Source organism: Prionailurus bengalensis, chromosome X, assembly GCF_016509475.1.
Source record: "Prionailurus bengalensis isolate Pbe53 chromosome X, Fcat_Pben_1.1_paternal_pri, whole genome shotgun sequence".
NCBI classification, from domain to species: Eukaryota; Metazoa; Chordata; class Mammalia; order Carnivora; family Felidae; genus Prionailurus; species Prionailurus bengalensis.
In genome coordinates, this window is record NC_057361.1 from 60,449,568 (window position 1) to 60,593,746 (window position 144,179).

Below are 144,179 nucleotides of genomic sequence, written 5' to 3' on the forward strand. Positions count from 1 at the left end.
ACCACTCTGGAAAACAGTATGGAGGGTCCTCAAAAACTTAAAAATAGAACTACCCTATGACACAGCAATTTCACCACTAGGATTTTATCCAAAGCATACAAAAATGCTGATTCAAAGGGGCACATGCACCCCAATGTTTACAGCAGCACTATTGACAATAGCCAAAGTATGGAAAGAGCCCAAATGTCCATTGACTAATGAATGGATAAAGAAGATGTGGTGTATATATATATATATATATATATATATATATATTACTTGGCGATCAAAAAGAATGAAATCTTGCCATTTGCAACAATGTGGATGGAACTAAAGTGTATTATGCTAAGCGAAATAAGTCAGTCAGAGAAAGACAAATATCATATGATTTCACTCATATGTAGAATTTAAGAAACAAAACAGATGAACATAAGGGAAGGGAAGCAAAAATAATATAAAAACAGAGAGGGAGGCAAACTATAAGAGAATATTAAATACAGAGAACAAACTGAGGGTTGCTGGAGGTGAGGTAGGTGGGGGATGGACTAAATGGGTTATGGGTACTAGGGAGGACACTTGTTGCGATGAGTACGGGGAGCTACATGTAAGTGATGAATCACTAAATTCTATTCCTGAAATCATTATTACACTGTATGTTAACTAACTTGGATTAAATTAAAAATAAATTTAAAGAATGTGCAAAGGCCCTGATAGACATTTTTTTAAAAAAAGACATACAGATGACCAACAGACATATTAAAAGATCCTCAACATCACTAATCACCAGGGAAATGCAAATCAAAACCAGAATGACTTCACACCTTTTAGAATGGCTATAATCAAAATGACAAATGATAAGTTGGTGAGGACGTGGAGAAAAGGGAACCTTCATGCACTGTTGGTGGGAATGTGAATTTGTGCAACCACTGTGGAAACCAGTAAAGAGATTCCCAGAAAATTAAAAATAGAAATATCATATGATTGAGAAATTCCAATTCTGGGTATTTTTCCAAAGAAAACAAAAACACCAATCTAAAGAGATATATTCACATGTTCACTGACGCATTACTTATAATAAATGAGATATGGAAGCAACCCAAGTAACCACCAAAAGATGAATGGATAAAAAAGATTTGGAATCCACACACACACACACACACACACACACACACAAACACATACATACATACACACCAAATAGGGATACATATATAATATATATTACATATATATTTATTACATGTACAATATATGGAGTATTACTAAGCCATAAACAATAATGAAATCTTGCCATTTGCAATAACATGGACCAAGAATGCATTATGCCAGGTGAAATAAGTCAGATAGGGAAAGGCAATCCTGCACCATATGGTTTCACTTATGTGGAAGGAATCTAAAAAACAAATCAACAAACAAACAAAGCCTTAAATACAGAGAATAAATTGGTGGTTGCCAGAGGGGAAGTGGTTGGGTGATAGGCAAAATAGATGAAGGGGATTAAGGGTTACAAACTTCCAGCTATAAAATAAGTCATGGAACTGAAAAGGATAGCATAGGGAATATTGTCAATAATATTGTAATAACGTTGTATGATGAGAGATGGTGACTACATTTATAATGATGAGTAATATATAGAATTGTCAAATCAATATGTTATAGACTAGAAACTCATGACGTTGTATGTTAATAATACTTCAATAATAGGTTTAAAAAATTGGGACGGATGGGTAAAATAGATAAAGGGGATTAAGAGTACACTTATCTTGGAGAAGATGGCAGCGTAGGAGGACGCTGGGATCACATTGTCCTGATGATCACTTAGATTCCACCCACATCTGCCTAAATAACCCAGAAAAACACCAGAAGACTAGCAGAATGGCCACTCCAGAGTCAAGTGCAGACAAGAGGCCCATAGAAGAGGGTAGGAAGGGCAAGAGGCGGTGCATGCTACACAGAATGGTGGAAGGGAGCCGGGGCAGTAGAGGGGGCAGTCCGCCAGGCAAGGTAGAGCCCCCAAAGTCTGGCTTGCAAAAGCAGAGGGGCCAGACTCTGTGAGTTCTGACAGCCAGTGGGACTTAACATCTGGAATGTTACTCTGCTCTTGGAGAGCGGGGGGGGGGGGGGGGGCGGCGTGAGAGGACACTGGGATGGAGAGTTGTTGAGCTCCAGAAGACAGAGCTCAGCTCAGCGGAGGAACAAAGACGCTGGCAAGCACCATTTCCCTCTCCCATCCCCCAGCCAAAATTCCAAAGGGAAACTGTTCCCACCACTGAACTTTCTTGCACCCTGCAAATGCCCAACGCTGTGCTTGGGTGGATTCATCCCTCCAACAGGCCTGCCTCCTTCCTGGTGCTACAGGGCTCCTCTCCCAGGGGACCACCATCGGGAAAGCAAGCTAAGCCTGCCCCTCCTGCCCCTGTGCACCTTGCAGATCCACCCTGGCTAATATGCCCTTGGACAGATCTCATCAAAGCAGCACCACAAGCCTGGCAGTGTGCAAGCAGCCCAGACAGGGGCCACACCACTCCACAGTGAGTCCTACCCCTGGGAGAGGGGAAGATAAGGTACACACCACACTGACTGTGGCCCCAGCAGTGGGTTGGGGGAAGACATCGGGTCTGACTATGGCCCCGTCCACCAACACAAGTTACTCCGGCCAGCAGAGGGGAAGTGCCCTACAGTTTGGAACTACTGCAGGGACTACCCAAAATGACAAAATGGAAGAATTCTCCCCAAAAGAAACTCCAGGACGTAGCGACAGCTAACGAATTGATCAAAACCGATTTAAACAATATAATGGAACAAGAATTTAGAATCATAGTCATAAAATTAATCCTTGGGCTTGAAAAAAGGCATTGAGGACAGGAGAGAATCTATTGCTACAGAGATCACGGGACTAAGAAATACTCATGAGGAGCTAAAAAAAAAAAGCTATAAATGAGGTGCAAAATAAAATGGAGGCGGCCATAGCACGGATTGAAGAGGCAGAGGAGAAAATAGGTGAATTAGAAGATAAAATTATGGAAAAAGAGGAAGCTGAGAAACAGAGAGATAAAAAAATCCAGGAGTATGAGGGGAGAATTAAAGAACTAAGTGATGCAATCAAACGGAACAGTATCTGTATCATAGGAATTCCAGAAGAAGAAGAGAGGGAGAGACGGGGGTTAAGGTGTACTTGAAAAATCATAGCTGAGAACTTCCCTGATCTCGGGAAGGAAAAAGGAATTGAAATCCAAGAGGCACAGAGAACTCCCTTCAGACATAAGTTGAATCGATCTTCTGTACAAAATATCATAGTGAAACTGGCAAAATACAAGGATACAGAGAAAATTCTGAAAGCAGCTAGAGATAAACAGGCTCCATCTTACACAGGGAGACCCATAAGAATAGTAGCAGACCTATCTACTGAAACTTGGCAGGCCAGAAAGGAATGGCAGGAAACCCTCAATGTGAAGAACAGAAAAAATATGCACCCAAGAATCCTTTATCCAGCAAGCCTGTCATCCAGAATAGAAGGAGAGATAAGTTTCCCCAAACACCCAAAAACTGAAGGAATTCATCACCACTAAACCAGCCCTACAAGATCCTAAGGGGGATTCTGTGAGTGAAATGTTGCAAGGACCACAAAGTACCAGAGACACACTACAAGCATGAAACCTACAGACATCACAATGACTCTAAACCCATATCTTTCTATAATAACACTGAATGTAAATGGACTAAATGCACCAACCAAAAGACATAGGGTATCAGAATGGATAAAAAAACACCCATCTATTTGCTGTCTACAAGAAACTCATTTTAGACCTCAGAACACTTTCAGATTGAAAGTGAGGGGATGGAGAACTATTTACCATGCTACTGGAAGTCAAAAGAAAGCTGGAGTAGCCACAATTATATCAGACAAACTAGACTTTAAATTAAAGGCTGTAACAAGAGATGAAGAAGGGCATTATATGATAATGACAGGGTCTATCCATCAAGAAGAACTAACAATTATAAATGTCTATGTGCCAAATACGGGAGCCCCCAAATATCAAAAAACAATTACTCACAAACATAAGCAACCTTATTGACAAGAATCTGGTAATTGCAGGGGACTTTAATACCCCACTTACAACAATGGATATCATCTAGACACACGGTCAATAAAGAAACAAGGGCCCTAAATGATACATTGGATCAGATGGACTTGACAGATATATTTAGAACTCTGTATCCCAAAGCAACAAAATACACTTTCTTCTTGAGTGCACATGGAACATTCTCCAAGATAGATCATATACTGGGTCACAAAACAGCCCTTCATAAGTTTACAAGAATTGAGATCATACCATGTGCACTTTCAGACCACAATGTTATGAAGCTTGAAATCAACCACAGGAAAAAGTCTGGAAAACCTCCAAAAGCATGGAGGTTAAATAACACCATCCTAAAGAATGAATGGGTCAACCAGGCAATTAGACAAGAAAATAAAAAATATATGGAAACAAATGAAAATGAAAATACAACAATCCAAACGCTTTGGGATGCAGCGAAGGCAGTCCTGAGAGGAAAATACATTGCAATCCAGGCCTATCTCAAGAAACAAGAAAAATCCCAAATACAAAATCTAACAGCACACCTAAAGGAAATAGAAGCAGAACAGCAAAGACAGCCTAAACCCAGCAGAAGAAGAGAAATAATAAAGATCAGAGCAGAAATAAACAATATAGAATCTAAAAAAACTGTAGAGCAGATCAACGAAACCAAGAGTTGGTTTTTTAAAAAAAAAAAACAAAATTGATAAACGTCTAGCCAGGCTTCTCAAAAAGAAAAGGGACAGGACCCAAATAGATAAAATCATGAATGAAAATGGAATTATTACAACCAATCCCTCAGAGATACAAACAATTATCAGGGAATACTATGAAACATTATATGCCAACAAACTGGACAACCTGGAAGAAATGGACAAATTCCTAAACACCCACACGCTTCCAAAACTCAATCAGGAGGAAATAGAAAGTTGAACAGACCCATAACCAGCAAAGAAATTGAATCGGTTATCAAAAATCTCCCAACAAATAAGAGTCCAGGACCAGATGGCTTCCCAGGGGAGTTCTACCAGATGTTTAAAGCAGAGATAATACCTATCCTTCTCAAGCTATTCCAAGAAATAGAAAGGGAAGGAAAACTTCCAGACTCATTCTAGGAAGCCAGTATTCCTTTGATTCCTAAACCAGAAAGAGACCCAGTAAAAAAACAGAACTACAGGCCAATATCCCTGATGAATATGGATGCAAAAATTCTCAATAAGATACTAGCAAATCGAATTCAACGGCATATAAAAAGAATTATTCACCATGATCAAGTGGGATTCATTCCTGGGATGCAGGGCTGGTTCAACATTCGCAAATCAATCAACGTGATACGTCACATTAATAAAAGAAAAGATAAGAACCATATGATCCTGTCAATCGATGCAGAAAAATCATTTGACAAAATTCAGCATCCTTTCTTAATAAAAACCCTTGAGAAAGTCTGGATAGAAGGAAGATACTTAAACATCATAAAAGCCATTTATGAAAAGCCCACACCTAATGTCATCCTCAACGGGGAAAAACTGAGAGCTTTTTCCCTGAGATCAGGAACACGACAGGGATGTCCACTCTCACCACTGTTGTTTCACATAGTGTTGGAAGTGCTAGCATCAGCAGACAACAAAAGGAAATCAAAGGCATCAAAATTGGCAAAGATGAAGTCAAGCTTTCACTTTTTGCAGATGACATGATATTATACATGGAAAACCCAACGTATTCCACCAAAAGTCTGCTAAAACTGATACATGAATTCAGCAAAGTTGCAGGATACAAAATCAATGTACAGAAATCAGTTGCATTCTTATACACTAACAATGAAGCAACAGAAAGACAAATAAAGAAACTGATCCCATTCACAATTGCACCAAGAAGCATAAAATACCTAGGAATAAATCTAACCAAAGATGGAAAAGATCTATATGCTGAAAACTATAGAAAGCTTATGAAGGTAATTGAAGAAGATATAAAGAAATGGAAAAACATTCCATGCTCATGGATTGGAAGAATAAATATTGTCAAATGTCAATACTACCCAAAGCTATCTACACATTCAATGCAATCCCAATCAAAATTGCACCAGCATTCTTCTTGAAGCTAGAAAAAGCAATCCTAAAATTCATATGGAACCAGAAAAGGCCCCGAATAGCCAAAGTAATTTTGAAGAAGAAGACCAAAGCAGGAGGCCTCACAATCCCAAACTTTAGCCTCTACTACAAAGCTGTAATCATCAAGACAGCATGGTATTGGCACAAAAACAGACACATAGACCAATGGAAGAGAATAGAAACCCCAGAAGTAGACCCACAAACATATAGCCAACTAATCTTTGACAAAGCGGGAAAGAATATCCAATGGAAAAAAGACAGTCTCTTTAACAAATGGTGCTGGGAGAACTGGACAGCAACATGCAGAAGGGTGAAAGTAGACCACTTTCTCATACCATTCACAAAAATAAACTCAAAATGGATAAAGAACCTGAATGTGAGACAGGAAACCATCAAAACACTAGAGGAGAAAGCAGGAAATGACCTAAGCCGCAGCAATTTCTTACTTGACACATCCCCAAAGGCAAGGGAATTAAAAGCAAAAATGAACTACTGGGACCTCATGAAGATAAAAACTTCTGCACAGCAAAGGACACAACCAACAAAACTAAAAGGCAACCAACGGAATGGGAAAAGATATTTGCAAATGACATATCGGACAAAGGGCTAGTATCCAAAATCTATAAAGAGCTCACCAAACTCCACACCCGAAAAACAAATAATCCAGTGAAGAAATGGACAGAAAACATGAATAGACACTTCTCTAAAGAAGACATCCAGATGGCCAACAGGCACAAGAAAAGATGCTCAACGTCGCTCCTCATCAGGGAATTACAAATCAAAACCACACTCAGATATCACTTCATGCCAGTCAGAGTGGCCAAAATGAACAATCAGGAGACTATAGATGCTGGAGAGGATGTGGAGAAACGGAAACCCTCTTGCACTTTTTTGGGAATGCAAACTGGTGCAGCTGCTCTGAAAAACAGTGTGGAGTTTCCTCAAAAAAGTAAAAATAGACCTACCCTATGACCCAGCAATAGCACTGCTAGGAATATACCCTAGGATACAGGAGTGCTGATGCATAGGGGCACTTGTACCCCAATGTTTATAGCAGCACTCTCAACAATAGCCAAATTGTGGAAAAAGCCTAAATGTCCATCAAATAATTAATGAATAAAGAAATTGTGGTTTATATACACAATGGAGTACTACATGGCAATGAGAAAGAATGAAATATGGCCCTTTGTAGCAACCTGGAAGGAATTGGAGAGTGTGATGTTAAGTGAAATAAACCATACAAAGAAAGACAGATACCATATGTTTTCACTCTTATGTGGATCGTGAGAAACTTAACAGAACCCATGGGGGGAGGGGAAGGAAAAAAAAGAGGTTAGAGGGGGAGAGAGCCAAAGCATAAGAGACTCTTAAAAACTGAAAACAAACTGAGGGTTGATGGGGGTTGGGAGGGAGGGGAGGGTAGGTGATGGGCGTCGAAGAGGGCATCTTTTGGGTTGAGCACTGGGTGTTGTATGGAAACCCATTTGACAATAAATTTCATATATTAAAAAAATAAATAAAATAAAAAACGCAATGTAAAAAAAAAAAAGACATCCAGATGGCCAACAGGCACATGAAAAGATGCTCAATGTCACTCCTCATCAGGGAAATACAAATCAAAACCACACTCAGATATCACCACATGCCAGTCAGAGTGGCTAAAATGAACAAATCAGGAGACTATAGATGCTGGAGAGGATGTGGAGAAAGGGGAACCCTCTTGCACTGTTGGTGGGAATGCAAACTGGTGCAGCTGCTCTGGAAAACAGTGTGGAGGTTCCTAAAAAAATTAAAAATAGATCTGCCCTATGACCCAGCAATAGCCCTGCTAGGAATTTACCCAAGGGATACAGGAGTACTGATGCATAGGGGCACCTGTACCCCAATGTTTATAGCAGCACTCTCAACAATAGCCAAAGTATGGAAAGAGCCTAAATGTCCATCAACTGATGAATGGATAAAGAGGTTGTGGTTTATATACACAATGGAATACTACTTGGCAATGAGAAAGAATGAAATATGGCCTTTTGTAGCAACGTGGATGGAACTGGAGAGTGTTATGCTAAATGGAATAAGTCATACAGAGAAAGACAGATACCATCTGTTTTCACTCTTTTTTTTTTAATTTTTTTTTTCAACGTTTATTTATTTTTGGGACAGAGAGAGACAGAGCATGAACGGGGGAGGGGCAGAGAGAGAGGGAGACACAGAATCGGAAACAGGCTCCAGGCTCCGAGCCATCAGCCCAGAGCCCGACGCGGGGCTCGAACTCACGGACCGTGAGATCGTGACCTGGCTGAAGTCGGACGCTTAACTGACTGCGCCACCCAGGCGCCCCCATCTGTTTTCACTCTTATGTGGATCATGAGAAACTTGACAGAAGACCATGGGGGAGGAGAAGTCGAAAAAAAAGTTAGGGAGGGAGGCAAACCATAAAAGACTCTTAAAGACTGAGAATAAACTGAGGGCTGATGGGGCGTGGGAGGCAGGGGAAAGTGGGTGATGGGCATTGAGGAGGGCACCTGTTGGGATGAGCACTGGGTGTTGTATGGAAACTAATTTGACAATAAATTTCATATTAAAAAAAAGAGTACACTTATCCTACTGAGCACTGAGAAATGTATAAATTGTTGAATCATATTGTATACCTAAAATTAATATAACACTCCTGTTAATTATACTTGACTAAAAATTTTGAAAACATATATAGCATGCAAACTGTAACCAAAAGAGGGTGAAGGTGGCTATACCAATAACAAACAAAATAAGCTGTAAGTCCAACATGGTTGCAAAAGACAAAACGGAAATTATATATTGCCTATAGTCAATTCGCTTAGAAGTTATAATAATTAAAAACATATATATACCAACTATCAAGGCTGAAAATATATAAGGCAAACATTGACATAATTGAAAGAAAAAATAGACAGCCCTAGTATAATAGTTGGAGCTTTAATACACCACATTCAGAATGCATAGAATAATCAGACATTGTGTAAGTAAAGAGATAGAAGGCTTGAAGTGCACAATAAATCTACTAGACCTGGCATATATATAACACTCCATGAAACAACAGCAGAACACACATTCTTCTCATGTGCACGTGGGACATTTTCCGAATAGATGGCTTCTAAGTCCACAAAACAGTATTAACAAATTTAAAAGGACTGCAATCATGCGAAGTATTTTTCTGGTCAGAAAGGAATGATAATAGAATCGATAGCAAAAAAAAAAAACCTGAAAAATTTTCTAATATATGGAAATTAAATAACACTGAAATAATGGGCAAAAAAAGACAACACAAGAAAACCTTTTAAAATATTTTGAGAGAATCAAAATAAAAGACATGATACAAAAGCTTAGAGGATGTAGTGAAAGCAGTATTCATTCACAGATTATGTAAATTTATATGTAGAAAATCCTAAGAATTTTACAGACACAGGCACAGATACATACAGACACAAACAAACACATACACTGGAACTAGTAAATGTGCTCAGCAAGTAAGAGGCTACACATCAATATACAAAAACAAATTGTGTTCCCATAAAATAACAATGTGCAATCCAATAATGAAATTAATTAAATAAGTCCATTAACAATAGTATCAAAAAGAAGAAAGACACATAGAGATAAATTTAACAAAATAATTGCAAGACTTGTGCACTGAAAACTATAAAACATTATTGAAGGAAATTTTTAAAGCTTTAAACAAATGGAGAAATATCCCATGTTCAGGATCAGAAGACTTAACATTGTTAAGTTAGCAATATTGCCAAATATATCTACAGATTCAGTGTGATTCCTATCAAAATTCCAGCTGGTTTTTCTAAGAGAAATTGATGATATGATCCTAAAATTTATGTAATAATGTGAAAGATTCAGGGAGGTCAAAATAGTAGTCAAAAAGAGCAAAATTGGTGGATTTACATATTCCAATTTAAAAACTTACTACAAAGCTATAGTATCCCTGATGGTGTGGTACTGACCTGAAGATAGACCTAGAGATCAATTAAATTGAATTAAGAGTCCAGGAACAAACCCATAATTCTGGTTAATTGATTTTCAACAGAGGTATCAAGGCAATTCAATTCAGAAAAAGGACAGTCTTCAATAAATGGTGCTGGGACAATTCAACAGCCACATGCAAAAACGTGAATTTAGACCCTTATACATACCATAAACAAAAACGAACTCAAAATGGATCACAGACCTAAAAAATTTTTAGAAGTAGCATAAGAGCAGATCTTTTTGATATTCTGTTAGGCAAAAATTTCTTAGATACATCATTAAGGGCACAAGCAGGGGTGCTTGGGTGCCTCAGCCAGTTAAGTGTTGAACTTCAGCTCAGGTCATGGTCTTGTGGTCCATGGGTTCGGCCCCATGTCAGGCTCTGTGCTGACAGCTGAGAGCCTGGAGCCTGCTTTGGATTCTGTGTCTCCCTCTCTCTCTCTGCCCCTCCCCTGCTTGCTCATGCTCTATCCCTCAAAAATAAATAAACATTCAAACAAAAGGCACAAGCAATAAAATTTGATGAATTGGATTTCATCAAAATTGAAAACTTTTTCAGTTCAAAAGACACCATGAACAACATAAAAAGGCAAGCCACAGACTGGGAGAAAATGTGTGTACACCGTATATCTGATAAAAGACTTCTATCTAGAACATGTAAAGGGCACCTTGTAACTCAATAAGTAGACAATCCAGTTTTTTTTTTAAGTAAAAAAGCTGTACACAAATGTTCATGACCATTTTATTTATAAAAGCCAAAAATTAGGAAAAAACCCAGATGTCTGTCAGTGGGTGAATTGTTAAATAAACTGTTGTACATCTGTACTATGAATACTATATGGCAATAAAAAGGAATGAACCATGGATACACCCAGTAATGTAGATGATTCTCAGAAGTATGCTGGGTGAAAAAGGCCAACTCTCAAAGGTTACATACCATATAACACAATTTACATACTATTCGTGAAAGTGCAAAAATTATAGACCATAAACAGTTTAATGGTTGTCAGGGATGGAGGGAGAAATTGTTATAAAAAGATAACAGGAGGGGCGCCTGGGTGGCTCACCCGGTTAAGCCTCCAACTCTTGATTTTGGCTCACATCATGATTTCACAATTGAGCCCTGCTTCACTTGGGATTCTCTCTCTCCCTCTCTCTTTCTGCCCCTCCCCCAATAGTTCCCTCTCTCTCTCCCTCTCTCTCAGAATAAATAGATAATTTTTTTTTAAAAAGACAACAGGAGCAATCCTTGTGGTGATGTAACTGTTCTTTATCTTGTCTATAGTGGTAGACATATAAACCTACACCTGTGCTAAATTTGCATAGCACTAAATTCACACACACACAAATGAATACATGTATGACTACGGAACTCTGAGTAAGTTGGGTAGATTCTATCATGTCAGTTTTGTGGTTGTCATAATGTACTAGAGTTATGCAAGATTTTACCATTGAGAAACACTGAATAAAGAGTAAATAGGACATCCCTGTGTTATTTTCTATAATTATATATGAATCTTGAATCTATGTGTAATTATCTTGAAAAAAAGCTTAAGTTAATAAATAAGACAAAAGATTTGAATAGACATTTCATCAAAGAAGGTATATAAGTGAAACAAGCACATGAAAGGATGCTCCACATCATTGGTCATTAGGGAAATGCAAAATAAACCTACAATGTGAGATATTTCATAACCAGAAGAATAGCTATAATAAAAAAGAAAATAACATACGTTGGAAAGAATGTGGAGAAAATGGAACTCTCATACATTGCTGGTGGGAATGTAAACCGATTGATCCACCTTGAAAAACAGTTTGGCAGTTATCTTAAAATCAACAGTCTTACCATATGACCCAGTAATTCCACTCATAGATATCTACCCTTGAGAAATTAAAACATATGTTCACACAAGGACATGTATGTGAATTTTCATAGAAGCATTTTCATAATATCCAAACATTGGAAGCAGCCCAAATATCATCAATTGGTAAACGGGTAAACAAAATGTGATATATCCTTACAATGGCATACTATTTATCAATTAAAAGGAATGAAGTACTCATACAAGACACAACATGGATAAACCTCAAAAATATTATGCTAAGCAAAAGAAATTAAACAAAAGACCCCATATTGTATGATCCACTTTATTTGAAATGTCCAGAAAAGAAATCTATAGAGACAGAAAGTAGATTAATTATTGCCTGGGGCTAGGGGTCGGAATGGGGAATGACTGAAAATGGGACAGTGATTTCTTTTGGGGGTGACAGAAATGTTCTAAAATTAGTTTGTGATGATAGTTGCACAACTGTAGATTTATGAAAATCACTGAATATGCACACTTAGAAAAGGAAGAAAGGTGTCTTTTAAGTTACAGTCCCTTTCAGCTGTTCTAGATTGTAACCCCCTCAGATGGCTAAACCTGTGACCTCTGGCTTCAGATCCCCATTCAGACAGGGTAATTACACCCATGCCCTGCTTACATCATCAGATGGAAGGTTATATGGCCTGCTTTCTTCTCCACCCACTGCTAGCTTTAGTATTCTTGATGGTTGCTAAAGTATCATTTAAAAAGCATGTTGTTCCTTGTGTTTACTGACAAAACGTGTTTTTCTTGGCTTCCCCGATTCCAAATTCTCCGTTTAGAAAAAAAAAAATACTTCTGGAATTATATATGCATTTTCAGCACACTGTATATGCAAGAAAGCAGACAAGCAGATTTGACTAAACTTGTGAGTTTCTTGAAGCATAGCACTCCTTTGTTCTTTTGACATCTGACTAAATGTCAGAGACCCGTTTCCATTTTGACAGTGTAATTCCCCCTCCCTCTCCTTCTCTCCATCCCCCACAGCCATCATTTCTTCATTTTTACCATAGTTCCAATATCTCACTTGCACTTATCACAAAGTCCACCCCTTATATTCCTTTCCCTTTCTCCCTTTCAAATATCCCTTCCTAGCCTAATCCTGACTGGTGAAAAGGAAAAAATACCATTTAAGTAGTAATCAGCAAAATACTTCTTTCTAGAAAGTAATTTAGTGGAACTTTATGGATAATACAGTATGTTTGGAAAATTTTTAGTATTTCCTATGGCTTTTTTTGCTGTTGTTTCAATGTTTACTTATTAATTTTTGAGAAAGAGAGAAAAAGAGAGTACACACACAAGCAGGGGAGGGGCAGAGAGAGAGACACACAGAGTCTGAAGAAGACTCCAGGCTCCAAGTTGTCAGTGCAGAGCCTGACACAAGGTTTGAACACACGAACTGTGAGATCATGACTTGAGCTAAAGTTGGACACTTAGCCAACTGAGCTACCCAGGCACCCTGGCTTTTTTGCTTTTTGAAAGGGAAGAACTAGTGTGAAATACTGATTTGATCTCAAGTCTAAGGTATTTCATTTCCATAAATGACATATGACATGTTTTTATTAATATCCAAGAAAACAGATATATTTTATCTGTCTTATCAGAAGGCAAAATTATTATAAAATTTTTTAGGCTAGCAGATTAAGTTCTCTATACTATGAAAACTAGATTTTATTGCTTATTGATAGTGTTTCAGCTTATTTTTAAGGTTTCTAAATAAACAAGGTATGGAATACAAAACATTTTCTTCACTTTAGTAACATAAACTTGTTGATAATGATCATGGTTTGATCAGCGCCTCTTACAAACTAATTTCTTTGTCCTTCATACATCCTAAATGCTTTGTTTATATTGCTATACTGCTAACGTAATGCTTATCTTAAAGCGCAGTTATGTCTGTTTCCTCGGTCTCACCATCTGATGGGGATGGAGCTGTGGCATAGCAGTCAGGATTTGTTTTATTAATTAGCAGCTATGTGACTTTGCTGTCTTAATGATCCCTGAATTATGACATGGATTTCTGTGCTGCTGGTAAGTATTAAGTAGTTTGGGACATGGATTGCAAACTCAAAATATGTGATCTCTGCAACGTTTTAGCAGTTGTGGAGAAGATAGGAAAAATATTTGAATGGAAACTTTTGGACAAAATGTTACCACAGACCTTAATAAATTACTTAAACTTCCTGAGACTCAGTTTTGCCATCTATAAAATGGATATGATAATGCTTACCTCGTAGGAGTGTTTAAGGGTTAACTGAGATATCGTTACGTGAAAGAGTCTAGCTCAGTGTATGGAAGATGGATTATATTAATTAATGTTTCTTTAGGTTGGAATTTTCCCTGCACCTCCTCCATACCCCTCTCACCTGTAAAACAAACAAACACCCTCTAAACTTCAAACATCTTTCAAGAAACATCCCCAAATGCACCACATTACAAAGCCTTTGCAAACGACTTCAGGCAGGGTAGCCCTTTGTTTAAGAGCACTGAGCTTTTAAAATCAGAAGAGATTCCCAAGTTTAAAACCAGGTCTGCCAAATATTTAGTAACTCCGTGACCTTGTGCACGTTACTTATCCTCCCTGCTGCTAAGTCTCCCACCTGTCAGGCGAGATCATCCTGGTATATAACCTCATGCAGTTGTGAAGTATTAAATGAGATATGCCCAAAGAGTGCTTAGCACAGTCCCAGACACTTAGTAAATCCTCTATTTAAAGTATTACATAGTAGGCATAGAAGTAGTAATAGAAAAATTTCCACTTCAGTGAAGTGTTTATAAAAATGCCTCCCAGGGTTGCAAAATTCTGATGCAAAAGACTTTTAAACTCTAATGCTGAGCAAACGTTAAGGGATCGGTATATACCTTGCGATATCTGAGGCAAAGTTATAACCTCACGTTATGGAATATGCATTCCCTGTACGGGGTGTGGGGAGGGAAATGATAGCTACTACTAATTAATGGGAAATAAAACCAGAAAATACGTCCCAGGGCACAAGCAAAAGAAGCCCAAAGTGCAGTATTAACCACTGCACCCGCAAACCGGGCCTCAACAATTCCCTGGAGTTCACCTCTAACGCCCCCCTTCCTTTGGAGCCGCGCAAGCGTACACAGATTTTGTTCCTTTCCCCCTCATGCCCCCGCCTCCAACCCTCATCGTCTGCCTCAACACGCAGGCGCATCTCTTCAAATCCTGTCCCTTCCCCCGTCCGCTTTCTCTTCATTTCGTTCCCCCTCCTCTTCCAGCACCTCGGTAGGTTCAAACTCTTCTCCGGGAGGGTGGCGGCGATCGAGAGGTCACGTGATGAGCATCCTGCTGCCCAACATGGCGGAGTTCGACACCATCTCGGAACTAGAGGAGGAGGAAGAAGAAGCGGCAACGTCGTCGTCGTCGCCGTCGTCGTCGTCGTCGGTATCGGGGCCTGACGACGACGAGGAAGATGAGGAGGGGGAGGAAGAAGAGGAGGAGGAGGAAGAAGAGGAGGAGGAAGAGGAGGAGACGCCGCCCCCACCTCGGGTAGTGAGTGAGGAGCATCTGCGGAGATATTCCCCCGATCCTGTATTGGTGCGGGGAGCCGGCCACATCACTGTGTAAGCAAGAGGGGGCCATAGGGTTTGAAAACGCTGAGATTTGTCGACAGAGGAATGAGAAGGTGATCGAGGGGCCTGTGGAGTGGGGGAGGGCCGACTGAGGCATACAGTTAGAAAAGGACACCTCGTCTAAATGGAGAAACCGAGGGTGGTAGGTGCAAAGGGAGTGAGGAGAATGCAAATGTGATGCACTGACATCAGGTAAAGAGTATATATAGGACGGGGAAGTTAGAGGTTTGAGAGCCAGAGGGATAGGAGTAAAGGTGAGTCTACTTCTTTCTGTGTTTGCTGGCAAGTAAATAGTCTTTAAACTGCAGGATGTACCAGAGGATTCTTTACTGCTAAGATTGGTGTGTAGTGGAACACAGTGACTGCTGTGAAAAGTGACAAGACCTAGGCTTTCTTCAAAACAGAAACGTGATATGTTTTGTGAATAGTATTATAGAATATCCACGTACCCATACATTCATTCATCCATTCTTCCTATCTAATCCGTATATGAATGAATACCATTATCCTTTGGATGTCTTGATAATTCCTCATTCTGACGTTCTGTAAATATCACAGAGGTTCATATTAAGAGGCAGTTGTGAAAAGTAAAAGAGCAATGGATTGAGAGTAGGGACTCTTGGATGTTAGTCCCAGCTTTGCCTCTTACTGGCCCTGTGACCTTGCTCAGATTACTTCCTATTTCTGGGCCTTAATTTCTCCATCTGTAAAATGAAGGGTCGGGGTAGGTGGCTTCCGAAGCCTTTCAGCTCTGAGATAATTTAAGATACCTACAGGAGATTTTGTATGCCCAAATATTAAATATGCAGACATTAAATATTTATGGAAATGAGCCCCCCAGGAGCTGAAGTTGATTTTTTGAAAACTTATGCAGAGTGACTTTTTTAAAAAATTGAAATCTTGGATCATATTTAAGAAAATAAAAGGAGGAGCGATCTCATAGCATTGTGGTTGCAAAGCAAAAGAAAATTTTAATGGCTCTCTGGGCTTTGGAGAGTGCTTTTTCTTTTTGTGTGCTTGGGCTGTAAATACTTGGAAGTTTGAGTGTGTATCATGTTCATCCTCTTAATTATGCTGTCTTTTACTGCATTTTCCTATCATTGCCTCTAATTTTGTTAATGGTTCACCTGGTCCCTTTGTCTTTCAATTGAGTTCGTATCATCAGAAATCATATAATATGCAACACCTCCCCCCATCATGTTAGCTTTTAATTTTAACATGTCACTTGTTTTGATTATAATATACTTTTGTGATATTTGCATAAAATATGTTAAGAAAGATTTTGAAATTGTGGAAGGGGAGATTTTTAGACCTGCTTTTTGGTAGGGAATTATTTTAACACAGTTTTTCTTGGTCCAAGAATTTTGCAGATAGCCTACAATGATCAGATGCCAGCTTACTGCACTGTTTTACTTTTATTCCTTTCATTACTAGGGAGACAATTCATTACTCAAACTAATTATAATTCTGGCACCAAACATTACTTTCATGCAGATTATTTCACATGACTGAACAGAAAAAGGGTTTTTATTCCAGTCTATGATTTTATATTTCAACATTCCACCCCCTCCTTATTTTTTAACATTCAGAAAACAGAAGAGGGGCAAGAAAACAGAATTTAAGTTACCAGAACTTATTTGTGGTTCCATTCTATTCTTCACACAATCATGGTGAAGCACTTATCAACCAACTTTCAATTAAAAGCAAAGCACTGACACTTGCCATATCCAAGCCCTTGTGATGGTGTAATGTCCCTCCCAGCTTAAAAATTCTGGAATTGGGAGTGTGAAGTAGTGGTGCTGGTAGTAGCTATTGGTATTAATGGAAGCCAAAACCTGAAAAGCAGCAAACCAGTACTTGAATCACTAACCCATGTATATAGTTTGAAAAAATTGTTCAGTTGTATTCTATAAATTCTCTCAACTAAAAAGCACACTTAATGTTAAATGTCTGGGATTCGAAAAAAAATTAAATGTTTAGGAGAAAGTTTTGCTGAATCTGAAGAACTGGCCTTTGTATAGTAGTAAAACTTTCCTTATATCAGGTAAATTAAGATCCTTATGAAATAGTTAATCTAATTCTGAAATGTCTAAAATAACCAGCTTCTGTTAAATTTTTTCTGGCATGAGAGAGTTGTCCTGTCTGAATGACACTATCCCACCCCTTTTTCCCCCCATTTTCTGTGCAGTCGTCTAATCTCTAGAGGACTTTGTTTCTTTTTCAAGGTTCAAATTTGAGAACCATTGCTTCAAACTCAATATATCTTAAGCCATCATTTTCCCTCCTCACATTGGCTGTGCATTCCACTTGCCCCTTTACCACCACTCTAATCTTTTGGGCTAGGTGTTCAAACCCGGGAGTCATTTTAACTCTTCCTTCTCCTTGACATTTCCAGTGCTACTCTGTCCCAGAATTATGTCATATCTTTTAAAATGTCTATTAGATTTTTCATTTTCTCCATTTCTACCGGTACCACTCTAGTTTAGGTTGCCATCATCTCCACAGTCTGCCACCTCTCTTCAATTCATCCTGCATGCTTGTGCCAAACTAATTTTCTTAAAACACAGTTTGATCATGTCACTTTCCTGCTGAAAAACCTGCACTAGGTCTTAATTAGGTCTGAATTCTTATGCTCTCTTCTTCCAGCCTCAGAGGTCAAGGAGTTCCTTCACTTGTCCAAAGCTCACCACTCCACTTGTACCTTCTATACCCTTCTCTTCCAGCCTCCTCCCAAATCTTGCTCCATCAGGTAGCCCCATCTCTCTAATATTACCTCTCTCTGCATCAGCCTATAGGCATATTCAGAGTCTCTCTCATTCTTTAAAAACAAAATAAAACAAAGCCGTCCTAGACCTATGTTCCCTTTTAGCTACTGTCTTGTCTTTCTTCCTTCCCTCTCCAAATTTCTTAGGAATAGCCACATTCACTATATCTATTTACTTTTCACCCCTCTCTAACTGGATTTTGCCATCATGACCACAGATGGGGGTAACTATCCTTGTTAAGATCACCACCATGACCCTCTGTTGCTACATTAGTGGACTTTTCTCATTCCCTGTCTTTCTAGTCCTCTCTGCTATATATGACACTTAAAATGACTCCCTCTTTTTTGGAGTCAGAAAAATGGTGCAGAATGAGTAATAATGGGGCTTTAGTTGAACTGGAAGATGGTATGTGTTTTGCCTAAAGGTATTCAAATTCTGATTTTGTAAAAACATTTTTGCCAGACAAACCTAGGAATTTCTTGGCCACTTGACTCTCCTGGGCTCACTGTATTTTTCTTGCTATCCTTTAACTCTCATTCACGGGCTTCTCTTATTCTGTTGACCCTTGAATACTAGTGGTCTCTGAGGTTTTGTTTTCACCTTACTATTCTTCTCATTACTTACTGTGCTTAGATGATCTCATCTTGATTCTCATGGTTTCAATTATCTGACATCTCCCAAATATGTATCTCTGTGCCAGACTTTGCTCAGACTTTCACCTGGGCTTTCTCACCTGACAGCCCATCATCATCCTAAGTTCAACATATTCACAACAGAACTCATCCCCCCCCACACGCCTCCTTATACCTCCATCCCAAACCTTTAAAAAAATCCCTTCTACATCTGTTTTTTCCATCTCAGTTAAATGTACCTCCACCTATCCCGTTATTTATCCTTGGTTCCTCTTCCTCACTTACACTTATCATCAAGTAAAATAATATTTGACCTAAAAATTTTTTCTTTTCCTCCCTACTGACACTTCCCTGATTCGGGCCCCTTTCACCACCCTAACTAATCAACTTGCCTTCATTGTCATCACTTCACATCCATTCCACAGCCTGCTGCTAGATTAAGATACCACTTTACTGCTTAAAACTGTTCTGTGGTTTTCCCCTTACCTGCTGGATAGAATCCAAGCTCCAAAACATGGCATATAGAACTGGACCTTGCCTATCTGTCAGCCTAATCTTCTGATATTTCCTCTATGGCTTGTATTTTCCTCTTTTTAGCATGCTGTTTTTTAAAAATATTTATTTTGAGAGAGAGAGAGAGAGAGCAAGGGAGGGGCAGAAAGAAAGGGAGAGAGAGAATCCTAAGCAGGCTCCACACTGTCCACACAAAGCTCACCGCATGTCTCAATCTCACCAACCGCGAGATCACAACCCGAGCTGAAATCAAGAGTCGGACTCTTAACTGACTGACTGAGCCATCCAGACGCCCCTGTAGCATGCTGTGTCTTATCTCATTGCCTCTACTCAATCTAGGACCTCCATCTAGAATTCCAGTACCCACCACCCTTACCTCAGCTCTCCATATGTCACCACCTCCTGCAAGTCTTCCCTGCCCCCACTAAATTGTAAGCTGCAATAGCAGGAACAAGTTTTAGTTCCCTCTGAATCTTCATTGCTTAGCACAATGCTTGCCCTGAAGTAGGCAATCAATAAAAGTGAGTTGAAGGAATATTGGTTTGCTTTAGTAACACTCAATATGCCTGTCATAATGCATGCTGTATTATAGGTCCTCAACAAATACTGGTTACTTGACTCACACTGTAGAGAGTACTTGTGATTCTGAGCAAAGATACATATGGCTACAGTAATGTCACCAGTCCCAGTGATGGGTGTTATGGCATGGCCTTACCTCTGAAATCTTTGTTATGATGTCAGAATACCCCTGTCTATTTGTATCATCTTAATGTATTGGCTTTCTTATTACTTTAACAAGATACTAATCTTTTAACATGGAATTATAATTTCTTAAGAAATAGAATGAGCTAACCACACTAATTGTAATTCCAATTCTCAGAGGATGATGATGATGAATGGATATTTGGGGATTTTTTCCCAACTAAAAAATTATATAACAAAATTAACTGCACAGATTTGAGTTTATAGAAACAGACATAATGAAATATCTCTTAGAAATATTGAGCATTTTAGAAATAATATACATCTGAGGAATATAACTTAGTATCTACCAATTTACTTCTTGATATTCTAGGATAAGTATTTGGATCCAGTGTTTTGAAATAAGAAGGAAAATTCTATCCCATGAGATCTTTTATTTTTAGGCATTATCACACTGTTTATATTACTTAAAACATAGAGATATTTACCCTTGATAATATATCTGTATAGAATTTAGTAGAGAGTTACCAATTCTCGGGGACTTATAAAATTGTCTCATAAAAATTAATTTATTAAAGCTAGAGTTGTTGCATATAGAATTGAAAAAAGATAGCCACATTTGCCAAACAGTGCATTTCTGAAAAAACTTAAACAGCACTGCAATTATTGATACTTCTCAAATCAGTTAATGGAATGCTTTTTCATAAACAGCTGTCTTTGAGGAATTACAGTGATGCATTGTTAATACGTATTTGTATAAGGTAAATATTTTATAAGATTTTAGGCTTTCAGAATACAGAAATATGGTAACTTGCCATTTTACAGTGTGGCAAGACATGATTATTTTCATATAAAAGATTAAAGAGATTTAACTATAATGTTTTTGAAAATATCTTTGAATTTTATGGCATAGATTTTCTTTTCATGGTATAGTAAATAAAGTTCAATGCACACACTTCAGAATTGTTACTATACGTGCAAAGTTTTCTAGTGAAATCATGTTTCTTGTTGGCAGAATTTTACTAGCTTGATCTGTTTCCTTAAACAATCTGAACACATAAACTTTAATTTGTATAGGGTTTTCAAAGGTTGGTAGGTAGCCATTTCCAAAAGGATTGAAAACAGTGAGGGTTCTAGAGAGGGAGAGAAGAGGGAAGAGCAACTAAGAGGACCCATCCTTCTTTGCCTCAGTTTCCTTTACTCCAAAGAATCATCCAAGAAATTAAAATTTTGAAGCATTGAAGATGCTTGACAAATAAAATACAATCATTAGAAACCATCAACTAGGACAGCTTCAAACACATAATAGGTTCTGTATTTAATGAGGCTGATAAAATGGAAAGTGTGAGAAGTTCCCAAGTGCCTATTTGTCAAATGCTGAAAAACCCCACATCTTGACTAATGCCTATCAGTAATCAGTACTGGGTAGATGATCTTGTGGATTCACAGTTCTTAATAGTTTGTTTATGAAATAGAGCTGAGGTGTTTATTCAGCAGCAGCCATTTCAACATTTCCTAGTAGCTATCAAGTGAAATGTTGTGCCTAAGATTATTTGAGTTAAGTATTCTTTTTAAGTGCTGAGTCTCTTAATGAAGAAAGATAAAAGAAATTCCTGGTAGACAGGAATAGGATTGCTACTGCCTTTTAGCCAAAATTATGAGAGTATATCAGGCCTGGTGTGCCTGTCTTTATACATTTTTATATATATGTGCCATAAAGGAGTATTTTAAAAAGTAAAATTATATTTCCTTACCATTTTTAATATACTTTTTATATTTTAGAAAAGACAATCCCTTTATATATTAAAGAAGAAAATTAGTAATGAGAATATAGCAAGTATATATTGAGAACTTGAGCACTGGCCTAAGTACCACAAAAAAAAACCACAGAAAATAAAAAAATAAAGTACAAGCCATGCTTTACAAAACTAATAGGAAAATTGCTTTTAAGATACTGATATAGAGCAGCAAAGAATAATGGAAACTATTTTATTAGCTGTTGAATTGTATAGTATGGATTTGAAGTGGCTGTGAGTATTCAGAGAAAGGGGGAATCCGTGACAGTTTAAACATTCAAGGCATTACAGCAGGGGTTGGGACTTGACTTGAGCCCTGAAGGTTGAGTAGGATTTAAACTAGGGAGGGGAAGCAAGGGAAACCACCTGAGCAAAGACAAGAGCCAATATGGCAGTTGCAATGAAAAGGAAGGAATCATTATGAGAATGATTTCAAAGGAACAAATAACAGGACTTGGAGCCACGTCAGAGGAGTCAAGGTGCAAAAAATAGGAGAAGGAAGATGCAAAACCAATACCAAGGTCTAGGTTAAAGGGAATCAATGTGCCACTGATAGAGATGAGAAATTTGAAAAGGGGTCTAGTTTCCAATGAAAAGATAACATTTAATTTTAGACATGGTTTACTTGAGGTGGTATTATTTTAGTAAGATATCCAGGTGGAAATTTTCAGTATGCAATTAGAGATGAGGGACCAAAGAATGTTGGAAAATATAGAATTAGAGATATAGATTTGATGATCATCAGCATAGGAGTGATGTCAAAGCGATTAAATATAGAAAAATTGTTAAAGCTCCCTTAGAAAGACAAGCAGTTGACTAAAAGGTAAATTTTAAGAAAAGACAAGAATGTTAGAGAGTGAAAGGATGGGAGAGTGTAAAGCTGCAAAGTCAAGGGAAAATTTTCTAAGAAGAGGACATAAAATTGGCAATAAATAATACTTGATGAACTTGTCTTTCTGAATAAATTTACTCAGAGATTATTTTCAGTAAAGTGACAGCATCATAAGGCAAATTCTGAACGGTTAAGAAAGGGAAGGGGCGCCTGGGTGGCTCAGTCGGTTGGGCATCCGACTTCAGCTCAGGTCACGATCTCGCGGTCCGTGAGTTTGAGCCCTGCGTCGGGCTCTGGGCTGATGGCTCAGAGCCTGGAGCCTGCCTCCGATTCTGTGTCTCCCCCTCTCTCTGCCCCTCCCCCGTTCATGCTCTGTCTCTCTCTGTCTCAAAAATAAATAAAAACGTTAAAAAAAATTTTTAAAAAAAGTATTAAAAAAAAAGAAAGGGAATATTAAAGAAATAAAAACAGGAAAGGAAAATCCACTTGCCTGGTGACAAATGCAACAAGAATAGCAAAACTCAGAAGTTTTAAAATAATAAAAATATTCCATATATTTCAAGGGATACATCTGTCTATATCCTCTACTTATTTGCCAAGAATGGCAGCTTGGAAAAGCTATAATGGCAGCAATCTCTAATGAGGTAGGAATGTGTTTTTTTTTTAATTGACATATAATTACCATACATTGTTATATTAGTTTCAGGCATACAATACAATGATTCAGTTGTTCTGTACATTCTCAGTACTCATCAAAGTAAGTGTACTCTTAATCCCCTTTACTCATTTTACCCATTCCCCACCCACATCCCCTCTGATATCCACCAGGTTTTTTTCTGTGTTTAACAGTCTGTTTTGGTTTGTCTCTTTTTTTCCATGTTCACTTGTTATGTTTCTTAAATTCCACATATGAGTGAAATCATACGGTATTCTTTCTATGACTTATTTCACTTAACATTATATCCTCTAGGTCTTTCCATGTTGTTGCAAATGGCAAGATTTCATTCTTTTTATGGCTGAGTAATATTCCTGAGAGAGAGAAAGAGAGAGAGACAGACAGAGAGAGAGAGAGAGAGAGAGAGAATGAGAGAGAGAGAGAGTGCTTCCTTAGCCATTCATCTATTGCTGGAAATGGGTGCTTCCATATCTTGGCTCTTGTAAATAATGCTACTATAAACATAGGGTGCATATATCTTTTCAAATTAGTGGTGGTTTTATTTTCTTTGGTCAAATACCTGCTAGTGGAATTACTAGATCATATGGTAATTCTATTTTTAATCTTGTGAGGAACCTCCACACTGTATTCCACAATGGCTGCACCAGTGTGCATTCCCACCAACAGTGCATAAGGGTTCCTTTTTCTGCATATCCTTTCCAAAACTTGTTATTTCTTCTCACTTTGATTTTAGCCACTCTGACAAGTGTAAACTAATATTTATTTTTTTTGTGTGCACAAAGTTTATTTTATTTTTTTTTTATTTTTTCAGTATATGAAATTTATTGTCAAATTGGTTTCCATACAACACCCAGTGCTCATCCCAAAAGGTGCCCTCTTCAATACCCATCACCCACCCTCCTCTACCTCCCACCCCCCATCAACTCTCAGTTCTCAGTTTTTAAGAGTCTCTTATGCTTTGGCTCTCTCCCACTCTAACCTCTTTTTTTTTCCCTTCCCCTCCCCTATGGGTTTCTGTTAAGTTTCTCAGGATCCACATAAGAGTGAAATCATATGGTATCTGTCTTTCTCTGTATGGCTTATTTCACTTAGCATCACACTCTCCAGTTCCATCCTGTTGCTACAAAGGGCCATATTTCGTTCTTTCTCATTGCCCTGTAGTACTCCATTGTGTATATAAACCACAATTTCTTTATCCATTCATCAGTTGATGGACATTTACGCTCTTTCCATAATTTGGCTATTGTTGAGAGTGCTGCTATAAACATTGGGGTACAAGTGCCCCTATGCATCAGTACTCCTGTATCCCTTGGATAAATTCCTAGCAGTGCTATTGCTGGGTCATAGGGTAGGTCTATTTTTAATTTTCTGAGGAACCTCCACACTGTTTTCCAGTGTGGCTGCACCAATTTGCATTCCCACCAACAGTGCAAGAGGGTTCCCGTTTCTCTACATCCTCTCCAGCATCTATAGTCTCCTGATTAGTTCATTTTAGCCACTCTGACTGGCGTGAGGTGATATCTGAGTGTGGTTTTGATTTGTATTTCCCTGATAAGGAGCGACGTTGAGCATCTTTTCATGTGCCTATTGGCCATCCGGATGTCTTCTTTAGAGAAGTGTCTATTCATGTTTTCTGCCCATTTCTTCACTGGGTTATTTGTTTTTCGGGTGTGGAGTTTGGTGAGCTCTTTATAGATTTTGGATACTAGCCCTTTGTCCGATATGTCATTTGCAAATATCTTTTCCCATTCCGTTGGTTGCCTTTTAGATTTGTTGGTTGTGTCCTTTGCTGTGCAGAAGCTTTTTATCTTCATAAGGTCCCAGTAGTTCATTTTTGCTTTTAATTCCCTTGCCTTTGGGGATGTGTCGAGTAAGAGATTGCTACGGCTGAGGTCAGAGAGGTCTTTTCCTGCTTTCTCCTCTAGGGTTTTGATGGTTTCCTGTCTCACATTCAGGTCCTTTATCCATTTTGAGTTCATTTTTGTGAATGGTGTGAGAAAGTGGTCTAGTTTCAACCTTCTGCATGTTGCTGTCCAGTTCTCCCAGCACCATTTGTTATAGAGACTGTCTTTTTCCATTGGATGTTCTTTCCTGCTTTGTCAAAGATGAGTTGGCCATACGTTTGTGGGTCTAGTTCTGGGGTTTCTATTCTATTCCATTGGTCTATGTGTCTGTTTTTGTGCCAATACCATGCTGTCTTGATGATGACAGCTTTGTAGTAGAGGCTAAAGTCTGGGATTGTGATGCCTCCTGCTTTGGTCTTCTTCTTCAAAATTCCTTTGGCTATTCGGGGCCTTTGTGGTTCCATATGAATTTTAGGATTGCTTGTTCTAGTTTCAAGAAGAATGATGGTGCAATTTTGCTTGGGATTGCATTGAATGTGTAGATAGCTTTGGGTAGTATTGACATTTTGACAATATTTGTTTTTCCAATCCATGAGCAGGGAATGTTTTTCCATTTCTTTATATCTTCTTCAATTACCTTCATAAGCTTTCTATAGTTTTCAGCATACAGATCTTTTCCATCTTTGGTTAGATTTATTCCTAGGTATTTTATGCTTCTTGGTGCAATTGTGAATGGGATCAGTTTTTTATTTGTCTTTCTGTTGCTTCATTGTTAGTGTATAAGAATGCAACTGATTTCTGTACATTGATTTTGTGTCCTGCAACTTTGCTGAATTCCTGTATCAGTTCTAGCAGACTTTTGGTGGAGTCTATCAGATTTTCCACGTATAGTATCATGTCATCTGCAAAAAGTGAAAGCTTGCTTTCATCTTTGCCAATTTTGATGCCTTTGATTTCCTTTTGTTGTCTGATTGCTGATGCTAGAACTTCCAACCCTATGTGAAACAACAGCGGTGAGAGTGGACATCCCTGTCGTGTTCCTGATCTCAGGGGGAAAGCTCTCAGTTTTTCCCCATTGAGGATGATGTTAGCTGTGGGCTTTTCATAAATGGCTTTTATGGTGTTTAAGTATGTTCCTTCTATCCCGACTTTCTCAAGGGTTTTTATTAAGAAAGGGTGCTGGATTTTGTCAAAGGCCTTTTCTGCATCGATTGATAGGATCATATGGTTCTTATCTTTTCTTTTATTAATGTGACGTATCACATTGATTGATTTGCGAATGTTGAACCAGCCCTGCATCCCAGGAATGAATCCCACTTGATCATGATGAATAATTCTTTTTATATGCCGTTGAATTCGATTTGCTAGTATCTTATTGAGAATTTTTGCATCCATATTCATCAGGGATATTGGCCTCTAGTTCTCTTTATTTCCTGGGTCTCTGTCTGGTTTAGGAATCAAAGTAATACTGGCTTCATAGAATGAGTCTGGAAGTTTTCCTTCCCTTTCTGTTTTTTGGAATAGCTTGAGAAGGATAGGTATTATCTCTGCTTTAAACATCTGGTAGAACTCCCCTGGGAAGCCATCTGGTCCTGGACTCTTATTTGTTGGGAGATTTTTGATAACCGATTCAATTTCTTTGCTGGTTATGGGTCTGTTCAAGCTATGGTTATGCTGTTCAAGCATATCATATCACTATGATATGTCGTGCAGAAGATCGATTCAAGTTACGTCTGAAGGGAGTTCTCTGTGCCTCTTGGATTTCAATGCCTTTTTCCTTCCCCAGTTCAGGGAAGTTCTCAGTATTATTTCTTCAACTACCCCTTCAGCACCTTTCCCTCTCTCTTCCTCCTCTGAGATACCAATTATGCGTATATTATTTCTTTTTAGTGTATCACTTAGTTCTCTAATTTTCCCCTCATACTCCTGGATTTTTTTTTCTCTCTTTTTCTCAGCTTCCTCTTCTTCCATAATTTTATCTTCTAGGTCACCTATTCTCTCCTCTGCCTCTTCAATCCGAGCTGGGGTGGGTAGGCAAGGTGCACGGGGGCAGAAGGGGCAGGCTTAGCTCGCTTCTCCTTAGGTGATCCACTTCAGGAGGGACCCTGTGGCAGCGGGAGGGAGTCAGACCTGCTGCCAGAGGCGTGGCTCCGCAGAAGCACAGCATTGGGTGTTTGCAGGGAGCAAGCAAGTTCCCTGGCAGGAACTGGTTCCCTTTGGGATTTTGGCTGGGGGATGGGAGAGGGAGATGGCGCTGGCTAGCGCCTTTGTTCCCCACCAAACTGACCTCTGTCGTCCCGGGGCTCAGCAACTCTCCCTCCCTTTGTCCTCCGGCCTTCCTGCTTTCCACGCAGAGCTGTTAACTTATGACCTCCCAGATGCTAAGTCCCGCTTGCTGTCGGAACACACTCCGTCCAGCCCCTCCGCTTTTGCAAGCCAGACTCGGGGGCTCTGCTTGGCCGGCGGGCTGCCCCTCCGCCCCGGGTCCCTCCTGCCAGTCCGTGCAGCGCGCACCGCTTCTCCACCCTTCCTACCCTCTTCTGTGGGCCTCTCGTCTGCGCTTGGCTCCGGTGACTCCGTTCTGCTAGTCTTCTGGTGGTTTCCTGAGTTATTTAGGCAGGTGTAGGTGGAATCTAAGTGATCAGCAGGACGCACGGTGAGCCCAGAGTCCTCCTACGCCGCTATCTTCTCGTAAAGTAATATTTCATTGTGTTTTTAATTTGTATTTCCCTGAAGATTAGTGATGTTAAGCATCTTTTCATGTGTCTGTTGATCATCTATATGTCTTTCATGTGTCTGTTGACCATCTAATGTCTATTCAGGTCCTCTGCGTATTTTTAATCTGATGATTTGTTTTCCTGGTGTTGAGTTGCAGAAGTTTTTACATATTTTGGATATTAACCCCTCATTGGATATATCATTTGCAAATATCTTCTCCCATTCAGTAGGTTGACTTTTAGTTTTGTTGACAATTTCCTTCACTGTGTAGAAACTTGTTATTTTGGTATAGTCCCAAAAGTTTAATTTTTCTTGTTTCCCTTACCAGAAAAGACATATCTAAAAACCTGTTTCCACGACCAATGTCAAAGAAATTACTGCCAACGTTTTCTTGTAGGAATTTTAAGGTCTCACATTTAGTTCTTTAATCCATTTTGAGTTTATTTTTATGTATGGTAGAAGTGGTCTAGTTTTGTTCTTTTGCATATAGCTGTCTAGTTTTCCCAGCACCATTTCTCAAAGAGTCTTTTCCCCATTTTATATTCTTGCCTCCTTTGTTGGAGATTAATTGACCATGCAAGCATGGGTTTATTTCTGGACTCTGGTTCTTTTCCATTGATCTATGTGTCTGTTTTTGTGCCAGTACAATACTGTTTTGATTACTACACCTTTGTAGCATATCTTGAAATCTGGGATTATGATGACTCCAGTTTTGTTCTTTTTCAATATTGCTTTGGCTACTTAGGGTCTTTTGTGGTTCCATACAAATTTTAAAATTATTTGTTCTGGCTCTGTGAAAAATGTTATTGGTATTTTCATAGAGATTGCATTAAATCTGTAGATTGCTTTGGAAACTACGGACATTTTAGCCATATTGGTTCTTCAAAGCTGAGCATGAAATATCTTACCATTTGTTTATGTCATCTTCAGATTTCTTTCATCAGTGTATCAGTTTTCTGAGTATAGGTCATTCACCTCCTGGGTTACATTTATTGCTAGCTATTTTATTCTTTTTGGTGTGATTATAAATGGCATTATTTTCTTAATTTATCCTTCTGTTACTTTCATTACTAGTGTACACATGCAACAGATTTCTGCTTATTAATTTTGTACCCAGTGACATTATTGAATTCATTGATCAGTTCTAGTAGTTTTTGGTGAAGTCTTTAGGGTTTCAGTATATATAGTAACGTATCATCTGCAAATAGGGCAAGTTTTAAGTCTTCCTTACCAATTTGGATGCCTTTTATTTCATATCTGATAGCTGCATGTAGAACTTCTAGTACTATGTTGAATAAAAGTGATGAGAATGGACCTTCTTGTCTTTCTTGTTCCTGATCTTAGAGGAAAAGCTCTTAGCTTTTCACCATTGAGGATGATATTAGCTGTAGACCTTTCATATATGGCCTTTATTATGTTGAGGTATATTTCCTCTAAACCTACTTTGTTGAGAATTTTTATCATGAGGGATGTTCTCCTTTATCAAATGCTTTTTCTGCATTTATTGAGATAATCATATAGTTTTTATCCTTTCTCTTGCTGATGTGATGGATCACCTTGAGTGATTTGCAAATATTGAACCACACTTACATCCCTGGAATAAATCCCAATTGATTGTGGTGAATGATTTTTTTATGGTATTGTTAGATCCAGTTTGCTAATAATTTTTTGAGGATTTTTTGCATAAATTTTCATCAAAGATACTGATTTCTTTTTGTTTTGTTTTGTTTTTTGTAGTGTCATTATCTGGTTTTGGTATCAGGGTAATGTTTGCCTTGTAGAATAAATTTGGAAACTTTCCTTCCTCTCCTATCTTTTGTAATACTTTGAGAAGAATAGTATTAGCTCTTCTTTAAATTTTTGGTAGAATTCACCTGTGAATCCATCTGGTCCTAGACTGTAGTGTATTGGAGGGTTTTTGGTTTTTTTTTGATTACTGATTCAATTTCATTGCCCATAATTGGTCTGCCAAATTTTCGATTCCTTCCTGCTTAAGTTTTGGAGAGTTATGTGTTTCTAGGAATTTTTCGATTTCTTCTAGGTTGTCCAATTTGTTGGCAAATAATTTTTCATAATATTCTCTTATAATTCTTTGTATTTCTGTGGTTTCAGTTGTTATTTCTTCTCTTCATTTCTGTCTTTATTTAATTGTACTCTCTCTCTTCCTTTTTCAATGAATGTGGGTAAAGGTTTATCAATTTTCTCGATATTTTCAAAGAACCAACCTTGATTTCAATGATCACTTCCATTATTTTTTTAGACTCTATTTTTTTTCACTTCTCTACTCTTTATTATTTCCTTCCTTCTACTGACTTTGGACCTTGTTCTTGTTTTTCCAGAACCTTTAGGTGTAAGATTATGTTGTTTATTTCAGATTTTCCTTATTTCTTGAAGTAGGCCTATAAGAGCTATAAACTTCCCTCTTAGAACAGCCTTTGCTGCATCCCAAAGATTTTGGACTATTACATTTTCATTTTCATTTCCTCAGTGTATGTTTTTATTTCCTCTTTGATTTCTTGGTTGACTCATTCAGTGTTTAGTAGCATGTTATTTAGCCTCCATGTATTTGTATTATTTCCAGATTTTTTTCTTGTGATTGGTTTCTAGTTTCATAACCTGTGATTAGAGAAGTTGCATGATATGATTTTAATCTTTTTTAATTTACTGAGACTACTTTGTAGCCTGCCATGTAATCTATTCTGGAGAACATTCCATATGCACTTGAAAAGAATGTGTTTTCTACTGTTTTGGGATAGAGTGTTTTGAATATCTGATAGGCCCATCTGGTCTGATGTGTCATTCAAAGCTATTGTTTCCTTACTGATTTTCTGTCTGGATGATCTATCCATTAATGTAAGGAAGGGGGTGTTATAGTCCCCACTATTGTATTACTGTCAGTGTCTTCCTTTGTGTCTGTTGATTGTTGCTTCATGTATTTAGGTTCCTCCACATTGGGTGCACAAATATTTACAATTGTTATATCATCTTGTTGCATTCCCTTAATCATTATGTAGTTTCCTTTTTTGTCTCTTGTTACAGTCTGTTTTACCATCTATTTTGTTCAATGTAAGTATTACTACTCCACCTTTCTTTTCATTTCCATTTGCATGGTAAATGTTTTTCCATTCCTCCACATTCAATATTCATGTGTCTCTAGGTCTAAAGCGAGTTTCTTGTAGGCAGCATATAGATGGGTCTCGATTTTTTATCCATTCAGTGACCCTGTGTCTTTTGATTGGAGCAGTTAGTCTATTTATATCCAAAGTAATTATTGATAACTATGTACTATTTATATCCAAAGTAATTATTGATAAATGTGTACTTACTGCCATTTTATTACTTGTTTTATTGTGGTTTTTGTAGTTCTCTGTTTCTTTTATTGCTTTCTTCCTTTGTGGTTTGGTGGCTATCTTTAGTGATATGCTTGGATTCTTTTCTTTTTGTTTTGTGTGTATCTATTATAGATGTTTGATTTGTGGTTACTGTTAGGTTCATATATAACATATACATAGCAGTCTGTATTAAGTTAATGTTTGCTTAAGTTTGAAGCCATTTTATTTATTTATTTTTTCAATATATGACGTTTATTGTCAAATTGGTTTCCATACAACACCCAGTGCTCATCCCAAAAGGTGCCCTCCTCAATACCCATCACCCACCCTCCCCTCCCTCCCACCCCCCATCAACCCTCAGTTTGTTCTCAGTTTTTAAGAGTCTCTTATGCTTTGGCTCTCTTCCACTCTAACCTCTTTTTTTTTCCTTCCCCTCCCCCATGGGTTTCTGTTAAGTTTCTCAAGCTCCACATAAGAGTGAAACCATATGGTGTCTGTCTTTCTCTGTATGGCTTATTTCACTTAGCATAACATTCTCCAGTTCCATCCATGTTGCTACAAAGGGCCATATTTCATTGTTTCTCATTGCCACGTAGTATTCCATTGTGTATATAAACCACAATTTCTGTATCCATTCATCAGTTGATGGACATTTAGGCTCTTTCCATAATTTGGCTATTGTTGAGAGTGCTGCTATGAACATTGGGGTACAAGTGCCCCTATGCATCAGTACTCCTGTATCCCTTGGGTAAATTCCTAGCAATGCTATTGCTGAGTCATAGGGTAGGTCTATTTTTAATTTTTTGAGGAACCTCCACACTGTTTTCCAGTGTGGCTGCACCAATTTGCATTCCCACCAACAGTGCAAGAGGGTTCCCGTTTCTCCACATCCTCTCCAGCATCTATAGTCTCCTGATTTGTTTATTTTGGCCACTCTGACTGGCGTGAGGTGATATCTGAGTGTGGTTTTGATTTGTGTTTACCTGATGAGGAGTGACGTTGAGCATCTTTTGAAGCCATTTTAATAGCAGTAAATCTTTACTCCTCCCCCCATGTTTTATGTATATGATGTCATATTTTACATCTTGTGATTTTGTGAATCCCTTGACTGATTTTTATTGATAATATTGATTTTACTGTTTTTGTCCTTCAACCTCCATAGTGGTTAAAATACTTTTATTATGTTTGTATTTACCTGTGAAATTTTTTCCATTCACAATTTTCTTACTCCTGATAATGGCCTTTTCTTTCCATTCAAAGAATTCCCTTTAATGTTTCTTGTCAGGCTGGTTTCTTTGTAATGAATGAACATCTTTGAGTTTTGTTTGTCTAGGAAACTGTCTCCTTCTATTCTACATGATATCCTTGCTGGGTAAAGTATTCTTGGTTGCAGATTTTTTCCTTTCAGCACTTTGAATATATCATGCCACTCCCTTCTGGCCTGCAAAGTTTCTGCTGAAAAATCAGCTGATAGCATTATGGGGTTCCTCTTGTATATAGCTCTTTTCTCTTTCTTTTAAAATTCTCTCTTTGTCACTGGTTTTTATCATTTTAATCATTATGTGTCTTGGTGTGCACCTCCTTTGGTTGATTTTGTTTGGGACTCTCTATGCCTCCTGGATCTGGGTATCTGTTTCCTTCCCTAGATTTAGGAAGATTTTAGCTATTATTTCTTCAAAGAAGTTTTCTGCCCCCTTGTCTCTCTTTTCGCCTTCTGGAGTCCCTATAATGTAAATGTTATTATACTTGATGATGTCACTGAGTTCTCTTAACCTATTCTCATTGTTATTTTTTTTTCTTTTTGCTGGGCACCTTGGTTGCTTTCCATTATTCTGTCTTCCAGGTCGCTGATAAATTCTTCTGTCTCTAATCTGCTGTTGATTCCCTCTAGTGTATTTTTATTTCAGTTATTGAGTTTTTCATTTCTGATTAGTTCTTCTTTTGGTTCTGATTGGTTCATTTCTGATTGGTTCTATCTCTTTGTTGAAGGTCTCACTGAAATCCTCCACTCTTTTCTCAAGTCCAGTAGATATTTTTATGACCATTACTTTGAACTGTTTGTCAGGCTTATTGCTTATCTCCTTTCATTTAGCTCTTTTGTCCTGTTTTTTCATTTAGGACATATTCCTCTGTCTCCTCATTTTGTCTCTCTGTATTTATTTCTGTGCATTAGGAAAATTAGTTATGTCTCCTGATCTTGAAAGTAGTGGCCTTATGAAGAAGAGGTCCTGTTGTGCTTGGTAGCAATGTCCCCTGTTTACCAGAACCAGGTACTTCAGGGGTCTCTCCTATGTGGACTGTGTGCAACCTACTGTTGTTTGTGGCTGGATGAGCAGCATTTGCCTTCAGTCCACTTGGCCACAGTGGCCCACTTTGCCTGTTGTGGGCACACAGAGAGCAAGGTGTGGTCCCTATGCTGTTAAAGGACCAGTCTGGAGCTACCCTGGGCTTATAGTTGGTTGGTGTCACCAGTAAAACCAGAAATCTGCCCTCAGCTTGTTTGCTGGTATTGTGATCACACCAAACTTCAGGACACTCTCCCTTTGTTATCCCTGGAGAGGCTTTTGTTGGTAGGAGGAGCCTGCATTCAAACCAAATGCCTGCTCCAGTCCATGTGTTGGGGCTGCAATGACCACAGACTACAGGACTCTCTCTCTGTGCTGCTCCTTGACAGGTTTCTGTTGGTGAGCGGGGCCAGCAGTCAGATCACATGCCTATTCCTGGTTCATCTGCTGGGGCTGCAGAGGCACTGATCAACAGAGCCCTCTTTCTTTCTTGCCAGTTACAAGGTTTGGCTGCTGGGGCTACATTTGAACTGGTGTGTGGTTATCTTTCCCTCTCCTCAAGCAGGAGTCATTTTGGAGTGCAGGTGGTCCCTTCCAGGGCTGCTTACAGGATAAAATGTGGCAGGAGCTGCTTTGGAGAGTAGCCCACCTAGTGGGGCAGGTTGGATGGGGGTAGATCCACAGGAGAACACAGGGGCAGGGTGCATGGTGTTAGTAAGGTAGGTAGAGGACGTTCTCACTGGTTCCCACAGGTGTCCTGCTATCTAGGCTGGGGATAGGGTGGGGGTGGGGATGGCACCCACCAGCTCTTTTGTTCTTGGAGAAGTCTCCTAAAGATCCCTGCCTCAGATTAGTAAATAAATCTCCTTCCTGTACATCGCAGGTGCTTTTCAAACTTCTGTTTCAATGCTTTATCTCAACAGGATTTTTTGTTATGCTATGTTTGTCTCTTTAAGGGCAGGAAGTCAGTTTCCTATTGTTTTCTGGTTCCCTCAGAGCTAAGCCTGCTGATTTTTAAAGTACCCGGAATTAAGCCCCACTGTGTTTCAAAGCCAAATATTATGGGGGCTTCTTGTCTTGCCAGTGTAGTTCCCTGTGTCTGAGGTGTTTAGTATGGGTTCTGCTCCTCTCCCTTCTCAGTGCTTGTGGTGTCCCTTCCATTTGTGGTTAGTTTCACTGGGAGTTTGGTTCCTGACCATGTCTCTGCCCTTCCTACCCTTTCCAAGTGTGACCTCTTCTCTACAGTTAACTGTGGAAAGTTTGTTGTGCCAATCTTCTGGTTGTTTTCTGTGTTCGTTGCACTGATATGGCTGTTATCTAGGTGTATCTGTGCGATGAAGAGGGCATAGGATCCTCCTACTCCGCCATCCTCCCAGACTCTAAATCAGGAACATATTATTGACATTGCATTACATCTAAAAGTGTTCAGAGAAGATATGGAAATAGAGCTCTAGTTTAAAATGTATAATATCTCCTTTTAAAAATGAAATGTGTCTATTTTTGTGTTAAACAGTAAGAATTTACTCTTTGTGGAATAATGAATTAAATTACATCTTTTTGACTAGTGATGAGGTTACTGTTTAACTAAATGTAACTTAAATGAAGTATGTTCCTTGCTCTGTTATATATTTGTCATGTTATTGATTGGTGAGTTAGTAGATAGTTGCAAATATATATTTAATACTAGAGTCAGTTTCTCAAACAGCACATGAAATTTGCCATAAAAATTCATGTACAGGGGTATAGCATCTTATTTTCAAGTTTGGCTATATTCTATGTCTATGTATAGATTTAAAGAAAATGTTATTATGAGAATATTACGTTCTCATTACATTATGTACTGATACCTGGAAAAGTAATTAAGTATTTTTAATGAAATTAAGGCCTTTTTACAGTTGCTAATTAATTTTCTCAACTATTTTAACAATAGAATTTGTTTTAAAATACATTTTAAATACACAAAGTATATGTGCAGATGTGTACCTTGCTACTAGCTGCCAAGCATAGAGAATCTTTGTGTTTAAGATGGGCTTGTGTCCCAGAAAAGGAGCTATTAGCATAAATGATACAAGGATTACATGGTATTCCCACATAGAGTTTTAATAGGACATTGGATTCCTGACATGTCTTTAATGTGACCATAAGACCAAAGTGCCATAAACCAGTTGAAACAAACAGTGTAACAGCTTATTATTTACCAAACTTTAATTAAATACCTGCTAGATTACATGATGCTACTAATAAGCAAAATGGAAGATAACAAAATAAATAAGCCATAGTTTCTGTTTTCAAAGAGCTTAATACAATACAGAAAGAACTTAGGGATCAGAATTTGAATTTTGGTCCTCCCCATCTTATTAGAGACATGACTTGGGGCAAAGACATTTAATTAGTTTTTGGAAAAAAAATTTCTGAGTGTCAGCTTCTTTGTTTATAAGAGGGGGATGACAATACCCTTCTTGCAGGGTTGTAAACTTTAGAAGTAATGTATTTATGTAGCACAGTGTCTATCTAGCCCATGGTAAGTGGATAGTTAATGGTAACTGTTACCATTATTGGCTACCTCACCAGGAGTTCCTAATAAATATTCCTGTTTTTTTTTTTTCATTTTTGCTTACAACCCATCATCCACTAATATTCTGTTTCATTCCATTCCATACACTCTACTCTACTCTACTCTACTCTACTCTACTCTATTCTACTCTACTATAAAATTGTAGTCACCATGATATATCATCTAAGATGCAGAAAGTGACCTTTGTTATCCCTACTGAAATCAATCAGTAGGTGAATGATGGCTCATAGAATTCATCTTGACTTCTTAAAACAGACTTCAGTGGGCTTACTTGAAAAGAGAGCTTTCAAGACTGAGACCTGTTTTTTTGAAAATTAATTGAGCATTTGTTTACATGAAAACCATTCCTAAAGATCAAACTTTGAGTATCTGAATACTAACTGATCATAAGTTTTCAAACTATAGTTCCAAAAGTTATTCACTTTTGTTAGGAAAATTCTCATATATACATAAAAGTAGAAAGAATAGTATAATCCACTCCTACATACTACCAATCAGCCAGTTCTAATAGTTATCGACTGAAATGGGGTTTAACAGAAACATTTCAATCAAAAATTTTGGTTCCATGGGGTGCCTGGGTGGCTCAGTTGGTTGAACTTCCGACTTCGGCTCAGGTCATGATCTCACAGCTCATGAGTTCAAGCCCCGCATCGGGCTCTGTGCTGACAGCTTAGAGCCTAGAGCCTGCTTCAGATTCTGTGTCTCCCTCTCTCTGCCCCTAAACCACTTTTATTCTGTCTCTGTCTCTGTCTCTCTCAAAAACAAATAAACATTAAAAAATTTTTGGTTCGGTTTGTGTTATTATTTAATCCCATAATGTGCATGGATCTAGTTAGAATCCTACTTTAAGATTTGCACCTTAAGTTTCTTTTACTATTAATTCAGATTAATAGTTAAACATTTATATTCTGTAAGTATCACAGTTATTTTTAGGACACATTTTTAAATCACAGCATCAAAATAGAAGTGCATGGCTTTGTAACTTAGGGAAGGGGTAAAAAGTTAAATATGCTGCGTAGAATATATTTTTTTGTTTGTTTTTAAGGTTTGGCTTGAGCAACAAGTTTGATACTGAATTTCCCTCCGTTCTAACAGGGAAGGTAAGTGGGAGTTTGCTTTGAACTTTTTGATTCTAAAAGCATTGTTTTATAGCTTATTCAGTGTTATGATAAATGCTTTGGCTCACAGGTAATGAAGTCTAATAACAAGGCCAGAGTACCTGGAGACTGTGTCATTAGTGACTGAAAGCTGTCACCATGACTACTAGTCTATCTTGTTCATTGTCTCTTAATGCCAGCCATTATTTATTTATTTATTTTTCCCAGTTTTGCCTTTATTCTCAGCACTAGTAGCTATAATTCTTCTCATTTATGTCAGTAATCCCAATGTTTTTAGAGTTAACTAAGTTATCATTGTTTAACTTTGTATCACTCTATTATTTTTAAAGTGTCCTGCAGTATGATTTGTTACTATCAAAAGAATCAGATGTTTGGTTAGACATTTTTCTGCCTTTTAGATAGTTTGAGTTTCTAAAATTGGACTCACTGCAATAAATTACTACCTTTCGGTTCCCTGGCTTTTCTACATTCAGTAGTATGTTCAAGCTTGAGGCTCAGTATTCAAAGACTTCCTAGGATTTAAAACTATGTTTAGAAAGTCCTCTTATAATAGTAATGCTAACTTGTAGGTCCAAAGGAAAAGGCTCTAACGCAAAAAGTTATTTTCACATTTGTTACTGGAGGGAATGTAGATGAAAGAGAAAGGCAATTATATCACAAAATACTCAATAATTTCCAAATGGTTAATAGCTGAATGCTTGATAGCTAAAATGATGATTTGGGGTTAAAAATAAACTAAGTTTTATATTTTGAAGCCTGTGATTATTGTTCTGTTCAGTTTTAGTACTAGAACAATGCTGTTTGTCAGTGTAGATTTGGGTCAGATTTAAAATCATTCAATTCTCTAAAGGGCTTTTATTGTTAATTTGTATTTTTATTGTTAATTTTTCTCATATTGTTAACGAGAAGAGCAAGGTGCAAATCAGTGTCTACAGTGTGTGTAATAAAGGAGAGAAATAAGCACATTGATAATTGTATAGAGAAATTCTAGAAGGGTACACAAGGAACTAAATAAAAGTGGTTACTTTGATGGGAGAAAGGGAATGAGATGGATGGAGGCAAGGGTAAGGATCAGACTATTTTTCGAGTATCTTTTAGTGTTGTTTTGATTTTTGAACTATGTTACTATATTACCTATTCAAACCCTAACTTACTTTAATTTGTCCTCTCATTCTAAACTCTCTGAGAACAGGATACAATACATCGAATATTGGCTGCTTTTAATCATGATACGTTTTCCAGCTGCTTACTTTTCACTTTTGGCTGAATCCCAGTCTTCTCCCCAGCCTTATTAGAAGGTGGACGGGGAGAGAAAGACAGCAGACCTATTTCTTTCTTCAAGGGTTATCACTAAAATTGTAAGAAATTCTATTTTATTTAACCCTGAAAGGTATTTTATACTTTATTTTCTTCCTTTACCCGCTGAAAAATGGGAGCTAGCGAGAGATGGTATAGACTGGTTAAACTTTGACATCAGATCTGGGTTGGAATACAAGTCTATCACTGGCTTTGTTGCCTTGGGCAAGCCACTTCTCTGAGCTTTAGTTCTTAACGTGAAAAATAGAGATGATGATAATAGTACCTCAGTTCTTGTCATAAGGAATAATTGAAAGAGCATATATAAAACTTCTAGTATGTCAGGTACTTATTAGCTTCCCAATGTAAGTTTGTGGTTGTTGTTGACCAGTTTTTAGCAGTGTATCCCAATTTCAAACCTGATTATTTATTTCTCCATTTTTTTCTTACCAACTTTCAATTTTTAACTGCTTTTGCTACTTTTACATTCTTTATTTGAATAATAGTTTATTCACTGGTCCCACTAATAATCTGCCCTTTTAACTGTTGACTTTTTCTATTTCTCCTGAGGTATCAAAATTAAGCCGGTGGAAATAGTCCCTAGCCAAGTTAACAGAAAATATGTGTCCTTTTACCTTTTTAGGATAAAAGAGCCCTTTGGTTTGAGGTTTTGGCCTCACTCTCTAGAATGTTCTACCTTCCTATCCTGATCATTTAGAATAATTTGCCAATTGAAGCAGCAGTTCAAACTTAGATTTGTTTTATATGAACTAATCATAAATGTTTTCTCTAAAAAATAGCTGTGGAAAAATCTCTTGAATAATAATGTATTTGTGGAAAGATGACAAATTCAATATTAAAAAACTGTGAATTAAAACATCTCCAATGGAAAACTTGTTCTTTATGTTTCTCTGGTGTTGCTGCATGTGTTGTCTGGGCAGTTACATCCAGTTTTATTACTGGTTTGGTTTTTAAAAGCTTGAATTACAAGTCAAAGGAATTATAGAAGATGAATAATCAAAAATATATCAGAGAATGGAGTTCCCAGGCACAAAATTAATCCATCTTTGAAATTGGCCAGTTTTACGTGCTCAAGCAATCTTCTGAATATTTCTTTACACTTCATTTTTTTCCAAGCCTTCTAAAACTACAAACTCCGCCATCGCAAAAGATAGTCTAGTTTTTCTTCTTTAAAACTAGAGTAAGAATGTTAAGCTGCTTTTAGTATTCATTTACAAAACCTAAATGATCTGGACATGAGCAGTTCTTAAAGATATCCTCTCTTTTCAGGTGACCGTTTTTGTAGCACATATCAGTGATTGGATATTTATTCTAGTGTGCATTATTTAAAACATCCAAGATTTCTCATATATTAGATGAGGTATAAGTGATACTGTGATGTTTTTTTCTTGGTTTAGTTTTTGGTGATGAAAACAACAATAAAAGAAATCCTGAAAGTCTGATTTTTAAAAGTCACATGGTGATAACATTAGCTGTATTCATTTTCTTTTTAATGAGACCATTTTTGTCCCGTAGGCACTATTGTATTTGTATAAGTTATTATGAATTATCAAAATGCTTCTCTGATAACTGGAGAAAGAGGCAAGAAGAATTATATGAACCAGAAAAAAAAACTAAAAGGATTATCTGAATTTGAAACTTAGTAGTCTTTGTGTAAGATATTTAAAAATGAATAAATTGCAGTATCTAAAATAGAAAAATAAATCTACCTTTTACAAAATCAGTCTTTTGGGATGAATGGGATTCTAAATAGCTTTTATGCCTAACCTAAGCAAAATTTCAGTTAATTCTGAAAACCTAAAGAGTCATTTTGACAAGCTTTGTGACTCAGTATTAATTTTGTACTTATGTGTTAATGCTTCTAATACAAATAAAAAGGTAACCTTATATTTTAAGCTCAGAAAAGATTGTTTCCCCTGTTTCATTTAAGATAAGTCTTCCTGTCATGATAGGACATACCAAACAGGTACATACACACAAGATTATGGTGACCAGAAAATGAAAGAACCACAGAACTTTAGAAAAGAAATAAAGCTTCCAGCCCTCAGCCTGAAACAATTAAATGGTATTATGGGGAGATTAGTGTGTGTGTTGGGGGAAACCTAAGCCATAAAATCGACCATTGCCATTGTGATCCAATATGACAAGTGATTGATAGGGTTGTGTTCCCCATGATTGAAGGAGGCAAAACAGTCTTGCTGTTTTGCTTATATTGTCTTCTGTTTGCAGAGTCTCTTGCATCCTGTTATAAAATATTATGACCCTTTCCCCCAACTTTATGATGTGGTTTTCTTTTTTCTTTCCGAGAAAGTCAAAAGGAATCAAATATTTCTTTACAACCTGCCATTCAGCTAGAAATTAAACGGCTCCCATCTAACCTTCATTACTAAAGGTTCTAAATTATGTAGAAGTAAATGAGTAAAACTCTGATTCCACACAGTTAACTAAACCTTTTTTTCACAATGTTTAAAATTGAGTTAACCAATTTTCATTTCCTATGCCTTTATCATTTGTTTTATGACTTTTACTGTTATTCAAATACAGATTTTTTTTCAAAGAGAATCCTAGCATTCTTTTAAAGTCAAAATGCAGATTTTATTTTATTGTTTAAAATTCTGGTAAAAGTTTTATTTTGAATATATTTATCTTTTGACCTCAAAAACCCTGAATTCTCATTTGTAGTAACTTCAATATTGTAGTTTTTAGTTTGCCTATGGTAACAGAGCGCTAATGGATACTATTATGTGTTAAATGTGGAAACTATTGGCAGGAAAGAAAGAAAATTACTGCATTTTTTAAAAAGTTTTGGTTAATTCATTTACAGAAGCATGTAGTAAAAGAAAACTTATATAACAAATTTTATATACCTTGGCATATAATTTATTCACAATATTTTAAACAAAAAGCAAGTTTTACATTTTGGACTGATTCATTTCTGGCTTAGGCTTTATGCTTTACTTTTATTTTTTTTTTTATCTGTGCTTATGCACTTCTAAATAAATATCTTAAGTAAAAATTTTACTTCATTTTTTAAATTTATTTTTTAATGTTTATTTATTTATTTTGAGAGAGAGAGAGAGCATGAGCAGAGGAGGGCAGAGAGAAAGAGACAGAGGACCCAAAGTGGGTTCCACATGCTCTTTCTCTCTCTATCTCTAAAATAAAACATTAAAAAAATAAAAATTTTTTAAATAAAGATTTAAAAAATTTGTGACTAGACAGATTTAATAATTTTGTGATTTACATGAGTTTATATCAAAATTTACCATATTTCAAAAATGTGTTTCTGGATATACAATTTAAAGAGAATTGATAGTAATGCTATATTAGACTAGAGCTAAGTATATAAATATGTTTTCCTTATTTTAATTTCTATTTGGTTGCTCAGTAATTCACTAGAAAAAAAGTTGAATCTCACTGTCTGAGAGCTAAATCTTTTTTTTTTTAATTTTTAATGTTTATTTATTTTTGAGAGAGAGGGAGAGAGAGAGCACACATGTGAGTAGGGGAGGGGCAGAGAGAGTGAGACACAGAATCCAAAGCAGCCTCCAGGCTCTGAGCTGTCAGCACAGAACCCAATGTGGGGCTTGAACCCAGGAACAGTGAGATTGTGACCTGAGCCGAAGTTGGATGCTTAACCGACTGAGCCACCCAGGTGCCCCTGAGAGTTAAATATTAAGATAGCAACTTGGCACCTTGTACTTTAAAAGGACATCTCTTTTTCTTCCTCTAAAGAATTGAAGAACTAAAGAGCATTGAATTTGCATTCAAAATATAGCTAATTGACCATCGAGTGCCATACCTACCTATGGACCTCTCTGGATACCTTCCATTGCCCCTAAGTGCCCACAGGTGTCTTTGTGCACCACACTTAGTTATGTTCCCCCAGCAGCCCTCGCATGCTGTGTCCAACCATGCACCCTCAGCCACTGTTGCACACCATGCCCAGCGTTGTGCCCTTGGCCACCCCTGCAAACAGCCCCCAGCTGTTGCAGTGCTTCAGGGGATCCAGCACAGGACTAGTGGCCCAGACCAAGTTTTGGTAACACCACCCTTCTGCTCCTATCACTGCTTCCCCAGTGATGCCCCCCGACCAGAGCTGGCCTGCTAAGTCCCACTAGCACCACAGAAAGCAAGCACAGACCACAACATGCCAAGACTCAGTGCAAATATCTGCACTGAAAGGAAAATTGAGTCAGACAAAACAGCAGGGCATAACAACACCATAGGATACTCTCCCAAAGTACCAGGTTCTGGTGAACAGGGGACACCACTATACGGACTCCAGGACTTCTTCATAAAATCACTACTTTCAAGAACAGAAGAAACAACTGACTTTCTTAACAAACAGAAAGAGACACAGGAAGGCAGACAAAATGAGACAAATGAAAGAACAGGACAAGGCCATAGCCAGAGATCTAAGCAAAACAGATGTAAGTAACATGCCTGATGGAGAATATAAGCCATGATCATAAGAATACTCACTGGATTTGAGAAAGAAAGTGGAAAACGTGAGTGAGACCCTGAACACAGAGATGAGGAATAACATAGCAGACATAAAGAGCACAATATAAATGAAATGAGAAACATGCTTGATGTAATGAACAGAGGATGGAAGAAGCAAAGAAATGAATTAGTAACCTAGTAGACAGAGTAATGGAAAGTAATCAAGCTGAACAAAATAGGGAGAAAAGAGGGGAGTTGCGGCAAGATGGCGGCTTAGGAGGACGCTGGGCTCACCGCACGTCCTGCTGATCACTTAGATTCCATCTACACCTGCCTAAATAACCCAGAAAACTGCCAGAGGATTAGCAGAACGGAGTCGCCGGAGCCAAACGCAGACGAGAGGCCCACGGAAGAGGGTAGGAAGGGCGGCGAGGCGGTGCGCGATCCACGGACTGGCGGGAGGGAGCCGGGGCGGAGGGGCGGCTCGCCGGCCAAGCAGAGTCCCCGAGTCTGGCTTGCAAAAGCGGAGGGGCCTGGCGGACTGTGTTCCGACAGCAAGCGCGACTTAGCGTCTGGGAGGTCATAAGTTAACAGCTCTGCTCGGAAAGCGGGAAGGCTGGAGGACAAAGGGAGGGAGAGCTGCTGAGCCCCCTGACAACAGAGCTAAGTTTGGTGGGGAACGGAGGTGCTCGCCAGCGCCATCTCCCCCGCCCATCCCCCAGCCGAAATCCCAAAGGGAACCGGTTCCTGCCAGGGAACTTGCTCGCTCCGTGCAAACACCCAACTCTGCGCATCTGCGGAGCCAAACCTCCGGCAGCGGATCTGACTCCCTCCCGCTGCCACAGGGCCCCTCCTGAAGTGGATCACCTAAGGAGAAGCGATCTAAGCCTGCCCCTCCTGCCCCCGAGCACCTTGCCTACCCACCCCAGCTAATACGCCAGATCTCCAGCATCACAAGCCTGGCAAGGTGCAAGTAGCCCAGACGAGCCACACCACCCCACAGTGAATCCCGCCCCTAGGAGAGGGGAAGAGAAGGCACACACCAGTCTGACTGTGGCCCCAGCGGTGGGCTGGGGGCAGACATCAGGTCTGACTGCGGCCCCGCCCACCAACTCCAGTTATACACCACAGCACAGGGGAAGTGCCCTGCAGGTCCTCACCACACCAGGGACTATCCAAAATGACCAAGCGGAAGAATTCCCCTCAGAAGAATCTCCAGGAAATAACAACAGCTAATGAGCTGATCAAAAAGGACTTAAATAACATAACAGAAAGTGAATTTAGAATAATAGTCATAAAATTAATTGCTGGGCTTGAAAACAGTATACAGGACAGCAGAGAATCTCTTGCTACAGAGATCAAGGGACTAAGGAACAGTCACGAGGAGCTGAAAAACGCTTTAAACGAAATGCATAACAAAATGGAAACCACCACAGCTCGGCTTGAAGAGGCAGAGGAGAGAATAGGTGAACTAGAAGATAAAGTTATGGAAAAAGAGGAAGCTGAGAAAAAGAGAGATAAAAAAATCCAGGAGTATGAGGGGAAAATTAGAGAATTAAGTGATACACTAAAAAGAAATAATATACGCATAATTGGTATCCCAGAGGAGGAAGAGAGAGGGAAAGGTGCTGAAGGGGTACTTGAAGAAATCATAGCTGAGAACTTCCCTGAACTGGGGAAGGAAAAAGGCATTGAAATCCAAGAGGCACAGAGAACTCCCTTCAGACGTAACTTGAATCGATCTTCTGCACGACATATCATAGTGAAACTGGCAAAATACAAGGATAAAGAGAAAATTCTGAAAGCAGCAAGGGGTAAACGTGTCCTCACATATAAAGGGAGACCTATAAGACTCGTGACTGATCTCTCTTTTGAAACTTGGCAGGCCAGAAAGAATTGGCACGAGATTTTCAGGGTGCTAGACAGAAAAAATATGCAGCCAAGAATCCTTTATCCAGCAAGTCTGTCATTTAGAATAGAAGGAGAGATAAAGGTCTTCCCAAACAAACAAAAACTGAAGGAATTTGTCACCACTAAACCAGCCCTACAAGAGATCCTAAGGGGGACCCTGTGAGACAAAGTCCCAGAGACATCACTATAAGCATAAAACATACAGACATCACAATGACTCTAAACCCGTATCTTTCTATAATAACACTGAATGTAAATGGATTAAATGCACCAACCAAAAGACATAGGGTATCAGAATGGATAAAAAAACAAGACCCATCTATTTGCTGTCTACAAGAGACTCATTTTAGACCTGAGGACACCTTTAGATTGAGAGTGAGGGGATGGAGAACTATTTATCATGCGACTGGAAGCCAAAAGAAAGCTGGAGTAGCCATACTTATATCAGACAAACTAGACTTTAAATTAAAGGCTGTAACAAGAGATGAAGAAGGACATTATATAATAGTTACAGGGTCTATCCATCAGGAAGAGCTAACAATTATAAATATCTATGCACCGAATACCGGAGCCCCCAAATATATAAAACAATTACTCATAAACATAAGCAACCTTATTGATAAGAATGTGGTAATTGCAGGGGACTTTAATACACCACTTACAGAAATGGATAGATCATCTAGACACACGGTCAATAAAGAAACAAGGGCCCTGAATGAGACATTGGATCAGATGGACTTGACAGATATATTTAGAACTCTGCATCCCAAAGCAACAGAATATACTTTCTTCTCGAGTGCACATGGAACATTCTCCAAGATAGATCATATACTGGGTCACAAAACAGCCCTTCTTAAGTTTACAAGAATTGAAATTATACCATGCTTACTTTCAGACCACAATGCTATGAAGCTTGAAATCAACCACAGAAAAAAGTCTGGAAAACCTCCAAAAGCATGGAGGTTAAAGAACACCCTACTAACGAATGAGTGGGTCAACCAGACAATTAGAGAAGAAATTAAAAAATATATGGAAACAAACGAAAATGAAAATACAACAATCCAAATGCTTTGGGACGCAGCAAAGGCAGTCCTGAGAGGAAAATACATTGCAATCCAGGCCTATCTCAAGAAACAAGAAAAATCCCAAATACAAAATCTAACAGCACACCTAAAGGAACTAGAAGCAGAACAGCAAAGGCAGCCTAAGCCCAGCAGAAGAAGAGAAATAATAAAGATCAGAGCAGAAATAAACAATATAGAAACTAAAAAAACTGTAGAGCAGATCAACGAAACCAAGAGTTGGTTTTTTGAAAAAATAAACAAAATTGACAAACCTCTAGCCAGGCTTCTCAAAAAGAAAAGGGAGATGACCCAAATAGATAAAATCATGAATGAAAATGGAATTATTACAACCAATCCCTCAGAGATACAAACAATTATCAGGGAATACTATGAAAAATTATATGCCAACAAATTGGACAACCTGGAAGAAATGGACAAATTCCTGAACACCCACACGCTTCCAAAACTCAATCAGGAGGAAATAGAAAGCTTGAACAGACCCATAACCAGCGAAGAAATTGAATCGGTTATCAAAAATCTCCCAACAAATAAGAGTCCAGGACCAGATGGCTTCCCAGGGGAGTTCTACCAGACGTTTAAAGCAGAGATAATACCTATCCTTCTCAAGCTATTCCAAGAAATAGAAAGGGAAGGAAAACTTCCAGACTCATTCTATGAAGCCAGTATTACTTTGATTCCTAAACCAGACAGAGACCCAGTAAAAAAAGAGAACTACAGGCCAATATCCCTGATGAATATGGATGCAAAAATTCTCAATAAGGTACTAGCAAATCGAATTCAACAGCATATAAAAAGAATTATTCACCATGATCAAGTGGGATTCATTCCTGGGATGCAGGGCTGGTTCAACATTCGCAAATCAATCAACGTGATACATCACATTAACAAAAAAAGAGAGAAGAACCATATGATCCTGTCAATCGATGCAGAAAAGGCCTTTGACAAAATCCAGCACCCTTTCTTAATAAAAACCCTTGAGAAAGTCGGGATAGAAGGAACATACTTAAAGATCATAAAAGCCATTTATGAAAAGCCCACAGCTAACATCATCCTCAACGGGGAAAAACTGAGAGCTTTTTCCCTGAGATCAGGAACACGACAAGGATGCCCACTCTCACCGCTGCTGTTTAACATAGTGCTGGAAGTTCTAGCATCAGCAATCAGACAACAAAAGGAAATCAAAGGCATCCAAATTGGCAAAGATGAAGTCAAGCTTTCGCTTTTTGCAGATGACATGATATTATACATGGAAAATCCGATAGACTCCACCAAAAGTCTGCTAGAACTGATACAGGAATTCAGCAAAGTTGCAGGATACAAAATCAATGTACAGAAATCAGTTGCATTCTTATACACTAACAATGAAGCAACAGAAAGACAAATAAAGAAACTGATCCCATTCACAATTGCACCAAGAAGCATAAAATACCTAGGAATAAATCTAACCAAAGATGTAAAGGATCTGTATGCTGAAAACTATAGAAAGCTTATGAAGGAAATTGAAGAAGATTTAAAGAAATGGAAAGACATTCCCTGCTCATGGATTGGAAAAATAAATATTGTCAAAATGTCAATACTACCCAAAGCTATCTACACATTCAATGCAATCCCAATCAAAATTGCACCAGCATTCTTCTCGAAACTAGAACAAGCAATCCTAAAATTCATATGGAACCACAAAAGGCCCCGAATAGCCAAAGGAATTTTGAAGAAGAAGACCAAAGCAGGAGGCATCACAATCCCAGACTTTAGCCTCTACTACAAAGCTGTCATCATCAAGACAGCATGGTATTGGCACCAAAACAGACACATAGACCAATGGAATAGAATAGAAACCCCAGAACTAGACCCACAAACGTATGGCCAACTCATCTTTGACAAAGCAGGAAAGAACATCCAATGGAAAAAAGACAGCCTCTTTAACAAATGGTGCTGGGAGAACTGGACAGCAACATGCAGAAGGTTGAAACTAGACCACTTTCTCACACCATTCACAAAAATAAACTCAAAATGGATAAAGGACCTAAATGTGAGACAGGAAACCATCAAAACCTTAGAGGAGAAAGCAGGAAAAGACCTCTCTGACCTCAGCCGTAGCAATCTCTTACTCGACACATCCCCAAAGGCAAGGGAATTAAAAGCAAAAGTGAATTACTGGGACCTTATGAAGATAAAAAGCTTCTGCACAGCAAAGGAAACAACCAACACAACTAAAAGGCAACCGACGGAATGGGAAAAATTTTTCGCAAATGACATATCGGACAAAGGGCTAGTCTCCAAAATCTATAAAGAGCTCACCAAACTCCACACCCGAAAAACAAATAACCCAGTGAAGAAATGGGCAGAAAACATGAATAGACACTTCTCTAAAGAAGACATCCGGATGGCCAACAGGCACATGAAAAGATGTTCAGCGTCGCTCCTTATCAGGGAAATACAAATCAAAACCACACTCAGGTATCACCTCACGCCAGTCAGAGTGGCCAAAATGAACAAATCAGGAGACTATAGATGCTGGAGAGGATGTGGAGAAACGGGAACCCTCTTGCACTGTTGGTGGGAATGCAAATTGGTGCAGCCGCTCTGGAAAGCAGTGTGGAGGTTCCTCAGAAAATTAAAAATAGACCTACCCTATGACCCAGCAATAGCACTGCTAGGAATTTATCCAAGGGATACAGGAGCACTGATGCATAGGGCCACTTGTACCCCAATGTTCATAGCAGCACTCTCAACAATAGCCAAATTATGGAAAGAGCCTAAATGTCCATCAACTGATGAATGGATAAAGAAATTGTGGTTTATATACACAATGGAATATTACGTGGCAATGAGAAAAAATGAAATATGGCCTTTTGTAGCAACGTGGATGGAACTGGAGAGTGTGATGCTAAGTGAAATAAGCCATACAGAGAAAGACAGATACCATATGGTTTCACTCTTATGTGGATCCTGAGAAACTGAACAGGAACCCATGGGGGAGGGGAAGGGAAAAAAAAAAGAGGTTAGAGTGGGAGAGAGCCAAAGCATAAGAGACTGTTAAAAACTGAGAACAAACTGAGGGTTGATGGGGGGTGGGAGGGAGGAGAGGGTGAGTGATGGGTATTGAGGAGGGAGGTCACCTTTTGGGATGAGCACTGGGTGTTGTATGGAAACCAATTTGTCAATAAATTTCATAAAAAAAAAGAGGGAGAAAAGAATTATGCAAAAACAAGAATAGACTTAGGGAATTCAGTCACTACATAAAATAAATAGCATTCATATTATAGGAGTCCCAGAAAAAGAAGAAAGAGAAAGAGAGCAGAAAATTTGTTTGAAGAAATAATAGCTGGAAACTTCCCTAATCCAGGGAAGGAAAGAGATTTCCAGATCCAGAAGGCACAGAGAGCCCCCAGCAGACTCAGCAAAAGCAGATGACACATAGACATATTGTAATTAAATTTGCAAAATATAGTGATAAAGAAAAAAATACTTTAAAAAGCAAGACAAAAGTAGTCATTAAATTACAAGGGAAAACCTGTAAGGCTAACAGGAGATTTTTCAACAGAAACTTGTAAGCCAGAAGGGATTAGCATGATATATTCAAAATGCTGAATAAGAAAGGTCTGCAGCCAAGAATATTCTACCCAGGGCAGCTCTTTCTGCCCACAGGTCCTGTCCCCATACTTTAATAAAATCACCTTTTTTTTTGCACCAAAGAAAAAATAATAATAATAATAATATCCAGTGAGGCTCATTCAAAATACAAGGAGAAATAAAGAGTTTCCCAGATAAGCAAAAACTAGAGGAGTTCATGACCACTAAACCATCTCTACAAGAAATATTAAAAAGGACTCTTTGAGTGGAGAGACCAAAAGTGACAGTGTAGAGTAGAGGTAGGAAACACAAAAACAGCAAACAAAATTTTTTCTGTAAAAAGTAAAGGAACTCTCAAAAAAAGGATATAAAATACAATAACGTATACCTAAAATGTGGGGAGGAGAGGAGAAAAGAATGTGTTGAAACTTAAATAACCATCAACTTAATATAGATGGCTATATGCAGAAGAGGTTATATCCAAACCTAATGGTAACCATATATCAAAAACCACTAATAAGTATGCAAATAATAAAGAGAAAGATATCCAAATATATCATTAAAGAAATCCAGCAAACCATGAAATAGAGAAAGACAAAAAAGGATCAGAGAAAATGTTCAGTAACAACCACAAAACAAGTAATAAAGTGGCAATAAATATCTATCAATAATTATGTTGAATGTAAATGACTAAATGCTGCAATCAGAAAACATTGGGTGACAGAATGGATTAAAAAAAAAAAAAGACGTGTTTATTTGCTTGCTACATGCAAGAGACTCATTTTAGACCTGAGGATACCTGCAGGTTGAAAGTGAGATGAGGGAGAAACATTTATCATGCAAATGGATGTCAAAAGAAAGCCAGAGAACAACATTTTTATCAGATAAAATAGACTTTAGAACAAAGACTGGGGGTACCTAGGTGGCTCAATCAGTTAAGTGTCCAACTCTTGGTTTGGGTGTGAATCCCACATCGAGCTCTGCAGTGGCAATGTGGAGCCTGCTTGGGATTCTCTCTCACCCTCTCTCTCTGCCCCTTCCCCACTTACACTGTCTTTGTCTCTCTTAAAATAGACTTTTTTAAAAGTAAAATAAAGTTTTTTAAAAAGACTGTAACAAGAGACAAAGCAGGACACTATATAATAATAAAGGGGATAATCCAACAAGAAGATATAACAATTGTAAATATTTATGCACCCAACATAGGAGCACCCAAATACATTAAACAATTATGGCCAAACATAAAGGAACTAATTGGTAATATAATAATGTAGTAGGGGACTTGAACACATCACCTACATCAATGGACAGATCATCTAAACAGAACATCAACAAGGAAATAATGGCTTTGAATGACACACTAGAACAGAGGGATTTAACACTTATATTCAGACATTTTATCCTGAAACAGAGTACATTCTTTTCAAATGCACATTCATGATAAAAACCCTCAACAAAATAGGTTTAGAGGGAACATACCTCATCATAATAAAGGCCATCTATGAAAAACCCACAGTTAACATCATCCTTAATGGGAAAGAAGTGAGAACAAGACAAGGATGTCTGCCCTCACCACTGGTATTCAACATAGTACTGGAAGTCATAGCCGTAGCAATCAGACAACAGCAAAAACAACAAAAATAAAAGGCATCTAGATTGACAAGGAAAAAGTCAAAGTTTCACTATTTGCACATGACATGATAATATGTATAGAAAATCCTAAAGGCTCCACTTTGCTAGAACTGATAAACATAAAGTCACAGGATACAAAATTAATATACAGAAATCTGTTGCATTTTTATACACAGATAATGAAGCAGCAGAAAGAGAAATTAAGAAAACAACCTCTTTTACAATTGCACCCAAAACTATAAGATCCGTAAGAATAAACCTAACCAAAGAGGTAAAAGACCTAGACTCTGAAAACCATAAAACACTGATGAAAGAAATTCCAGACGGCACAAAGAAATGGAAAAACATTCCATGCTCATGGATTGGAAGAACAAATATTGTTAAAATGTCTTTACTATCTAAAGCAATCTACACATTTAATGCAATCCCTATCAAAATACCAACAGCATTTTTCACATAGCTAAAACTAACAATCCTAAAATTTGTCTGCAACCACAAAAGACCCTGAATAGCCAAAGCAATCTTGAGAAAGAAAAGCAAAGCTGGAGGCATCACACTTCCAGACTTCAAGTTATATTTCAAAGCTGTAGTAAGCAAAACAGTATGGTAGTGGCATAAAAAGGATGTGGAGAAAAAGAGAACACCCATGTACTATTGGTAGGAATGCAAACTGGTGCAGCCACTGTGGAACACAGTATGGAGGTTCCTCAAAAAAGTTAAAAATAGAACTATATGATCCAACAATCGCACTACTGGGTATTTACCCAAACTCTACAAAAACACTAATTCAAAGGGATACATGAACCCCGATGTTTATAGCAGCATTATTTAAAATAGCCAAGGTATGGAAACAGCCCAAGTGTCCATCAACTGATGAATGAATAAAGAAGATGTGATATATATCTGTATCTATAGGAATATCATTCAGGATATTGCCCTTTGTGATGACATGGATGGAGCTAGAGAGTATATATAATGCTAAGTGAAATAAGTCAGTTGGAGAAAGACAAATACCATAGGATTTCACTCGTATGTCGAATTTTAGAAACAAAACAAGCAAAGGGGAAAAATGAGAGAGAAAAAGCAAGAAACAGACTCTATTATAGAGAACAATCTGGCGATTACCAGAGGGGGTGTGGGGGATGGGTTAAATAGGCGAAGGGGATTAAGGTGATGATCACTTGCCATGATGAGCACAGGGTGATGTATGGAACTGTTGAATTAACTCTATTGTACTCCTGAAGCTAATATAACACTATGTTAATTTACTGGAATTAAAATTAAAAATTAAAAAAAATGTAGCTAATTATCCTTTTGTTTATAATAAAATGTGTAGCAAGTCTGTGGATTATTAATGGTTGCCAGATCAAACCCCTTGCTGTAAGGTGAGACTCCACGCTAACAAGAGCTTTGCTTTTCTTTCTCCAAATCTAGTCAAGAGATAGGATTCACTGGCTTCCCTTTTCAAAGCATTCTGGTCATGAGGTTCTTTTTAAGTTATGATTTCCATTTCCTGTGAGATATGTAAGACAGAGGTTTTTATTGTCATTTTATTAGGTGGGAAACTAAAACTCAGAAAAATTAAAATGAATTTTCCTAGGATTTTTCATAACTAATAAGTAATTAGAATCCAAATCTTGATTTATTGTCTAATATGCTTAGCCTGTTAGCATGTTCTGTTTTTCAGTCATAAGCCATGGTTCTCTGAATTTATTTTCATATTTATCCCAAGAAGTTAGTCATTTAATTGGAATTCTTTTTACTCAGTGATTGTCTTTAGGTCATATTGCTGACAATTTAGGTGGAGAATAGATTAACTTATTTACCCTTTGTAAATACAGTTTTGAGCCTTGCAGTTTTACAACTGTTGTTGGTTAACATATTAGGAGGAAAATCAAATTTATGGGTTAAGCAATTAACTTTATTGAGTGGCATGAACAATTCTAATAAAGCTAGTATAATTAATGTCTTAATCATAATGGTGCTGAATTCTTTGATCATGTATCTTTATAACATCTGCTAAGGGGTATATGTTTTGTAGTGTTGATTCTAAGACATGTTTATTAAAAGATAAAGTGTAGTAAATTGATTCCTCTAGTACAATTTTTACTTGAAAGAGTTGTAAAACTATTTTTTATACCAAACATTCTAAAGGGGTTTTTATTTAATAGCAACTTATTTTTTCTAATATTTTCATAATTTTTGCTTTTACAGTCAGATGCTGGAATTTTTCCCAATAGATTTTACAGTCTAACAGTTTTTTAAATGAAAGGGAATAATTTTTGTGATCCAGAAATGTGATTTCACTGAAAGCAAAATATTTTTAGTATGGCTTTGAATTGTATAACCTTCAAGCAGAATTTTTGGTATTAATCTTATGTCTGTCATGCTCTTTCCTTTGAACTGACTTTATCATTGTTTACAGAGAGGCACAAGCAGCCACTTCCAGGAATGGAGGTAGTGATTTAAAATATTAAATTTGTATATTTAAAGACCTTTCAAATCTGAAAATTTACAGCAGTTTTGAGTCCATTTTATGCTGAATATTAAGGCCTTTTTTTTTTAATATAATCACGCCTCACTGTCTTGTTACTGTAGCTTTTCCCTACAAACAATGGCAAGTGTTAAAATTGTTACATTGCAAATTTTCCAGGGAGAAAAAGTTTCAAGAGTTGCCTTTTTAAGAGTAATCCAGGAATATTGCCAAAGTCTCATTTTAATTCCATTTCCTCTTGTAGTATTTAGATTTTTATTGTTATATTATGCTTCTAGTCTTACTAGTCAGAATGATTAGAGACCGTAATATTGCCTGAATAATGAGAATATTTGGTAGGAAAACTGCTTGACAGGTATTCTTACCATCAATTTTGTTGTCATTTTATTGTTGGTAATTTCAGAAGATTATTTTTGAATATCAGAATAAATTCTGTAAACACGAAATTATATTGTTTTGCTTTCTAATGTCATCCAGAGTATGTAATATGTATATGGAGGAAATATTTTTAGACATGTAATTCCTTAAAGCCTTTGTAATAATATAGACATTTCCTTTAAGTTTAAAGATAAATAGTGGAAAGCTTCCCACAAACTGTTAAATAAAGACTGTGCCCTTGTAGGTGGCCCCAGAAGAATTTAAGACCAGCATTGGCCGAGTGAATGCATGTTTGAAAAAGGCTCTCCCAGTCAATGTGAAATGGCTGCTCTGTGGTTGTCTCTGCTGCTGTTGCACACTGGGTTGCAGCCTGTGGCCTGTTATTTGTCTCAACAAAAGAGTAAGTAACCATTTTATTGTGTAACCATAAGAGCTAACATTTATTGAACACCTTTATATGCCAAGTACTTTATATGATTTTTTAAATTCTCATAACAGTGCTATCCTGATTCAAGAGGCAGACTTGGGGACAGAGCTAAAGTCATTTGCCCAGCCTTTATTAACACTTTGTTAGTTAATATGAATTCCCACTATTTTAAATAAGTGAAATATAAATGTAGTACAGGAGTAAATACAAATGTAACTAGGCTACTTTCTCCTTTTACAAAACCCAAAGCTGTGATTTGAAGTATTTCTAAGCTACACATAGGAGATCGTGTCTTCAGATCTAAGGAAAAGCAAAAGTGAGAGTCACTCTACAAAGCTGGGAGGAGATCCCGCTTAGTTTTGAACATGTTGAAATAACATTATAACAAGACATTACTAGTTACATCATGCATTTAAGACTAATATCTTATTTCATCTTCTTTAGAACTTTAATTTTGTCTTCAGAATGTTTTTATTTTCAGTGGAAAGAAGGAAGCCACCCTGGACCACATTGATGACTTCATTTAAACTTTTAAATAATAATTAGCCTACTGAACCATCTTCAAAATTACAGCACCTTGTACAGCTATAATTAATGAATGATACAGTTGTTTCATAAAGGCCAAAAATGTTAACAGTTATTTTTTCTTCTCCATTCTTTCTCCTGCCCTTCTTAATGTGTACTTCAAAAAGGAAAATAATGAAACACTGCCATCCCTATGACTTTTTGAATGGAAAAGTTAAACATTTTATTGATTCTTAAGTACCAGTAGGTCAGAGCTTAACTTTAAGTAAAGCTTAGTTTATTGTTTGTCAAAGCATGTACTGTATTTTCAAATGGCTTTCTAGAAGTTAAAAAAATTGACAACATAAATTTGTTTCCCTAATTGTCATATCTTTTAACAATTACAAAATAGTGATTCCTGTCCATTCCCATTATTTTAAAGCCTCAGTGTGAATTAATTATGATTTAGATTTTCTATCACACAAATACAGCTAATTTTAATTACTTAAGAACAGATTTTTTTGGTTTTAATATTATTCAGGATCTATCTTTTTTACTGATGACCTTACTCTTGGCCTGTTTATTGATACTTTCACCACAGGTCCTGAAATAGAAGCATTTTTTTCAGTCATGTGGCTTTACTTTGAGAACTTTTGATAGTTCAGTGGAAAGTGAGATATTCAATGGAAAGTGAGATTAATACTGATGCTGTGATTTCACCCTAGCCCCCATTACTTTGGTTAATTAATTATTCATATTGAAGTTGAGGTGTCAGTGCACAGATCTTCCTCAACTTACAGTGGGGTTACATCCAGATAAATTCATCAGAAGAAAATATCATAAGTGGAAAATGCATTTAATACACATAATACACATTTAATACACATAACCTACCAACCAACAATCTAGGCTAAATTAACCTAGCCTACTTAAGTGTGTTCACAACACTTACATTAGCCTGTAGTTGGGCAAAATCATCTAATGCAAAGCATATTTTATAATGAAGTGTTAAGTAGCTTATATAATTTATTGAATACTGTACTGAAAGTGAAAAACAGAATAGTTGCATGGGTACAGAATGGTGATAAGGGTATCAGTTGTTTATCCTCGTGATGACATGGCTGACTAGGAGCTGTGGTTTGTTTCCACTGTCCAGCATTACAAGAGAGTATAATACTGCATATTACTAGCCCAGGAAAATATCAAAATTCAAAATTTGAAGTATGGTTTCTACTGAATGTTTACAGTTTTCACACCTTCAGGAAGTTGAAACATAGTAAGTATAACTATCGTTGGTCAGGGACCATCTGTATTCTTAGACCACTAATCTGTCAGTTTAAAAACATTTATTTAGTACAGATTTTCAAACTGTCATCCTGTGGGCCAAATCTGGACCATTCTATTTTTTAAACATTTGAATCAGTTGCCAACATTTAAAAATTGGAATATTTAGGGTCACCTGGGTGGCTCAGTCGGTTGAGCATCCAACTTCAGCTCAGGTCATGATCTCATAGCTCATGGTTTCAAGCCCTGCATCGGGCTCTGTGCTGACAGCTTAGAGCCTGGAGCCTGCTTTGGATTCTGTGTCTCCCCCTCTCTCTGCCCCTAACACACTTGCATTCTGTCTCTGTCTCTCTCAAAAATAAATAAACATTTAAAAAAATTTTTTTAATTGGAATATTTAGGGGCACCTGGGTGACTCAGTTGGTTAAGCATCTGACTTTGGCTCAGGTCATGATCTCACGGCTCATGAGTTCAAGCCCCCCGTCAGGCTCTCTGCTGTCAGCTCAGAGCCTAGAGCCTGCTTCGGATATGTCTCTGTCTCTCTCTGCCCCTCCCCCACTGGTTTTCTCTCTCTCTCTCTCTCTCTCTCTCTCTCTGTCTCTCTCTCTCTCTTACCCTGTCTCTCTCTCTCTTTCAAAAATAAAAAAATAAACATTAAAAAAATTAAAATAAAATTTCAGATAGCCAGCCTCTTTTTTTAAGATCTAATGATCTGACCAGTTGGACCCACATCCCTATATTTCAGCAGTTGGCCCTAGCTGAGTGTTGGTTTCTGCCTTTAAATAGGGCATGAGGTCTCCGATTCACCACAGAACCACCTGGCATTTATATTATCTGCCTTGCTCTCTACAGTTTATAGTTACAGCCCTTGATTTTTGTACATGATGTGTTGTTAACACACTAGAAAAAACACTACACACGTGTTGGTAACCTTGTGCAAGATACTGCCCTTTCTGGAGCCTCAGTTTCCTTACCTGCAAAATTGGGATAATATTACTTAATTTTAAGATAGTGTGATGATAAAGAAATTTAAGGTGCCCCACTGCTTTTGTGTCCACAGGGAGACATTTTTAAAAATAAAATACAATAATTTAAGAACTTTTATGCTTTCACTACTGATTCCTGATCTGTAAACTTAAGTTGTATAGACTCTAATAGTTTAATTGTAAAGATGATTAGCATTCATTTGCCCAAATCCCTTATTTTACAGGTGTGGAAGCAGATCCAGAGAGATGAAGTGACTTTCTCAGTGTCACATAGTAAATGGCACACCCAAAAAAATATTTTTTTCTGTTTGGTTTCTGTCTCTTGTAACACTGTATTTTCTTGACTACATCATGTTTCCTAGGTCATATTTCCTATTGCTGGGACAAGAAACATTAGGATAAGTGGTATAATAAATAGCCCACTGAGTTTTAATTCTTTAGCAGGGGTTGGCAAACATTTTCTTAAAGGACCAAATAGTAAATACTTTAGGTTTGTGGGCCAGAAGTCTCTGTTGCAATTACCCAGCTCTCCAGTTTTCATATGAAAGCAGCTATAAGCAATATGTAAATGAGTGAGCATTGCTGTATTCCAATAAAACTTTATTTACAAAAACTTGCAGCAGACCAGATTTTGTGGGCTAGTTTGCCATCCTGCTCTAGCCAACTCTAATGGAGTATCTAGCTTTATGAAAGTCATGTCTGTGTTCATCCACAAAATAAAATGGAAATAATGTAGTTACATTGACCTATGTCACAAGGTTGCTTTGTAAACTGTTTGTAAAATGTTTCCAATAAAAAGGCCACCTGGATGGCCCAGTCAGTTAAGTGTCCAACTCTTGATTTCAACTCAGGTCATGATCTTACAGTTTTGTGAGTTTGAGCCCCACATCAGGCCCTGTGCTAATTGTGCAGAGTCTATTTGGGATTCTTCCTCTCTTTCTGTCCCTCCCCTGTTTGCACTCTTTGTCTCTCTCAAAATAAATAAATAAACTTAAAAAATGTTTCCAAGAAAAGAACTTTGTAAACTGTCTACCTTAATGAACATTTTTTTTTCAGCCAGTATACTTCATGGATATATTTTCTAGTAAATTAGATGAAAGAAAAGAAATACACATTAGGGTGTCCTGAGTTCTTCCTAGTCACTTTTGGCTCTGATAGGATTCTATGACTGCATGGTATATGAACTGAAGGTTTTCATTTACCCATTCTTACATTTAGCACTGAAACAACTGTGATATTATAATCAATAGGCCTATTCATGCCACCATGTTTAAATTTGAAATTACTTTTTAAATGTTACCTTTTTTTGCTATAATATTTGCTAAATTGAAAGTGTTGTTCAGATGAAAGGGACTGTTCTCTCAGTCTTGCAACATGAATATGATGTTATTTTCCTTCTGTTACAATTTCATACTTTGTATGACTTTACTCTTTTTAAATTTGTTGTGACTTGTTTAGTGGCATAATATATGGCCCATTCTGGAGAATACTCCATGTACACCTGAGAAGAATTTATATTATATTGTTGTGGAACAGAGTGTTCCATATATATCTGTTAGGTATAGTTGGTTGATAGTGTTGTACAAGCCTTATATTTCTTTTGAAATTTATATGTTGAAGTTCTCCCCCCTAATCTGATGATATTTGGAGGTGGATGGTATATTGGTCTTTGAGAGGTAATTAGGTTTAGATGGAGTCATTAGGGTGGGATTCTCATGGTGGAATTAGTGCCCTTATAAGAAAAAAACAGAGCTTGCAGCGCCTGGGTGGCTCAGTTGGTTAAGTGTCTGACTTCGGCTCAGGTCATGATCTCATGGTTCTTGAGTTCAAGCCCCATGTCGGGCTTTGTGCTGACATCTCAGAGCCTTGAGCCCGTTTCAGATTCTGTGTCTCCCTCTCTCTGCCTGTCCCCCACTCATGCTCTCTCTCTCTCTCTCCCCCACAAAAATAAATATTAAAAAAAAGAAAGAAAAAACCAGAGCTTGCACTTTCTCCACAGTGAAAGGTCACAGCAATAAGGCAGCTGTCTGCAAACCAGTGGCCAAGGAAACCAAGGAAGAAGGCTCTCCCCTGAACTTAACAAACTGTGCTAGCCCTCTGATCTAAGATTTCCCATCCATTAGAATTGTGAGAAATAGATTTCTGCTGTTTAAGCCATTGAGTCTCTGGTATTTTGTTATAGCAGCCTGAGCATAAACATATACTGTCCATCTTTTTTCTCTTGTAACACTTTTTTTTAACTTAAAATCTATTTTGTCTGATATTATAGCCACCTCAGCTCTTTTTGTTGTTGTTGTTGTTGTTGTTGTTGTTGTTGTTACTGTTTACATGGAGTAGCTTTTTCTATCCTCTCACTTTCAAACTATTTTGGTCTTTGAATATAAATGGATTCTTATGTAGACAGGATATAGATGGATTATGTTTTTAAATTCATTCTGCAAATCTCTGCCTTTTAATTGAGAGTTCAGTCTATTTACATTTAAAGTGATTAATGGTAATATTAGTTTGCTAGGACTACCTTAAAGTATCACAGGCTAGGTGGCTTAGACAATAAATTTATTTTCTCACAGTTCTAGAGGCCGTAAGTCTGAGATCAGCGTGTTGAGAGAGGTTTGTTTTTTTGTGTTTTTTTGTTTTTTTTTTTTCTGAAGTATCTCTCCTTCGTTTATAGATGGCCATTTTCTCTGAGTCTTCATCTGGTCTTCCCTCTTAACATGTCTGTGTCCTTATCAGAAGTGATCAGTCATAGTGGATTACAGCTCACCCTGATTATCTCATTTCAACTTAATTACCTCTTCAAAAACCCTGCATCCAAATATACGCCCATTCTGAGGTACTGGCAGTTGTGACTTCAATGTATGAATTGGGGGAAAGTAGTTCAGTCCATAACAGAAAAGGAAGGACTTCTGCCATTTTGCTATTTGTTTTCCATATATCATACATATTTTTACTCAGTTACTCCATTATTTCCTTATTTTATATTTAATTAATGTTTGTAATGTACCATGTACCTTCTCATTTTCTTTATATATATATGTGTATATATATATATATATATATATTTTTTAGTTATTTTCTTAGTTGTTACCCTGCAGATTATAATTAACATCGTAAACTTATACTGGTTTGAATTACTGTTACCTTAATTTTGGTAATACACAAATTCTGCTTCTATGCATATCCATACCTCCACATATGTTATTTTTTAAGTTTATTAATTTATTCTGAGAGAGAGAGAGAGAGAGAGAGAGCGCGTGCGCACAAGCAGGGGAGGGGCAGAAGGAGAGGGAGAGAGAGAGAATGCCAACCAGGCTCTGCATGGAGCCAGATACAGGGCTCAAACTCACAAACCATGAGATCATGACCTGAGCCAAAACAGTCGGGCACTTAACCAGCTGAGCCACCCAGGCCCTCCTCCCCATATGTTATTATCACAAATTATATCTTATATATTTATGTGTCCATTAACATAGATTTATAATTATTATTTTATGCATTTTTTAAATCACATAGGAATAAAAGAGGAGTTCCAAAACAAAAAAAACAAAAATATTGTCTTTTACATTTATTTATGCAGTTACTTTTACTTGTGTTATGTCCTCATATGACTTGAGTTATTGTCTAAAGTTCTTTTATTTCAACCTGAAGGACTCTCCTTAGCATTTCTTACAGACAATCCTAGTAGGAATGAATTCCCTTAGGGCTTATTTATCTGGGAATGTCTTAATTTCTCCCCCTTTTTTTTTTTGAAGGATAGTTTTGCCAAATCTAGAATTCTTGGATCACAGATTTTCTTCTAGCACTTTAAATACACCATTCCACTGCTTTGTGACCTCATGGTTTCTGATGTGAAAACAGCAGTTAATCTTAGTGGGGATCCCTTGAATATAGCAAGTCACTTCTCTCTTGCTGCTTTTAAGATTTCTCTCCTTGTTTTTGGCCTTCAAGTTTGATTATAATTTCTTTCAGAATGGATCTCTTTGAGTGTATCCTGCTCAGAATTCTTTGAGCTTCTTGGAATTTTCCTTTTTTATGTGTGTATAGACTCAAATTAATATCTAGTGTCCCTTGATTTCAGCCTGAATAATTTCCCATAATATTTCTTGTACACTGGGTCTGCAGGGAACAGATGTTGTCTGTATTTATCTACAAATATTTATTTCATCTTCACTTTTTAATATATAATATTTTAATTAACTTACTATTTTTGAGCAATTTTAGGTTTACAGAAAAAATTTAAGACAAAGGTACAGAGTTCCCATATACCCTCCTCACCCAACGCCCAACTTACCCTATTAGTAACATCTTGCACTATTGAGGTACAGTTGTTAAAACTGATGAGACCAATGTTGGCACATTGTTACTAACTAAAATTCATGGTTTATATTAGAGTTCACTCTTTGTGTTGTACATTCTATGAATTTTGACAAATTTATAATGACCTGTATCCATCATTACAGTATCACAGAATAATAATTTCACTGCTTTGAAAAAGCTACCTATTCATTTCTCTCTCCCACCCCAAAATCCCAAGGAATCCCTGAACTTTAACCTGTTTCCATAATTTTGCCTTTTCCAGAATGTCATATAGTTTAAATCCTACAAGATGTAGTCTTTTCAGATTGGCTTCATTCACTTAGCATATGCATTTAAGGTTTCTCCATGTCTTTTTGTGGCTTGATAGGCCCTTTTTGTGCTAAATAATATTCTGTTGTTTTGTTGCACTACAGTTTACCCCTTCACCTATTGAAGGATGTCTTCATTGTATTCAAGGTTTGGCAATTATAAATTAGGCTGCTACAAACATTCCATGGACAGGTTTCGTGTCAGGAAACTTCAAGTAATTTAGGTAAAAAAAAAAAAAACAAGGAGTATAATTTCTGGATCATATAGTAAGATTATGTTTAATTTTATAAGAAACTGCCAAATTCTCTTCTAAAGTGGCTATACTATTTTATATTCCCCACCATCAGTGAATAAGACTTTGTGTTGCTCCATGTTCCTGTCAACAGCTGGTGTTGTCAATATTTTGAATTTTGACCATTCTAAGAAGTGTGTAGTGGTATCACTGGTTTTTTTTTTTAATTTGCAATTCTCTAAGGTTATATGATACTGAGCATCTTTCTATGTATTGATTTGTCATCTACATATCTTCTCTGGAGATTTTTCTGTTCATACATAGTCCCATTTCTTAATTTGGTTTTTGTATTATTATTGTGGAGTTTTAAGCACTATTTATATATTTTGGGTACCAGTCCTTTATCGGATATTTGTTTTGAAAATATTTTCTTCTAGGGGCGCCTGGGTGGCTCAGTCGGCTGAACGACCGACTTCGGCTCAGGTCATGATATCTCATGGTTTGTGAGTTCGAGCCCGTGTCGGGCTCTGTGCTGACAGCCCAGAGCCTGGAGCCTGCTTCTGATTCTATGTTTCCCTCTCTCTCTCTGCCCCTCCCCCACTCATGCTCTGTCTCTCTCTCTGTCTCAGAAATAAACATTAAAAACAATTTTTTTAAATAAAAAAATATTTTCTTCCAGTGTGTGTCTTAGCTTTTCATTTTCTTAATAACATCTTTTGCAGAGTAGAAGTTTTTAATTTTAATGGAGTCCAGCTTATCAGGTTTTTTTCTTTTATTCCTTGTGCTTTGGGTTCTATCTAAGAATTCATTACCAAAGCCAAGGTCACTTAGATTTTTCTCATATTATCTTCTAGGAGTTTTATAGTTTTGGATTTTACATTTAGGTCTGTGATCCACATTGAGTAATTTTTGTGAAAAGCCTGTCTGTCTCTAGATTCATATTTTTGCATATAGGTGTCTAGTTCTAGCATAATTTATTTTTTCCTTTTTTATGAATATAATTTATTGTCAAATTGGCTTACATACAACACCCAGCTCTCATCCCAACGAGTGTCCTCCTCAATGCCCGTCACCCATTTTCCTTCTCCTCCACCCCCCATCCACCCTCAGTTTGTTCTCTGTATTTAAGAGTCTCTTGTGGTTTGCCTCCCTCCATCTCTGTAACTATTTTTCTCCCTTCCCTTCCCCCATGGTCTTCTATTAAGTTTCTCAAGATCCGTATATGAGTGAAAGCATATGATATCTGTCCTTCTCTGACTGATTTATTTCACTCAGCATGATACCTTCCAGTTCCATCCACATTGCTGCAAATGGCATGATTTCATTCTTCTCATTGCCAAGTAGTATTCCATTTTATATATAAACCACATCTTTATCAGTTCATCAGTTGATGGACATTTAGGCTCTTTCCATAATTTGGCTATTGTTGAAAGTGCTGCTATAAACATTGGGGTACACGTAGCATGATTTGTTAAAAAGACTACTCTTTTCACATTAAATTGCTTTGATCATATGTCAAAGATCAGATGACTATATTTGTGTGGGTCTATTTCTGTGCTCCCTATTCTGTTTTATATTGTTTGGCCAATTCAAAACTATCTAGAATATTGCATCTTTACAGTAAGTCTTAAGATTGGGTGGTGTCAGTCCTCTGACTTTGTCCACCTTCAGTATTGTTTTGGCTATTCTGGGTCTTATGCATATCCATAAATATTTTAGAATTTGTCAGTATCCACAAAATAACTTGCTGGAACTTTGAATGGAATTGTTTTGTATCTGTAGATCAAGTTTGGAAACAATGACACCTTGACAACATTGAGTCTTTGTACCCAAATTCATGGATTATCTCAATCATTTAGGTATTCTTTGATTTCTTTTATCAGAGTTTTGTAGTTTTCTTCATATAGATTTTGTATATATTTTATTAGATTTATGCCTGGGTATTTCAGCTTTCTGGACACTAAATGGTGTTATATTTTTCATCTCAAATTCCATTTGTTCTTTGCTCATATAAGAAAGCAAATTACTTTGGCATATTAACATCGTATCCTGCAACCTTGCCATAATCTCTTATTAGTTTCAGGGGTTTTGTTGTTTATTCTTTGGGATCTTCTACCTATGCAACCATGTCATCTATGAAGTAAGACAGTTTTATTTCTTCTTTCTCAGTAGGTATACCTTTTATTTCCTTTTCTTGTCTTAGTGCATTAGCTAGGACCTCATGATGTCAAAAAGCAATGGTGAGAAGAAAGAAATATCCTTGCCTTGCTCTTCTGATCTTAACAGGAAAGCTTTGAGTTTCTTACCATTAAGGATGATATTAGCTGTAGTTTTTTAGTAAGATGTTCTTCAGGAAGTTCCTCTGTTCCTAGTTTACAGGAAATGAATGGGTGTTGCATTTTGTCAAATGCTTTTTCTGCATCTATTGATAAAACCATGTGATTTTTCTTTTTTTAGCCTGTTGATGTGATGAATTACATTAATTGATTCTCAAATGTTGGACTAGTTTTGTATAAATCCCACTTATTGTGGTATATACATTGTTGTATTTGTTATGTCCTATTCAGATTTTTGCATCTATGTTCATGAGGAATATTGATCTGCAGTTTTCCTTTCATATAATATCTTTGTCTAGTTTTGGCATTAGGGCAATACTGGCCTTGTAGAATGAGTTCCACTTCTATTCTGTGGAAGAGATGGTAAAGAAATGGTATAATTTCTTCTTTAAATGTTTGGTAGAATTCATCCATGAACCCATCTGGGCATGAGAATTTCTGTTTGGGGAGGTTATTAATTATTGATTCCATTTCTTTAATAAATATAATCCTTTTCAGATTGTCTATTTCTCCTTTTGTGAGTTTTAGTAGATTGTGTCTTTCAAGTAATTGGTTCATTTCATCTTGCTTATCAAATTCATGGGCATAAAGTTGTTAATAATATTCCTTTATTATCCTTTAATGTTCATGTAGTCATTAATGATAACCCTATTTCATTTCTTGTATTAGTAACTTTTGTCTTTTTTTCCTAGCTAACCTGGCTAGATATTGACTAATTTTACTGATCTTTGCAAAGAACCAGTTTCTAATTTTGTCAATTTTCCCTATTGAAGTCATATTATCAATTTCACTGATTTCTGCTCTAATTTGCATTACCTTTTTCTTTTTAATCTGGATTTAATTTGTTCTTTTTCTGTTTTCCTGAGGTGTAAGCTTATATGGTTGATTTTAGATCTTCTTTTCTACTGTATGCATTCAATGCTGCAAATTTCCCTCTAAGCACTGCTTTCACTGTATCCCACAAAATTTGATAAGATGCATTTTCATTTTCATTTAGTTTTAAATATTTTTAAGTTTCTCTTGAGATTTCTTCTTGACCTATGTATTATTTAGAAATGTGCTGGGGATGCCTGGGTAGCTCATTCAGTTGGGAGTCTGACTCTTGATTTCAGCTCAGGTTATGATCTTGAATTTCGTGGGTTTGAGCCCCTCGTTGGGCTGTGTGCTGCCAGGGTCCTGCGCTGTTGGTGCTTGAGCATCTCCCTTATCCTCTCTCTCTGTCCCTCCTCTTTTCTCCTCCTCCCCCCACAATAAATAAATAAACTTAAAAAAAAGAAATGTGCTGTTTAATCTAAGTGTTTGGGTATTTCCCAACTACCTTTCTGTTGTTGATTTCTAATTTAAATCCACTGTGGTCTAAGAGTATGCATTGTATGATTTCTAATTTTTGAAATAAGATGTTGTAGGACCCAGAATGTGGTCTGTTTTGGTCAGTGTTCCATGTGAACTTGAGAGTAATGTGTAGTTTGCTGTTATTTGATAAAGTAACCTGTAGATATCAGTTATATCCAGTTGATCAATGGTGCTGTTGAGTTTAGTTATATCTTTACTGACTTTCTGCCTACTTGATCTATTCATTTCTGATAGTGGGCTCTTGAAGTCTCCAACTATAAGCATGGACTCCTCTATTTTTCCTTGCAGTTCTAACAGTTTTTGACTCACATAGTTTGATGCTCTTTTGATATACCCATACATATCAAGAATTGTTATGTCTTGGAAGATTGACCTTTTTATCATTGTGTAATACCTCTCTTTATATTTGATAATTTTCCCTACTCTGAAGTCTGCTTTGTCTGAAATTACTAAAGTAACTCTGGCTTTCCTTTGATTAGTGTTACTATGGTATATCTTTCTCTATCCCTTTACTTTTAGTTTCTTTAAATAAGGGGATTTCTTACAGACAATACATAGGTGAATCTTCTTTTGATCCACTCTGACAATCTCTAATTGATACATTTAGATCATTGATGTTTAAAGTGATTATTGATATAGTTGAATTAATATTTACCATGTTCATTAGTTTTCTATTAATTGCTCTTGTTTTTTTGCTCCTGTTTTTGTCTCCCAGTCTTTTTCTGCCTTGTGTCATTTAAACTGAGTATTTTGTATGATATCATTTTTTATCTTCCCTTAGCATATCAATAATCCTACTTTTTAATATTTAGTGATTGCCCACAAAAGTGAGTTTGTAGTATATATATAACCAGTCCAAGACCACTTTCAAATAACACAATACCACTTCCCAAGTAGTATGAGTACCTTATTACAGAGTATTTCCAATTCCTCCATCCCCTCCCTTATACCATTGCTGCCATCCATTTTACTTATCCATAGGCTATAATCATTGAATACATTGTTGTTATTATTTTGAACAAGTTGTTGCCTGCTAGATCAATTAAGAATAAGAGAAGTACCCCAATTTAACCCTCAAATTGGGCAGCATGAAAACTTTTACTGAAAAAATAAAATAAAATAAATAAACCCTTACTGTGCCTATAGTTTTTCCTTCTCTAATGCTTCTCTAAGATCTAAGTGTCTTATATATAGCATTTTTCTTCTCTCTTAAGAACTTCTGTTAACATTTATTGCAAGACAGTTCTACTGGTGACAAGTTCCCTCAAATTTTTGTGTGAGAAAGTCTATTTCTCCTTCATCTTTGAAGGACAGTTTTGCTCAGTATGGAATTCCATGTTGGTGGTACTTTTATCACTTTAAATATTTCATTCCACTCTCTTCTTGACTTGCATGGGTTCTAAAGAGCTGTCCGATGTAACTCTTATTTTCTCCTTTATACATAAGGTATTTTTGCCCTCTGGCTTTGTTCAAGATTTTTCCTTGATTTTCTGCAGTATAAATATGAGATTATTAGGTATAGATTTTTGAGTATCTACCTTTGTATTCTCTGAGCTTCTTCAACCTATGGTTTGATGGCTTTCATTAATTTTGGAAAATTATTTTATCACCATTACTTTATTTTTTAAATATAATTTATTGTCAAATTGGCTTCCATACAACCCCCAGTGTTCATCCCAACAAGTGCCCTTCTCATTTCCCATCACCCATGGGTATCACTATTACTTTAAATACTTCCTCTGTTCCTATCCCTCTTTACCGTCTGGTATTTCTATTATGTGTCTATTGCTCCTTTTATAATTGGCCCCTAATTCTGAGATATTCAATTCATTTTTCTTTTTTTCCTTTTATTTTCATTTTGAAAGTTGCTGTTGATATATCTTCAATCTTCACTGATTACTTACCTCAGCCATGTCCAGTCTGTTGATGAGCACATCAAAGGCATTCTTTATTTCTGTTATGGTATTTTGGCTTTCTACCATTTCCTTTTGATTTTTTTCTTACATTTTCCATTTCTCTGCTAATATTATCCATATGTGTTCTTTCATGTTGTCCATTTTTTGCATTTCAGTATGTGGCATATTAGTTTTATTTGATTAATAGTCCCAGTCTGATCATTTCAACATCTCTGCCATTTCTGAGTCTGGGTCTGATGTTTGCTATTTCTTGTAGTATGATTTCTACTTTTTGTTTGAAAGCTACACATAGATGAAAGAAACTGAGGTAAATAGGCCTTTCAATAAGATTTTATGTTGTCAGGCTAGGCATTTGGCTTTACTTACTATTTGCTATAGCTGTCAGTGTTGGAGGCTAAACTTTCCGCAGTGTCCTTCTTTTTGTCTGGCCTGTTTTTAGATTTCCCCAGAGATTTCTTTTTTGTTTTTTTAATCTAACATAATTTATTTAACAAATTGCCTGGTGTAGGGGACCATAAGTAAATTATCTTCATTTTTTTGCTTGTTTTTATTTTTTGAAGTATAGTTGGTGTACAGTATTATATTAATTTCAAGTGTACAGCATAGTGATTCAACAGTTCTCTACATTGCACAGTGCTTACCACAGTAAGTATAAAAGTATAATTACCATCTGTCATCATACACAATTATTACAATATTATTAACTATATTCCCTATGCTGTACTTTTATCCACATGATTTATTTATTTTGGATATTGTCTGAGATGCAATTCTTTCAGTTGTATTCCCATATTGTAAGAAGCCTTATTGATGTAGTGGTAAGGTGTTGGAGGACTGGAAGTGTTCTGTAGTACTATGATTTGGCCTGAGTTCTTTAGCGACCCTGTGCCCCTGAGCTGTGCCCTTCACAAGTGCTTCTCAGTTTGTTTTGTTTTTCCTTTTAGGTGGGACAGGAAGGCTAGAGGGTACTGGTGTTGTATATTTCCCTTCCCCGAGATTGGTTAGGCTCTAGCACAATAGTTTCTCTTAAGAACAGAATGTTCTGGGCATATTTAAAAGTATCTGTTTTTTCCCTTTCCTTCCTAGAAGGATGAGAGGAGTTTTCTCCAATCACTGTGAGAACCTGATAGGGCTCCTTGTAATAAAACTCAAAAGTGTGAGTCTTCCCTGGGACTGGAGCCCTTTGGAATTTTTTACTCTCAGACTTGTCCCCACTGAGCTTCCAGAAATTCATCAAGTTCAGGTCCTGCTATCCTAGTCCTGGTTCCCAGAGTTTTCCCCTCCTGGGTTTCTACTCTGGTAAATTGTGCTTATTTGTATTCATTTGTATCTCTGCCCAGTCTTGGAGGCACTGATATGTCTTATGACCTCACTTCTCTGATGAATCTGTAAGGAGTTGGTTTTCAGGTTGTTCTGGGTCTTTTTTTCTTCTTCATATGTGGGCAGGAGAGACAACTTCCAAGCTCTTTACATGCCTAAATGGATTACCTTCATTTTTTTAAGTTAATTTTGATGCATATGGGATTCTTGGTTGACAGTCTTTTTTTTCTTTCATCACTTTTGATTTGTTATCCTACTGACTTCTGCCCTACATTGTTTCTAATCAGAAGTCAGCTATTTATCTTACTGTAGTTTCCTTGAAGTAATCAGTCAATAAGTAATCTCAGTGAGAGCAATTAATCAGTCTCACTGCTTTCATGATTGTCTATTTTTCTGTGGCTTTCAACATTATACTGTTATGTATCTGCTATGGATCTCCTTGTGGTTTATTCCTGGTTGGACTTCTTGAGCTTCCTAGGTGTGTAGATAAACATTTTTCATTGAATTTAGAGGTTTTCACCATTATTTCATTAAATATTTCTTCTGTTTTGCTCTTGTCTTTTTCTGGTACCCCAGTGTATGTATGTTGGTGCCCTTAATGATGTCTAACATTTCTCTGAGGCTGTTTTCATTTTCCTTTATTCTGTTGTTTTTTTGTTTTTGTTTTTGTTTTTTGCTTTTGAGATTGCATATTATCTTTTGATCTTTCTTCGGGTTCACTGATTATTCTAGCTCACATCTACTTTGTGTTCTTTTACTGAATTGTTCATTTCAGTTTTGTACTCCCCAACTCCAGAAATCCATTTGATTCTTTTTAATAATTTATATCTCCTTGTAGTCTTCACTTAATGAGCCATTGACATAATTTCATTTTTTAAATTTCTGGTCATAGCATGGCATATTTTATTCCATTATTGTGAGAATCTTTATTCCATTTTTGGTCCATATATCCTCCTTGTTGCACACATTTAAAGTTACTTCAGGGGCACCTGGGTGGCTCAGTTCATTAAGAATCCAACTCTTAATGTTGGCTCAAGTCATGATCTTACCATTTGTGAGATCAAGCCCTACATCAGGCTCTGCACTGACAGCATGGAGACTGCTTGGGATTCTGTCTCTCCCTCTCTCTATGCCCCTCTCCTATATGTGCACGCTCTCTCTCTCTTTCTCTCTCTCTCAAAATAAATAAATGAAAACATTTAAAAAATAAAGTTACTTTGGGTCATCTGAGTAGCTCAGTCAGTTAAGCCTCCAACTTCAGCTCAGGTCATGATCTCACAGCTTGTGAGTTCGAGCCCCACATCGGGCTTTGCTGACAGCTCAGAGCCTGGCACCTGCTTTGGATTCTGTGTCTCCTTCTCTCTCTACCCCTCTCCTGTTTGCACTCTGTCTCACTCTCAAAAATAACTAATAAACATTTAAAAATAAATAAATGAATGAATGAATAAATAAATAAATAAAGTTGCTTCAAATTCATCTCTGCTTTTTCAGGCTCCTACACCTTCATAACAAGATGTCTGCAGTCTATAATTTTTTAAAGTTCCGTTTTTTCATTTGAGGGTAGGGTCATCTATCTATCATAAAGAAATTCCTTATATTTTGGTCAGCTAATGACATCCTTTCTTGGTTTCTAATGTGTTTGCTGGATTTTCCTGAAAAATTTGTATAGTAGTAAAATACATATAACATAAAATTTACCATTTTAAGCATTTGGGGAGGGAGTTGGGGGTGTGGAGACGGAGATAGAGAATCTTAAGCAGGCTTCACACCCAACACAGATCCCAATGCAAGGCTCAATCTCACGACTGTGAGTTCATAACCTGAACCAAAATCAAGAGTCAGACGCTTAACCAACTGAGCCACCCAGGTGCCTCCATTTTAAGTGGTTTTAACTATTCAGTAACATTAATTACATTCGCAGTGTTATATAACCATTACCATTATCTATATTCAAATATTTTTCATTACCCTTTCAGAAACTCTGTAACCATTAGGTAGTAATTCCTCATTCGCCTTCCCTGTAGACCCTGGTAACCTCTAATCTATTTTCTGTGTCTACACATTTGCCTAGCCTAGATACTCCATATAAATAAAATGATTCCATATTTGTTCTGGTATTATTTCACTTAGTTTATTTCACTTAGCATAATGTCTTCAAGGTTCACCCATGTCATAGCATGTTTAAGAACTTCATTCCTTTTGGGGCACCTGGGTGGCTGAGTCAGTTGAGTGTCTGACTCTTGATCCCATGCAGGTTATGATCTCATGGTTCATGAGATGAAGCCCTGTGTCAGACAACATGGAGCCTGCTTGGGACTGACTCTCTCCCTCACTCTCTGCCCTTCTGCCACTTGCATGTGAGCTCTTTCAAAATAAACTTTTTTTAAAAAAAGAACTGCATTCCTTTTTATGGATGAATAACAGTATATTATTATATATATTCCACATTGTTACTCCACTCATCATTTGATGGATGCCTGAATTCTTTTCACCTTTGTCTATTGTAAATAGTACTGCATTCGACATTGCCATACAAATATCTGTTCAAGTCCATGCTTTCAATTCTTTTGGAAGTATACTAGGAGTAGAATTGCTGATAATTGTTTAGCTTTTTGAGAAACTGCCAAACTTTTCCATTGGAGCTGCACCATTTACATTCCCATCAGTAATGCACAAGGATTCCAATTTCTGCAGGTCCTCACCAACATTAGCTATTTTCTATTTTATTGCTAATAGCCACTCTAATACGCGTGAAGTAGTGTCTTACTGTGGTTTCGATTTGTATTTCTATAATGGCTAGGGTTGAGCATTTTTACATTTGCTATTGGCCATTTCTAATATTAGGTACTTTGCTCATTTTGCAACTTAAGTTGTTTATTTGTTGTTGAGTTGTAGGAGTTTTTATATATTCTGCTTATTAATCCCTTATCAGATGTATGATTTGGAAATATGTTCTCCCATTCTGTACATTATCTTTTCACTCTCTTGATAGTGTCATTTGATGCATAAAAGATGAAAATTTTGATGAAGTCCAGTTAAACTATTTCCCCCTTTTTTGCCTGTCCTTTCAGTGTCATATCCAAGAAAATATTGCAAAATCCAATGTCATGAAAATAGTCTCCTATGTTTTCTTCACAGACTTTTATAGTTTTCACTCTTATGTTTGGTTCTTTGATTCATTTTGAGTTAATTTTTATATATTGTGTAAGTTTAGAGTCCAACTTAATACTTTTGCATGTGGATATATAGTTTTCCTTGTAGCATTTACTGAAGACTATTCTTTTTCCCCATTGAATAGTTAGCACTCTTGTCAAAAAAGAGTTGACCATATATGTTTGAAGATTTATTTCTGGGCTCCATTCTATTCCATCGGTCTCTATATCTGTCTTTATTCCAGTACCATATATTTTTTTTGGTTACCATTGCTTTGTAATAAATTATGAAATCAGGAAATGTGAGTCCTTCATATTTGTTCTTCATTTTTAATTGTTGCCTAATAATGGTCTCTTGATTCCATATGAATTTTAGGATGGGTTTTTCTATATCTACAAAAAAGTCACTGGGATTCTGATAAGGATTACATTGAATCTGTAGATCATTTTGGATAATATTGTCATCTTGGCAATACTAAGTTTCCTAATCCATGGACACAGAATGTCTTTACATTTACTTAGGTCTTTAAATTCTTTTAACAATGTTTTGTAGTTTTCTGTGTACAAGTCTTTCACTTCTTTGCTTAAGTTTATTGTTTATTAAGTATTTTACTCTTTTTGGTGCTATTGTAAACATAATTATTTTCTTAATTTCTTTTTTGAATTATTTACTATTGTATAGAATGCAACTGAATTTTGCATGTTGATTTTGTATCCTGAAATATTGCTGAATTTGTTAGCTCTAACAGATTTTGTATACATTCTTTTGGATTTTTTACATATAAGATAATATCACCTGCAAACAGAGATAATTTTACTTCTTCCTTTCCAATTTAGATGCCTTTTACTGTTTTTCTTGTATAATTGACCTGTCTAGAATTTCTAGTAGTATACTGAATAGACATGGCAAATGTAGGCATCGTTGTCTTTTTCCTGTCTTAGAGGAAAAGCTTTCAGTCTTTGGTATAATTTTATGATTTATGATTTCGTATTATTTGGTATGATGTTAGCTGTGGATTTTTTTTTTGCCCAGAGCCAGGAAAGGTGACGTCTGGTAATATTCACCATCTATCAAATCTACCCAGAATATTTCTTCCCTAGGAAGCTGGGAAGATGGGAACTGCTACTCAGTTGTCAAGCCAAGTATATCAGCTTTCCCACAATTCAGATATGTGCCAGAAAGGGTAATTGAACTTTTTTACCAGTTGTTTTGCCTATTTTGCAGAAGTTGGGGGTAGAGAAGTGGGTGGTGCCCTGCTACCACAACCCACATGATACAGACTTTCTGTAACACAGGGTTGTGGAAAAATGGGATTTGCCTATTTTCATCATGCCAAACCTACCCAGGAAAGCAGTTCCACTCCAGGTGTTGGAGAAGTAAATAAAGTACGCCAAAGATGGTTGATGGGGCTAAAAACAGACTCTGGTCTTTAGCTTAGAGACCCCTCCTCCGGGTTCTTCTTCCTTTGCTGTGCGTGGGAAAAACCCCCACAGATATGGAAGCTGACGACTATAAATTACCCTCCCCACTTGCATTTGGCGCTCAGATCTTTGGAGAAACGGTCTCCTCTGAGCCCGCGGATGTTAAATAAGTCTCTGATCCACCAAGATCTCCGAGTGCTGCTTGGTTTTTCCACCAGCGTTCCAGCCTGGATCTGTAACATACCTGGTTCCCTGACCAGGAAACCCAACCACGCTGGCCCATTGTTGCCACCGTTTTGGCAGAACGGCGAGGCGGTGACGGAGCAAGAGATCGCAAGGGAGAAGGCATGCGCCCTGCCTAAATTTCGGCAGTCTCCTTCTCGTTGCCTCGGGCCGGCCCCGCTCCGTTGTTCCCGCTGGACTCAAAGAGACCTGGTAGGTGAGGACCTGGACCCGACGTCGGAACCGGTAAGGCCAGGACCCCAAAGAAGTCAGGCCCACCCAAAAGGGTGGAAGGAGGACCTGATCAATCCCCAGAGGCCTTAATAGGTCTCACAGTTAGAAAATCTTCTGGGAGGGAATGTAATAGACTCGTGTGTGTGTGTGTGTGTGTGTGTGTGTGAGAATGTGTGGCTCGGCCAGGCTTGCCAGTTGAGTTTGAGTTTGTGGCTCCACAGACGGGCACCCTTAAGGTCCCCAAAACTCTACAAAGTCTGGGCTGTCCTGTGTCATGGTGAGAGTGTAAGGTCTAAAATAGTATTGGATCAGATTCCGATCACAAGTCACAAAGCTGAGTCCACTACGGCCAAACCTCACCTAAAGTTTCCCTTGGGAACGTGACCAGAGGAGTATCTGATTGGTCCTCTCATCCAAGGGGATACCCTCTCTTTGTCTGTCTTTGCGATACCGCACACAAGAAAGAAATGAATAGTGGGATCAAAACAGAGTAAGCCTACAATTTTAGAGGTCATGCTCAAAAATTTTAAAAAGGGATTTTCAGGCGATTGCAGGGTGAAAATGATGCCCAGGAAGTTATAGACCTTTTGTGAACTAGAATGGCCCATATTCAATGTAAGATGGCCCCCAGAAGGGACATTAGATGCTCAAATAGTGCAGCGGGTTTGGCTCATAGTCACTGGGAATCCAGGTCACCCTGATCAATTTCCATACATCTACTCCTGGCTTGAAATTGCCCGAAATACCCTGCCTTGGGTGGGATTCATCATTACCAAACAGAGCCAGGCAAAGGTTTTAGTCACTTTATCCGGAGGCTCACCCAGGGAGCCAAAGAAGCGACCCACAGCTCCTCTAAATTGACAGGAGACACGGAGGAAGATTTTGTCTTTCTGCCTTCTTATGACTCGCCAACCTCCTCCCCGCTCCCCCTGAGCTTGAAACTCCTCCCCCATCTGTCTCTCCACAGGCAGCCGCGGCAGCCACAGTCGCCACTGCCACTGCCACTGGTGCTGCCCATATGCCCGCCCCTCTCGGCCCAGAGAACCCTCCCCAACAGGGGCCAGCCACCAGACTGCGCCCCAGACCCAGACCTAACACTCTACAAATGCCTGTAAGGGAGATGAAGGAACCTGAAAGGCAGAATGAGGATGGAACAGTCTGGCCCAGCCGTTCCATGGTATATTATCAACCTTTCTCTACAACCAACCTCCTCAATTGAAAACGCAACACTCCATCATACTCTGAAAAGCCACAAGCAATGGTTGACTTGATGGAGTCCCTCTTCCAGACCCACCGACCCACTTGGGAAGATTGTCAACAGTTACTCCCTACTCTGTTTAATACAGAAGAAAGAAGAGGAATGAGAGAAATACGACAGTACCTAGATGATCACGCACCTCCAGGGATCAATGACCCTGCTGTCTGGGCTCAAGGTGCCACACCTGTAGAATGCCCAACATGGGATTTCACCACAGAAGAAAGGCCCACATCCAATGATACCAGGAAGCCCTCCTTCAGGGTGTCTGAGCTGGAGCCAAAAAGCCCATGGATGTGACTAAAATACTGTCAGTCACACAGCACCCTGGGGAGTCTCCCGGAGACTACTATGAAAAATTATGTGAAGCATACCGTGTATACACCCAGTTTGACCCCGAGGCACCAGAAAGTCAACAGATGGTAAACACCTCTTTTGTGGCACAGGCTGCCCCAGGTATCAGAAGAAAACTCCAGAAGTTGGAGGGCTTTGCCGGGATGAATATCACTCAGCTGATAGAGGTCACCAATTAAGTTTTCATGAACAGAGAAGTCACAGCCAAAAGAGAGGCAGAGAGAAGACTGAGAAAGAAGGCCACCCTTCTCACAGCAGCACTAAAAGAAACATGCTGAGAAGACGGGAAGACTCCAACCACCAAAACGGGGGAAGCCCAGAGCCCCCTTAGTAAGGGACCAATGTCTATACTGCAAAGAGTAGGAACACTGGAAAAATGAATGTCCGAATTGGAAGTGGCCCTCAAAACCCAGCCGATATCGGGAGGAATCTCGAGGCGAGAACCTCATTGGTCTGGCCAGGGTACAATCGGACTGAGGGGGACCAGGCCCTTTCTCTCTTGGCCCCCATGAGCCCACAGTCGAAATGAAGGTAGGGAGCTGAACAATAACTTTCATGGTTGACACTGGGGCTGAATACTCCATTGTTGCTTCCCCAGTGGCGCCCTTAAGCCAGAAGACGGCAACCATACTTGAGGCTACTGGGACATGGGCAGTGCAGCAGCCCTTCTGTCCAGCTCAACAATGTGAACTTGGGGGTCACAAGGACCGGCATGAGTCCCTCTACTTACCTGACTGGCCGATTCCTCTCCTGGGCCGGGATCTGCTCTCCAAACTTGGGGCCCAGATAACTTTTGAACCCACTGGACACACTAGCCTCCAATTAAACCCAAGGCAGAAGGAAACCCTGGTCTTGGTGATTACCCTGCCAAGGGAAGAAGAATGGAGACTATTCTGTGCCCAGGCCTTACCCTGTAGCCCCTCAGAATTCAGGCTTACATTCCCCTCCATGTGGGCTGAAGATAACCCACCTGGACTAGCTTGGAGTTGGGCCCCCATCATTGTTGACCTGATCCCTGGAGCCCAACATCAGAGACAAAGGCAGTACCCCCTTCCACTTGAGACTAGAATGGGTATACAAGAGCACCTAACCAAGCTCAGAGAAGCAGGTATTCTAATTGAGTGCAAATCGGCTTGGAATACCCCACTCTTGCCAGTCAAGAAGCCAGGAGGAGGATACCAACCAGTACAGGATTTGAGGGCCATTAACAAAGTGACTGTTTCCTTACACCCAGTGGTTCTGAACCCGTATACTCTCCTCAGCCAAATTCTGGGGTCAGCCAGATGGTTTACATGCCTTGACCTAAAGGACGCTTTCTTCTGCCTCCACCTGGCTCCTCAAAGTCAACCATTGTTTGCCTTTAAATGGACTGAGCCCATTACAGGGCACTAGATGCAGATGACCTGGACACGACTTCCCCAAGGTTTCAAGAACTCACCCACTCTTTTTGGGGAAACACTACCTGCAGACCTCACTGATGTTCCAAAGGAAACCACAGGGTGTGCCCTCCAATATGTAGATGACCTCATCCTTGCCAGTGACACCCAAGAAGACTATATGAAAGGTACCAAGGCCCTCCTGCAGCTCCTATCCTACTCGGGGTACCGGGCCTCTTGGAAAAAGCCACAGATTTGTCAGCAGCAGGTCCGATACTTAGGCTTCCTCCTCACAAAAGGAAAAAGAGAACTAGGACTGGAAAGGAAGAAAGTTATCACCACACTGCCACAGCCCGAAACAAAACAAGGCTTCCGTGAATTTTTAGGGGCCGCAGGGTTCTGTTGCATTTGGATTCCCGGATTTTCAGCCATAGCGAGGCCCCTCTATGACCTGTTGGGAGGGCCAGACCGGGAACCCCTCGCATAGACTGAGGAAGCAGGGGCCGCTTTCACAGAAATAAAGTTGGCTCTGGGATGAGCCGCAGCCCTGGGTTTGCCTGACATAGAAAGGCACTTTAACCTCTTTGTACATGAAAAGGACAAAATAGCCCTTGGAGTGCTCACTCAGCGTATGGGGCCTTGGCAATGGCCAGTGTCCCACCTGTCAAAAAAACTTGATCCTGTGACTACAGGATGGCCACTGTGCCTCAGAACACTGGCAGCCACAGTCCTGCTCATCAAGGAGGCAGACAAACTCACACTGGGACAAACACTTAAATGTTAAGGTCCCACACGTGGTCATGTCCCTCATGAGCACCCAAGGATATCATTTCCTCTCCAATTCTCTGTTGACACAATACCAAGGCCTTCTCTGTGAAAATCCAGTGGTCATTCTCGAAACAGTAAGAACACTAAACCCGGCCACCTTCCTTCCCACGGAGGAGGGAGAACCTGACCATGACCGTTCCAAAGTAGTGGATGAAGTCTATGCCAGCCGCCCAGACCTCTAAGACCAGGCTATTAACAAGCCTGGAGATCACCCTGTTCAGCGATGGGAGCAGCTGTTTACAAGGGGGCAGCTGAAGAGCAGGATATGTGGTAACCACAACCACTGAAGTTCTGGAAGCCAAGGCCTTGCCAGAAGGATGGTCAGCACAATGAGCCCTCATCCTTAGCAAAGGTAAACGAGTTAACATCTACACTGATTCCTGGTATGCCTTTGCTACTGTGTATATACACGGGGCCATTTATAAAGAAAGAGGTCTCCTTACTGCTGCAGGGAAAACTATCAAAAACAAGGAAGAAATACTAAAGCTTCTTGAGGCCATATGGCTGCCAGACAAGGTAGCTATGCTACACTGTAAGGGACATCAGAAAGGAGATGACCCCATAACTCAAGGAAATTGCCTGGCCAACAAAACAGCCAGAGCGGCCACCTGTGGTAACCCAGGTGAAGCTCCTACCTACACTATGACTCTTACGCCCCAGAGGAAGCCTCCCCGCCCCTGTACACAAAGGAAGAAAGAAGTTGGGCCTCGACAGAAGGGGGCACACTAAGCAAAGAGGGATGGTGGGTCATGCCAAATGGACACATCTTTATCACATCGTCTATGGGAAAACATCTAGTGAAGGAATATCACCAACTCATGCACCTAGGAAAAACTGCACTAGAGGCCCTCTTCAAAAAGAACTATTATATCAGCCAGTTGCCCACATTATGCCGAGCTGTCAGTGAACAATGTGTAACGTGTAAAAAACAATGCTTGGTCTGCCTCACGGCCCCCACCCAGCACACATAGGATGGGGCTGCACCTTTTGAAGACTTAGAGGTGGACTTTACCAACATACAACCAAATAAAGGATTCAGGTGCCTTCTTGTAATGATCTGCACATATTCAGGATGGGTCGAAGCATTCCCGACCAGAACAGAACGAAGTCGCGAGGTGGCCAAAGTTCTTCTACGGGAGATTGTGCCTCGGTTTGGTCTACCCTTAACCATACACAGTGATAATGGACCTGCATTTGTGGCAGACATTATACAAACCCTGACAAAGTCCCTCAACATTACCTGGAAACTGCACTCTGTTTACCGACCACAGAGCTTAGGGAAAGTAGAGCGGATGAATTTCACCCTCAAGGAAACCCTGGCTAAGTTCCACCAAGAGACTAATGTCCCGTGGCCAGATTTACTACCGCTGGCCCTCCTGCGTGCCCAATGCATGCCTGGGGCACTAGGATTCTCCCCTTTTGAGTTATTATATGGGCGACCCCCACCCCCATGTTTAGGAAAACTCCCAGGAGACCTACACCAGATTGGAGACAAGGGAATAAGAGAACAGCTCCAGACCTTGGGGGCTGGAGTCCTAATAAGTTATAGAGATACACCATAGAGAGGGCCCCAATTTCCTTAGGGACCGCCGTTCACCCCTTTCAGCCAGGAGACTCTGTGTGGGTCAAAGATTGGAAGAGGGAACCTCTTAGACCACGGTGGAAAGGGCCTCATACTGCTATTCTAACAACTCCTACAGCCCTTAAAGTTTCAGGTTATCATCCCATGGGTCCATCACTCCAGAGTTAAGAAGGCCAACTCAGAAGAGCCCACAACCTGGCAAAGTGATCCAGATCCAGTCAACCTGCTTAAACTGACCCTCAAAAGGGAAACTGGCCCCTGAGACCTCCAGCCCTGCTCCAGCCACACCCCAGAAGCTGGCTGGCCTGTGCACAGCAGAAGCTTGAGGAATCAACGTGTGAACGTAGCCCAGAGGTTTGGATGCAACTCTGCCAGCCCTTGCCCCTTACTGGTATCTGCCAGCCCATACTGTTGGGCTGATAGAGACTGCACCAACAAGCTGGACATGGGACAAAAGATGCAGGCTGGGCCTCACATACCTCCTCTGGATGGGAGGATTATTATGTATTGCCTGTATATTATGATAACTTCTCTCACCCTCTCAACTGCCACTTACCCACTTTGCCCCCAGGATTGTTATATGACAATAAGAGGGCCAAGGGCATTCAGTGCCTTCACCTCCCTCCACAAAGATTGCTACAAGAGAAAAACACCCACTCTCTGTCAGTCACCCGGTGCCCCAAGGACCGGGTATTGGTACTGTATTGGACTGTAGAGATAACCCAAAATGTCAGGAACCCATGTCACAACAATGGCCTCCAGAGAGGGAAGCGAGCTTGCTATACTTACCTTCCTCAATGGGGGATCTCGGACAGAGGAGGGGTGCAAGACAGGGCCCTTCAAAAAGTTATAAAGGATACCCAAGATAGGGTAATACAAGCCATAAAGGTGACCACTACCCCGGCAGCCTACCAAGGTTTGAACCTTTGAGCACTCAATCAGATGCTTACCAATTCCCCACTCCAGTGTTGGGCCAACACTACTCTACAAGTCCTCCATAAAATAGTTAATCACACCCAAACCTGCTGGATGTGCTTGCCCCTCAGTTGGAGGGCTTACTTAGCCACTCCCATCCCTTTGACCTGGGAAGCTCCTGAAAATCTGAAAACCAACACCTGTCTTAATTGGGCCCCTGGCCACTGGTGTCCATCTCACAAATGCCAACAATCTAATCTGTACAGTCCCTGAAGGTATGAACAGTACCTCTCTATGCAGAAGAAATATAACCTTAAAGAGGAATACAACCCTATGTTCAACCCCTGGGGTGTTCTATCTGTGTTCTAATTTGGCCTACTGATGCTTAGAGGCCAACTGGACTCAGATATCAGATATGTTATTCCATCTTCCTAACCCCAGAGATATCCGAATACACTGAAGATCAGCTCCTAACAGCCTTTAGCCCCAAGTCCCGGGCTAAACAAGCAGTCCTGCTACCTGTTCTGATAGGAGCAGGAATTGCGACAGGAATAGGAACTGGAATAGGGGGCATAGGTTCATCCGTAGGACTATACCATAGACTATCTCAAGAGATAAATGAAGACTTGGAATGGGTGGAAGATTCTCTGGTAACCTTACAAAACCAAATAAACTCTCTGGTGGCAGTGACCCTCCAAAATTGGCAAGCCCTTCACCTCCTCACTTCAGAAAAAGGAGGGACATGCATCTTTCTGGGGGAGCAATGTTGCTATTTCATAAACCAGTCAGGAATAGTTACAACTAAGGTTAAGGAACCCATCTGCTCACAGATTGGACATCCTGGCTTCCTGTCCTGGTGGACAGGTGTCCTGTCCTGGTGTCCTGTCTTCATAATTTTACTTGTATCCATTGGCCCCTGTATACTGAATGCCATGGTATGTTTTACTGAAAACACTGTTACTCACCAAATTACGGCACGTGTCTTAGCCTTCCTGTAGTACCAGCCTGTAAAACTGAAAGGTGATGCCTACTAAAAGTTTTTTTTAAAGGCATCAAAAGGGGGAATGTTGGAGAAGTGAATAAAATATGCCAAAGATGGCCTATGGGGCTAAAACAGACTCTAGTCTCCAGCTTAGCGATCCCTCCTCTGGGTTCTTCCTTTGTTGCGCGCGTGAAAACCCCCACAGATATGGAAGCTGACGACTATAAATTACCCTCCCCACTTGCATTTGGCGCTCAGATCTTTGGAGAAATGGTCTCCTCTGAGCCCACCAGTGTTAAATAAATCTCCGATCCACCAAGATCTCTGAGTGCCGCTTGGTTTTTCCACCAGCGTTCCAGCCTGGGTCCATAACACAGGAAGCTGAGGGATATGGAGAACTGCCTGTCACTCAGCTCCCAAGCTTGCTAAAATAGTTCCTCCACAAAGTAGAGCAGTGGAGATATGACTAATACTGCCTAGCTTCATTACCAAGGCTTCCCAGTGTTCTTACTTATTGTCCATAAATGCTGTTGAATAAATACTTCTCAATCTGTTGTAATCCATTGTTCAATCTCTGGAACAGTTGACTGATTATCCTTGCTAATACTGATCAGGTTAATAGTTCTCTCTCTACAAGGAAAAGATTTCCATAAGGTCCTCACATGGCCATTCTGGAAGGGCTCTCACTTTCATGATGGTATCTTTGATGCACAAAATTTTTTTAATTTTGATTAGGTCATATTTATCACATTTAAAATTTTCTTGCTTGTACTTTTTGCATCATATCTAAGAGGACTTGGCCTAACTCAAGATCACAAAGATTTACCTCTATGTTTTCTTATAGTTGTTTTAAAGTTCCACCTCTTATGGTCAGGACTTTGATCTATTTTGAATTAATTTTTGAGACAGGTGTTTGAGTTCATATTTTTTTTCTCTTGGATATCCAATTGTTCCAGCCCCATTGTTGTAAATGCTATCACATGAATCTTCTGATTCATGAACATAGAATATCTCTCCATTTATTTACCTCTTCTTTAATTTATTTTAACAGTGTTTTTAGTTTTCAATTTACAAGTCTTATATTTCTTTTGTTGAATTTATTTCTACATATTTTGTTCTCAATTCTACTGTAAATGGTCTGTTACTCTCATTTTCAGATTGTTCATCGCTAGTAAATACAATTGATTTTTATATGTAGATCCTCATATTACTTTTCTGTCTAGTGTAACAAATTTCCACAAACTTAATGGCTTAAAACAACACCTTTTATTATCTCAGTGAAAAGTCTGGGCGTACATAGCTCAATTGGGTTCTCCTATTAGGGTCTAACAAGACCAAAATCAAGGTGCTGGCAGAACTACATTCCTTTCTAGAGATTCTGGGAAAGAATTTTCTTCCAAACTCATTCAGATTTTGGCAAAAATTGTTTCCTTCTTAGACTTTCTCTGTGTTCCTTTCTGTCTGAAAGCTAGCAATGATTGTTTGAGCTCTTGTGCTTCAAACCCCTTTGGATGTCCTTCCATCTGCCAGAAAATGTCCTCTACTTTTAAGGGCCCTTGAGATTACATTGGTCCACCAAAATAACCCAGGGTGATATCCCTATTTTAAAGCCACATAATTAGTAACTTTAATTATATCTGCATCATCCCTTTTGCAATGTAATGTAACATGGTCACCAGTGTAACTCCAGGAGGTAAAGATCATGGAGGCCAGAATTCTACGTACCAAAATCTCATTTCCTGCAAACTTGCTGCACTTACTTATTTTAGTAATGTTTTAGTGGATTTGTAATCTAATAACTAACTAACATGAATTCTCCCCTTGGTGAGCTACAGATAGAGACTACACCAGGTGGAGCTGTCACACAAAGAAAACTTTACTTCAGCAAATGAGATCACCAAGGGAAATAACTTCCAAACCCATGACTCCTAAGTGGGGGTAAATGGGTTTCTTTTATTTAGTGTTAGAGTGAATATTCAGAAAGGGAGGTTTTGTCATCACATGTAGAGGTATAACATCACATGCATATATTTAGGAAACTTGCCTATACATGCATCATATGTTGTTAATGAGGTTTGTACTCCTCCTTGGGCAGAGATTATAATGAGGTAGAAGTTACTGTCACACACTCCATGGTCCATCTGCGCAGATGTGAGCTTTGGTCAAGCTCAAACTGGTCTAAGCCTACCCGAGCTCTTTTGTTGTTTGCCTCTAAAAGATAAGGTTACCATTCTTGTGAAGAAGAGTGGAGTCAGTGAGGGTCTTGCTGGTGGCAGGTTTGACTTCATTAACTCTGTGGGGCACGTTTTCAGATTCCTTAGGGTTTTCTCTATACAAGAGCATGTCTGCAGATGAAGATGGTTTCACTTTTTCTATTCCAATCTGGATACCTTTTCTTATTTTTGTCTATTCTTGTATACTTATGAAGGGCTGTTTTGTGACCCAATATGTGATCTATCTTGGAGAATGTTCCATGTGCACTCAAGAAGAAAGTATATTCTGTTGCTTTGGGATGCAGAGTTCTAAATATATCTGCCAAGTCCATCTAATCCAATGTATCATTCAGGGCCCTTGTTTCTTTATTGACCATGGGTCTAGATGATCTATCCATTTCTGTAAGTGGGGTGTTAAAGTCCCCTGCAATTACCACATTGTTGTCAATAAGGTTGCTTATGTTTGTGAGTAATTGTTTTATATATTTGGGGGCTCCCATATTTGGTGCATAGACATTTATAATTGTTAGCTCTTCCTGATGGATAGACCCTGTGATTATTACATAATGCCCTTCTTCATCTCTTCTTACAGCCTTTAATTTAAAGTCAAGTTTGTCTGATATAAATATGGCTGCTCCAGCTTTCTTTTGACTTCCAGTGGCATGATAAATTGTTCTCCATCCCCTCACTTTCAATCTGAAGGTGTCCTCAGGTCTAAAATGAGTATCTTGTAGACAGCAAATAGATGGGCCTTGTTTTTTTATCCATTCTGATACCCTATGTCTTTTGGTTGGCGCATTTAGACCATTTACATTCAGTGTTACTGTAGAAAGATATGAGTTTAGAGTCATTGTGATGTCTGTAGGCTTCATGCTTGTAGTGATGTTTCTGGTACTTTGTCTCACAGGATCCCCCTTAGGATCTCTTGTAGGGCTGGTTTAGCGGTGATGAATTCCTTCAGTTTTTGTTTGTTTGGGAAGACCTTTATCTCTCCTTCTATTCTAAATGACAGACTTGCTGGATAAAGGATTCTCGGCTGCATATTTTTTCTGTTCATCACATTGAAGATTTCCTGCCATTCCTTTCTGGCCTGCCAAGTTTCAGTAGAGAGATCCGTCATGTGTCTGATCGGTCTCCCTTTATATGTTAGAGCACGTTTATCCCTTGCTGCTTTCAGAATTTTCTCTTTATCCTTGTATTTTGCAAGTTTCACTATGATATGTCATGCAGAAGATTGATTCAAGTTACATCTGAAGGGAGTTCTCTGTGCCTCTTGGATTTCAATGCCTTTTTCCTTCCCCAGTTCAGGGAAATTCTCAGCTATTATTTCTTCAAGTACACCTTCAGCACCTTTCCTTCTCTCTTCCTCCTCTGGAATACCAATTATGCGTAGATTATTTCTCTTTAGTGCATCACTTAGTTCTCTAATTTTCCCCTCATACTCCTGGATTTTTTTTATCTCTCTTTTTCTCAGCTTCCTCTTTTTCCATAATTTTATCTTCCAGTTCACCTATTCTCTCCTCTGCCTCTTTAATCTGTGCTGTGGTTGTCTCCATTTTATTTTGCAGCTCATTTATAGCATTTTTTAGCTCCTCCTGGCTGTTCCTTAGTCCCTTGATCTCTGTAGCAAGAGATTCTCTGCTGTCCTCTATACTGTTTTCAAGCCCGGCGATTAATTATATGACTATTATTCTAATTTCACTTTCTGTTATATTGTTTAAATCCTTTTTGATCAGTTCATTAGCTGTTGTTATTTCCTGGAGATTCTTTTGAGGGGAATTCTTCCATTTCATCCTTTTGGGTAGGCCCTGGAGTGGTGAGGAACTGCGGGGCACTTCCCCTGTGCTGTCTTGAATAACTTGCGTTGGTGGGCGGGGCCGCATTCAGACCTGATATCTGCCCCCAGCCCACCACTGGGGCCACAGTCAGACTGGTGTGTACCTTCTCTTCCCCTCTCCTAGGGGCGGGATTCACTGTGGGGTGGCGTAGCCCATCTGGGCTACTTGCACACTGCCAGGCTTGTGGTGCTGGGGATCTGGCGTATTAGCTGTGGTGGATCGGCAAGGTGCACAGGGGAGGGAAGGGCAGGCTCAGCTCACTTTTCCTTTGGTGATCTGCTTCAGGAGGGGCCCTGCGGCACCGGGAGTGAGTCAGACCTGCCGCTGGAGGGATGGATCCGCAGAAGCACAGCGTTGGGTGTTTGCGCGGTGCAAGCAAGTTCCCTGGCAGGAACTGGTTCCCTTTGGGATTTTGGCTGGGGGATGGGCGAGGGAGATGGCACTTGCGAGTGCCTTTGTTCCCCACCAAGCTGCGCTCTGTTGTCTGGGGCTCAACAACTCTCCCTCCCATTGTCTTCCAGCCCTCCCATTCTCCGAGCAGACCTGTTAACTTATAACCTTCCAGATGTTAAGTCCCACTTGCTGTCAGAACACACTCCGTCCGGCCCCTCCACTTTTGCAAGCCAGACTCTGGGGCTCTGCTTGGCCGGCGGGCTGCCCCTCCGCCCCAGCTCCCTCCTGCCGGTCCATGTAGTGCGCACCTCCTCTCCACCCTTCCTACCCTCTTCTGTGGGCCTCTCGTCTATGCTTGGCTCTGAAGAATCCATTCTGCTAGTCTTCTGGTGGTTTTCTGGGTTATTTAGGCAGGTGTGGGTGGAATCTAACTGATCAGCAGGACATGGTGAGCCCAGCGTCCTCCTAGGCCACCATCTTCCCACCACCACCTCTTATTTTTGTCTATACCTTCGAGTACAACGTTGAATAAAACTAGTGGGAGGAGACATTCTTGTCTTTTTCTGATCTTAAGAGGAAAAGAGTCTCTCCATTAAGTATATTAACTGTAGTTTTTTGTAGATGCTCTTTATCAGGTTGAGGAAGTTCACATTAATTCCTAGGGTTTTTTAGGATTTTTATCATGAATGAATATTGGATTTTGTCCAATGCTTTTTCTAAATCTATGAAGATGATGATGTCATTTTTGTCCTTTATTCTACTAATACAATGTATTGCACCAATTTATTTTTATGTTCCTGAAATAAATTCCACTCGGTTATGATATATAATCTTTTTCATATGTTGTTAGATTCAGTTTGCTAGTATTTTGTTGAGAATTTTTTGTTTATGTTCATGGTATTATTTCCTCTATGACTGTTTGGTAGAATTCATCATTAAAACCATCTGGGCCTGGATTTTTCTTTGTGGAAAGATTTATAATTACTAATTCAATCTCTTTATTTGTTACCCATCTGATTTTGTTTACAGAGATTCTATCAAGTATAGTAGCTCCAAGGTATACTCTAGCTGGCATTGTTGCTGATCTGACCCACTGTGAATTAGCTGAATACAATTGCCATTGATTTTTAACCTACATAGTTGAATGAATAGAAGTTTCTTATGTGTTGGTGCTTTGGAAATCATTTCAGAGACTGGTTTGTAAATCATTTACTTTTAGGAAGTAATTTTAAATTTTAACAGTGCCTTTTTATCAGAAACCTAATAAAAGTCTTCCAATTAAGAGTTGAAAATGTGGGGGTGCCTCGGTGGCTCAGTCGGTTAAGCGTCCAACTTTGGCTCGGGTCATGATCTCATGGTTTGTGGGTTCAAGCCCTGTGTCAGGATCTGTGCTGACAGCTCAGACTCTGGAGCCTGCCTCAGATTCTGTGTCCCCCCCTCTCTCTGCCCCTCCCATGCTCATGCTCTGTCTCTCTCTGTCTCTCAATAATAAATAAACGTTAAAAAAATAATAATAAAAATAATAGAGTTGAAATGTGTAATATTGTTCTATTTTAATTATCTTGAAGTTTTATAAACTTTTCTTCCTCTCTACAAAATACATACAACTCCAAATAGAGAAATTCAGCCTCTGTCCCCTTGTTTAGGACAGTGCTACTTCTCATTCATATTTTTTCCTCTAAGTACAAGTTTTCTGACTGGCTCTTTTTTATTTTTAAAATTAATTAATTAATTTTGAGAGAAATAGAGCATGAGCAGGGGAGGGGCAGAGAAAGAGGGAGAGAGGGAGAATCCCAAGCAGGCTCTGCACCATCAGCATGAAACTTAACACAGGGCTTGAACCCACGAACCATGAGATCATGACCTGAGCTGAAACCAAGAGTCAGATGCTTAACCAACTGAGCCACCCAGGCAACCCCTGACTGGCTGTTTTTAATATGTTCTTTTCAATGGAAATTCTGATATATGTTGACTTGCTTTATTCAACTTGTAGACCTCTAGTGACTACTGTATCCCAGGCATTGTGCTAGGAGCTCTGATAGGAAAACTCTGTAAAGACTCAGATTAGCTTGGTATATTACATGTATATTGAAAAAGTAACCCTATAAAAAGGTATATGAAAGTCAAGATTAGGTCCATAAATGGACTGCTAGCAACATTGGTAATGATTTCACAATAGTCCAGTGAATGGACTCTCCACGCAGAACAATTTGTACATATTTCATTTTGAAAAGCATATATTAAAAATCCATATACACGGATGTGGGTGTGTGAAGAGGTGGGGAAAGAGAGAGACCTCATAATAACAGTATAATAATTGCTCAAAATATTACTCCTCTTTTGGAAGTTCCTGTTACTTTGCTTTTTTTCTGATTCCAATAGAAAACAAAAGGAGAAAATAATGGGATTTTACAAACAAGCAGAAAAATACAGATACACATAGTTTACAAAGTTCTTTAGTTCATCTTGTAACAAAGTCTTCATTCTTTCTCTTAGACCAGAAGATCAATTCAGAAGTTATTAGAATGGGAAAATAACAGATTATATCACAAGGTAAGAAAGTTTAAACAAATAAGTGCCTATTTATATATTTGCATTATTAAGGTGAAAAAAATGGGATTTTTTCAGGCCACAAAAGAATGAATTAGAGAATTAATATTCAATTTTAATATATATTCTTTACAAGTTATTTTTAAATGCTATGTTATATATCTTATGCTTATACCTGGATGGTTTTCAGTGATTTATTCAAATGTTATAGGTAATATAAATTGATATAGAAATTCTTAACAAACTGTACTTTCTTAGCTTGCTTTGCACTGGAAGTTGACTAAAAGGAAATGCGAAACTAGCAATATGATGGAGTATGTAAGTATGCAGTTGTTTTTAGTTACTTTCTTTTGGATTCCATTCTAATTTTTTTTAATGTCTTTATTTATTTTTGAGAGATAGAGCATGCGCATGAGCCAGGGAGGGGCAGAATGAGAGGGAGACAGAATCCAAAGCAGGTTCCAGGCTCTGAGCTGTCAGCACAGACCTGGACTCAGGGCTCGAGCTCGTGAACCTTGAGATCATGACCTGAGCCAAACGAAGTCAGACACTTAACCAACAGAGCCACCCAGGCGCCCCTGGATTCCATTCTAAATGTTACATTTCACTATGCTTATCATTTGTCAGTTCTTCTTTCTACCTTTTTCTCCTCAGCCTGAGCTTTTGTCAGTTGAAAAATGGAGGTTTCCTTCCATCTTCTTTAGATCTGTAGGCAACATAAAATATCTTGAAACCTAGGAATTACTTAGATCTTAGAAAAATTTCAGTTTGTATGCTCCAGTGAAAACATTGCACAGCCTTAATTTTCTTTTAATATAAGTGCAGACCATCACATGATGATGGACACAGCTGCTGTTGAACAACATATTTCTAAATGTTATCTTGTCAAAACTTGCATAAAGTAGGAATTGAGTTCTGAATTCTGGATTCATGTTCCTGGCTTTTTTTCTAAGCTGACATTTAATTTTTAACAAAGAAATTATAGGTTCTATTTTTTTTAATGAAAGCTATGCAGTCTTAATCACAAAACACAAATTCACAAAAAGCCAAAGTGACAACTACAACATCATTAACACTCAAAAGATATGAAATTTATCTAAGCTTCAAGTTGCTGACATGTAGTCTGTATTTAATACATAAACGTTCCTTTTCTGTTTCATAAATAAAGATTATTACATTATCTTTCTCCACTTTGAATAGCTTAGGGAAAAAAATGTGCAAATGACTGACTACAAATCTCAAATCCACTATAGGCAAAAACCTTATATAAAATATTACAAATTTATACATTAAATTTATAAGTAAGATATTAAATATAAATTTAACATATACATTTATACAAGTTTATAAATATCTTAAGTTATTACTGTATTTTCAACCTTTAATTAAAATATTTTAATCAATCCATTTGGATATTTAATTATTTTTTATAAACAACTTATAAAAGATAGTAGGAACCAATATCAGTTGCTTTAATTGAAAATATGTACATATAATATATAGAAAAGGTATTTTTTCCAATCTATATAACAGTTTTAACCTCTTCTACTTTGTTAAAAAAAAAGAGGGTAGGAGGTGAAGAAGAACATAATAATGTAAGAGGGTTTGCATTTCTGCAGTTAAATAATTATTGTAAATTAAGTCATAGAAACTGTTAGCTACAATAAGTAGTTATGTTTGCCAGTTTAATTTAATTGCCAGTCTAATGATAACTTGTAGTAAATCCTTTTTATAACTGTTTTATATATTTAACTTACTTTATACTAGAGGACCAAAACACTGTCCTGTGAAAAATGATTATAGACTTTCTGGGTTATATATGTTATAGTAAATGCAAATTATTTTATCAATATATTCTTGTTTGTTTTTATTTTACAGGTTATACTAATAGAATTCTTACCAAAATATCCCATATTCCGACCTGACTGAGGAATTTTATTCAGTCACTTCTGTGTTACTTGTCATTTCCTACCCTTAGTGCCTTGTAGATGATTTTGGAATGAAGATGGTCTCCTTTGCTCTGTTCAACTTATTCTTTATTTCTTATTCTTATTCTTTAGAATATTCTCCTTACTCTTTTATTTATGTTGGTTTTAGAATAAAATTTGCACATCTTTTTTTGTTGTTAAATGAGGCTTGTGTTTTGCACTTTCAATTTTTAAATAAATACACAGAGACTTATATGTATATATATAGTTGCCACTAAAGATAAAAAACATCAGTGCCGGTGTTTCAAAAAAAAAATTTGTTCTGAGCATGCTGCCTTATAATTTTCATACTCACTGTTTCTTAAATATGCATCACTTTTCTAGGCTATTTAATGCTCTGTAATCCCTTACTGGACATAAGTAAATAAGCTTTTGGTAGCTTTTAGAAATGGTTTTACTCGTACTTGCTTTTAAAGGACATGCGATTAATAGCACTGGTTTTGTCCTGCACTTTGCTAAATTATCACTTATGTTAGTGGATAAAATATTTAAACTCTTAAAAGACTTGTAAATATTGTCTCTTTGCATAACAAAATGTGATATGCCATGGTTTACAGAATGTAATATTACTCTTATTGTATTGCCAACAAATCTGCATAGATTTTAATATGAATGAAGTTTGCAAGCATCCTTTTGAATGTATAGACTGTTAACATGTTTTATGGCAGAGCCATGAGTTTGTTAAAATTTCAGGTGTAGGGCAGGATTGCCCTTTCTAATGAGTGGATTAAAATTGAAGTTGTTGTCTGAGATATTCTGCATTGCACCTGAAACCAAGAACCTTACTTTTTCCATTTAATTTAATAATATCCATTTTGTCCTCCACTCCCACCCCCCAAAAAATTCATTTGATATCCAACCAACACATTTCACAGCCTCGCTGTACTTATTTCCTGTTATGTATCCTTTCCCCCTTTTGAAAATACACCCAGTTATCTTTAAGGAGTATTTCAAGATTTCAGATATCTTGGGAGGTGTCTAGATCTTCATGAAAGCCACTGCTAATCCCTTTTTGGAGTTCTGATATTCTGCTTTGAGAAAGAGGGAGAGGTAATTGAGAAGCTGTACTTAAAGAATACATAGTGGCTGATTCATAATTGATAAAATATTCTTTATATTTTTGATGATCTTTTTTAAACATTTAGGTATTATTAATGAGGAAAGACAAGTACTTATACAAAAAGTATTTTAGTTTATAAATTCACCACACATGTAGCCTTTTCACTGACATGTACATATTTCTCTTTCTCCTCCCAAGTAAGATGAGTGAGAACACCACACTTAATTTGAATTTTTAACATAATTAAAGCTTTATATTGTGTTAATTGAACTGCAAATGTATGCCTGTATATAGGCATTATTTGTAATTCCTATTGCTAAAAAGAAATTAAAAGTATCTGAGACTGAATAATATCCTATTTGTCATCTTACTAGTTTTAGTAAAACTTTTTGGACAAACGTTTATCCCAGTGAAGAGAACAGTCATTTCTTCATAAAAGGTCAAGTCTTTAAAGCCATTTTTAAAATTTATGCCTAATTTGAAATCCACGGTCCTGGACCAATAGAAGAAGAGGGGAAAAAGCGACACTGTTTGATCTATGACTGTAATTGTTTGCACACTTTTCCACCTCCCTCTGTAGAACCCCATTACCCCCATGCCACCAAGCCATCCAGAATCTTTAACTTTTAATATGTGTGCCTGTAAATATCATTTGTCTGTCTGCTGCAAAATTAAATATGTATTTTTATAGACAAGGTGGAAACCTCTAAAAATGCATACCAAATGTCTTGTTTTATAGCTAAGGTCAGGGAAAAATTGTATCTGTGGTTTATGCTCCAGCTAATATTATCAGGTTTATGCTTCAAACTGTGATTGTGTAATACCAAATTGATTTCCAGAATACAACATTCCTAATTACCAATGATAGAATAATTTTAAGTGTCAATCCTTAAAATTTTATTTTTTTCTGTATACTTAGAATCTGGCCATGTGATGGTCATAGTGACTTTTCTGCCATGTATACATCACACTTGGTTTTGCTCAAAGAACAGCATGAAGTAGTGAACTGTTTCTATGAAACAAATATTGAGACAGAAATTGAGTGCATCTGGAGGTGACAGAATATAACTTGAGTTACAGTAACATTTGTCATAAAAAATCATTTCCCAGCATTTGTAAACTTTTTTTTAATACCTCCTCTAGTTGCTTTTAAATGTATTATTTTATTGTTCATTATGCTGGTTGACTCATCTTATTTTCTTGAACTACTCAGAAAATACACAATTTTCTTTCTTCTTTCTTATATGACTGCTTTTCCAAACTATTTTCCTATGAAGCAGGCTGATTAGCAGTTGGGGATTTTGGAGTGCTTTGGTGGAGGGTGTTTTCTTTTCAATGGAATTGGCAGCAGTGAATGATGAAATGGCAAAGCACAATGTGGTCATTAATTACTCCCCCATTGACCTTTTTTTTCTTTTATCCTCAGGATAGAGCATACTTGGATATTTCTGTCAAGTTAGCAGAATATTTTTGTGAAAGCTGTTTTTAGGTTTAATAAAGTAATTGGGAATTTCTTTGTTACATGATATTCTTTTATGAAACCTGCTGTGGTAGTTTCCAGAGAAAATAACATCTAGTTGCCAAAGTATATAAATCTCGCAAAGCTTTGAAGTTGTAAGCTAAAACCATTGCTTCTTTGACTTCTGTTATGCATCTCCATCCCAATGCCCCTTTAAACAACTAAATTATGTAGAAAATGAAATTAAGCCCTAACCTTTTTCAGCTACTCTCTGTTCCCTCCTACCCACTCTATTAATTTAGGAAAGACACCATTGTAGTTGAACATTAGAAGCAGACGGAGAAGTGCCTTGTCTTTTTTGAACAAAGATAACATTTTATGTTGAAGGAACCAGAATGAATGAATTGGTAGATCATTAGATTTAAAACCATCCTTTTCAAGTATTAGAATATTTCACTAGCCTATTATATTTCTTCTATTTATTATTTAAAGCATGTTTCTTTGTTTTCCCCTAATCATATTATGTTAGTGTTAAAATATTACAGGACTATCAATCACTTACAAAACTGGTATAATTCTAATGTTAGTAAATATGTAATTCAACATGGTTCTGAAAAAACAATGGTCTTTGAAGCCCTACAAAAACCCCTTAAGTATTTAATATACATACTATTTATATTATGATCTATAAACACTAATGTCTGATCAGTTAATCTGTGTTAGCATTTAGCACTCTGCCATTTTTAATGAAATTCTTATTTTTTCATAATTTGACTGACATTACATAACATTTGTAAGGCATAGAACAAATAAGGTTTTTCCAAGTGTATGAGAGCTTTTAAAAATTATTAGCATTTTAATTTTGTTTACAAATAAACTACCACTTAAAAAAATCAAACCTCACTACTTGAACATAATACCCCAAACAATACTTCATTAGAATGAACTATGTTGACCTAGGGGGATGTAGAAATTATATACACTCATTTAACTGGAGTAGTTTCACATATGGAAATACTTTTTGCTAATTGGATTATAAGATGCCCAAATTCATCAAAGCTAAGTCCTCTTATGCCTATAAAATTCTGCTTTAAAAAAATTCACTTTGCAACAATTGTCAAATTGTTCAGGTTCCTTTAAATGATGAACTATTGGAAATTTTCCACAGAAAAGGAATATATTTTGTTAATAATACTTGTTCATGTAATATGGAGACTGAAAAAGGAGATATATATATCCTTATCTTGCCCCAAATTTCTCTTTTGTGATTCTGAGCCAGGCTTTTCATGTTGATGATGGCAACATGAGAATATATTCCATTATATGTGGACTTCATCAGATTCATACTATATGAGAAAATTATCTATTATGGGCTTTGGACAATTCACTTAAATTACATGTCAGTCTCTTTATCTATAAAGTCATGGGGTTGAACTTAGAGCTGGACAGAAAATTAGAGATGATCTAACATTCTGTGATTCTAGGAATCCTTAGGAAAATTTTATTCTACAGAATCTCAGAATGATTTTTCTCAGAACTACTACCCTTGGTGGAAATTCTCACAGTGCCTTGCACACAATAAATGTTTGATTTGCCAACTGGCTCCCAGCTCATGTGTGTTCATGTCACACAGACTCAAAGAACTGATACCTGCTAGACCTCAGCCCCTCTGTGGTGATGAAAATAAGTGTAGTTTCCCTAGGAACTGAGGACTAAGGTCTGTGAGCTTTGCATATGTGGAATCTGATTATGCATTTGGTATCCAGGCAAGAATTATAACTGTGACAATAATGGAGATATGGGAGGACCTATTTTGACAATGATGTGAAAAGTTTCATATCCTGTCCAATATTTGCTTCAGTGTCTTACCAATTTCCACATCCTCAAAAAGATTTATTGGAACAAATTGATGTTAGATGGAAAGAAAAGTAGTATGGAATTCAAACCCAAATCATTCTGGTTTAATTCTTAGCTCTGCTGCTTAATTCCTCTGTACCTCATGTCCTCATTGTGGAAGTGGGGACAATAATCTGGACCTACCTCACAGGGGAATTGAGGATTTTTTTTCATATATTAATGTGCTTTTGAAGTTGACTGAAAGATATACTGAATATCATAATTTTGTAATTTCTAAACACATTCCTTTAAATCTATGTTATGTTTTCTTTCTCAGTCAAACCCTACAGAACAAGTGTTGCAGTTAATCTATTTTATCAGTAGTAAATTTTGTTATTAATCCCCTATATGTTAACACGAGTAATTGTGTTATGTTAATTAATTCTTGACTTAGGGAGGAAAAGCAGGTGGATGTAAACCAATGGTTCCCAACTTGGGAAAGATAAAGATAGCAGTGGGGACATCCTTGAACCTTTTTTATATTTCAAAAAGTATACCAGGAATGATACATTTATCTATAATATTTCTGCTGCACAAGCCAACTAAGTCATTGAATTTCCATGCATTTTGTTTATATTTTTTCAATCCTGCCTAACATACTACTGGTTATCCCACACTAATCAGAAGTTGTGAATGACAATTGTTTTGATTAGTAAAAGAATGAAAAAGCCTATTGTTACATGCAGTTTAGTAAATAAAATACTTGAAAACATGGGGAAGGAATAATAAAAGGATCCCTATGGTAAAAATATTGGAAGCCACTTTTATAAAGGAACTAAGATTATTTGGCCCTCTCCACCAGGTTACTACCCAGTCGCTAAATAATGAAATGCTAGACTGTGTGTGTGTGTGTGTGTGTGTGTGTTGGCTAGATTGAGCTACATAATTTCAAGTTAGAATCTGCCTTCTGTTTTCTTCTGTTTCAGGATGATAACTGAGCTAATTTATTTGGATTGCAAATGTGGAAAGTGTTATAATATGTTCTAGCATTGGAGTAAATATCAACTTCTGAGTCTCAAAGTAGTTCTGTATATAAACTCAACATTATGAGTCTAGGCAATAATTTCTCAAATGTCCATTTTATTCCTGCTTATTTGTTTGCTTTTATCTTGGCTTAATTTTCTTAATTTTTCCTTTTTTCTAGTAAGCAAATAGTGTAAAATTGTTTTAATGCCTGAACTTTGAACAAATTACAGATGTTTGAAATTATATAATCTACAAGCTAGTTCACCCTCCTTGGATTAACCACATGCAAATATGAATCTCAGCTGCAAAAACAGGAAATTCTGGTAGCTGGAAGGTGAGCATTGATCCAAAACATCTATTTGAAAAGCCTAAGATTTCTTTTTGGCAGAGGATTCCTATGGAGACAGCTTTATCAGAAAAGAATACAAGTGGATATGTCCATTCAAACCAAGAACATTTGTGCATCTTGTATTGTTACATAGCCTGTGGAATGAATTTATTTTTCTTCCAAGTTTGAGAGTGACTCTCCTGAAAGAACTCAACCTATATACATACAGCTGTGCCAAAATGAAGGACACCTGCCTCTCTGAAACTTTCACTGCTGCTTCTGTTGTTCACTTGTCAGATATAAAATTTTATTATCTCAGGATGCAAAATTACAATAAAGCGCAAATCTATGTTAATGAATTGTGTGTTCTTTGGTGCATCCTTCCTTTCTTCCTACTCTTCCCTGTTTTCACCATTCTAAGGCTTCTTTTTAAAAGCCTTACTTAAGGCTTCCTTTTAAAAATTGTATTTTGGGGGCGCCTGGGTGGCGCAGTCGGTTAAGCGTCCGACTTCAGCCAGGTCACGATCTCGCGGTCCGTGAGTTCGAGCCCCGCGTCGGGCTCTGGGCTGATGGCTCAGAGCCTGGAGCCTGTTTCCGATTCTGTGTCTCCCTCTCTCTCTGCCCCTCGCCTGTTCATGCTCTGTCTCTCTCTGTCCCAAAAATAAATAAACGTTGAAAAAAAAAATTAAAAAAAAAAATTGTATTTTGCATATTGCCTCTTCCTGCATTTGCTAGTGTTATGTCTGACCCTGTAAGTACTTCATGCTATCTATTGGCTTTGGGGGCCTTTATTGTGCCCAGAGCTTGGTATTTGGCTAAGTAGGAATTCATTTCTAAACTACCTTGCATGCCTAGCTGTGAACTACAAAATTAAAAGTAAAGTGAAGTGGTATTCCACCCTTACTAAGCATAATTTTTAGTGTAAGAAATGTTGACATATGTTGGTACTTGGCAAAAATTTTGACTCCTCTTGTCATCAGATTGTTATACAAAATTTAAGTGTTAACATCTACTTGAGTTACTACTCAAGCTATCATGCAACATTAAATTTTTTTTAAACTATCCCAAACTTTTGCAAATTCAGCAAAGCAGCAAAATGTAACATAACAAGAAAAACTTAATGTTTCGCATCATCTTTGATAATTATACTGAATATTTTTTAAAAGACTTTAAATTTTAAAACGTTAAAGTAGAGATGACACACTTAAACCTACAGGGAAGTTTCATGTTTTGTTTTAAAGTTCTTTTTTGGGGGGGGCGCCTGGGTGGCTCAGGTTGGAGCCCCACATTGGGCTTTATGCTGGCAACGTGGAACTTGCTTGGGATTCTGTCTCTGCTCTTCCCCTGCTCACTCGCTCGCTCTCTCTCTAAATAAATATACTTAGAATTCTTTTTTCAAACTTTATGAATGGAGCAAAAATCTATACTTCTTATTGATAACTTCTTGGGTGTGGTGTAGGATGCACTCTATGGGAAATACTTTCACATTACATTTTCTATTGTTGAAGGCAGAAGCCACACATGTCATTAAATAATATTTAACATGTGGGATATTTACCTACCTAAATGTAGGAAATTCTCTGGGGGATACTAGAATTCTCCAGTTGTAATTACCATAAATCGGAGTTGTGATCCCTTTTCTGTCATCTGAGTGACCTCTAGCAGAAATCAGGACACTCAGTGAGTTTGATTTTATCCATCATCCCCAAGGTTGGTTGTTAGATCAAGGTTGCAAACTAAAATGTAGTCAGTCCTCTGACAGATATGTTTTTTTGACTTGCAGAATTTTTTCACACATTTTGAATTAGTTGCCAGCACTTAAAATTAAGAGACTTCACATAGAAATCCAGATTTCTGACTTCTTTTGAGAAATTTCACATGTGAACAATTAGCACTGAGTAGCAGCAACCTGCCCTTTTTGGAAGGAGTATTTACTTTTTGTTTTACCATGGTCATTACTGTTTTCTCTTGTCTCCCTGAAACTCAGGTTGTGTTCTTATGGTATAGTTAAAAAGAAAGCAAAATATTCCATGTCTCTTTCAAAATTGAGGAAAAAATACTGACCATGATAGCTACATATATTCTTTCTAAAAATTGGTAGGGAGGGGATTGAGAGTAGGGTTATATTTTTGTTTTGTGTTTTTTTGGTGGAGGGGAGCTGTTTTCTTACAAATGACTGGCTGATTTCATGATTCCTGAGCTAGACAATCTCTAAAGCCTCATTTAATTCTGACATTGTAAGTTTCCATGAGATGATTTTATAACAATGATGTATTTCAAATTATTATGCCTTTGAAGATCAGTATATGATAAATGGATAGTGGTTATAAATCTAGTCAGGCTTCCAAATGGAATAGGGGCATCAAAGACCCCTTAGTGAAACACAGCCACAAGCAGGGAGGACACACACATTATTTTATTTTATTTTTTTGAATAAGATTTTTTAATATAATTGTCAGATTGGTTTCCATACAACACCCAGTACTCATCCCAACAAGTACCCTCAACACACATTATTTAAGAACTAATTTTTGCTCAAAAGCTTTTCAATGAAGGTCTGGTCAAGCACCCAAAGCAGTGCCTACCTTATTTCCCAAAGGTGATACTGCCCAAGGTGACACTACCATGATAAAACCTCTAGGTAGGAATCCATAAAACCTATCCTATGTTTTGTTATTTAGATAGGACTACTGATTGTTTCTCTTTTTTATGCTATGTTGAACCAAGATGATATTAATCTAAAAGAAAATTTAGACTTATTTCAAAATTAGGCTATTGTTTTTTCCCTTCTGTAAAAGAATACTCAAAAAATAGATTAATATTATTTCACTCCTATGTGGAATCTAAAAAAAAATTGAATAAACAAAAAGAATCAGAACTATAAATACAGAGAACAAACTGATGGTTACCAGAGGGAAGGGGTTTAGGGAATTGAGAAAAATGGGTGAAGGGGAATGTGAGATATAGGCTTCCAGTAATGGAATGAACAAGTCACTAGAATAAAAGGCACAACATAGGGAAGATAGTCAATATTGTAATAGTGTTGTATGATGACAGATGGTAGGTACACTTATGCTAAGCACAGTATAACATATAAAAACGTTGAATCGGTATGTTGTACACTTGAAACTAATGTAACATTTTGTGCTAACTATACTAAAATAAAACATTTTAGAAAAATAGGTTAGAGACTCAATATGTTTAGATTCTGCAACCAAAACTAACTCAGGTTTTGCTTTAATGGGGCCTGTATTATGGTCTGAAGGATGAAAAATATGGCCATTAAGATATTTTTTCTTTATTATAAAAATATTGTCTTCCACTAGAAAGTAAAAGAAGCATGAAGAAGAAAATAAAAGTTTCCCATAACCCCATCATCCACAACTTTTTTAACATGTTTTAAATATTACTACATAACATTTTTATGTGTATGTGTAGTGGATTTTAAAAAGAAAAATTTTAATTACATTGTATGCCATGTGCTACTTTTACAGTTTCATATTTTCCCATATCAATACATAATCTTTGAAACTAAATTATGTTTATATAAAAGTACGATGGTTGCATATGCCATAACGTCCCATTGTTTGTATTTAGTTTGTTTTCAGTGTTTTGCTATTATAAATAATGACTTCATGAGCATTTTTATACATAAATCTTCACTTGAATCTGGTAATTTCCTTCAGAAAGATTCCTATAAATTATTAGGTGAAGGCATATGAAGTCTTTATAGCTCTTGATGTATATTGCAAAATTGCTTTAAGAGAGGCATGGGAGATGTGACACCCATAAACAGTATTTCTGTCTTCCTCTGAGTAGATGGGGAAAATTAAGAGCAAGAATTAATATAGACACAATACTTAGAGGTGCTAATTGAGTTGCAGTACTGTGAAAATTGGAAGGATCAAACTGGCATCCCCAGCAGCTAAGAGTAGAACAGAGGGTCCTTGCTCTTCCACTTAAGGGCGTGTGGGACAGCATCCTCAGCCCTGCAGATCTGTCCCTACAAGTCAGTGCTAAAGGCCTGATCCCTTGAAAACCCCTGGCTCTCATATTCTATGATTTATAGAGCTCTGATAGCTCAGTAAAAAAACACCAGCAAATATGATTTGTGGCTGTCTGTAATTATACACCCATCTTCCTATATTTCAGCAATCAGATATACTACTTCCCTTGATGGCTTTTTAAATTTGACTTTATGAAAGAGACCCTTCCTCACATTTGCCATATTCTGTGTCCCTACATGGTTATTTTTCACTCTCCTAAAATGGCTGCCTCTTACCTGATTTACCAATTCTGTAAAGGCAGTCATGATTCAGGGAAAGAAGCACTGGATTTATATTACATTTATTGTAAACCTGGCTTTATACTTTCCTGCCTTCTATTTTCCCATAGACAATCTTGAGAAAGTAGCTTAACTCTTTTAGCCTTTGTTTCTTTGGTAAAACAAATAATTATACCTAACAGAATTGTTACGATTAAGTAAGGTAATGTGAAAGGGCTGGGAAGCTATCAAATCACAGTATTTTTGTTTCTAGGGAAGAATAATTTCATAATCTATGCCTTCTGGGAGGGAAATAAATTAATCAGATTCTTTCACCAGGATTGTCTACTACTGCTTACGTTAAAAATATTGATCATTCAAAACTCTGCCAAGTTAAAAGTAGTGGGCCCTTTCTCAGTTCTTTTTACTTAGGGTCACGCCTCAAGTTCTTTTGGCAATCTTTGTACAGCCATTATGTGTGTGGCCCCTGCCGCCTCTCATTTCTCTTATCTGAGAAAACATTCTGGAATACAGTTGACCCTTGAACAACACAGGGGTTAGGGGCACCAATCCCCCATGCAGTCAAAAATCCATGTATAAATTTGACTCCCTAAAAGCTTTACTAGTAGCCTACTTTTGACTGAAAGCCCTACTGATAGCATAAATAGTTATTACACTTATTTTGTAGGTTACATGTATTATATTCCATATTCTTACAATAAGGTAAACTAGAGATGTTATTAAAATCATAAGGAAAATACATTTATAGTACTGTACTTAAAAAAAATCTATGTAGGGACACCTGGGTGGCTCAGTCGGTTAAGCGTCCGACTTTGGCTCAGGTCATGATTTCGCAGTCCATGAGTTCGAGCCCCGTGTCGGGTTCTGTGCTGACAGCTCAGAGCCTGGAGCCTGTTTCAGATTCTGTGTCTCCCTCTTTCTCTCTCCTCCCCTGTTCATGCTCTGTCTCTCCTCAAAAATAAATGTTAAAAAATATTTAAAAATCTATGTATAAATAGACCCATGCAGTTCAAACCCATGTTGTTCAAGGGTCAACTGTACTTAGAGTTTGATAAGGGGTTTCACAGATGAAAAGTAGGCAACAATGCAGATATTCAGACTGGCATAGATGATCAGAATGAAAGGTAGAGGAAGATCAAAGGAGACCTCCAAATGCTTTCAAGAGAGAAATCTCCCATGATTAGTGATTTTTCAATGAGCTCAGATAAGATATACATAAAGGGGCCAAAGAGCAAGCATGATGAATTACAAAGAAGTACTTGATACTTTTGGATGTTGAAGAAAAATTCTGGGACCCTTTTTCTTCCAGCTGATTATTTGAGGTGACTAGAGAAAGGGAAAATTCAAATAAACAAACTTTTCAACTGGATGCTCTTAACATCCATATTGAAGGGAAACACATCTGCCCTCTGAGCCCTGTGTTCCATGATATCTCTAATGTCAGTCTTCTACTCTATAAGAGCTTAATGAGTAATCAATTATAGCATTGTGTTATACAATCCTTAATTTTATTTGTCTTTATGTTTGGCTTTTATCTCTATCTCAGCCTTGGCTTTTATTCATCTCTGTCTCAAACTTTTGTTTGCTCAAAGTGATGGAAGCAGTCAACAAATAAATCTGTGCTTGAAAATGACAATGGGAACTCTACTGGCCACCCCACTGAGTTCATCTGAGTCATGTTAGTGTTGGCTTGGCCTCTAGGCATATTTCAGGCACCAAGTCAGAGTTAAGTCTCAGTTGGGAAGAATGAGTACCTGGTTAAAAGATACCAGAATGCCATACCATAAGATTAAGAAAAATGGTTTGATCACTCAGAACAGGACTATACTGGCTCCAGAAGTTGAACGAAGAGAGAAATGGGGTCAAGACCTACCATAAAGAACAGAGCAATGGGAGGGATGTGTGCTGTTGGATCCAAATAAGTCAGTGACACTGTCATCCAAAGACTATGTTCCACTTTCTCCTCAGATCAATAATAATCAGCTGACAGAGACAATTTCTGCTTATATTATCAAGATGTTTAAAAGAAAAGATAGGTAATGGGACATGGCTTGTAAAGAGGTTTTGAGATGTTCTCTCTTGGAAAAAATGATTTATAACTTGTGAAAATGAATAGTTCCTCAAGACATGTGAGCAACTAAGTCTATAACACACTCACAGTCTACTTTAAAATTTCTGTTTTCTAGGTATGCAGTGGGTCTTTTCCACTTTCTAGTCTGTTGAGCCACAACAGAATGGAAAGCAAAACTAAAGACAAAGATTAAAAGAGACCATGGACCAATGAGTAGAAAAAGAAAGATTAGGTGGCCTTTGGAGACTGCTGTGAGGCCTCACACCTGAGGTAGAGGAAAAGCGATTTTGTGGAAAGAGCACTGAACTTGGAATCAGATTATTTGGATTCAAATGCTGGCTCTCCTTTTTTCTAGCTTTGAGATCACTTAAAGTCTTTGGTATACTTATGAAATGGGGAGAATATAACACCCCTTGCCTCATAGGGCTATTGTGAGGATCAAAAGAGATCATGGATGTGGAAGAGGTTTCTAAACTGCAAGTGAAGGAGAGAATTGCTGTTGTCCAGGACATCTCCACACATACTGGCTACCAGAGCACAGATGAAAAAGAAAGGAACTCCCCCTTAGGGGAGATGTGGCCAGTGAACTCCTACAGCTGTCAGCTGTATTCCCTTGAGATAGTCAAAGTTTGTATGAAAACTTAGTGGCATATAGTACTAAAGATTACTAATTAATCTTTCTATTTGCTTTTCTCTTCAAACATAGACTCTTAAAGATGCTTTGCTTCCTTTTTATCTTTTCAACTGACTTCCAACACACTAACATAATGGTTTTAAGCAGATCATGCACTATTTTCTCCAAGTTCAGGTTAACATTACCTTAGTACTTTTTATACTAGTTTTGAGAATGTAGCACAAATACTCTTGTTCAGGCCTCCCCATAATCAGTAGCACATATTTGTGAGACTACTGGCTAGGGTTGAGGAGGTAATCTGTGACAATAGAACAAGGGGATCTAAATTTATTGGCTTAGCCTCAAGAGCATGATGTTTTCGACTCAGATTTGCATTTAAATTTTAAGCTTCCAGGAAACACAGAATGATAAAGTGTTAGATGTGGAAAAAGATCTCTGAGGGGATCTACTCCAATAAAAATGAGAAATCAAAGTTTTAAATTGGGGAAAGAGAATTGTTTTTAGTGACAGTGCTGTAACTGAAGCTAAGGTGGCCTGATTCCCTTTGCAGTATTATTTATTCTGTTTTCTTTGGATTCTCTTTACATTGCTAACAACAGGAGCACTTGCTTTCTCTCCTCCCATCTCTAGATAAATGATCTCTGAATCAGGCAAATGCATGATGCAAGCAGCATGATGCAAACTTCAATAATTTAGAGATATCAGACGGATGTCAAGGATTGGGCCTAAAAATTTGACTTTTCACTGGCTTTTTTCTTAAACTATTCGTTACATTTTCATGCAAAGCTATGACTACAATATTTTATTTATATCTTTTCCTATATTTTATGGTCTTTATCATGCTTGATGGTGGTAAAATATCATTCCAGTTGATATCAGAGCTTACTTGAGTTCAATTGCTTCATATGAAAATTAAGGTGGGGTGACAAAGAAATGTCATTTGAATAAAATGACCTCAAATATTCTAGTTTTAGCATTCTACGATTATGAAATTTAAACATTTCCCCACTGGGGACTTTTGAACAATTCCTCAATTTTCCACTAATAGAAATATCAATGGTATTACACAAATTTCTTTTAACTTATTCTTAAGTATTTCCTAGGATATATCTCGGAAGTGGAATTGCTAGTTTAAAGGGCAGGCTAACTTTGCAACTTTTGATGCATAATGCCAGATTGCTCACTATAAAGATTTAAACTGACAAAGTATATCACTATCAGCAATGTGTAAATGCAGCCTCTTTATCATTGAGATCCTTTATTATTATTATTAACTTAAGGGGAGTAAAATGTATCTAATAATTCATTTTGCACCTATTTCTAGTGAGGCTGAGTATTCTTCAAAGTATGGCTTACTATTTTTATACAGAGGAACATAATTATAAAGACAATGAGCTTCAGTGCTAGAAAGAACTCAATTAAACTACCTTGTAGCTCTTTGGCTTAGGACAAATTACTTAACCTCTCAAAGCCTCAGTTTCCTCATTAATATCACCATATTAATAGTACCAGATTCTTAGTGTTCTTGTGCAGATTCAGTAAGACAGTGCATATAAAGTACTTAACCCAGAGTCTGGCATAAAAAAAATTCAATAAATGTAAAACATTCTTATATGATTTGTGGGTGACAACATAGTATGATGGAGAGAACACTGGACCAGGTTTTTTTGTTTTGTTTTGTTTTGTTTTAAGCCAAGATTCTAGTCTTGCCTTTGCCATTCACTATGAGATCTTAGGCAATCTGGGCTTCAATGTCTCTGCTGTCAAATAAGAGACTTCAAGGATCTATCATGGTTATTCCAGTTCTAAAATCTTATCCCAATATTGTTTTATCATGCATACATTGTAGGACCACCCCATACATCTTTGTAAGTTCTTTGTGTGAAACTTTCATTTGTTATTTATCAAATAAATTCACTATTTTATGAGGTAGAAAAATCTCTTGGCTTTCTCTTGATTGAACTTAGCATCTTGAGCCACTTATCGTGCAGTTGTCAGTTGCATAGAAAAAAAACTGATCTCTGTAAACACAGAGAATTCCTTGGAGAAACAATCAGGAACAAAACTGAGAAATGAAGTTTATCTGACCTTAGTAGGCTACTATCTGTCAGGATCTGGCATTTTGATTCATCTATACACTTTGTAGATATTAAGTTAATGTATTTCCATACAAGTTGAGATATTTCTGGCATTTCCATATCCCCTTCATTAGTTGGAGGTTTGCTTTCATTCCATTTGATACCTACCTCTGATGAAGACCCAAAGGGTAATTTGCTGCTCAGGGTAAAATGGAGTCAGATTACAACTTTGAGTTAAGTGGACTTTGGTTTGTTACTTAGGTCACACCAGAATTTTTTTTTAGTTGTGATAACAACAGCTTCCCAGTACTGAATTCTATTCTGACAATCATCATGTTCATGTTTAGAGTGCCTTTTCCCTCCTTTTCATAAGCTTATACATCTTGCCTCTTCAGTGAAGGTTTTCTTGACCACCTCATATCAGAGAAATCTTCCTTTTGGCATTCTGTCTCTGTCACTCCTTTAACACTTAACTAGCAATTGTATATAGTATATGTTATTTCTGCATGTATGTGTATTTCTTATTATAACCAAACATCCTGATCCCTTTAGTACAGTACAGATTTTAAAAAGTTGTTCCAATATCTCCATAAGAACATGTGTACTTACACCACAAATCTAAATTTTTGATATGGAACATAGGAATAGAGTATCTTGCCCCAAAAGTTAAGATATGGTGTCATCAAGGGAAGAAGATACATTTCAGAATTTTAAATTCTTCTATCTTGCTGAAGGTTCCTAGTACAGAATTAGAAACAAATAGGCATTAAGTAAAAGAGGTTGATCAAGAGTTGGGTCAGTATGAGCCAATTGAACATATACAATTCCTGCAAGTAAGCAGACTTCCAGATGTGGAGTATGCTAAAGTTCCATGAATCCAAGAATGCTCCTTAACAGATGACTTGTATATAGTGTGTAAACAGTACATACATAATTCACTGCAAAAATGCTTTGTAATCCCTTTTCCTTTCATTCCTTTCCCTTCACTAAACTGATCTAACCAGTTTTTATATATTTAACCACCATTTTCATATATACAGGACTTTTAACACTTTCACAGATTTTTCACTTCTGTCATTAATTCTCACACACACAAAAATATGCTAGATAAGTCAATCAGACATTATTGTCTCCAGCTTAAAGATAAGAAAATCAGGACAGGGAGGATGGCAGCTGAGTAGGAAGACCTTAGGCCCATCTCATTCCATGAACACAACTAGATAATATTAAATAATCCTAAACACCCCAGAAATCTACCTGAAGACTGACAGAATAAACTCCACAACTAAAGGGAGAAAAGAGGCCACATTGAGGAAGGTAGGAATTGCAGAAGTGCAAAGATGTGGTACAAGGGAGAAACAGATCACAGGTGCTGTGGAAGGGAGGAATCCCTGGTTGCAGAGAGGAGCAAAAGAGAAAGGAGGACACAAGAAGGTTTCCACAAAGCCATTGCCTTGGAAAATAAGAGAGGCTGTATTTTGTGACTTCTTGCAACCAACAAAACTTAAAGCCTGGAGTTTTAAAGGTCAGCAGACTTAGCTGGGATAGAGCCTGGAGGACACTGCTCTGTTCCTGGACAGAAGGGGAAGAAACAACCCAGGGGCAGACAACATGGAAATAGCCATCTGAAGAATGCCTCAGACACACAGAGAATAGATTATTTGCTCTTAGAGTGTATCCTTGAGAGGCAGTATTCCCAGAGACACTTCTCTGAGAACAAAGAAGGTGGTTGGTGTCATTTTCCTCCTCTACCCCTCAACATAAGCACAGAGGAACCTGCAGGAAGCAGCAGACTGCTGAAACTGGCTGCCTAACATGCTTACACCAGGACTCACCCCTCTGCCCTCTGGCAAAACTGTCCATCTCAATCAAGTTTGCCTCAGTCCCACCATGGCAGTCCCCTTCCCCAAGAGACAAGCACACTAGCTGACACCATGTTTACCAACCAGAGTTCTGCAGGAAAGTGCTGTCAGGTCTAATTTCACAAGCAGACCAGAACACAACCAGTTACAACTTGTCACATTCAGGCCAGATATCAAACACTGCTCACTGCAGGTAAAAGGAGCCTCTGCAGACAAGTGGGATGAAGGATAGGGCAGCTAAAACACAACACCAGAGCACATGCAGCACACAATGGAGACACTCCCTGAAGTGCCAGGCAATGGGTACTACATAATCACTTCTTCATAACGCCATTATTTTCAGGAGTAGTAAACATAACTGGCATTTCTAACATCCAGAAAAAATCAAAGACTTGAACAAAATGCCAAGATGGAGGAATTAATCCCAAATGAAAGAACAAGATAAGGCCATGGCCAGAGATCTAAGGGAAACAGATATAGCTAACATGCCTGATGGAGTATTTAAAGCAACAATCATAAGGATACTCACTGGACTTCAGAAAAAAATAGAAGACATCAAAAAAGAATAGAAGACATCAGTGAGACCCTTACAGAGATAAAAGAGCTAAAAAAGAATCAGAGATAAAGAATGCAACAAAAGAGATTGGAAACAGGCTTGATGCAATGAATAGCAGTCTGGAAGAAGTAGATGAATGTATTAGTGACATAGAAGACAAAATACTGGAAAACAATGAAGTTGAACAAAAGAGAAAAAGAAGAATTATGCAACATAAGAATAGATTTAGGAAACTTAGTGAGTCCAAAAAACGTAATAACATTTATATTATAGGAGTCCCAGAAGAAGAGAGAAAACGGGGCAGAGAATATATTTGAGGAACATAGCTGAAAACTTCCTAATCTGGGGGAAAAAATAGATCCATATCCAGGAAGTACAGAGAATTCCTATCAAAATGAACAAAAACAGGGGGCGCCTGGGTGGCCCAGTCAGTTAAGTGTCTGGCTTTGATTCACGTCATGATCTCACAGCTTGTGAGTTCAAGCCTCACGTTGGGCTCCGTGCTAAGAGCCCGGAGCCTGGAGTCTGCTTTGGATTCTGTGATTCCCTCTCTCTGCCCCCCACCCCTGCTCACACTCTGTCTCTCTCAAAAATAAATAAACGTTAAAAACAATTTAAAAAAGAACAAAAAACAGGCCGATACCAAGACATATCATAATCAAATTTGCAAACTATACTGGTAAAGAACAAGTCTTAAGGTCAGAAAGAAAAAAAGAAGTTCTTAATGTACAAGAGAAGACCCATAAGGCTAGCTAGGGATTTCTCAACAGAAACATGGCAAGCCAGAAGGTACTGGCATGATATATACAATATGCTGAATAGACAAGTCTGCAACCAAGAATACTCTATACAGCAAGGCTATCATTCAGAATAGAAAGAGAGATAGTTTCCCAGACAAATAGAAACTAAAGGAGATTGTGACTACTAAACCGGCCCTGCAAGAAATATGAAAAGGGACTCTTTGAGTGCAAAGAAGAGATCAAAAGCAACAAAGAAAGGAAAGCAATTGTGAAAATATCCAGAAACAATGGCAAGTAATAACATGGCACTAAATACATAGCTATCAGTAATTACTTTGAAAGTAAATGCACTAAGGGTCCAACCAAACCACAGAGGGTGTCAGAATGGATAAAGAAACAAGATTCATACACTCTACAGTAGACTGATTTTAGACCTAAAGACACCTGCAGATTGAAAATGAGAAGATAGAAGACATGCTGGGAAGGTGTTAAGATGATGTAGTATGGGGACCCTGAGCTCGTCTCATCCCTGAAAGGCAGTTAGAGCGGCATCAAACCACTTTGAACACCTAGGAAACTGATCTGAGGATTAATGCAACAACCTGCATAATTTGAGCCACAGACTTGGCAGGTGTGTGGTGTGGAGAGGTGAATTGGGGGAGAGAAAAGCTGCAGAGCCACGAAGGGTAGGGAGCTATTTATGCAGAGAGAGGACAGAAAGAGAAAGAGAAAGGGGGAGAGTGCAACACTTCAGGACTGCACAAGAAAGCACACCCCCCAAAAGTACTTGGAAAGAAAGAGAGAGAGAGAGAGAGTAAAAACACTCACAGGGGACTAGACAAGAAATCTGTTCCTAAAAATCATTGATGGGGAGAAAGGACAGGGTTTCAATACTACCAGAATTCTATAAACAGTGGAGTGCAGAGTCTGAAGGTTCAGAGCTTAGTGCCTGGTAGTGTTCTGGTGAGAAAATAAGGCAAATCCCCAGGAGCAGGCAGTGTGGTCTTAGGGGTCCAAGGGCCATACAGGGAGAAGTGGTTCCCATGCTTGGAGGGCATTTGACAGAAGCCATACAACCTTCCCACAGACAAAAGTCCCAGTGAACCTGGGAGAGGGGTCATATTTGCTGGTATTGGGAAAAAATGCCAGAGTGTGGTAAAACCTGTTGCCGGCTGTGTGTTATAATTTGCCATGATCTCTGAACCTCTGCTACTGCATGATCACATGAAGGTTCTCTGGAGCAAGCTGGTATCCAGCCGTTGCTCAGTGAGACCCTCCCCCAGAGAGTCAGCACAGGTCTAAGCCAAGGCGGCTCTGAAGTGTGGGATTTTGAAACAGAGCCCCATATGAGATAAAACTCTGGAGGGAGGTGCCACCTGGCAGGTGGACAGCTTGGACACAGACAGGGTAGAGGCTGGGAATGGACAGAGGCCTGAGGGGGGCAAAGTAGGGGTGCTTGATCACTGGTTGGTGAAAGCACAAAGTTCCTGTGCCAGAGACTAGGGATATGGGTGAAGCCTTTTACACCTCTCCCACACACTCACATGGGCGCACACATGCTGATCCACCCCAATAAGCTAATCACTGCCACTTAATAGAGAATGGAGGCTTTATACCCAGACCCACCCAACTGCATCCTACAAGCACATATTCCAGAAGACCAGCACAAGTCAGTCCACCTGCACAGTGTAGAGACTATAGAGTACTTCATAGTTTCAGTTGTGGCGTAAACTGAATATAACTGCATATGGGTTTCATTCTGTTTGCTGGTTCATTTATTTGTTCATTTTCTTTGCTTCTGTTTTTGCTTAAATTGTTTTCTTTTTTCTTTTTCTTTCTCTTTGAATGCAGAAAGAGAAATTTTTATTTTTTTACATTATTTTTATTTTAAAATGTTATTCTATTTCATTTTATTTATTTCATTTTATTCTATGTTATAACTTGTTTTTAAAAATTTTTACTGTTTTTTTTATTCCTTCCCCTTTTATTCTCCATTGTATGAAGCTTCTTTCAACAAGCAGATGGGAACACACCTAGGATCTAGCTTACTTTATTTGATTTTTTGTGTTGTTTTTAATTTCTTAATTTTTATTTTTGTTTTATTATTATTTTTCTTCTTCCAAAATGAAAAAATGAAGGAACTGACCCCAAAAGGAAAAACAGGTAGAAATGACAGCCAGAGACTTAACACAGATATAAGTAAGATGTCTGAGCTACAATTTAGAACCACAATAATAAGAATATTAGCTGAGGTTGAAAAAAGCATAGAGGACACCAAAGAATCCCTTTCTGTGGAGATAAGAAATAAAATCTAGTCAGGCCAAAATTAAAAATTCTATACATGAGATGCAATCTCGAATAGATGCCACAATGGCAAGGATGGACAAAACACAGCAGCAAATCAGCAATAAAGAAGATAAAACTATGGAGAATGATGAAACAGGAAAAAAAGACGGAAATAAAGGCAAACAAATGCATACAAGACTTAGAGAACTCAGTGACATAAAAAAAGAATAACATCTGAACCATAGGAGTCCCAGAAGATAAAGAGAGAGAAAAGGGGGTAGAAGGTTTATGTGAGCAAATTAGAGCAGAAAACATTCCTAATCTGGGGAAAGACACAGATGTCAAAATCCAAGAAACCCAAAGAATTCCCATCAGATTCAACAAAAACCAACCATCACCAAGGCATATAATAGTCAAATTCACAAAATACACAGACAAGGAAAGAATTATGAAAGCAGCAAGGGAATAAAAGTCCTTAACCTACAAGGGAAGACAGATCAGGTTCACAGCAGACTTATCCAAATAAACTTGGCAGACCAAAAAGGAGTGGCAGGATATATTCAACATGCTGAATCACAAAAATACGCAGCCAGGAATTCTTTATCCATCAAGGCTGTCATTCAAATCAGAAGGAGAGATAGTTTCCCAGACAAACAAAAACTAAAGGAGTTTGTAACCACTAAACCAGCCCTGTAAGAAATCTTAAGGGGGACTTTTTGAGTGGAGAAAAGACCAAAAAAAAGCAGCAAAGACTAGAAAGGACCAGACAACATCACCAAACCCACCAATACTAGAGTCAACACAAAGGCAGTAAATTCATATCTTTCAGTACTCACTCTAAATGTTAACAGACTAAATGCTCCAATAAAAAGACATAGGGTATCAGAATTGATAAGAAAACAAGACCCATCTATATTCTGCTTGCAATAGATTCATTTTAGACCTAAAGATCCCTGCAGTTTGAAAGTAAGGGGATGGAGAACTATCTATCATGCTAATGATCATCAAAAGAAAGTTGGAGTAGCCATATTTACATCAGACAAACTAGATTTTATAATAAAGACTGTAGCAAGAGATGAAGAAGGGCATGATATCATAATCAAGGGGTCTATCCACGAAGAAGATCTAACAATTGTAAATATTTACACTCCCAACATACAGCACCCAAATATATAAATCAATTAATCACAAACATAAAGAAACTCAATGATAATAATACCATGATAGTAAGGGACTTCAACACCCACTTACAACAATGAACAGATCATGTAAGCAGAAAATAAAAAAGGAAAAGGGGGTTTGAATGGTATACTGGACCAGAAGAACTTAACAGATGTTTTTAGACATTTCACCCTAAAACAGACTACTCATTTTAGTCGAGTGCAGATGGAACATTCTCCAGACTAGATCACATAGTGGGTCACAAAACAGCCCACAACAAGGACAAAAGATCAAGTTCATACCATACATATCTTCATATCACAACACTGTGAAACTTGAAGCCAATCACAAGAAAAAGTTAGGAAATCCTCAAATACATGGAAATTAAAGAGCATCCTCCTAATGAATGAGTGGGCTAACCAAGAAATTAAAGAGAAAATTTTAAAGTACATGAAAGTCAAGGAAAATAGAAACATGACAGCCCAAAACCTCTGGGATGCAGCAAAGGTGGTCATAAGAGGGAAGTGGATAGCAATCCAGGCCTTCGTTAAGAAGGAAGAAAGTTATCAAATACACAACCTAACATTACAATAAAGGAGCTGTAAAAGAACAGCAAATAAAGCCCAAAAGCAGCAGGAGAAGGAAATAATAAATATTAGAGCAGAAATCAATGATAGATTTTAAAAAAAAGTGGGGCGCCTGGGTGGCGCAGTCGGTTAAGCGTCCGACTTCAGCCAGGTCACGATCTCACGGTCCGTGAGTTTGAGCCCCGCGTCAGGCTCTGGGCTGATGGCTCAGAGCCTGGAGCCTGTTTCCGATTCTGTGTCTCCCTCTCTCTCTGCCCCTCCCCCGTTCATGCTCTGTCTCTCTCTGTCCCAAAAATAAATAAATGTTGAAAAAAAATTAAAAAAAAAAACAAGGGCACTTGGGTGGCTCAGTGGGTAAACCTCTGACTTTGGCTCAGGTCATGATCTCACAGTTCATGAGTTCAAGCCCCACGTCTGGCTCTGTGCCATCTCAGAGCCTAGAGCCTACTTCAGATTCTATCTCTCTATCTCTCTCTCTCTGCCCCTCCTCCAACTCACACTCTGTCTCTCTCGCTCTCAAAAATAAACATTTTAAAAAACACAGTAAAACAGATCAATGAAACCATGATCTAGTTCCTTAAAGAAATTAACAAAATGGATAAACCCCTGGCTATATTGATCAAAATGAAAAAGGACCCAAATAAATACAGTCACAAATGTAAGACAAGACATCACAATCAACACCACAGAAATACAAACAATAGTAAGAGAATATTATGAGCAATTACACGCCAAAAATTGGGCAATCTGGAAGAAATGGACAAATTCCAAGAAACATATAAACTACCAAAACTGAAATAGGAAGAAATAGAAAATTTGAACAAACCCATAGCCAGTAAAGAAATCTCATCAGTCATCAAAAATCTCCCAACAAACAAGAATTCAGGACCAGATGACTTTCTGGGGGAATTCGAACAAACATTTAAAGAAGAGTTAACACCTCTTCTTTTGAAGCTGTTCCAAAAAATAGAAATGGAAGGAAAACTTCCAAACTTATTCTACGAGGCCAGTATTACCTTGATTCCAAAATCAGACAATGACCCCACTAAAAAGGAGAATTAAAGACCAATAATCCTGATGAACATGGATGCAAAAATCCTCAACAAGATGCTATCAAACCATATCCAACAACACATTAAAAGAATAATTCACCATGATCATGTGGGATTTATACCTGGGATGCAAGGCTGGTTCAATACCCACAAATCAATCAAGGTGATACATGACATTAATAAAAGAAAGGATAAGAAACACACTATCCTCTTAATGGATGCAGAAAAAGCATTTGACAAAATACACCATCCTTCTTTTCTTTTAAAATTTTTTAAGTGCCAACAATTTTTTTAATATATGAAATTTATTGTCAACTTGGTTTCCATACAACACCCAGTGCTCATCCCAAAAGGTGCCCTCCTCAATACCCATCACCCACCCTCTCCTCTCTCCCACCTCCCATCAACCCTCAGTTTGTTCTCAGTTTTTAACAGTCTCTTATGCTTTGGCTCTCTCCCACTCTAACCTCTTTTTTTTTTTTTTCCTTCCCGTCCCCCATGGGTTCCTGTTAAGTTTCTCAGGATCCACATAAGAGTGAAACCATATGGTATCTGTCTTTCTCTGTATGGCTTATTTCACTTAGCATCACACTCTCCAGTTCCATCCACGTTGCTACAAAAGGCCATATTTCATTTTTTCTCATTGCCACGTAGTACTCCATTGTATATATATAAACCACAATTTCTTTATCCATTCATCAGTTGATGGACATGTAGGCTCTTTCCATAATTTGGCTATTGTTGAGAGTGCTGCTATGAACATTGGGGTACAAGTGCCCCTATGCATCAGTACTCCTGTATCCCTTGGATAAATTCCTAGCAGTACTATTGCTGGGTCACAGGGTAGGTCTATTTTTAATTTTCTGAGGAACCTCCACACTGCTTTCCAGAGCGGCTGCACCAGTTTGCATTCCCACCAACAGTGCAAGAGGGTTCCCGTTTCTCCACATCCTCTCCAGCATCTATAGTCTCCTGATTTGTTCATTTTGGCCACTCTGACTGGCGTGAGGTGATACCTGAGTGTGGTTTTGATTTGTATTTCCCTGATAAGGAGCGACGCTGAACATCTTTTCATGTGCCTGTTGGCCATCCGGATGTCTTCTTTAGAGAAGTGTCTATTCATGTTTTCTGCCCATTTCTTCACTGGGTTATTTGTTTTTCGGGTGTGGAGTTTGGTGAGCTCTTTATAGATTTTGGATACTAGCCCTTTGTCCGATATATCATTTGCGAATATCTTTTCCCATTCCGTTGGTTGCCTTTTAGTTTTGTTGGTTGTTTCCTTTGCTGTGCAGAAGCTTTTTATCTTCATAAGGTCCCAGTAATTCACTTTTGCTTTTAATTCCCTTGCCTTTGGGGATGTGTCGAGTAAGAGATTGCTACGGCTGAGGTCAGAGAGGTCTTTTCCTGCTTTCTCCTCTAAGGTTTTGATGGTTTCCTGTCTCACATTCAGGTCCTTTATCCATTTTGAGTTTATTTTTGTGAATGGTGTGAGAAAGTGGTCTAGTTTCAACCTTCTGCATGTTGCTGTCCAGTTCTCCCAGCACCATTTGTTAAAGAGGCTGTCTTTTTTCCATTGGATGTTCTTTCCTGCTTTGTCAAAGATGAGTTGGCCATACGTTTGTGGGTCTAGTTCTGGGGTTTCTATTCTATTCCATTGGTCTATGTGTCTGTTTTTGTGCCAATACCATGCTGTCTTGATGACTACAGCTTTGTAGTAGAGGCTAAAGTCTGGGATTGTGATGCCTCCTGCTTTGGTCTTCTTCTTCAAAATTCCTTTGGCTATTCGGGGCCTTTTGTGGTTCCATATGAATTTTAGGATTGCTTGTTCTAGTTTCGAGAAGAATGCTGGTACAATTTTGATTGGGATTGCATTGAATGTGTAGATAGCTTTGGGTAGTATTGACATTTTGACAATATTTATTTTTCCAATCCATGAGCAGGGAATGTCTCTCCATTTCTTTATATCTTCTTCAATTACCTTCATAAGCTTTGTATAGTTTTCAGCATACAGATCCTTTACATCTTTGGTTAGATTTATTCCTAGGTATTTTATGCTTCTTGGTGCAATTGTGAATGGGATCAGTTTCTTTATTTGTCTTTCTGTTGCTTCATTGTTAGTGTATAAGAATGCAACTGATTTCTGTACATTGATTTTGTATCCTGCAACTTTGCTGAATTCCTGTATCAGTTCTAGCAGACTTTTGGTGGAGTCTATCGGATTTTCCATGTATAATATCATGTCATCTGCAAAAAGCGAAAGCTTGACTTCATCTTTGCCAATTTTGATGCCTTTGATTTCCTTTTGTTGTCTGATTGCTGATGCTAGAACTTCCAGCACTATGTTAAACAACAGCGGTGAGAGTGGGCATCCCTGTTGTGTTCCTGATCTCAGGGAAAAAGCTCTCAGTTTTTCCCCGTTGAGGATGATGTTAGCTGTGGGCGTTTCATAAATGGCTTTGATGATGTGTAAGTATGTTCCTTCTATCCCGACTTTCTCAAGGGTTTTTATTAAGAAAGGGTGCTGGATTTTGTCAAAGGCCTTTTCTGCATCGATTGACAGGATCATATGGTTCTTCTCTCTTTTTTTGTTAATGTGATGTATCACGTTGATTGATTTGCGAATGTTGAACCAGCCCTGCATCCCAGGAATGAATCCCACTTGATCATGGTGAATAATTCTTTTTATATGCCGTTGAATTCGATTTGCTAGTATCTTATTGAGAATTTTTGCATCCATATTCATCAGGGATATTGGCCTGTAGTTCTCTTTTTTTACTGGGTCTCTGTCTGGTTTAGGAATCAAAGTAATACTGGCTTCATAGAATGAGTCTGGAAGTTTTCCTTCCCTTTCTATTTCTTGGAATAGCTTGAGAAGGATAGGTATTATCTCTGCTTTAAACGTCTGGTAGAACTCCCCTGGGAAGCCATCTGGTCCTGGACTCTTATTTGTTGGGATATTTTTGATAACCGATTCAATTTCTTCGCTGGTTATGGGTCTGTTCAAGCTTTCTATTTCCTCCTGATTGAGTTTTGGAAGCGTGTGGGTGTTCAGGAATTCGTCCATTTCTTCCAGGTTGTCCAATTTGTTGGCATATAAGTTTTCATAGTATTCCCTGATAATTGTTTGTATCTCTGAGGGATTGGTTGTAATAATTCCATTTTCATTCATGATTTTATCTATTTGGGTCATCTCCCTTTTCTTTTTGAGAAGCCTGGCTAGAGGTTTGTCAATTTTGTTTATTTTTTCAAAAAACCAACTCTTGGTTTCGTTGATCTGCTCTACAGTTTTTTTAGATTCTATATTGTTTATTTCTGCTCTGATCTTTATTATTTCTCTTCTTCTGCTGGGCTTAGGCTGCCTTTGCTGTTCTGCTTCTAGTTCCTTTAGGTGTGCTGTTAGATTTTGTATTTGGGATTTCTCTTTTTTCTTGAGATAGGCCTGGATTGCAATGTATTTTCCTCTCAGGACTGCCTTTGCTGCATCCCAAAGCGTTTGGATTGTTGTATTTTCATTTTCGTTTGTTTCCATATATTTTTTAATTTCTTCTCTAATTGCCTGGTTGACCCACTCATTCGTTAGTAGGGTGTTCTTTAACCTCCATGCTTTTGGAGGTTTTCCAGACTTTTTCCTGTGGTTGATTTCAAGCTTCATGGCATTGTGGTCTGAAAGTAAGCATGGTATAATTTCAATTCTTGTAAACTTATGAAGGGCTGTTTTGTGACCCAGTATATGATCTATCTTGGAGAATGTTCCATGTGCACTCGAGAAGAAAGTATATTCTGTTGCTTTGGGATGCAGAGTTCTAAATAGATCTGTCAAGTCCATCTGATCCAATGTCTCATTCAGGGCCCTTGTTTCTTTATTGACCGTGTGTCTAGATGATCTATCCATTTCTGTAAGTGGTGTATTAAAGTCCCCTGCAATTACCACATTCTTATCAATAAGGTTGCTTATGTTTATGAGTAATTGTTTTATATATTTGGGGGCTCCGGTATTCGGCACATAGACATTTATAATTGTTAGCTCTTCCTGATGGATAGACCCTGTAACTATTATATAATGTCCTTCTTCATCTCTTGTTACAGCCTTTAATTTAAAGTCTAGTTTGTCTGATATAAGTATGGCTACTCCAGCTTTCTTTTGGCTTCCAGTCGCATGATAAATAGTTCTCCATCCCCTCACTCTCAATCTAAAGGTGTCCTCAGGTCTAAAATGAGTCTCTTGTAGACAGCAAATAGATGGGTCTTGTTTTTTTATCCATTCTGATACCCTATGTCTTTTGGTTGGCGCATTTAATCCATTTACATTCAGTGTTATTATAGAAAGATACGGGTTTAGAGTCATTGTGATGTCTGTATGTTTTATGCTTATAGTGATGTCTCTGGGACTTTGTCTCACAGGGTCCCCCTTAGGATCTCTTGTAGGGCTGGTTTAGTGGTGACAAATTCCTTCAGTTTTTGTTTGTTTGGGAAGACCTTTATCTCTCCTTCTATTCTAAATGACAGACTTGCTGGATAAAGGATTCTCGGCTGCATATTTTTTCTGTCTAGCACCCTGAAAATCTCGTGCCAATTCTTTCTGGCCTGCCAAGTTTCAAAAGAGAGATCAGTCACGAGTCTTATAGGTCTCCCTTTATATGTGAGGGCACGTTTACCCCTTGCTGCTTTCAGAATTTTCTCTTTATCCTTGTATTTTGCCAGTTTCACTATGATATGTCGTGCAGAAGATCGATTCAAGTTACGTCTGAAGGGAGTTCTCTGTGCCTCTTGGATTTCAATGCCTTTTTCCTTCCCCAGTTCAGGGAAGTTCTCAGCTATGATTTCTTCAAGTACCCCTTCAGCACCTTTCCCTCTCTCTTCCTCCTCTGGGATACCAATTATGCGTATATTATTTCTTTTTAGTGTATCACTTAATTCTCTAATTTTCCCCTCATACTCCTGGATTTTTTTATCTCTCTTTTTCTCAGCTTCCTCTTTTTCCATAACTTTATCTTCTAGTTCACCTATTCTCTCCTCTGCCTCTTCAATCCGAGCCGTGGTGGTTTCCATTTTGTTATGCATTTCATTTAAAGCGCTTTTCAGCTCCTCGTGACTGTTCCTTAGTCCCTTGATCTCTGTAGCAAGAGATTCTCTGCTGTCCTCTATACTGTTTTCAAGCCCAGCGATTAATTTTATGACTATTATTCTAAATTCACTTTCTGTTATATTATTTAAATCCTTTTTGATCAGCTCATTAGCTGTTGTTATTTCCTGGAGATTCTTCTGAGGGGAATTCTTCCACTTGGTCATTTTGGATAGTCCCTGGCGTGGTGAGGACCTGCAGGGCACTTCCCCTGTGCTGTGGTGTATACCTGGAGTTGGTGGGCGGGGCCGCAGTCAGACCTGATGTCTGCCCCCAGCCCACCGCTGGGGCCACAGTCAGACTGGTGTGTGCCTTCTCTTCCCCTCTCCTAGGGGCGGGATTCACTGTGGGGTGGTGTGGCTCGTCTGGGCTACTTGCACCCTGCCAGGCTTGTGATGCTGGGGATCTGGCGTATTAGCTGGGGTGGGTAGGCAAGGTGCTCGGGGGCAGGAGGGGCAGGCTTAGATCGCTTCTCCTTAGGTGATCCACTTCAGGAGGGGCCCTGTGGCAGCGGGAGGGAGTCAGATCCGCTGCCGGAGGTTTGGCTCCGCAGAAGCGCAGAGTTGGGTGTTTGCGCGGAGCGAGCAAGTTCCCTGGCAGGAACCGGTTCCCTTTGGGATTTCGGCTGGGGGATGGGCGGGGGAGATGGCGCTGGCGAGCGCCTTTGTTCCCCACCAAACTGAGCTCTGTTGTCAGGGGGCTCAGCAGCTCTCCCTCCCTTTGTCCTCCAGCCTTCCCGCTTTCCGAGCAGAGCTGTTAATTTCTGACCTCCCAGACGCTAAGTCGCGCTTGCTGTCGGAACACAGTCCGCCCGGCCCCTCCGCTTTTGCAAGCCCGACTCGGGGGCTCTGCTTGGGCGGCGAGCCGCCCCTCCGCCCCGGCTCCCTCCCGCCAGTCCGTGCAGCGCGCACCGCCTCGCCGCCCTTCCTACCCTCTTCCGTGGGCCTCTCGTCTGCGTTTGGCTCCGGCGACTCTGTTCTGCTAATCCTCTGGTGGTTTTCTGGGTTATTTAGGCAGGTGTAGATGGAATCTAAGTGATCAGCAGGACGTGCGGTGAGCCCAGCGTCCTCCTAAGCCGCCATCTTGCCGCAACCGCTAATAGGGTGTTCTTTAACCTCCATGCTTTTGGAGGTTTTCCAGACTTTTTTCTGTGGTTGATTTCAAGCTTCATAGCATTGTGGTCTGAAAGTATGCATGGTATAATTTCAATTCTGGTAAACTTATGAAGGGCTGTTTTGTGACCCAGTATATGATCTATCTTGGAGAATGTTCCATGTGCACTCGAGAAGAAAGTATATTCTGTTGCTTTGGGATGCAGAGTTCTAAATAGATCTGTCAAGTCCATCTGATCCAATGTCTCATTCAGGGCCCTTGTTTCTTTATTGACCGTGTGTCTAGATGATCTATCCATTTCTGTAAGTGGGGTGTTAAAGTCCCCTGCAATTACCACATTCTTATCAATTAGGTTGCTTATGTTTATGAGTAATTGTTTTATATATTTGGGGGCTCCGGTATTCGGCACATAGACATTTATAATTGTTAGCTCTTCCTGTTGGATAGACCCTGTAACTATTATATAATGTCCTTCTTCAACTCTTGTTACAGCCTTTAATTTAAAGTCTAGTTTGTCTGATAAAAGTATGGCTACTCCAGCTTTCTTTTGGCTTCCAGTAGCATGATAATAGTTCTCCATCCCCTCACTCTCAATCTAAAGTTGTCCTCAGATCTAAAATGGGTCTCTTGTAGACAGCAAATAGATGGGTCTTGTTTTTTTATCCATTCTGATACCCTATGTCTTTTGGTTGGCGCATTTAATCCATTTACATTCAGTGTTATTATAGAAAGATACGGGTTTAGAGTCATTGTGATGTCTGTATGTTTTATGCTTGTAGTGATGTCTCTGGTACTTTGTCTCACAGGGTCCCCCTTAGGATCTCTTGTAGGGCTGGCTTAGTGGTGACAAATTCCTTCAGTTTTTGTTTGTTTGGGAAGACCTTTATCTCTCCTTCTATTCTAAATGACAGACTTGCTGGATAAAGGATTCTTGGCTGCATATTTTTTCTGTCTAGCACTCTGAAAATCTCGTGCCAATTCTTTCTGGCCTGCCAAGTTTCAAAAGAGAGATCAGTCACGAGTCTTATAGGTCTCCCTTTATATGTGAGGGCACGTTTACCCCTTGCTGCTTTCAGAATTTTCTCTTTATCCTTGTATTTTGCCAGTTTCACTATGATATGTCGTGCAGAAGATCGATTCAAGTTACGTCTGAAGGGAGTTCTCTGTGCCTCTTGGATTTCAATGCCTTTTTCCTTCCCCAGTTCAGGGAAGTTCTCAGCTATGATTTCTTCAAGTACCCCTTCAGCACCTTTCCCTCTCTCTTCCTCCTCTGGGATACCAAGTATGCGTATATTATTTCTTTTTAGTGTATCACTTAGTTCTCTAATTTTCCCCTCATACTCCTGGATTTTTTTATCTCTCTTTTTCTCAGCTTCCTCTTTTTCCATAACTTTATCTTCTAGTTCACCTATTCTCTCCTCTGCCTCTTCAATCCGAGCCGTGGTGGTTTCCATTTTGTTATGCATTTCATTTAAAGCGCTTTTCAGCTCCTCGTGACTGTTCCTTAGTCCCTTGATCTCTGTAGCAAGAGATTCTCTGCTGTCCTCTATACTGTTTTCAAGCCCAGCGATTAATTTTATGACTATTATTCTAAATTCACTTTCTGTTATATTATTTAAATCCTTTTTGATCAGCTCATTAGCTGTTGTTATTTCCTGGAGATTCTTCTGAGGGGAATTCTTCCGCTTGGTCATTTTGGATAGTCCCTGGCGTGGTGAGGACCTGCAGGGCACTTCCCCTGTGCTGTGGTGTATACCTGGAGTTGGTGGGCGGGGCCGCAGTCCGACCTGATGTCTGCCCCCAGCCCACCGCTGGGGCCACAGTCAGACTGGTGTGTGCCTTCTCTTCCCCTCTCCTACAGGCGGGATTCACTATGGGGTGGTGTGGCCTGTCTGGGCTACTTGCACACTGCCAGGCTTGTGATGCTGGGGATCTGGCGTATTAGCTGGGGTGGGTAGGCCAGGTGCACAGGGGCAAGAGGGGCAAGCTTAGCTCGCTTCTCCTTAGGTGATCCACTTCAGGAGGGGCCCTGTGGCAGCGGGAGGGAGTCAGATCCGCTGCCGGAGGTTTGGCTCTGCAGAAGCGCAGAGTTGGGTGTTTGCACGGAGCGAGCAAGTTCCCTGGCAGGAACTGGTTCTCTTTGGGATTTTGGCTGGGTGATGGGTGGGGGAGATGGCGCTGGCGAGCACCTCCGTTCCCCACCAAACTTAGCTCTGTCATCCGGGGGCCCAGCAGCTCTCCCTCCCCTTGTCCTCCAGCCTTCCCACTTTCCCAGCAGAGCTGTTAACTTATGACCTCCCAGACGCTAAGTCGCACTTGCTGTCGGAACACAGTCCGTCAGGCCCCTCCGCCTTTGCAAGCCAGACTCGGGGGCTCTGCTTGGGCGGCGAGCCACCCCTCCGCTCCGGCTCCCTCCCGCCAGTCCGTGGAGCGCGCACCGCCTTGCCGCCCTTCCTACCCTCTTCCGTGGGCCTCTCGTCTGTGCTTGGCTCCAGCGACTCCGTTCTGCTAATCCTCTGGCGGTTTTCTGGGTTATTTAGGCAGGTGTAGGTGGAATCTAAGTGATCAGCAGGACGCGCGGTGAGCCCAGCGTCCTCCTACGCCACCATTTTACCTATGAGAAAAATATACACCATCCTTCTTAACAAAACCCCCAAATAGTAAGGAAAGAAGGAACATACTTCAATATTATAAAGGTCATATATGAAAGACCCACAGCTAATATCATCCTCAATAAGGAAAAGCTGAAAGCTTTCCCCCTAACATCTGGAACATGACAGGGATGTCCACTCTCACCACTGTTGTTCAACATAGTGTTGGAAGTCCTAGCTTCAGCAATCAGACAACAAAAATAAATAAAAGGCATCCAAATCAGCAAAGAAGAAGTCAAACTTTCACTCTTTGCAAATGACATGATACTCTATGTGGAAAACCTGAAAGACCACACCAAAAATCCCCGCTAGAACTGATAAAATCAACATACAGAAATCAGTTGCATTTCTATACACCTCTATAGAAGTTGGTTGCATTTCTATCATGAAGGAGCAGAAAGAGAAATGAAGGAATTGATGCCATTTACAACTGTACTGAATACCATAAAATACCTAGGAATAAGCCTAATCAAAGGGGTAAATGATCTGTATGCTTAAAACTATAGAAAACTAACGAAAGAGGATGGTGGAACAGCATGGAAGTTTTTTGTGTGTCTCGCATCCATGAAATACATCGAGACCAACACTAAACCATCCTGCACACCTAGAAAATTGATCTGAGGATTAACACAACAATCTGCACAGCCTGAACCACATAATCCAACAGGTATGTGGTGTGGAGAGGTAAACTTGGGGAGAGAGAAGCCACAGAGTTTGCAACTCCACAGCTTGATACCTGGCAGTGCTCTGGTGGGAAGGGAGAATCCCCAGGAGCAGAGTGGGGTCCGGGAGGTTCTTGGTCCACACGGGGAAAAACAGTTCCACTGCTGGAAGGATATTTGTTAGAGACTGTTGAGGCCACCTGGTCCCAGCAGACCCCAGAGAACGGCAACATTCTCTGGTGCTGGAACAAGGTCGTTAATGGTGAAGCCTGGTGCCAGATGTGTGTTGTGATTTTCCATAATCCCTGAAACGCTGCTGCTACACTATCTCACAAACATTTTCTGGGGCAGGCCTGCAACTGGCCACAGTCTCTGGGCACCGGCAGCAGCACGGTCTCACAAACTTTCCTGGGTGCAGCCATCATTTGGCGATTATTCAGTGAGACCCTCCACAGAGGGGTGAAACGGGTCAAAGTCGTAGTCCCTCAGAAGTAAGGGGCCAGGGAAAACAGCCACATCTGAGACAAAACTAGGGAGAGAGGTACTGCCTGGGGCTTGGTCATGGACAGTAAAAAACCAGGGAGTGGACAAAAGCTGAAGACAGAGGATGGGTGTGCAATTGCTGACCGGTGAGAGCAGAGTTCTGATACTAGACCCTGGGTAGCTGGGGGAAGCCATTTTCACCACTCCTGCGCATGTGCATACACACCTATGAGCTACACAACAATCCACCCCAGTAGGCCAGCAGTACCATCTAGTGAAGAATGGAGCCTTTACACTAAGTCCTGCCCAACTGGGTCAACCTTGCTCTTCAAGAACATAAGACTCACTGACTGCTTAGTTTATGGACTATAAAGTGCTTCATAGCTTGACTTCTATGGGGAAATGTACTAATTTCAGTCATATTTCAATTTCTTAGCAGGTCCATCTATTCAATTTTCTTTCTTTTTTTCCCTCTTTTTCACTTTTTTTCTTTTTCTTGACTACAGAAAGAGAAAAAATCATTTTTATTTTCAATTTTTATTAAAAATATTTTTCTTTAATTTTTTTTACTATATTTACTACTTTTGTGTAAATTTTACATTCTATTTACTTCCATCATTTTATTTTAGTCTACTTCAGTGTATTCACTGTTTCAAATTTTCAAAAAATTTCCTTTTTTTTCTTTTTTCTCTTTTTCATTTCTATTCTTTATCTTGAATACAAAAAGAAAAAAATACATTTTCATTTTTAATTTTTATTAAAAATATTGTTCTTCAATTTTTTCTACTATATTCTTTACTTTTGTGTAATTTTTTTTCAAATTCTATTTTACTTCCATAATTTCATTTTAGTCTACTTCAGTGTATTCATTTTTTTCAAATTTTCAAATGATTTTCTTTTTTTTCTTTCCCCCTTTTTTCTCTAATCTAAGCCACTGTCAACACCCAACCAAAACACACTTAGGATCTAGCATCATGTATTCAATTTTTGTGCGTGAGTTTTTAATTTTTAATTTTAATATATTTTTAATTTTAATTTTTTCTACCTCTTTAATTCCTTTTCTCCCTTCAAAATGATTAAACGAAGGAATTCACCCCAAAAGAAAGAGCATGAAGAAACGACAGCCAGGGATTTAACCAACACAGACACAAGCAAGATGTCTGAACCAAAATTTAGAGTCACGATAATAAAAATACCAGCTGGAGTCGAAAAAAATTAGAATCCCTTTCTGCAGAGATAAAAGAAGTAAAAACTAGTCAGAATGAAATTAAAAATTCTATAACTGAGCTGCAATCACAGATGGATACTGTAACAGCAGGGTTGGATGAGGCAGAACAGAGATTCAGTGATATAGGGGACAAACTTATGGAGAATAATGAAGCAGAAAAAAAGAGGGAGATTAAGGCAAAAGAGCACGATTTAAGAATTAGAGAAATCAGTGACTCATTAAAAAGGAACAACATCAGAACATAGGGGTCCCAGAAAAGGAAGAGAGAGAGATAGGGGTAGAAGAGTTATGTGAGCAAATCATAGCAGAAAACTTTCCTAACCTGGGGAAAGACAAAGACATCCAAATCCAGGAAGCACAGAGGACTCCCATTACATTCAACAAAAACCAACCAACAAGGCATATCATAGTCAAATTCACAAACTATTCAGGCAAGGAGAGAATCATGAAAGCAGCAAGGGAAAAAAAGTCCTTAACCTACAAGGGAAAACAGATCAGGTTTGCAGCAGACCTATCCACAGAAACTTGGCAGGCCAGAAAGGACTGGGAGGATATATTCAATGTGCTGAATCAGAAAAATATGCAGCCACGAATTCTTTATCCAGCAAAGTTGTCATTCAAAATAGGAGAGACAAAAATTTTCCCAAACAAAAATAAAAGAGTTTGTGACCACTAAACCAGTCCTGCAAGAAATTTTAAGAGGGACTTTCTGAGGAGAGAAAATATGAAAATTTAAATAAATAAATAAATAAATACCAAAACCAACAAAGATTAGAAAGGGCCAGAGAACACCACCAGAAACTCCAACTCTACAAGCAACATAATGGCAATAAATTCATATCTTTCACTACTTACTCTAAATGTCAATGGACTCAATGCTCCAATCAAAAGACATAGGATAACAGAATGAATAAGAAAACAAGATCCATCTATATGCTGTTTACAAGAGACCCACTTTAGACCTAAAGACACCTTCAGATTGAAAGTAAGGGGATGGAGAACCATCTATCATGCTAATGGTCAACAAAAGAAAGCCAGAGTAGCTATACTTATATCAGACTATCTAGACTTTAAAATAAAAACTGTAACAAGAGATGCAGAAGGGCATTACATCATAATAAAGGGGTCTATCCACCAAGAAGACCTAACAATTGTAAACATTTATGTACCAAATGTGGCAGCGCCCAAATATATATATATAATCACAAACATAAAATCATCGATAGTAAAACCCTAATAGTAGGATACGTCAACATCCCACTCACAGCAATGGACAGATCATCTAATCAAATAATCAACAAGGAAACAAGGGCTTTGAATGACACCCTGGATTAGATGGACTTAACAGATATATTCAGAACATTTCATCCTAAAGCAGCAGAATATACATTCTTCTCCAGTGCACATGGAACATTCTCCAGAATAGACCACATACTGGGACACAAATCAGCCCTCAGCAAGTACAACAAGATCGAGATCATACTGTGCATATTTTCAGACCACCACGCTATGAAACTCGAAATCAACCACAAGAAAAAATTTGGAAAGGTAACAAATACTTGGAGACTGAAGAACATCCTACTAAAAAATGAATGAGCTAACCAAGGAGTTAAAGAGGAAATTAAAAAGTATATGGAAGTCAATGAAAATGATAACACCACAACCCAAAACCTCTGGGACGAAGCAAAGGCAGTCATTAGAGGAAAGCATATAGCAATCCAGGCCTTCCTAAAGAAGGAAGAAAGATCTCAGATACAAAACCTAACCTTATGCCTTAAAGAGCTGGAAAAATAACAGCAAATAAAACTGAAAAACAGCAGAATACAGGAAATAATAAAGATTAGAGTAGAAATTAATGCTATTAAAACCAAAAAACAGTAGAACAGATCAATGAAACCAGAAGCTGGTTCTTTGAAAGAATTAACAAAATTGATAAACCACTAGCCAGTTTGATCAAAAAGAAAAAGGAAAGGACCCAAATAAATAAAATCAAGAATGAAAGAGGAGAGATCACAACCAACACAGCAGAAATAAAAACAATAATAAGAGAATATTATGAGCGATTGTATGCCAATAAAATGGGCAATCTGGAAGAAATGGACAAATTCCTAGAAACATATACACTACCAAAACTGAAACAGGAATAAATAGAAAATGTGAACAGACCCATAAACAGTAAAGAAATCAAATTAGTAATCAGTAATCTCCCAAAACACAAGAGTCCAGGGCCATATGGCATTCCAGGGGAATTCTAAGAAACATTTAAGGAAGAGTTCACACCTATTCTCTAGAAGCTGTTCCAAAAAATAGAAATTGAAGGAAAACTTTCAAACTCATTCTATGAAGCCAGCATTACCTTGATTCCAAAACCAGACAGAGACCCACTAAAAAGGAGAACTATAGACCAATTTCCCTGATGAACATGGATGCAAAAATCCTCAACAAGATGTTAGCCAACTGGCTCCAACAGTATATTAAAAAATTATTTACCATGACCAAGTGGGATTTATACCTGGGATGCAGGGCTGGTTCAATATCCACAAAACAATTAACATGATTCATTACATCAATAAAAGAAAGGACAAGAACCATATGATCCTCTCAATAGATGCAGAGAAAGCATTTGACAAAATACAGCATCCTTTCTTGATAAAAACCCTCAAGAAAGTAGGAATAGAAGGAGCATACCTCAAGATCATAAAAGCCATATATGAACGATCCCACGCTAATATCATCCTCAATGGGGAAAAACTGACAGCTTTCCCCCTAAGGTCAGGAACAAGACAGGGATATCCACTGTTGCCACTGTTATTCAACATAGTATTGGAAGTCTTAGCCTCTGCAATCAGACAACACAAAGAAATAAAAGGCAAAAGAAAAAATCAGCCAGCAGGAGGTCAAACTTTCACTCTTCACAGATGACATGATACTCTATATGGAAAACCCTAATGATTCCACCAAAAAAACTGCTAGAACTGATTCATGAATTCAGCAAAGTTGCAGGATATAAAATAAAGGCACAGAAAATGGTTGCATTCCTATACACCAACAATGAAGTGACAGAGAAATCAAGGAATTGATACCATTTACAATTGCACCAAAAACCATAAAATACCTAGGAATAAATCTAACCAAAGAGGTGAAAAATCTATACACTGAAAACTATAGAAAGCTCATGAATGAAATTGAAGAAGACACAAAAAAATGGAAAAAGATTCCATGCTCCTGGATAGGAAGAACAAATATTGTTAAAATGTCAATACTACCCAAAGCAATCTACACATTCAATGCAATCTCCATCAAAATAGCATCAGCTTTCTTCACAGAGCTAGAACAAATAATCCTAAAATTTGTATGGAACCAGAAAAGACCCCGAATAGCCAAAGCAATCTTAAAAAAGGAAACCAAAGCAGGACATCACAATCCCAGACTTCAAGCTATACTACAAAGCTGTAATCATCAAGGCAGTATGGTACTGGCACAAGAACAGACACTCAGATCAATGGAATAGAATAGAGAACCCAGAAATGGACCCACAAACCTATGGCCAACTAACTCTTTGACAAAGCAGGAAAGAATATCCAATGGAATAAAGACAGTCTCTTCAGCAAGTGGTGCTGGGAAAACTGGACAGCAACATGCAGAAGAATGAACCTGGACCACTTTCTTACACCATACACAAAAATAAACTCAAAATGGATGAAAGACCTAAATGTAAGACAGGAAGCCATCAAAATCCTCGAGGAGAAAGCAGGCAAAAACCTCTTTGATCTTGGCCACAGCAACTTCTTACTCATCACGTCTCCAGAGGCAAGGGAAACAAAAGCAAAAATGAACTACTGGGACCTCATCAAAATAAAAGCTTCTGCACAGCAAAGGAAACAATCAGCAAAACTAAAAGGCAACCAACAGAATAGAAGAAGATATTTGTAAATGACATATCAGATAAAGGGTTAGTATCCAAAATCTATAAAGAACTTATCAAACTCAACACCCAAAAAACAAATAATCCAGTGAAGAAATGGGCAAAAGACATGAATAGACACTTCTCCAAAGAAGACATCCAGATGGCCAACCGATACATGAAAAAAATGCTCAACTTCACTCATCATCAGGGAAACACAAATCAAACCCAAAATGAGATACCACCTTACACCTGTCAGAATGGCTAACATTAACAACTCAGGCAACAAGAGATGTTGGCAAGGATGCGGAGAAAGAGGATCTCTTTTGCATCGTTGGTGGAAATGCAAGCTGGCACAGCCACTGTGGAAAACAGTATGGAGGTTCCTCAAAAAACTAAAAATAGTACTACCCTACTACCAAGCAATTGCACTACTAGGTATTTATCCAAGGGATACAGGTATGCTGTTTTGAAGGGACACATGAATCCTGATGTTTATAACTGCACTATCAACAGTAGCCAAAGTATGGAAAGAGCCCAAATGTCCATCAGTGGATGAATGGATAAAGATGTGGTATATATATACAATGGAGTATTACTCGGCAATCAAAAAGAATGAAATCTTGCCATTTGCAACTATGTGGATGGAACTAGAAGGTATTATGTTAAGTGAAATTAGTCAGTCGGAAAAAAACAAAAATCATATGACTTCACTCATATGAGGACTTTAAGAGACAAAACAGATGAACAAAAGGGAAGGGAAATAAAAATAATATAAAAACAGGGAGGGGGACAAAACAAAAGAGACTCATAAATATGGAGAAAAAACTGAGGGTTGCTGGAGGGGTTGTGGGAGGGGGGACGGGCTAAATGGGTAAGGGGCACTAAAGAATCTACTCCTGAAATCACTGTTGCACTATATGTTAACTAATTTGGATGTAAATTTTTTTAAAATACTAAAAATAAAATTTTTTAAAAATTAAAAGAAAGGAAAACTTATGAAAGAAATTGAATATGACACAAAAAATGGAAAAATATTCCATACTCATGGATCACAAGAACAAATATTTTTAAAATGTTGATACTACCCAAAACAATCTCATATCTCATGCAATACCTATGAAAAAAACACCAGCTTTACTAGAATTCTTCACAGATCTAGAACAAACAATTCTAAAAATTTGTATGGAACCAGAAAAAGACCCCATATAACCAAAGTAATTTTGGAAAAGAAGAATAAAGCTGGAAGCATCACAATTCCGGACCCCAAGCTGTATTCCAAAGTTGTAATTATCAAGACAGTATGTACCTAGCACAAAAACAGACACATAAATCAATGGAACAAAATAGAAAATCCCGAAATGGGCCCACAATTATATGGCCAACTAATCTTCAACAAAGCAGGAAAGAGTATCCAATGGAAAAAAGACAGTCTCTTCAGCAAATGGTGTTGGGAAAACTGGACAGTGACATGTAGAAGAATGAGCCTGGGCCATTTTTTTTACACTATACACAAAAATAAACTCAAAATAGATGAAAGACCTAAATGTAAGACAGGAAACCAACAAAATCTGATGGAAAAAACAGAGAACAACCTCTTCGACCTTGGCCACAGAAACTTCTTACTAGACATGTCTCCCCAGGCAAGGGAAACAAAAGCAAAAAATGAACTATTGGGACCTCATGAAGATAAAAATCTTCTGCACAGCAAAGGAAACAATCAACAAATCTAAAAGGCAACTGTCAGAATTGGGAAAGATATTTTGAAATGAAATAATGGATAAATGATTAGTATCCAAAATCTATAAAGAAGTTACCAAATTCTACAACTAAAAATCAACTAATCCAGTGAAGAAATGGGTAGAAGACAAGAATGAACACTTTTCCAAAGAAGATATCCAGATGGCTAACAGACGCATGAAAAGATGCTCAACATCACTCATCATCAGGGAAATACAAATCAAAACACAATAAGATATCAGCTCACATCTGTCCGAATGGCTAAAATTAACAACTCAGGAAACAACAGATGTTAGCAAGCATGTGGAGAAGGGGAACACTTTTGCACTGCTGGTGGGAATGCAAACTGGTGCATCCACTCTGGAATATAGTATGGAGGTTCTTCAAAAAATTAAAAATAGAGCATCCCTATGACCCAACAATTGCACTACTAGGTATTTATCCAAAGGATATAAAAATGCTTATTTGAAGGGGAACATGCACCCCAATGTTTATAGTAGCACTATAAATAATAGCCAAATTATGGAAAGAGCCCAAACGTCCATCAAATGACGAATGGATAAAGAAGGTGTGGTATATATATACAATGGAATATTACTCAGTGATCAAAAAGAATGAAATCTTGCCATTTGCAACAATGTGGATGGAACTAGAGTGTATTATGCTAAGCAAAATAAGTCAGAGAAAGATAAATATCATATGATTTCACCTATATGTGTAATTTAAGAAACAAAACAGATAAATATAGGGGAATAGAAGGAAAAATCAGATACAAACTGAGAATTAAGCAAGCCATAAAAGACTCTTAACAACAGAGAACTGAGGGATGTTGGAAGGGTGTTGGGAGGGAGGATGGGCTAAATGGGTGATGGCCATTAAGGAGGGCACTTGTTGGGATGAACCCTGGGCATCATATGTAAATGATGAATCACTCACGGAATTCTACTCCTGAAATCATTATTACACTATATGTTAACTAACTTGTATTTAAATAAAAATAAAAAATATAAATAAATGACTAAGATCTGCTAAAACTGATAAACAAATTCAGTAAAGTTACAGAATACAAAACGAATGTACAGAAATCAGTTTCATTCTATACACTAATAATGAAGCGACAGAAAGAGAAATTAAGGAATCAATGCTACTTACTATTTGACCAAAAACACTAACATACATAGGAATAAACCTGGAACACCTGGGTAGATCAGTCAGTTAAATGTCTAACTTCAGTTCGTGTCATGATCTCACAGTTGATGAGTTCAAGCCCTGCATCAGGCTCTGTGCTGACAGCTCAGAGCCTGGAGCCTGCTTCAGATTCTGTGTCTCCCTCTCTCTCTCTCTCTGCCCGCCCCCAACTCATACTCTGTCTCTCTCTCATAAATAAATAAACATTAAAAAATTTTTTAAAGGAAGAGCAAATATTGTTAAAATGTCTATACCACCCACAGCCATCTGCGCATTTAATGAAATCCATATCAAAACACCAACAGCATTTTCCATGGAGCTAGAACAAACAATCCTAAAGTAGGTATGGAACCACAAAAGACCCCGAATATCCAAAGCAAATTTTTATTTATTTATTTATTTATTTATTTATTTATATTTTGTGGAGAGTGACAGTGGGGGAGGGGCAAAGGGAGGGGGACAGAGGATCCTAAACAAGCTCTGTGCTGCCAGGCTGACAGCAGTGATCCCAATGTGGGGCTTGAACTCATGAACCGTGAGATCATGACCTGAGCTGAAGCCAGACAGTCAACTGACTGAGCTACCCAGGTACCCCTCCAAAGCAACCTTTTAAAAGAAAAGCAAAACTGGAAGCATCACAATTCTGGACTTCAAATTATATTACAAAGCTGTAGTGATCAAAATAGTATGGTACTGGCACAAAAATAGACACATAGATCAATGGAATAGAATAGAAAACCCAGAAATGAACTCACAATGATATGGTCAGTTAATCTTTGACAAAAAAAGAAAAGATATCCAGTGGAAAAAGATGGTCTCTTCAACAAATGGTGTCAGGAAAACTGGACAGCAACATGCAGAAGAATGAAACTGGACCACTTTCTTACACCATACACAAAAAATAAATTAAAAATTGATGAAATGGGAGACCTGGAACTATAAAAATCCAAGAGGAGAATAAGGCAGTAACCTCTTTGACGTCAGCCATACCCACTTCTTTCTAGATATGTACCCTAAGCAAGGGAAACAAAAGGAAAAATAAACTATTGAGACTTCATCAAGGTAAAATGCTTCTGCACAGCAAAGGAAATAATCAACAAAACTAAAGGGCAACCTACAGAATGGGAGAAAATAATTACAAATAACATATCTGAGGGGCACCTGGGTGGCTCAGTCAATTAGGCATCTGACTTCAACTCAGGTCACGGTCTCACAACTCCTGAGTTCAAGCCCCATGTCAGGCTCTGTGCTGACAGCTCAGAGTCTGGAGCCTGCTTTGGATTCTGTGTCTCCCTCTCTCTCTACCCCTTCCCCACTCATGCTCTCTGTCTCCCTCTCCTTCAAAAATAAATAAACTTTAAAAATTTAAAAAAAATAACATGTCTGATAAAGGATTAGTATCCAAAATATATAAAGAACTTCTGCAACTCAACACCCAAAAAATAATCCAATTAAAATGGGCAGAAGATATGAAGGGACATATTTCCAAAGAAGACATAAACATGGCCAACAGACACAGGAAAAGATGCTCAACATCACTCATCATCAGTTAAACACAAATCAAAACTATGAGATAGCACCTCATACCTGTCAGAATAGCTAAAATCAACAACACATGAAACAACAGGTGTTTGCAAGGATGTGGAGAAAGGGGAACTCTCTGCACTATTGGTGAGAATGCAAACTGGCGTGACCACTCTGAAAAACAGTATACAGGCTCCTCAAAATGTTAAAAATAAGAATGGCTGGATGGCTCAGTCAGTTGGGCTTCCGACTTTGGCTCAGGTCATGATCTTACCATTCATGAGTTCAAGCCCCACACTGGGCTCTGTGCTGACAGCTCAGAGCCTGAAGCCTGCTTTGGATTCTGTGTCTCTTTCTTTCTTTGCCCCTCTCCTGCTCTCACTCTGTCTCTGTCTCTCTCTCTCTCTCAAAAATAAATTTTAAAAAAATTTTAAGTTAAAAAATTAAAAGTTAAAAATAGTACTGTCCTAGGATCTAGCAATTGTGCTACTAGTTATTTATCCAAAGAATATAAAAATACTAATTTAAAGGGATACATGCACCCCAATGTTTATAGCAGCATTTCTACAATAACCAAATCATGCCAACAGCCCAGCCCATGTGTTCATTGACTGATGAATGGATAAAGAAGATGCAGTATGTGTGTGTGTGTGTGTGTGTGCATGTGTGTGTACAGGAATATTATATATACACACTATATATATATAATGGAATATTATATATAATATAATATAAATAATATATATTAATACATAATATATATTATATGCAATGGAATATATTATATATAATGGAATATTACTCAGTCATGAAAAAGAATGAAATCTTGCCATTTGCAATGAGATGGATGGGGCCAGAGAATGTTTTGCTTGCTAAGTGCAATCAGTCAGTTGGGGAAAGAAAAATATCATGTCATTTCACCCATGTGTGAAATTTAATAAAAAAAAAAGAAATGCATAAAGAGAAAAAAAGGAGAGAGAGAGGCAAACACAGAAACAGACTCCTAACTATAGAGAATATAATCTTGGTTACCAGAAGGGAAGTGGGTGGGGGGATGGGTTCAATAGGTGATGGGGATTAAGGAGTGCATTTGTGATGTACACTAAGCATTGTATGGAAGTATTGAATTGTTATATTGTACATCTGAATCTAATATTACACTGTATTTTACCTAACTGGATTTTAACAAAAACTTACAAAAAATAAAAATCAAGATGAAGAAATCATCCCTGAAAGGAAAAGTGATTCACCCAAGGTCACACACCACAATCATGATCTTCCTACTAATGTTGACCTCACTTTGGTGTACTTGTTCTGAATTGCCCATTCTCAGTGCTTTCTATGGTCCCTATTTTGAAGCTCTGATTTTTATAAGGCAGAAATATCCTGGTTTATCTTTACAATGGGAATTAGAGTATCAGAGATAGGAGGAAATTTAGAGGTTCTGGAGTCCTGCTGTCTCATTCTACAAGCAAAAACACCTAAAGATTCAGATGGTGAAGCCACATTCTCAGGGTAAAAAATTTAGGCAACCTTTAACCTGCAAAAGGGCTTTGAACTGGCCAGTCAGCTGCTTTCCTTTTCCTTACCCATCTCTATTCACCTAAAATCTTTGTAAGCAATCTCAGATTTGTTTCAGCCTTCTCGGGCTCTAAAATTGACACAACATAAATTCAGATCAGATAAGGGTAAAGGTCATGTTAGTGTTGATATACCATTGTTTATCCTGGGCTAATACATATCAGAAGCAAGAAAGCCTGAAGGGGAGAAAAAGGAAACTGGTAAATTTCTGAACACTTTTCACCATGTGTACATATTCATAAAATGATGTGCCAATTAGTCCCTATTACTTTATATTACACAGATATCTCAGATCTCTTTCACAGTCTGGCATAGAATCTAGAATCTGAGAGATTTTGTAATGAATTTTCAGAAGGGCTGATTGAGACTGGAAATGCTGAGCCATAAGTGGCAATATTGTGCAGACTGTTAAAAGGTGAGCTAACCATTCCCTACTTTATCTCTAGAGTCTGGTCCACTCTTTATCTCTAGAGTCTGCTCTGCTGATAACTTTCAAGTTTTAGAGATCTAGCATTTTACAAACATGGAAAGTAGAGCTACAGAGTTTAGAAAATGAAGTATTACATTCAAGGCTAGTTGAAGGAGGAACGAGGTATGTCACACAGTGGATAACAAGAAGGAAAAATGGAGAACCACTGATATGATACACACGTTATTTTCATTCTATTCTCTGCCCTACAATCTGTTCCTAGTGTTTCTTTCATAAACAGTTTTGAACATATTTTGTTTGTCTTTATAACTTTTTTTGGAAGAGTCAATTCATAGAAACACATTTAGTGCAGTGGCTGTCAACCACAGCTTTTTAGATTTACATGGGAAATATAATAAATACCAATGCTTTAGCCCACCTCCCAAAAGTCAGAATTTCTTGAAAGTAGTCATCTAGTATTTGTATTTTTTCACTTGTATTTTAAATTCAGGTAATTCTGGAGACGGTTGGGTGGCTCAGTTGATTGAGCATCCAACTCTTGAGTTTGGCTCAGGTCATGATCCCAGGGTCATGAGATTGAGCCCCATGTTGGCTTCACACTGAGTGTGTAGCCTGTTTAAGATTCTCCCTCTTTTATCCCTCTGCCCCTCTCCCACCCCTGCTCATGCACTTTCTCTCTAAAATAGATGATTGATAGATAGATAGATAATAGATAGATACATAGATACATACATAGATACATAGATACATAGATGATAGATAAAAATAAAGTCAGGAGATTCTGATTTATATAAGGTTGATAACCATTGATCTTGTCCAATCTGCTCCTTTTGCAGGTAAGAAAACAGGCCCAGAGAGGGCCAGGTGTCAAGCCCAAGGTGATAACATTAGTTAATAAATGAAGTAGTAACATACTCGAGATTTCCTGACATCTAGTCTAGTGGTCTTTCCATTAGACCATGCTAAAGGAAGCAAGATATATGAGATCAAGTGACATAACTCTAAGTCAATGAGGTGTCCCAAAATATGATAAATAGTCTGTATCATTCTTTATTCTTCATGTACCTCCAGATTTGAAGAGAGAGAAGGGCTGGTAAGGTTGGAGAATTATTTGACTCTATCAACTGTAAAGATCTTTTTCCTTTACCTCATAGTTCTGTCCCTGAATGTAATACCTTATGAGACCACTCACACAGTATGATTTGAGAACATTACAAGGTAGCGTTATCCCTAAATATTCCTCTTGCTGACCTTTCACAGTGCCTGAAGCTTATACTAGTAACCATTCTTCTAGTTTAGGTCACTTCTGCCAGAAGACCAATTATACATACAGAGATAGAGGGTTGGAGTGCTGTTAACTAAACCTCTGTCACCTGGAAAAGCAGCAAACTCTAAAAAGCTGATCCCAAAGACATATTAATGAATGATGGGAGGAAAGGGAAACCCCAGAATATAGTGTAAGCTCCCAGTAAGAGCCTCGAACAGTGCCAAAATCAGGCTCTCCTTTTTCAAAATGGAATCTAGATACTTTTCATGTGTATATTTGATAAATATAAGCAATATAATGAAAATAGAACTGGGTTGGGAGACAGAAGCCTGGAGTTCTATTAGTAGCCCAGGTTTTGTGGCCTGGGGCAGAATACTTTCCCTTATTTTTCTCATAAGTCAAATGTGAAAATTAAATAAAATGGTATCAAAGATCTTAACTAGTTCTAAATCTTTGATTCTTACAATGGATCATTCAATTACTTTGATGCCTAGTGCAGATGATATAAGCTAATGCTTTTATTTCTCTCCCTTATGACTGTGGCTAGTAGTGTTGAAAAACATCCAAGACCCTTTTGGCCAAGTAAGAACCAAAGCAGTTGGAGCTGCCACACTTTAAAGAGAGACACAGAGGCTCATGGGTAGCTCAGTCAGTCAAGTATATGACTCTTGATTTTGGCTCAGGTCATGATCTACAGTTCATGAGATCAAGTCTGCCCTGCGTTGGGCTCTGCACTGACAAAGCAGAGCCTGCTTGGGATTCTCTCTCCCCCTCTCCTCCCTCTCTGCTCCTTCTGTTTGTGCTCTCTTTCTCTCTCTCAAAATAAATAAACTTTAAAAATAAAGAGAAACACAAAGAAATCACATAGGATTAAAGAAAGTCCATCAAGGTAATTTAAAGGGAAGGATATTGGAGTGACATCAGGAAGATGGCTAAATAAGATGTCTCTCACTTGTATACCTCCCTCAACACAGCAATTTGGTGTCCATTCATGAAGAAAAATGCCTTTGTAGGACCTGTGGGATCCAGCACCAGATGCCAAGGGGCTCAGGAAGAGTCTTGAGCAACTTTATGTCAGGTAATAAGCATACAGACTTCAGTCCCAGCTGTGGACCCTGAAATGCACCGTGAACCAGCTCAGGTGTTCCAGGCCATGGTCTGTGAACCTCTGGAGAACAGAGTTATACAATCATCTACAGATGAGAGAGCCTTTGTGGAAGACCAGGAATCCAGCAGAGAAGTTCTAGCAAATTGTTGGAGAAAAAAAGAAAAACATAGATGGGATGCATTGAAGAGGGTGAAATTAACACCTTGATTTTACCTGCATTGACATAGGTAGGCAAGGTCTGAAGACCCAGAGGGGTTCTCACAGGACCAACCAAGAAGATCTTTGGCTTCATACAGGATATAAATCAAACACAAGCTAGGAGGAAGTGAAAGAAGAGTTTATTGACTAGCATAGGTGATTCAGTATAGGAGATGGAGAGGCTTGGAGTTTGGGAAAGGAAAACTGAGTCTCCTCATAACTTGGGGTTAGGGGTTATATTGAAAAGTGGTCCAGGGTACATGTTCCTTCAAGAATAGAGGGGAGAATCTGATCAAAGTTGAGTGTCTGGTAAATGATAAGTGTGTTATTCCATGAATCACCAAAAGTAGTGAGTACTGATGCAGTTTTGACTATGGTTTGTTCACAGCTAATGTCCTGAAACATGTTTGGGATCTGGTTCTTTTAGATATTATCAGGTGTTTGAAGCAGTAGGACAAAATTGGAGAATGATTAATTTTCTTGTCTCTTCTTGCAGTGGGAACATAGATTCTTGGTTTACTTGAATGAAAAATATACAACATGAGTAAATGGGACTTAGCAGAGAATGAGTATAACTAGAGTCTTTCTAAAATGGAGTCTTTTCAGATAACAGAATTAGGACCTGGGAAGATGTCTGTGTAGGAGAACACTGGGCTCACCATGTCCTGCTGACCGCTTAGATTCCACCCACATCTCCCTAAAGAACCCAGAAAACCGCCAGAAGGCTAGGAGAACAGATTCTCCAGAGCCAAGCATAGATGAGAGGCCCATGGAAGAGGGTAGGAAGGGTGGAGAGGCGGTGCCAACTACATGGCCTGGCGAGAGGGAGCCAGGGCAATGGAGGGGCAGCCCGCCCAGCAAGGCAGAGCCCCTGAGTCTGGCTTGCAATGTGGAGGGGTCGGACGGAGTGTGTTCTAACAACCAGCAGGACTTAACATCTGGAATGTTATAAGTCAAAAGCTCTGCTCCGAGAGAGGGAGGGCTAGAGGACAACGGGAGGGACAGTTGTTGAGCCCCGGAGGACAGATCTCAGCTTGGCATGGAACAAAGGCACTCGCCAGCGCCATCTCCCTCGCCCATCCCCCAGCCAAAATACCAAAAGGAACCAGTTCCCGTCACAGAACTTACTTGCACTGCCCAAACACCCAATGCTGTGCTTCTGTGGATCCATCCTGTGACGGGTCTGCCTCCCTCCTGGTGCCACAGGTCCCCTCCCGAAGCAGAACACCAAAGGCAAAGTGAGCTGAGACTGCCCTTCCCACCCTGGTGCACCTTGCAGATCAACCCTGGCTAATACTCCAGATCCTATGGAAGCAGCACCACAAGCCTGGAAGTGTGCAAGTAGCCCTGACAGGGGCCACACCACTCCGCAGTGAGTTCTGCCCCTGGGAGAGGGGAAGATAAGGTACACACCAGGCTGACTGTGGCCCAGCAGTGGGCTGGGGGCAGACATAAGGTCTGACTGCGGCCGCACCCACCACTGCAAGTTACTCCAGACAGCACAGAGGAAGAGCCCTGCAGTTTGGCACCACTCCAGGGACTATACAAAATGATGAAATGGAAGAATTCTCCTCAAAAGAAACTCCAGGAGTAGCGACAGCTAATGAACTGATCAAAAACAATTTAAGCAATGTAACAGAAAAAGAATTTAAAATAATAGTCATAAAATTAATTGCTGGGCTTGAAAAAAGTATAGAGGACAGCAGAGAATCTATTACTACAGAGATCAAGGGACTAAGAAACAGTCAGGAGGAGCTAAAAAATGCTATAAATGCTAAAAAATGCTATAAATGAGCTGCAAAATAAACACAGCCTGACGACCACAGCTCGGATAGAAGAGGCAGAGGAGAGAATAGGTGAATTAGAAGATAAAATTGTGGAAAAAGAGGAAGCTGAGAAAAGGAGAGGTAAAAAAATCCAGGAGTATGAGGGGAGAATTAGAGAACTAAGTGACACAATTAAACGCAATAATATATGCATAATTGGGATTCCAGAGGAGGAAGAGAGAGGGAAAGGTGCTGAAGGGGTACTTGAAGAAATTATACCTGAGAACTTCCCTGATCTGGGAAGGAAAAAGGCATTGAAATCCAAGAGGCACAGAGAACTCCCTTCAGATGTAATTTGAATCGATCTTCTGCACGACATATCATAGTCAAACTGGCAAAATACAAGGATAAAGAGAAAATTCTGAAAGCAGCTAGGGATAAACATGCTCTAACATATACAGGGAGACTGATAAGACTCCTGACAGATCTATCTCCTGAAATTTGCCAAGCCAGAAAAGAATGGCAGGAAATTTTCAATGTGATGAACAGAAAAAAATATGTAGCTGAGAATCCTTTACCCAGCAAGTCTGTCATTTAGAATAGAAGAAGAGATAAAGGTCTTCCTGAAAAAACAAAAATTGAAGGAATTCATCACCACTAAACCAGCCTACAAGAGATCCTAAGGGGGATCCTGTGAAACACAGTACCAGAGACAACACTAGAGCATGAAATCTACAGACATCACAAGGACCCTAAGCCCATATCTTTCTATAATAATACTGAATGTAAATGGAATAAATGCTCAAACCAAAAGACATAGGGTATCATAATGGATAAAAAAAACAAGACCCATCTATTTGCTGTCTACAAGAGACTCATTTTAGACCTGAGGACACCTTCAGATTGAGAGTGAGGGGATGGAGAACTACTTACCATGCTCCTGGAAGTCAAAAGAAAGCTGGAGTAGCCATACTTATATCAGACAAACTAGACGTTGAATTAAGGTTGCAACAAGAGACGAAGAAGGGCATTATATAATAGTTACAGGGTCTATCCATCAGGAAGAGCTAACAATTATAAATGTCTATGTGCCGAATACCGGAGCCCCGAAATATATAAAACAATTACTCACAAACATAAGCAACCTTATTGATAAGAATGTGGTAATTGCAGGGGACTTTAATACTCAACTTACAACAAGGGGTAGATCCTCTAGACACAGGATCAATAAAGAAACAAGGGCCCTGAATTATACACTGGATCAGATGGACTTGACAGATATATTTAGAACTCTGCATCCCAAAGCAACAGAATATACTTTCTTCTCGAGTGCACATGGAACATTCTCCAAGATAGATCACATACTGGGTCACAAAACAGCCCTTCATAAGTATACAAGAATTGAGATCATACCATGCTTACTTTCAGACCACAATGCTATGAAGCTTGAAATCAACCACAGGAAAAAGTCTGGAAAACCTCCAAAAGCATGGAGGTTAAAGAACACCCTACTAACGAATGAATGGGTCAACCAGGCAATTAGAGAAGAAATTAAGAAATATATGGAAACAAATGAAAATGAAAATACAACAATCCAAACGCTTTGGGGATGCAACGAAGGCAGTCCTGAGAGGAAAATACATTGCAATCCAGGCCTATCTCAAGAAACAAGAAAAATCCCAAATACAAAATCTAACAGCACACCTAAAGGAAACAGAAGCAGAACAGCAAGGACACCCCAAACCCAGCAGAAGGAGAGAATTAATAAAGATCAGAGCAGAAATAAACAATATAGAATCTAAAAAAAACTATATAGCAGATCAATGAAACCAAGAGTTGGTTTTTTGAAAAAATAAACAAAATTGATAAACCTCTAGCCAGGCTTCTCAAAAAGAAAAGGGAGATGACCCAAATAGATAAAATCATGAATGAAAATGGAATTATTATAACCAATCCCTCAGAAATGCAAGCAATTATCAGGGAATACTATGAAAAATTATATGCCAAAAAACTGGACAACCTGGAAGAAATGGACAAGTTCCTAAACACCCACACACTTCCAAAATGCAAACAGGAAGAAATAGAAAACATGAACAGACCCATAACCAGAGAAGAAATTGAATCAGTTATCAAAAATCTCCCAACAAATTGGACTCCAGGACCAGATGGCATCCCTGGAGAATTCTACCGAACATTTAAAGCAGAGACAATACCTATCCTTTTCAAGCTATTCCAAAAAATAGAAAGGGAAGGAAAAATTCCAGACTCATTCTATGAAGCCAGCATTCCTTTGATTCCCAAACCAGACAGAGAACCAGCAAATAAAGAGAACTACAGGCCAATATCCCTGATGAATATGGATGCAAAAATTCTCAACAAGATACTAGCAAATCGAATTCAACAGCATATAAAAAGAATTATTCACCATGATCAAGTGGGATTCATTCCTGGGCTGCAGCGCTGGTTCAACATTCACAAATCAGTCAATGTGATGCATTACATTAATAAAAGAAAAGATAAGAACCATATGATCCTGTCAATGGAAGCAGAAAAAGAATTGGACAAAATTCAGCAACCTTTCTTAAAAAAAAAAAAAACCTCGAGAAAGTCTGGATAGAAGGAACATACTTAAACATCATAAAAGCCATTTATGCAAAGCCCACAGCTAATGTCACCCTCAATGGGGAAAAACTGAGAGCTTTCCCCTGAGATCAGGACACGACAGGGATGTCCACTCTCACCGCTGTTGTTTCACATAGTGTTGGAAGTGCTATCATCAGCAGACAACAAATCAAAGGCATAAAAATTGGCAAAGATGAAGTTAAGCTTTCACTTTTTGCAGATGACATGATATTATATGTGGAAAACCCGATAGATTCCACCAAAAGTCTGCTAGAACTGATACATGAATTCAGCAAAGTCGCAGGATACAAAATCAATGTACAGAAATCAGTTGCATTCTTATCCACTAACAATGAAGCAACAGAAAGACAATTAAAGAAACTGATCCCATTCACAATTGCACCAAGAAGCATAAAATACCTAGGAATAAACCTAAGCAAAGATGCAAAAGATCTGTATGCTGAAAACTATAGAAAGCTTATGAAGGTAATTGAAGAAGGTTTAAAGAAATGGAAAGACATTCCCTGCTCATGGATTGGAAGAATAAATATTATTAAAATGTCAATAGTACCCAAAGCCATCTACACATTCAATGCAATCCCAATCAAAATTGCACCAGCATTCTTCTCGAAGCTAGAACAAGCAATCCTAAAATTTGTATGGAACCACAAAAGGCCCCGAATAGCGAAAGGAATTTTGAAGAAGACCTAAGCAGGAGGCATCAAATCTCACACTTTAGCCTCTACTACAAAGCTGTAATCATCAAGACAGCATTGTATTGGTACAAAACAGACACATAGAGCAGTGTAATAGAATAGAAACCCCAGAACTAGACCCACAAAAGTATGGCCAACTCATCTTTGACAAAGCAGGAAAGAATATCCAATGGAAAAAAGACAGTCTCTTTAACAAATGGTGCTGGGAGAACTGGACAGCAACATGCAGAAGGATGAAACTAGACACGTTTCTTTCACCATTCACAAAAAGAAACTCAAAATGGGTAAAGGACCTGAACATGAGACAAGAAACCATCCAAACCCTAGAGGAGAAAGCAGGAAAAAACCTCTCTGACCTCAGCTGCAGCAATTTCTTACTTGACACATCCCCAAAGGCAAGGGAATTAAAAGCAAAAATGAACTATTGGGACCTCATGAAGATAAAAAGCTTCTGCACAGCAAAGGAAACAATCCACAAAACTAAAAGGCAACCAATGGAATGGGAAAAGATATTTGCAAATGACATATCAGACAAAGGACTAGCATCCAACATCTATAAAGAGCTCACCAAACTCCACACCCGAAAAACAAATAACCCAGTGAAGAAATGGGCAGAAAACATGAATAGACACTTTCTCTAAAGAAGACATCCGGATGGCCAACAGGCACATGAAAAGATGGTCAACATCGCTCCTCATCAGGGAACTACAAATCAAAACCACACTCAGATATCACCTCACGCCAGTCAGAGTGGCTAAAATGAACAAATCAGGAGACTATAGATGCTGGAGAGAATGTGGAGAAATGGGAACCCTCCTGCACTGTTGGTGGGAATGAAAATTGGTGCAGCCGCTCTGCAAAACAGTGTGGAGATTCCTCAAAAAAGTAAAAATAGACCTGCCTTATGACCCAGCAGTAGCACTGCTAGGAATTTACCCAAGGGATACAGGAGTGCTGATAGATAGGGGCACTTGTACCCCAATGTTTATAGCAGCACTCTCAACAATAGCTAAATTATGGAAAGAGCCTAAATGTCCATCAACTGATGAATGGATAAAGAAATTGTGGTTTATATACACAATGGAATACTACGTGGCAATGAGAAAGAATGAAATATGGCCTTTTGTAGCAACGTGGATGGAATTGGAGAGTGTTAAGCTAAGTGAAATATGTCATACAGAGAAAGACAGATACCATCTGTTTTCACTCTTATGTGGATCCTGAGAAACTTAACAGAAGACCATGGAGAAGGGGAAGAAAAAAAAAAGAGGTTAGAGAGGGAGGGAGCCAAAGCATAAGAGACT

At 38.3% G+C, this 144,179-nt stretch overlaps 1 protein-coding gene across 3 annotated transcripts; it reads left to right on the forward strand.

Annotated features, from left to right (window-relative positions):
* Positions 1 to 15,187: 15,187 nt before the first annotated feature.
* On the forward strand, positions 15,188 to 96,619 carry CHIC1 (cysteine rich hydrophobic domain 1). Of its 3 annotated transcripts, XM_043569873.1 has the most exons (6): positions 15,188 to 15,630; positions 37,355 to 37,409; positions 54,508 to 54,663; positions 88,510 to 88,566; positions 88,822 to 88,881; positions 90,442 to 96,619. In XM_043569873.1, exons 1-6 carry the CDS (start codon positions 15,344 to 15,346, stop codon positions 90,490 to 90,492), a joined length of 666 nt encoding a protein of 221 aa, XP_043425808.1. In that variant the 5' UTR covers positions 15,188 to 15,343; the 3' UTR covers positions 90,493 to 96,619. The 3 variants fall into 3 exon arrangements, with proteins under 3 accessions (XP_043425808.1, XP_043425810.1, XP_043425809.1); XM_043569875.1 differs by lacking the exons at positions 88,510 to 88,566; positions 88,822 to 88,881; positions 90,442 to 96,619 and adding an exon at positions 60,136 to 60,298 and having other exon boundaries at positions 15,238 to 15,630; XM_043569874.1 differs by lacking the exons at positions 88,510 to 88,566; positions 88,822 to 88,881; positions 90,442 to 96,619 and adding an exon at positions 57,689 to 58,199 and having other exon boundaries at positions 15,238 to 15,630.
* Positions 96,620 to 144,179: the final 47,560 nt, after the last annotated feature.

Coding starts and splice junctions, on each gene's coding strand:
- CHIC1 (XM_043569873.1), top strand. CDS start 15,344: ATGAGCATCCTGCTGCCCAACATGGCGGAGTTCGACACCATCTCGGAA. Junction 15,631..37,354: donor GGAGCCGGCCACATCACTGT/GTAAGCAAGAGG, acceptor TTTGTTTTTAAG/GTTTGGCTTGAGCAACAAGT. Junction 88,567..88,821: donor ATAACAGATTATATCACAAG/GTAAGAAAGTTT, acceptor GTACTTTCTTAG/CTTGCTTTGCACTGGAAGTT.